The sequence below is a fragment of the Crinia signifera genome, chromosome 5, assembly GCF_055691185.1.
Source record: "Crinia signifera chromosome 5, ASM5569118v1, whole genome shotgun sequence".
Lineage (NCBI taxonomy): Eukaryota > Metazoa > Chordata > Amphibia > Anura > Myobatrachidae > Crinia > Crinia signifera.
The window spans coordinates 32,047,297-32,173,462 of NC_139221.1; the positions used below are offsets into that span (position 1 = coordinate 32,047,297).

General features: G+C 44.4%; 2 protein-coding genes across 2 annotated transcripts; one reads left to right on the forward strand and one right to left on the reverse strand.

Moving 5' to 3' along the window:
• The first annotated feature begins 12,117 nt into the window (after positions 1–12,117).
• NCALD (neurocalcin delta) lies at positions 12,118–95,198 on the forward strand. The gene is made up of 4 exons (XM_083186963.1): positions 12,118–12,336; positions 79,404–79,800; positions 88,107–88,212; positions 91,532–95,198. The coding sequence occupies exons 2-4, from the start codon at positions 79,423–79,425 to the stop codon at positions 91,627–91,629; spliced, it is 582 nt and encodes a 193-aa protein (XP_083043089.1). The 5' UTR covers positions 12,118–12,336; positions 79,404–79,422; the 3' UTR covers positions 91,630–95,198.
• Positions 95,199–120,337: 25,139 nt separating this feature from the next.
• On the reverse strand, positions 120,338–121,471 carry LOC146005683 (uncharacterized). Its single transcript, XM_083145107.1, has 2 exons — positions 121,309–121,471; positions 120,338–120,948 (listed from the first exon to the last, which is right to left on the reverse strand). The coding sequence occupies exons 1-2, from the start codon at positions 121,469–121,471 to the stop codon at positions 120,338–120,340; spliced, it is 774 nt and encodes a 257-aa protein (XP_083001233.1).
• Positions 121,472–126,166: the final 4,695 nt, after the last annotated feature.

Genomic DNA, 126,166 nt, shown 5'->3' on the forward strand with positions numbered 1-126,166 from the left:
GGGAGAGCGTGAGGCCCGGTGTAAAGGCAGGGTTCCCCAGGAAAGATGTGAGAGGACCTATGTCTGTAGAGATTTTAGGTTTATTGCGTAGAATCTTCCATGACTTTAATGTAGGGGAAATGGTCGGGTGTTGATGTAGGAGTTTAGGTAGGGCTGGGAGCCATGGGAAAATTTCGGGATACTGTTGAGCGTAATGGCCCTCCAGAACCACCCACTGTTTGGTCTCCCTACTTCGGGTCCAATCTAAGACTCTACTGAGCATAATGGCTTGGCGGTATTTTTTAATGTCAGGGAGTTGAAATCCACCTTGGGCAGTAGGTCGCATCATTATGGACTTGTTGATCCTGGGCGTCTTCCTAGCCCATACAAACTGTTGGATTAAAGATTGAATGGCTCTAAACCAGGAGTCTGGGATGTGGATCGGGAGTGCTTGTAGGAGGTATAATATTCTAGGGAGGATGTTCATTTTAACTACGCCAATACGGCCTAGCCACGAGAATGTTTTATATTGCCATTTGCAAAAATCATTCTTTATCGATTTAAGGATGGGGTTGAAGTTTAGGGAAAAAAGTTGTGAAAGGTTACTAGTAATCTTGACTCCTAGATATGTGATATGGGACTCTTTCCAGATAAATGGGAAGTGGGCTTTTAAGGCGGTTATTTCTTTGGAGGGTGCGGAGATGTTAAGTGCGTATGACTTGGTAGTGTTTACCTTAAAATTGGAGAGGGAACTAAAAGTGTTCAGCTCCTGCATAAAATGTGGTAGCGAATGAGAGGGTTGTGTGAGAATTGTTAGGACATCGTCTGCAAATAGAGCTAGTTTATAGTTGGTGTCGTCTACTTGCAGACCAGTAATCTGGTTGTTCTTCCTAATTGCCCTAGCCAGGGCTTCAATACAGAGGATAAAAATGAGGGGGGAGAGTGGGCAGCCTTGTCTTGTACCATTACCTATGGAGAAAGTGTCAGATAGAGCTCCATTGACTCGAACTCGGGCAGAGGGTTGTGAGTAGAGGGCTAATATTCTATGGAGAGTTACTGGGCCTAATCCAATATGCTCTAGCACTGCTCTCATGAAATCCCAATTGACCCTGTCGAAAGCCTTTTCAGCATCGGTCGACACTAGGATGGTGGGGGTTCGGCTCTTGGTAGCTAAATGGATTAGAGATATAATTTTTGTGGTGTTATCTTTTGCCTCCCGGCCAGGGACAAAGCCTACTTGGTCGTTGTGAATTAGCATGGGAAGAAATTCGTTAAGTCTAGAGGCCAGTAGTTTTGCATATAGTTTTAAGTCGACATTAAGCAGAGATATTGGTCTATAGCTAGGGCAAACAGAGGGATCCTTCCCCTGTTTTGGGATCACAGTGATTTGGGCTTCTAGAGCTTGAGGGGCAAAATAATTGTTGGTTGATATGGAGTTGAAGACCTGAACAATTTTGGGGGTTAGGACATCCTTAAAAGTTTTATAGTATATTGACGGGAAACCATCCGGGCCCGGGCTCTTGCCTGAGGGCAGGGCGGCTATAGCCTGACCTACCTCTTGTGTTGTAAAGGGTTTGTCTAGGGAGTCTCTGGCCGCTGGCGGGAGTGTGGGATATGCCACCTTTTCTAGGTATTGTTTTGATTTAATTATGTTTGAAATAGGGTTTTCTGTAGAGGAAGGGTCTGGTAGGTTATATAGTGCAGAATAGTATTCTTTGAAACATGTAGCAATTTCAGGTGTTTTAAAGCAGACCGAGCCTGCTCCGTTTTTCATACAGGAAACAAATGAGGCTGCTCTTTGGGCCTTGAGAGCCCGGGCTAAGAGGCGCCCGGGTTTGTTGCCCCATTGATAGTATCTATAATTGCATTTTCGGATGGATGATTGTGTCTTAAAATTGAGTAGTTTCTTCAATTGATCCCGAGCTTCGGTCAATTCCAGAAGATCTGCGGGTGCAAGGGAAGATTTGTGGCGGGTTTCAAAGAGGTGGATTTTTTGTAGTAGTGTGTTCATAGCTGATGTTCTAGATTTTTTCATGTATGAGCCTAGTTGGATCAATTTACCTCTCACAACGCATTTGTGTGCTTCCCATAGGGTCATCTTTGAGACCTCTCCCGATTCATTGATTTCAAAATAATCATTCAGTGTTTTGTCTAGTTCAGATTTACAATATTTGTCGTGGAGAAGGGATTCATTAAGACGCCACGTCCATTGGGCTGGGATGTTAGAAGAAATCGCAAGGGTCAGAAAAACAGGAGCGTGGTCTGACAGGTAAATTGATCCAATGTCAGTTTGAATTATCTGTGGGAGGTGTCTATGGCTTATAAATAGGTAATCCAATCGGGAATAAGTCTGATGTGGGTGGGAGAAAAAGGTATAGTCGCGGCCAATGGGGTTCAGAATTCTCCAGGAGTCCGCTAATTGTAGATTGTGTAGAAGCTTCTTTACTTGTTTATGTTTGCGCACTGAAAATCTAGGAGAGGGGGGGGGGAGGTATCTATGGAAGGCTCTATGGACCAGTTGAGATCTCCTCCCAGAATGACAGTTCCCTTAGAGAGAGTGTCTAGTTTTGGTAGGTGTGAGCTGAGGAATAGAGCTTGATCACAGTTAGGGGCGTATATAGCTGCGAATGTGTAGGGTCGAGAGAAGATAGAACAGGTAACTACCAATAACCTTCCGGGGACTATTTTATGGGACTCAGTTTCAGTGATTTGTAGAGATTGTGAGAATATTATCGCCACACCTTTAGTTTTGCTATCAGGATTGTTGGAGTAAAACGCTAAGGGGAATCTGTAGTTGGTTAAGGAGGGGGGTTGCGCGGAAACTTTAAAGTGAGTTTCTTGTATTAATGCTACATCTACTCTTTCTGACCATAACATATCTAGTAATTGGGATCTTTTCTCTGGTATGTTCAGTCCCCTGGCATTGAATGAGATAATTTTAAGTTTACCTGGGGATGTCATCCTGGGTGAAGGTAAATTTAGCCGTATAACAATCGGATTGGTCGGTGGGGGAGAGAGAGGGAGGAGGTGGAGGGTAAGGAAACATAGGGTAGGAAAGTATAACACAGTTAAATATCAATTGAACATAACATCCCGCCATGAGATAACCGTGCGTATTGTGTACCAGGTTTCTCATTGGGCCAATAAGGCCAAGTGCGGGAAAGGGTGGTAGTTAGGGGACGCCGCCTGGGGCACCACTGAAAAGTATTAATTTAAGACATAAACAACAAAAATTAAGACATGTGTATAACTAACATCAACCAAACGGCTTAGTTGTGCATTAGAACCTTATAACAATGGCCAGAGAGGAACAAGAGTCTCATGAATGAGATGGAGGTGCCTCTTAGGCAGGTATTATTGGTGAACAAAAACAAGGGTTTGCCTCACCCGACTAACAGCACCTCTTCAGTCCATGAGTCGTTTCAGGTTTGAAAAAGTTCACATCGATCCAGAAAATGATGCTTCAGTGGCGAGGGACTCTTGGTTGGTAGCAGGGATCAATGAAGGTTTCTTTCTGGTATTTTGCGCGGTTTGCCAAGGGGTTCCAGTATTGGTCAGTTGAGGGGGGGTCAAGTCTGGGGGATTGAATTCCCAATCGGGGATCTTTATCAGGGGAAGTCCGAGACCAGAGCAGAAGGTTTGGAGATCTGAGGGGGATTGTAAGGAGCAGGTTTTTCCCGACTGAGATACTTGTAATTGAAGGGAAAACCCCATCTGTATTTCAGTTGACGTTTTCGCAATTCGTCTGTGATGGGTTTGAGGGCTTTCCGCTGCTGAAGGGTGTGCCAAGAGAGGTCTTGGTATAGAGAAATCGGTTCACCATTAAAGGTCAGCCCATCAGATCTCCGTATTTTATTCATTATCTCTTTTTTTTGGGAAAAGTAATGTAGGCGGCATATGACGTCTCTTAAGCGGTCTGAGGGGAGACCTCTCGGTTTGAGAGCACGGTGTGCTCGGTCGAAGGTTATGATGTTTGAGGGGTCTTTTTCCAGGACCTCGTTGAAGATTTTGGTTAATACGTCTGTTAAATTTGTCGGGGGGATGTCTTCGGGGATGCCCCTCACTCTGATGTTGTTACGTCTGCCTCTGTTGTCAAGGTCTAGGACCCTCGATCTGAGGGATTTGATTTCGAGTGTTTGAGCTGCAATGACTTCACAGAGGGAGGTTGTGAAGGTGTTGGTAGAGTCCTGCTGGTCTTCAAGGGCATCTACTCTCTCAGCTAGTTGGGATACGTCTTGCTTAATTATTGCCAGCTCCTTTCTCATGGTGTCTTGTATATATTGTTCAGTAGGTAGAGTTTTCATAAACGCCAAGAGTTCTTTGCGAGAGGGCTCATCTTGGGTGGGGGAAGAAAGTTGTTCCATTGTCGTAGATAGGAGGGGTGGGGTGGCACCACTGGAGGGTGGACCTGGGGGGGTGTTATTTTCCAAGTCGCAGGGGGTGGTAGAAAGCAGGAAGGGTCTCAGACCTCCTCTGGTTGGATTCACTTTTGGTTTCGGAGTACTTCCTTTCTTTTTTCCAGACTTGACCATGCTGAATAGAGAGTGAATTACATGGAAGCGGTCATAAGGCCGCTGGTTGGATTTCTAAGAGGTGTGTGGGGGTGGTGTGGTGTATTCCCGGCCGCGTCCCCTCAGTGGCCCGGCATTAATGAATCATTGGACAAGTCACCCCAGATGGATAGGAGAAGCAATGTGGAGTGAGGTCGTCATCTGTGGTTCAGGTGTGCTTCTGCACTCCCTGGGCGACAGGTAATGTTGTTACTCGTTTGATGGGGTTTCGGATTTAGGTCTCAGTCTAGGCTTCAGAAAAAAAAGAAAACAGTCACCCGTGGCGGCTGTTTGATTACGCATCCAGCAGTATGCGCAGTGTCAGGCAGTTCTCAGATTACCATACTAGGCCCTATTGTGTGGGCAGTTGATCGTTTGATGAGGCTTCGGGTTTAGGTCTCAATCTAGGCTTCAGAGAGAAATCAGTCACTCGTGGTGGCCGCTTGAGTGTGCACCCAGCAGTATGCGCAGTGTCAGGCGACTGTCAGATTTCCATACTGGGTCCTATTGTGTGGGCTGTATTTTCCCATGCAGGGTAGAAGGGCTGTTATGGAGGCTAAAAGGAGATGCTGATGTTAAGGGCATCAATGCTAAACACCAATCAGATCACTTAAGTGAGGCCACATGCATCGCCGCTGGTGTTCAGTGCTGGGGGTAGCAGTGAGCTCTGGCTGTCAGCCAGGAGGGGAGAAGGTGCTGCAGCTCCTCTGCCACACTCAAGATGGCCGCCGTTACAGGGATATGGATAGGGACAGGGGACAGGCAGCAGTGTCCTGCGGGGGAACAGAAGGGCGAGGGCCCTATTTGGGGTGATTGCAGGGCTTCAGGTATGGGCTGAGTTGAGGGCTGGTGTTCTGGAGCTCTAACTCACGTTTTTATGGTGGGCGTTCGTCCCGGAGCTCGCGTCGCGGCCGTCTGCTGTAATTTAGGCCGCGGCTCCTGGTTCCCGGGTAGGCCGCAATCCGCGAGCGGCCGCGAACGGCCACCCCGACTCCGCTGCCTCCCGCCGACCACACCGCTCGCCTCCGGGACCTGTGAGGAAGCCCCTGGTCCAGGGATCAAGCTTTGGAGATGCCTGGAAGATGCTCTTTGAAGCCCGGTATGGTGGGAGCCTGGGGAGAGTGCGTCCGACCTTAATGGCTGCCAGGCCACGCCCCCACGTTAGGTGCTTTGAAGTGTACCTTGATTGTGAAATCTGTGGAAAACCCGGCAATGCTGTAACCTCGCTTGCCGAGCTGTTAACCTGGTATGCCGTTTACCTGCTACAAAAAAAAGATCCGGACTAATTTTCATATAACTTTTTTATTAGCACTTAGGCATGTAAATACCAGCAGAGAGCCATGGTGTCATTGGACTGTTACACTGACCATGAGAAGTTTGTGCTGGTAATTAGGCTGTATGTGATGAGCTATAGATACCAAATAGTTATGTTCATATGTCAAGTATAGTATTTTTTGTTTTAACTGTTTAGTACACAGCATGTATTCTGTGTGAGCCTTGAAGAAATACTGCATGTACTGTAACCAGGCCCTACGTGCAGTGTTTCCATGCACCTGTAGTTAATTATCTGGCTTGGAAGGGGGTTAGGTATATCTGAAAAACAAGTTAAATAACATATGAATAGGGGTGTGGAGGGGTTCGTGGTATGGGCACTAAATAACTGCTCCAAGGCTTGTTTTGGAGGCCAGATTAGTGGCAGTCTATGAGGAGGATGGACACTTGGAAAGGCCTCATTTACTATCCCTGTGTTGGGTGTGTGCAGAGGCGGATAATAGGCAGCGAGAAAAGCAGAAAAACAGTGCTTATAAAATGAACTATACCAAGTGAATCAATTAAATGACCATTTTTTAATAAACAAAATAATAAGAAACTATGATAAAAATGATAAAAAACAACAGTGTATCCAGATGAAATGCTATGATGTGCCTAATAGTGCACATTTGTATAACCTGTACTGTCTAATAGCAGCAGTCCCAAATGGATGGAGTCCGTGCGGCAATGCAAGTCCTGGGAATCGCTAGAGGGAGCGGTCCTGTGTCCTGTAACCTCACAAGTGAATGTAACCAGTTCTTCAAGCAGAGGCAGAACTCTGGGAGGCAATGGAGTCATCTGCCGCCGGGCTCCTGCTCTCAAGGGGGCACTTCTCCACCACTGCCAGTTTAAATCCATTAATTGAAAGCCATCAAAATCGCTTCTGTGACTGAGTTCTGAAATATATATGTGTTCTCCCTCTCTGTATATACATACAGTATTAACGGTGTGTGTGTGTGTGTGTGTGTTTGTGTGTGTGTGTGTGTGTGTGGGGGCACCAATATTCATTTTGCCTCCGGGCAACTGGGACGAACTTACGCCACTGTCTTCAGGATATAACGCCAAAGACATCAAGTGTATGGGACCAAGTGGTCAGATCAATAAGCAGGTGAAGTCCAAATTGAGGTAGCAGTGATCCGAATTCGCACCTGTGGGAATCACTGCTATGACCAAATATGACCAAAGCAGTTACAATGTGTTTGTGTGTACAACTAAATGTTGTGGTGCTCTCAAATGACAGCAATGCTGGTTTATATAGAACAAGCTACAGTGGTTTCCTGTCCTCGATAGGATTGTGCAACTTCTATAGCATTAAGTTCAACCCTTCATGGCCTAGTTTACTCAAATATGTGCATTTCTTCTCAGTAAGATAATGTCCGTTTAGCAGTTATACACTTATTTACAAACTGTTTTGAATACTGTTTATATCACGTTGAAAAGAGCGGTGAAGGATAGTTACTACCAGTGGCGGTTTTTACCTATGGCTGCAAAACTGCAGCCCCCCCAGTGGCTTCATTGTGACTGACAGACCTCCGCATGGCAGGCAGCCCCATTGGGAGGTGTACCCTCCCTCTGGGACTGCCAGTCCGGGCTGTGATAGGCAGAAAACTGGGTTCCTGTAGGAAGCCGCTCTCTGCCTCGCAGCAATAGCTGGCTTCTATGGACTGCAGCTGACCCAGCCCATAGAAGCCAGGCTTTCACGCAAGCGCAGTACCGCCTGGCTTCCAGGGCAATCAGTAAAAAAAAAGCACCCCTCACCCATAGACACTCCAAAAATAAAACATTTGCGTTCTCTTTGCATCCAAAAAAGGATGTAGCCTTGCAGGAAAAACTACTTTACCCCCACAAAATAGTGACCCTTACTCCATATTCTGCCACACACAGTATTGCCCCTTCCACCATGTTTATACCCCACACAGTAATGCCCCTTGCCCTGTATTAATTCCCACACAGTAATCACCTTGACATCATATTATGCCCCACACAGTAATGCCTCTTGCACTATATTATGTTCCACACAGTAATGCCCCTGACATCATATTATGCCCCATACAGTAATGCCCCTTGCACCATGTTATTCCCCACACAGTAATGCCCCTTGCACAATATCATGCCACACACAGTAATGCCCATTGCACCATGTTATTCCCCACACAGTAATGCCCCTTGCAACATACCATGCCCCCATACAGTAATGCCAATATGCTTGCTATAAGCGGTATGATGCGTAATGCGTGCCACCCTTGGAGAGATGTTCTAGCGATATGAGAATGTGCATTGCTAATGATATATTGGGGGAAATTTACTAAGATGTGTATTCTACTTCACATGTGATGTTGCTATGGGCAACCAATCAGAATCTACTTCTTATTTCTTTAGCACCCTCTAGAAGATAGTAGACAGGATCTGATTGGTTGCCCATAGCAATATCACAGGTGAAGTAGAATTTTAGTAAAAATCTTAGTAAATTTCCCCCATTGTGTCTTATCGTCTAGTGTGAAACACCTTAAGAGTACGCCAAAACAGTTTAAGCAATTAGAAAACAATTTTTTTTCTCAATGTTCCCTTTTTTAATAAAACGTTGAAACCAATAAACCAATATATCCAGGGAACCACTGTAAATTAAAAAAATAATTGCTTCATTTCAGCTGCCATACCTTACTATATTCAGTGCTGGACTAACGGCATGGTGTCTGTAGGTGGGTGAACTCACTGGATACTTGCGTACCCACCCAGAATGGCCGGGACACTCGAAAATCGCCCCTGCCATTGGGTGACATTGTGCAATGCAAATAACTATGGGGGTTATTCTAGTTCACTCTTTCTGACAAAATCCTTCTTAGATGGACAAAACCATGTGCACTGCAGGGGGGCAGATGTTACTTGTGCAGAGATAATTAGATTTGGGTGGGGTTTTACTTCAAAGTGAGATCTATATTGCAGTGTTAAAATAAAGCAGTCAGTATTTACCCTGCACAGAAACAAAATAACTCACCCAAATCTAATTCTCTCTGCACATTTTACATTTGCCCCCCTGCAGTGCACATGGTTTTGTCCATCTAAGAAGGATTTTGTCAGAAAGAGTGAACTAGAATAAGGCCCTATGTAACATGGTGGGGCTATGGGAAGTGTGTAAGGATCACGATGTAATAGATAAGCTGTGTACACACTCTTCGTTTTGCTTTAGATTCGATGTTAGATTCGATTTTCTATTAGATCTGGCATTAGATCTTCACATTCAATTTGGCATTAGATCTGTACTTTTGCATTAGATATCGAATTCGATATACATTCAAGGCACATTGTACATATTCAATTTACTAGATCGAATTCGATATTTCCTTGGCTGCACACTAGATTTTTCTGTTAGATTTTGTGAAAACGGGAGCGCGCATCGAATCGAATGCAGATCGAAAGTGACACAAAAACCACTCGATTTTGTTTAGGATTCAATTTGGTTTTGCTTCTATAAGCAAAATCGAATCCAAAATCGGGAAAAATCGATGCATGTGTACAGGGTTTAACTTGATATGGAATTCCTCAGTTCCTAGCCGTCTCGCGGATCCCACTGTGTTGGTCAGTTAGTGTGAGCCACTCAGTAGGATCTGAGAACCAAATTCCTCTCTGGATATCTAAAATAGTGTGAGACTTGGGAAATCCATGTGTGGTGTTGGCTCATGGACTTTAGCTGTCCTGTTCTAATATCTACAATCTGCTTTTTGGCATCTGGTACTGATCAAGGAAATCAGGCCCGCCTCCTGCAACCCGGAAAGGTGGGTTAAGGTGCATACACACTGAACCCCTTGTTCTGGACGAAAGATGTTGACGAAAGATATTGACCCCGTTCACACCAGAAATGCAGAGACCAAACTGGGAATTAAATTCCAGGGACATGCAGGGACATTCCCGGGTTGGGACCCATTCACACATGCTTTTGAAGCAGGGACAACCCTGGTCGGCACCTTTCACACTGAACCCGGGATGACCCTGCATTTCTATGAGAATATCATTGAAAATGGCCTTTTTAGGCCCACAAAGATGAGGTAATTAGGGAGAGGGGTAAAGGGAGAGAGGGAGGGTGGGCCTTTGCAGACATTGCAGGCTTTCTAGGGTGAAATAGCACTGCTGGGGTCTGTGGTGCCACAGAGCTTGCACAGTGTCTTCCTGTATGCTGTGTGATAGCCAATGCAGACATTGATGGCTTTCAGGGGGTTAAAACGCACTTCTGGGGTCTGTGGTGCCACAGAACATGCACAGCATCTCCCTGCACACTGTATGCTGCCCCTGGGCGTCTCTGTGAGCGTCCACCACAACAGGAAGTTGCCCTGCTAGCAAATCAGCATTAGCAGAGGCAACACGGGAAGGAGGGACATGTCCCTGCACCTTTCACACTCTGTGAGCGTCCACCACAACAGGAAGTTGCCCTGCTAGCAAATCAGCACTAGCAGAGGCAACACGGGAAGGAGGGACATGTCCCTGCACCTTTCACACGAGCCAGTAGTTCGGGAAGGACCCGGGAGCAACCCTGCTACCAATGCCCAGAATTTGTCCCTGGAACCTTTCACACCAGCTCTAGTCCCGGGTTGTTCCCGGACCCAACCCGGGAATTTAGGCTGGTGTGAAAGGAGCATTGTTGTTCTGCAGACAGCACACAGTGCACGACTCCTGCTGCTGCCTGCCATGTAATACCCCGTTCTCACTGCATGCAAATTCCCGGGTCTATCATGTCGACCGGGGAATTTGCCTTTTAACACAGGTTTTTCTGCAGTGTGAACGGGTCGCATACCCGGATCTCATACACGGGTAAAACCCTTCTTTTTACCCGTGTTTGAGATCCGGGTATGCAGACACGGGTTGACCCGTTCACACTGCAGAAAAACCCATGTTAAAAGGCAAATTACCAGGTAGAACTTCTTCACCCTGGGGGTCCGTCCCTGCAGTCGGGAAAAGCCGTGTAGTTCCCACTGGCAGTGAGAATACGGTATCAATGTAATCCCCACAGAGCTCTGCACACTGCTACCTGGTCATGCATTCCCTCATACACTGTACTGCTAATCCGGCTCGATGCATTCCCTCATATACTGTACTCATATACCATACCTCCCAACTGTCACGATTACAGCGGGACAGTCCCGATTTTCGGGTCCTGTCCCGCTGTCCCACCCGCGGCAGGCATTGTCCCGCTGCGGGGGGTGGCAGTTGGGAGACCCCCCAATCTAATAGAATAGACGCTGTGCACAGCGTCTATTCTCGTATGAAAATGAAAATGAGGTCGCGGCTAATTAGCATAAACTGCACCCTCATTTGCATACACCCCGCCCCCTATTTCTGAAGCAAAGAAGTTGGGAGGTATGATATACTGTACTCCTAATCCGGCTCCATGCATTCCCTCATATACTGCAGTGCACACTGCTAACCCATACTTGCCTACCTGACCCTCTCCATGCGGGAGAAAATGCTCTGTTCCTGGACGTCCCTGGTCATGTATGATTGCCATCACCTGGGGGGAGCTAGGTAATTGATAATAAAGGTGTTTCACCACAGGTGATGGCAATCATACATTACCAGGGAAGCCCAGGAACAGAGCATTTTCTCCCTCATGGAGAGGGTCAGATAGGCAAGTATGCGCTAACCTGTCTGCACACATTCCCTAATAAACTGCTAATCTGGCTCCATGCTTTCCCTCATACACTGCTAATCTGGCTCCATGCATTCCCTCATACACTGCCCTGCACACTGCTAATCTGGCTCCATGTATTCCCTCATACACTGCTAATCTGGCTCCATGCATTCCCTCATACACTGCACTGCTAACTGCTAATCTGGCTCCATGCATTCCCTCATACACTGCACTGCTAACTGCTAATCTGGCTCCATGCATTCCCTCATACACTGCTAATCTGGCTCCATGCTTTCCCTCATACAGTACACTGCACTGCTAATCTGGCTCCATGCATTCCCTCATACACTGCACTGCTAATCTGGCTCCATGCATTCCCTCATACACTGCTAATCTGGCTCCATGCTTTCCCTCATACAGTACACTGCACTGCTAATCTGGCTCCATGCATTCCCTCATACACAGATACACTGCACTGCTACATAAAGGTTTGCAAAAATGGCAGAAAGCGGGGAGGACCCCGGTATGTAAATGAGGTAGGGTTCTTGGTGTTATTTTATTACTTCGCAGGCAGCCTGTAATGATGCACACACACTGTGACGGATGACCCTATTGAAATCATTTCAGAGCAGCCCTGGAGTTGCTACGACAACCAGCGCTCTCCTGGCTTTCATGTGGCCATGTGACAGGGATTTTTGGACGTCATCTGGGGGCAGAGCCTGTGTGCACTAAGCCACACACAGCCCAAAGAGGCTTGTGAGTCTGGTGCATGGTGGAGCAACAGTCCCTCTTCTTCTCTGCTGCTGTTGCTGCTTCTCACGGTCTGCAGGAGAATGGAGTATTAGCTGCCTGACTCAGACCCCAGCACTGCATCTGGTAAGACCATCATCTTCCTCTCTGCCCAGGGTATCCTCCTGCAAGCCTGGCGCTTCCAGCATTGCAACAGACACACAGGCAGCACAACTTTGCAATGGGAACATGTGAGCTGGGGATTAGCTACAGGCTGGTGAAGTACTTTCTGCAGCCTGTCACAATCACATTGCAGCACAGTAGTCAGGCCAAAAGGAAGTGACTGCAGCCAGGGTCCCCAGCATATTTCTGCTCACAGATCAACTCTGTACACAGTCCACACGCTGTGCAGCCACCCCAGTTGTGGATCAGATACAGCCAAGTCGGTTGTAAAGTGTTGTGGGTGCTCCTTCCTTGTATTTTTAATTATTTTTTTTGATAGTTCTATGGGTGATACAACGTGTGTGTGTGTGTGTGTGTGTATATATATATATATATATATATATATATATATATATATATATATATATATATATATATATATATATTGCACACATATCTCATCATGCTTCTTTTGCAGGGTGCTGCACCCTGCCTGTTTTTAAAACCTCAAAATGCACCCTGCCCTTTTTGTGTGTGGCACTGTGCACCCTCACACTGCCCCCTACCGTGTTGACATGCCTCTGAGAACTTTCGGTATGTGCCATCATATGTATTACGGTGTATGCCATCATGTGTACTGGGCATTATGGTGTGTGTGGTATAATGTGTAAGAGGCATCACAGTGTGTGCCATAATGTGCAATTGTCATTCTGACAGAATATGTAATGGGCATAACAGGGTATGGCAATGTTTTATGGGCATAATCTAAGCTCAGTGTGCAATTTTTTATGTATGTTTTTTTATAATTTTTTTTTTTTTTTTCAATTTCTAATATCAAATGTGCCCCCCCCCCGATTGAAAAAGTGCCCTGCCCGGTGGTTAGCACCCTGCCCTAAAAAAAAAAAAACCTAGAGTGAACCCTATATTACCGGTACACGCCACCTCCGATTTGGTTTTATATTTAAACACAAAATGATAGGAAGTGAAAGTAGTTGCAGCATGTTTTGTACTGTGGGCGGAATGTGATCGTTGTGTGATGCAATCTGTCAGTGACAGCAAATACTCCTATGCCTCCTCACTTCTGTCGTGCTAATACCTCCTAGCATTTTTGGTAGCATTTCATATGTAGCTTATCACCACGAGCAAGAACCCCCCCATACAATATACAATATTGTGACCTTTTTACACCAGATGCGCTTTATGAGGTTGGGCGCTGTCGGTTTGGCGTATTTTGGCCCTCGCCAATCAGCAAACCGGTACTTTTCTGTACACCTTTTATATATTGGAAATCCATCACCTCCCTTTTCCGCCAGCGTGCGCTGGGCGGCTGTGGAATGGCATTATTATGTTTTGTGTAAATTTCCAGTGACTTGTGGTAATCCCTGTCTCTGTCTTCTTCAAAGTATGTGATTTATAATCTTTATGTCTATGTAAAACTTCCTCTAAGTAGACATAAGTAAATATACGGGTGTTTATCTTTACATGACAGCTACATAATGCGGGACCTGGACAGAGGAGATGTAAAACTAGGGTAGGAAAGGAATTTCGGGAACTGTCTGTGAGGCAAAGAAGCATCTTTAGTTTTTTTTGTTTTTTTTTTATTCGTTTTTTTGTGAGATTTTCTTTTTTCAATTTATATGTTTAATCTTTTCAGATTCTGTTGACGTTCTACACAATTTATTCAACCGAAATAGGTTGCTAGCCTAAGTACTGTAGGTGATGTTCCTCATAGGAACTGCCCTGTACCTGATTCTCTCAGCCTAGGTCTATGAGACTTGTTATTGACACTTATATGGGAAGTACTATGTTATTATGATACATTGAAAGGACATTATAGTGCGTGACTTCCTGGGCAACCTGTGTTGGGCTGTGTTATAAATTGTCACTTCGCTTCTGTTAATTCCCGTACACACGAGCTGACGCTGAGCAGGTTTTTGCCTATAGTTTACAGGTTCTCAAACTCCGTCCTCAGGACCCCACACAGTGCATGTTTTGCAGGTCTCCACACAGAATCACAAGTGACATTAGCTCCACCTGTGGCTCTTTTTTGAAAATGTTTTAATGAGTAATGAGTGCACCTGCCGGGTGACCTGAAAAACGTGAACTGTGTGGGGTCCTGAGGACTACATTTGAGAACCCCTGGTTTATAGGCATCCCCCAGCACTGTCTATCTCTGCGGGCGATAGCGACGCGCCAGACCACACAGCGCCATCCCCAGGTGCCATACACATGGAGCAATCTGTGCTTCATTCCTAAGTGATCTAGTCAGATCGCTAAGAAATGGGGTTAAAATCGCCCAGTGTGTATGCCCCATAGAGCAAACTACTGGCAATGGCTTGGTGAATCTGTGTGGTACGGTCATAGTACTTTCATACTGTTAGTATAATTTTATTAACACTTAATGAATAAAAATTATTGTTTATATGGCGCCACAAGGGATCCGCAGCGCCCAGTTACAGAGTACATAAATGAGTAATGAAGACTTCGACTTACAGTTGAATACTATAGAGCAGTGGTTCCCAACCCTGGTCGTCAAGTACCCCCAACAGTGCACGTTTTCCAGGTCACCCGGCAGGTGCACTCATTATTCAGGTAAATTTGAAAAGATTCACAGGTGGAGCTACAGATGGGGCATGGCTCATCTTTGCAGGGGATGGCAACGCCAGCCGCCATCCCCCGCCAGCCGCCATCTGTATAGCGAGAAGGGGACGCGCGCGTCCTGCTTCCAGCGCTTCCCCCGGGTCACCGCTGGCTTGTCGGCGGTCACCCGGGGTCCCCGCCGTCTGACGGACAGGGTTCCCGTCGCCCCGCCGACGGAGATTGAAGCGCGCGTGCGTCTCAGTCAGATGGCGAGCCGGGCTGCTGGCGGATCGCCAGCGGTGACGTTCTGTCGATTCGCCAGCAAAGAAGAGCCCGTCCCATCTGTAATTATATCACTTGTGATTCTGTGTGGAGACCTGCAAAACATGCACTGTTGGGGGTACTTGAGGACCAGGGTTGGGAACCACTGCTATAGAGGACAAGTACAGAGTATATAACCATCCACATGGATTAAGTCAGAGAAGGAAGAGGGTCCTGCTCGTAAGAGCTTACTTTCAAAAGGCATTTGCAGTTTCCTGTGGTGTGCTAAGATGGACGATATAAACTCCAGTCATTTTGCAGCCGCTACAGGGGAAGTGTAGAGATTAAAAAAAGAAATCGGGGTTGATTTGTGAAATTAAACTCTACAGCCAATCCCAATCGAGGTGTTTGTTTGATCACATGTTCTATTGGCAGCAAATGTTTGGGTCCTCTGATGACCGCACTTAGGCAATCAATCATTAGCTTTTATGTGACCGAGATCTCCAGGATTGGCGTTTATGTCCTACTTCTAGAAATCCTATGTATTTGAAAAATTGTGTATTTCATTATGTGATACAGTCTTGCCTTTGTGTACAGCAGCTATTGTGTAAAATGTCATAATTGTGCAACCTTCATTTATTTTTATTTTCAGAAAATGTTTTCTGTAATTTGGAATGTTAAAAACAAAAAAGTTAAAAATCTGCGGAAAAAAGGGACATTTTAGTGAGGTATATATCACTAGACCAGGGGTTCTCAGGACCCCACACAGTTCACGTTTTCCGTGTCACCTGACAGGTGCACTCATTACTCATTGACACATTTTTAAAAGGTCCACAGGTAGAGCAAATTATTTCACTTGTGATTCTGTGAGGACACCTGCAATTCATGCACCGTGTGGGGTCCCGAGGACAGAGTTTGAGAACCTGTGCACTAGAAAATCAGCTGCTGGTGTCATTTAAAGGTCTATGGGGCGTATGTGTTAAGCTTTAACCAGAGATATAGTGGAGGGTGATAAACGACCAGCCAATCATCTCCTAACTGTCATGTTACAGGCTGTTTTGAAAAAAAAATGGCAGTTGTTAGCTGATTGGCTGGGCACCTATCAGTTATTTGCAGGTTATTTTTATCTCTCCATGCTTTGATAACTCTTCCCCGATATTTTTTGTTGAGTTGTGTTTTTTTTTTTTTTAATAAATGATTAATAGTGCTTCCTCTTGTTTGTGGGTTGTAAGGGCCCCATACAGACAAGTCGGCCCCAAGTTCCCCTGAGCTCACCCGGCAGCTCCCCGTGGAGAGCTTGATAAGATTTGGCACTTGATGTGCCATTTTTTTACATGTGATAAATCCGATGCGATTGATCACATGTAAACCCGGGGTAGCGGCAGGAGAAATAGCAACAGGGTCCGTGGTAGACAGGCGGGGACCAGAGAGCAGGGTCCGGGGAGCTGCTGGCGGGGTAGCAGCAGGGTCCGTGGTAGAGGCAGGCAGGGAGCAGGGACCGGAAAGCAGAGTCCGGGAGAATAGAAAATTCAAAAGACTACATATATGGGGTATTTTCCATTAGTGTTGGATCCATGAATGTGGGAAGGGATCGACACTAGCTATTCAAATCGCCAGCTCCAGGACCGGGTGAGCGACAGCGTGAGGTGGCCGGGAGCCGGTACGGCACCAAGTGAGCTGCTCTCACATGGCCTGGTGGTGCGATGGGTGAGGAAGGCAGTTGGGAGGACAGTGTAGGGTAAGTCACTGCTGCTCACCCAGCGCTGTCCTCCCTGCCTCAATCTGACTTTAAGTCGGATTGAGATTGTAGGAAACGGGGCCAAAACCTGTTGTATTTGGCCATGTTTCTGACAAAAGTAGGTGGATTGGTGGCTATTCTGCCAATCCGCCTGGTTTCCGACAGTGGAAGTATTCAGACTTGTCTGAAACACAGACTTTATTGAATAGTTCGGAACCCCTTCCAACCTATTCAAGTCGATAACTGCCATCTTTCCGACAAGAAAGCAGTTCCAACAGGAAATTAATATACCCCTACATAATATCGCATACAATCCTTCGATTTCAACCGCATCTGTGCAATAAATCGAAGGATTGTATGCCAGTCGAATGTTGCATCCATATCGCCGCCCGCCGTCCGTGCCCTCCTCCTGATCTCCTCCTCCCCCAGCAGGTGTCACAGCCGGGAGGACATCCGGCTGCAGGGGGGAGGAGGAGACGCAGGGGGACACTGCCAGCCGCCGGGATGTGACGAAGACCCCCGCAGACCACATCACAGGTATCGCGGTGGTCTCCGTCACCGCAACCCGATGCTAGCCGCATATGTTAGTACATATGCGGCGGCTGGCAGGCGAAGGGCGGCAATGTATATTAATACATCCCGCCCTCAGTCTGGTGTTACTGTACACCCGATGCAAGTCCTGGGCCGCTTCTGTTATTGAAAGTGAGAAAATACAATGAGGAAGTTGTAAAGCGATAGGTGGATAAGCTTAGTTTTATTTACAGTCATGAAATTAATGCTCCCTTGTAATCGGAGCCCTGTGCAAATTATACTTGTTTAACTAACTGGTTCCACATTATTTTATATCTAATCCACCTAGTGCTAAATGTTTGCAGAAACCGAATGTGGACTCTAGATCTTGCAACTGATTAGCTGTTTTGGGAGCACGTTGGTACTTGTAGTTCCACAATTGCTTATGAGGCATGAGTTACCTGAACCAGATGTAATGTTAGGTTTGTAAGTATTTCTGCCACAGGCTGTATACATTTCTGCGGTACTTCATGCCCTCCTGGAATCTAGCCTCTACACTTCTAGCGGAACAGGCACCGCTCGTCTGAGACCCTAGTGGTATCCTATTCATAACAGCTATTTGTTATTCTTCAGGTTTCAAGGTGGCATGTAAATACTGCAGTTCATTGATAGACAGCATTGCCTGGAATTCCCTCTGTCTGTCTGGTCGGTTCGCTCTTTTGTCAGTTTACAAAGGGGAAACAGATGTTCAAATTCTATTTTTTTTTTTTTACTTTTTTTCAGTTTTGCTTATTGTAGTTGACCCAGTCTCAATGGGCAGTATTCAATGTGAAAAATTCTCCGTGCATGGCGAGAGATTTTTTCTCTCGCCATGCACTCGCCCTGTTCCGGAGGGCTCGCTGCCACTCCTGCTCCCACTATTCAATGTGGTTAAGACTCGCCGCCACTCGCAGCGAGTCTTAACCCCTGACTCCAGATTAAAGTCTCCCTGGCTGCCCCAGAACATATGTGGAGGGGAGGTGGGCTCCCCGGGACCCAGGCAGCACAAGCTGCCCCCCCTAGAGCCAGAGCCAAAAAAAAAAAAAAAAATTTAATTTTTTAAAAATATATATTTTTAAAATTAAATATATATTCATGTGCTATAAGCACATAAATAAAAATAACATGCCCCTTCACAGAAAAAAACAAAAAAAAAAAACCCTTTTTGTTTAAAAATTCACATTCCAGTTCTCCATGAAAAGATGGAGAATTGCTACACGGAGAGACACGGCGAAAATCACTTAAAAAGACAGCGAAAATATCACATTGAATAGGGTGGTTCACTTTTGGAGAGCAAAATGCGGTACTTGTGTATTTTGGCGGCGCCCATCGCATCGCATACCATAACGCATACGATGGTATGCGATGCGACGCGATATCGTGCGATGGTGCACGATGGCATACAATTTTGAAATTGTATGCCATTGTACATGGCATACAATGCTATACGATGCGATGCGATTAAACATTGTATAAGCACCCTAATGGGTGCTTATACAGTGCTAAGCACCCAAATGGGTGCTTACAATGTTAAATGCACCCCCACGCCACCCCCCCACTATAAACGTGAACCCGAAGCGTGGCGAGCGGACGCGGATACCTGTGAAGCCCGCGAAGGGACGCGTTTACCTGTGAAGGTATCCGCATCCCCTCGCGGGGCTCGCTGCGCTCGCCACGCTTCGGGCTAGGTGGCTCGCTGCGCTCGCCACACTATTCTATTCTCAACTCCACGCCGACGTGGATAGTGGGGGTATGAAAAGGTCGTAGGACGCGTACCGCCGCCCCTCGCGGGCTCGCTGCGCTCGCCACGCTTCGGGTTCACGTTTATAGTGGGGGGGTGGCGTGGGGGTGCATTTAACATTGTAAGCACCCATTTGGGTGCTCAAAAGCACCCTTTAGGGTGCTTATACGATTTTTGGTCGTATAGGGGGTCAAAATCGCATCGCATCGCATGCCATCGGGTGCATGGCATGCGATGCGATCTGTTCGTCGTACGACGGACATCGGGGGCGCCGCCAAAATACACAAGTACCCAAAATGCTCCTTCCAACGCGAAAACAGCACAAACTCGCCATAAAACAAGGCAAATTTTTCTCATTGAATACTGGCCAATGTCGCTTAACTGAGGAGGGGGGTAAAGGGTATACAGTCATTGGGTTGAAATGGCTTCGCTTGACACCTGAAGTAGGTTGACCGGGTTGAAAGGTCGACACTGTTTTTAAATATCAGGCTAATTGATTGAGCAATTCAATTCTATCCCACAGCAAGCCATGGGTACTACTGCACGATAAGGCATTGATTCTGGGATAAGTGTCCCAAGCTATTCAATTACCACACGTAGTAGGCCCTGAGGTTGCATTTAATATGGCTTTCCATTTGCACCCTCCGGAGGTGCTAACAGAAATCTGTGCTGAGTGCACCCTCCAGACTTGCTGCGGGCTGTAATTGAAACCCTCCACGCTCTTAACTCGTGAGCTAAAAGCCTATGGTATGCCCCACTGCATATTGAATCCCCCCCCCCCCCCCCCTGGTTCTGGTGCTCACCCAGCCCACATTTCACCCTTGCGTGAACACTAAATAACATTTACAGGAAAATTCTCCTTTTGATGTGGAAAGAGGAATAAAAGTCGTCATACAGGAACAGACTATAAGTGATATAGTGGAAGGAACAGGATCTCCCAGCAGCACAGTGCCTGGATTTGAGGCACGGTTCCAACCAATGCCGTAAGACTGCAGTGTCAAATGTATCTCTTTAATGAGCTACGTATCAAACATCTGACATAATAGAAGCTCTTCATTCCCAATGCTGGCTGTGTGACTATTTGTTTAAATAATAGATAGAGTGCCTCATCCAATTAGTCTCTGCTACTGCATATGCCCTTTTAAAGCAGAATCTTCTTGGTAATGCAGAGAATCTTGTGGTTTTTCCATTGTGTGTAATGAGTGCATATATCATGCTTACATTATCAGTGGAACTATTCCTATTTAATACTGTTCTCTTCATTTTCTCCTCTTCCCTTGATAGCTTGCTTCTGTGTGTGTGTGTGTGTGTGTGTGTGTGTGTTTCCTGAACGTGACTGTTGAATTGACGTGAAAGAATTGCATAAATTAAAACTGTGGTTTTATTTATATAGTGCTACATGTAAAAAGGTGGAGTCCATCTGTATTATGTATGTGAGTATAGTAACTAAGGCCTTTAAATCTCCACTAATCCTCCAGTTTTTGATGAATAAAAATGTGGAGCGTAGTAAGAGATATCACAGGTGTGTGACTGTGTGGAGGAAACCATTGCACCCTTGTGTTATGGCACTTCCAGACCCTGTGTAGAGATGGCCAAAACGGATCACTTAGACGAGCCGGGACCCAGCAGACCAGTCATCGAAAAGATCCGGATCGTTCACACGGATCTTCGGCTCGCTGTGAAAAAGGGTTAATCTTTTATATTAACAAAGTATAAAATCTCGCGAGAGGTCGATAGCTCTCGCGAGATTTCCCCCTGTACTTAAATTCCTTCGTATCCAGCGGGCGGGAGGGTGGGTCCTTTACGTTTAGAAAAGACCAACGGCTCACCTTTTTGGGATCGGCGGCTCACTCGTTCTTTTAAAGGGATCCGTTCAAAAGATACGCTTCATTCACAAAAGACCCATCTCTACTGTATAGGTCTCAATTACCTTTTATTTGTTGATCCACCGTTCGATACTAAAGCAAGAAGTCAATTTTAGATCAGTGTCTATGGGGTCGATTCAATTCAAAGCATTGTGAGTATCACCAGAAAGGAGGTCCTGGAGCTATTCAATTGGCAGTGCTATTAAGCCCTACCAGTGGATTTTTTTCTTGCACCAATCTTGAGGTCCAACTAAACTAGTGCCACTTTTCTTCCTTTAGCGAGGCAGAATGCCGGTTGTCAAGACAAGACACCCGGTTTTAAGGAGCGGGGACTGGCCTCTCCTGAGTAGCGATGAAGGCGGTTGACTAGCTCCGCAACCTCCTTCCCAATGCTATTGATGTCACTTTGAATTGAATTGACCCTTATATCCTATGAACTCTTGATAAGCAAGAATTATTCTATCCTCTAAAAACTGCACGTGTTACCCATAACAACCATTTATCTAGTACATTTTAGTCATTGATAACTAGATTCTGGTTGCCATGGGCAACACCTTCAGTTTTCCTTTTGAGAAATTTGGTAAATATCCCTTAAGATGGAAAAATGGGTCTAATTCAGAGTGGATCGCAAAAGCACTTTTCCTCTAAAGGACAAAACCATGTTGCACTGCAAATGTAATGTGTGTAGACAGAGTAAAGCCCCATACACACAGGGTGGCTTCAGCCCCATGCTGAGCGATCTGTGCTACTCCAGTTTCTTGACCCACATGTAGCGCGATCTGACCAGATCTTGAGTACGTATGGTCAAGATCTAAACGGGCATGGGGCTGTCACTCTGAGGCATACACACGGAGCGATTTAGACAGATTGCTAAGAAAATGGGCTCAAATCACCCAGTGTGTATGCCCCCTTTACATTTAAAGTTATTATGTTTCTCTGCAGGGTAAATACTGGCTGTGGTGTTTTCTTTTATTTACACAACAATTTAGATTTCAGTTTGAACACACTCCATCCAAAGTTAACTCTCTCTGCACATGTTACATCTGCCCCACCTGCAGTGCAGCATGTTTTTTTTTTGTCGTCAATTATATATGCATTGTGATCCTGAATTTGAATTAGGCTCAATATTTGGCCTTTGCTACCTACTTTGCATTCTTTCTCATCTGATTAGGTGAAGCTGTGATGGAGAACAAGTATGAGGTCTTCCACGGAGTTTAAGGTTTTGGGATTAAGGTCAGGATTCCGACAGGCCCTATTTTCATTATTTTAAGCCACTCTGGTTTTGCACTTGCAGTGAGCTTGGGGTCATTGACCTGTTGAATGATAGGCTTTTAGTTCCCAGTTTCAGATTTGTGGAAGAATTAAGTTGATTTTGTCTGTAATGTGACCCTTTCATCTCCCCAATTCTGAAATGCTTGGCGGTCCCTGCCACTGAAAAGCATCCACATAACCTGACCCTACCACTGCCTTTTTGTCATAATGGACCATGGCATTGCCTAGCCAGTATGCAGGGTTTGATATGCACCATATACACCGCCTAGTATTCAGGCCAGATCGTCAGAATATGCTCCTACCTCCATCTCTGTCTTCACAGCTCCATCTCTCCCTATGCAGCAAGTTTGAAAAGCATAATTTTGCTTTCACCTTCTGTTAAGGAGTCATTTGGTCCATTGAGTGACCTCTAGTGGTCCCTGAAGGTACTTCACCATGGGTGGTTTGTTAATACTTTAAAATAGTTTAATATAAGGGTATTGAATGCAGGAGAGGAGTATTTAGCCATATAGACGGCACACTTGTTAATGTTATGCATTTCATTGAGAGGTTGCAGAATATTTTTATTCAGTCTGGAACTTTGTGGATCATACACACTGGGCGGCTTTGAGCTGAAAGCCGCTCAAACCTGCTGTTTAGCTTTTTTTGTCCACGAGCCCTTCTGGGTAAAGACTTTTTGCAAACCTCTTTAAGAGTAACAAGTTAGTACTTAAAAGTAAAGATTCCCTTGTTGTTTCTTATGGTGTGTACTACACACGGCAAGATTTGGATTCCGATGTTCCCGATATAGGGAACATCGGAAGCCAAATCGCATGCTTTTTTTAGGGCTTGCGAGCCGATACGCGTCCCCGTGTGAGCGCAAATCGGCAGCCAGATAGAGAGGGCAGGCAACACTATATAGTGCAGATCTGCACTATATAGTGTACATTGTGCCCCTCTGGCATGCCGTGAGATGCGAGTCCCGATGCGATCGGATCATACAGGGACTCCCATCTCACGGCATAGCCTGCCGTGTGTACACACCATTAGGAAATGAAGGAGAAAGCGAATTATTAAAATAAAACAAAGGTTCCTCCTGTCTTTTAAAACACATCCATTTTTATTTATTTTGATCTTTTAAAAGCCTTTTTCAGCACTTTAAATGAATGAGTGTCGGTCCCACCACTGAGCCCGGGAAAATAATTTAGCCCCCAAAAGCAGGATATCTGGCCCGGAGCCGCAAGTTCTAGACTGAATAAAAATATTCTGCAACCTTTCAACGAAATGCATAACATTAACAAGTGTGCCGTCTATATGGCTAAGTGCTCCTCATCTGCATTCAATATCCTTATATTAAACAATTGTTAAAGTATATAACAAAGTATTAACAAACCATCCGTGGTGGTTTAGCGGCTTCTTGCCTTCTCCCGGCAGCATCTGTGGCATCCTGAAAGTTTTTTCACATGATAACATATGTTAACATAGTGATCCTGTCGACAGTTTGAACCATGTCAGCATTCTGATGTCAGCCTTATGAACATGGTTCCTGTTGACTATTTGTCTGCAGCAACTGAACACTCAATTCCTGAAGATGATGGAAGCAGGTAAAATGGGCAAGCCAGAGGTTCATTGATGCATGTTAGGAGCCGAGGTCAGCCGCCTGGTCAGATCCCACAGAACTACTGTAGCTGACTATGATAGAAAGGTGCCAGGACACTCAGTGCATCGCAGCTTGCTGCTTATTTGGCTATGTAGACTGGTCACCATCGAAAGTTCCTACAACAGCCACGTGAGCATCAGCAATGGGAGAAGGTGGCCGGGCTGACAAATCATGTCAATGGCTGGGTGCATGTGTGTTGTTTACCTGAGGAAGAGATGGCACAGGATGCACTGTGGGAAGAGCACAAGCCGGCCCAGGTCATGTGATGCTCTGGTTAATGTTTTGCTTGGGTCCTGACAGTCATGTTGATGTTAGTTTGACACCTAGCACTAAATTTTAAACATTGTTGCAGACCAAATAAGCCCCTCTATGGCAATGTTATTCCCTGATGGCAGCACGATAATGCACCATGCCACACTGTAAAAATTGCTCTGGAATAGTTTGAAGAACATGACAAAGAGTTCAAGGTCTAGATTCGGCCTCCGGATTTCCCAGATCTCAGTTGGATCGAGCATCCCTGGGATGTGCTGGAAACACAAGTCTGAGCCATAGATTCCCCACCTTGTAACTCTCACAGGACTTAAAGCAGGCATGTCCAAACGGTGGCCCTCCAGCTGTTGTGAAACTACACATCCCAGCATGCCTTTCAATAGTTTAAGCATTCCCTAATAGCAAAACTGTGGCAAGGCATGATGGGACTTGTAGTTTCACAACAGCTGGAGGGCCATAGTTTGGACAAGCCTGACTTAAAGGTTCTGCCGCAAACTCCGTGCTGCCAGCTTCCACAGGACACCTTCATATGCCCTGTGGCATCAATGCCCCGAAAGGGTCAGCCGTTTTGGAGGTACGGGGGTGACTGGCACAATATACAATGGGCTAGAATCACTTTGCGGCACTGCATCTTCTGCACTTATGGATGCTAGGTTTAAAGGGGCAGGCAATGTGCGGCACACCACCTGCTGTTGAACTACACATCTCGGCATTCCCTGCCACAGCTTTAACATGCCCTAATGGTAATACTGTGTCAGGGCATGCTGGGAGATGTAGTTCCACAGAAGCTGGATTACCACAGGTTGCCTACCCCTGTTCTATGTACCACATGCCGTTTTTTTTTAATTGAATACAACTGTAATGTGGGGTACACACCAGGACGATTTGGCCCAAAACGAGCCAATTTAGATACAATTGGTTGAGATTGTATGTAAAATGGCCGTGTTTTGGGCTATTTCACTGCCGTTCTGATGCGATCTCGATCTGATGCGCGGCCCCGCAGTTCGTTCGGTCTTTTCTGAGATCCCACCTGCAGCAGTTTTCAAAATCAGTTGAAAAATGTCAAATCGTATGTGTTTTATCTCCGATTCCAATACGTTGTGTGGCCCCATTTACATAGGATCGGAGCCGAAGATTGCATTAGATACATTGTATGCAGAAGTACGGCATACAGTGTAGAGTATGCGATATTTCCTCCCGAGAAACTGCCGGGCGGTTCAAGGGGGATAGCATGTGACTTATGGTGTGTACACACGGTACAATCCAGCATGAGATTTTGACTATATAGTCAAAATTGCATGCAGATCGCATAGATTTTTTACCTTGCGATCCCGATGTGCGCTCCCGTGACAGCACAAATCGAAACCCAGATAGACAGGGCAGAAATGACTATGTAGTGCAAATCTAATGCAGATAGCATGAATTGTATGTAAATAGCACATGAGTTAGCAAAGATTGCATAGCAAGTTGAATAGCAAAGGAATCGTACACAATGGGGCGGCTTTTGAGTTGAAGGCAGCTCAAATGGTAAAAGTGAGCTACAGAACAAGAAAAAGACAAAAAAAACCTTAAGCCAGTGGTTCCCAAACTGTGTGCCGTGGCTCCCTGGGGTGCCTCGGGACACTTGCAGGGGTGCCACGGGTTGGTGGACCAGGACCAATTCAAATTATTTATGATCAATTATTTATGGACAAAACCAGTGCTGGTGGCTTCCAATCATAAAATGTGTACAATCAGAACCAAATCCTGCCATTTAACATATAACTGAACCAAATAAGCACATAGAAACACAATCTACTTAATTTTATATATATTTATTTGGGCCTAGGGGTGCCGTGGAAAAATTCTGATACTCTAGGGTGCCGTGATTTGAAAAAGATTGGGAACCCCTGCCTTAAGCGCTAAAAAAAGTCCTTCTGCTGCTTTTCCGTCAAAAATAATAGTTCAACTGTAAACTATAAAAAATCAAGAAAATGTTTCAAATGTTTTGGGACCCTTCACAGCGCTAGACCCTTGGATTTAGCGCGAACTAGATGTTCAAATATGGTTCACCACAATGTCCAGATTTAAAGCAACAAGGTCCACTTTTCATAAAAAATATCCAAATTTTATGGCATTCAAAATATCGTGAAAAACTTCAATAAAAAATAATAAAAATGACAAAAAATTCCACAAACAAATGTCACTATTCAGATACACAGTCAAAGGGAAAGTTTTTCTTCTATGTCTAAAGCCGTTTTTTTGAATAGTGGCATTTGTTTGTGGAATTTTTTTGTCATTTTTATTATTTTTTTTATTGAAGTTTTTCACGATATTTTGAATGCAATAAAATTTGGATATTTTTTTATTTAAAAAATGGACCTTGTTGCTTTAAATCTGGACATTGTGGTGAACCATATTTGAACATCCAAAGGTCTAGCGCTGTGAAGGGTCCCAAAACTTTTGAAAATTTTTCTCGGTAAAAGTGAGCTGCTTTTAGCGCAAAATTGCCCAGTGTGTATGGGCCTTTACTCTCTCCGCACAGGTTACATTTGCTCCATCTGCTGCGCTACATGATTTTGTCCATTTGCTAAAAAGTGCTTTGCAATCAAGTCTTAATTACGCCCAAAGATGCAGAAATCGAACTTGTCTATCACAAGATATGTTTAAAAAAATAAAATAATAATTATTGTGTCCGCTGTATACAAAGCACGCCATACTGCTGAATTCCATTGAAAGTGGGTCTTCATGCATTCGTATTAATAAAGGAAACCAAATAGAACTAATTCAACATCAAAGAGCCTCGTCAGAGACCGCTGCCATTGTTCAGAGAGTTCCTTTCATGCTATTGAAACCCACTAGGACGGAAGTTGGCTGTTGATCCCAGGGGTTCTTCTATGAGGAACGATGTGTAGTTGCCCTGTTTCTTTCTAACAAAGTGTAGTGGGCAAGCCCAAGGCTAATCCTCACTTTCCGTCCAATGCTGTCCATTTTTCATTTCTGCTTATGCAAGTGTGACCAAATACCAGAGCTGTATTTTCAGCAGGGCATCATGAGATTGTTGCTTGTAAAGGGGTAGCATATTTATATGTGTGTAGGGCGAGCTACTGTAGCTAAGCTATGTTGGGCACTGCTGAGTGAGCTGACAGGGCCAGTGTTCTCCGGTGGAGAACACTGGGGACCAGCGAGATTGAGGGACACTGCCCATCAGTCTCGGCCAGCGAGGCGCGGGGACATGCATTGGTGTCGTTATAGCCCCTACACACACACCATTGTAGGGGCATTTTCTAAGCGACTTTGCCAAACTAAGCAAAGTCGCTTAGAAAATGCCTTAATATCGGCAAGTGTGTAGGCCCGTTACATTTGTATTTGCTTCCTTCTAGAACAGGCTGTAAACCGTTATTGTAGAACTACACATCCCAACATTGTCTCCCTCTGTTTTGCTATGGGGCATGCATTGCTGATATGTGTAGTCCATCAACAGCTGGATGGATGCTTATCTAGTGAAATGAAGCTTGCCATGTTTAGAATCCAAGAGCTCTTGGAAGTCCCACTGTATTCCATAGGTGATGTTACCTCAACAATACTGTGAATGAATGTGCACTACCACACGAATAGTGAGCGGAACAGTATAGCCCCACCCTCTGCCTCCTGGTGGGGACCTGGTTCCTGCAGCCATTTTGGCCCCAGGTCTTATGGTGAGTCCTACTGCCTCAGCTGTTGGATGGGTCAATGGGGATCGGGAGGACCATTGAGAAGTTGTAAGCACTAGTAATGCAGCTTATGTAATAAGCAGTTTAGCAATTCAAGCAGCCTCGTTAAATCTTACAGTTATTAACCAACATAACACCAGTGGTAGCTCCAGGGGGGGTACTGTAGCCCAGTTAAAAATGTTAACCCGGGGAGAAACACCAACTGCCAGTGAGTCAGTTTGGAATTACAGTTGGAGGCAGTTAGTTGGGCTTCCGTATTTGAATTTTTAACTGTGCTGCAGCCCCACCTCTGGATCCGCCACTGCATACCGCTATTGAGAATAAACTGCTATAAACCTGCGTGATAACTGATTTAGGCATTATTTAATTGACCCTAAGTCACGGTGCTGTGATCATAGAGCAAAGTAAGTAAACACAATATGTTCAGATAAATATTTGCCAGTGGAGATGGTATTAATGCAAGAACACCTTCTACCTACTATTCTACTAGGTTCTATTCAATTGTTTTGTATGGCCACCTCTGAGGCTGCACTTATCGCGTATTTCTGCTTGAACCCTCCTGAGATGTGAACTGAAATCTGCAAAAAATAGTGCTTTTGGCGTGGTCACTAGTGCAGCGCACCCCACATATTTAATGCAGGCAAAGATGCTCAATGGGAAAATAATTGAATAGCTGCTGAGAATTACATTAATGTGACTGGGCCCCCATTGAGTCTCTCCATATGCTATGAATTCTCAAGTCCTAGTTAAGTTCTGCCATCACATTTTTGCATAATATTGTAAGATCTACTTTAAATTGTTTTTTTTTATTATGTACCCCACAGGTTTTAATAAACACATGTAGGCATATGCGTGACTTTACGGCTACAGTAGTTATTTTAGTCACATGGAATGTGTAGCATGTCATTTCGGCATCCTGTGCATCATTATTTTTTTTTAAGCAGTTATAATTATAGGAAGGAGATAAAAGTTCATGTCACCAAAGGTCACATATACAATGTAAAGACAGAAACTGTTGGGGGAAATTTACTAAGATGGGGATTCTATTTCACATTTGGTGTTGCTATCGGCAACCAATTAGATACTATCTATTATCTTTTAGAAGTTGCTTAAAAAAATAAGTAGCTTCTGATTGGTTACTCATAGCAACATATAAATGTGAAATAGAACTCCGATCTTGGTAAATTTCTCCATGTGTGTCTCAAGCAGTAACGATTCCTCTAATTCCTAGTGCAATAGTAGGGTGAGTTTATAGGAAACAAAATGGCCGCCTATACTGAGGTATGCAAATATTTCTTCATAACCGAACCGAAGACCTACATCTTCTTAGTGTTTAATGCCTCAAAAAATTCCCCACCTTATCTCCCAGGCTTACAGGCCTCAATTTTAATTGGGATTGCTGTGGTGTTTTATCCCTGTCAACATATATATAGAGGGATTAGAGGTTAGGCTGGGCTTTCGTCACAGACGTGTTGAGAAAATGGCAAGTGTCTTGGGAGCATCTACAGCTTTTGTCGCAGCATCTCAGGAGGAAGATAAAGGACTGACTGTGCCATTGTCCTTCCTTATTATTATAAGGAATAATAAATATTGGATATGAGTTACGATAGGCCAACACTGTGGTACTGGGTACAGGTAATCTTATAGGTAGGACCAGTTCCCCTCTTTTTAAATTGGTCGTCTGATCAGCCCAGCCAATCACTAGTGCCAGTGGTTTCCAACCTTGGTCCTTAAATACGCCCAACAGTTCATGTTTTCCAGGTCGCCCAGCAGGTGCACTTATTACTCACTGACACATTTTCAAAGATCCACAGGTGGAGCTAATTATTTCACTTTTAATTCTGTGTGGAGAACTGTTGGGGGTACTTGAGGACCAAGGTTGAGAACTACTGGTCTAGGGGGTAAATTTCAAAGATGGGAGTTCTGTTGAAGATGGGATGTTTCCCATAACAACCAATCAGATTCGATATTGTCTTCTAGAAGGTGCTAAGTAAGAAATGGATTCTGGTTACTATGGCAACATGTCATCTTCAGTAGAACCCCCGTCTTAGTAAATTTACTCTTTGTAGCCCGGATATTTAAACTTTCTCGGCTGACAGTCCAGTGCCAGATCTTCTCCTCTTTGTGCACTATCTGGGATACATTTACAAAGGTGCAGGTTTTTAGAAGTGTAGATGTTTCCCAGTGCAACCAATCAGTTTTACTATTCTACAGTATTGCCTTCTAGAAGATAAATGGTAGAATTTGATTGTTTGCTAAGGGCAACATCCCGTACTTCTAAGAACCCTCTGACTGTGAAAATGTATCACATCTTAAAAGCTGATTGGTTGGTACTTTCCTTCCATGTTATATCTGACTGTCATTTTTTAGTGATTAATCCCATGTGTTCTACAGTTTCTCACACTCTTGTGTCTTTACAAGACTGAGCTCAGATCTGTATAATGGTGTGTACACACGGCAGGATATGCCGTGAGATGCGAGTTGTGATACGATCAGATCGTATCGGGACTCGCATCGCACGGCATGCAGAGGGACAATTAAGACTTTATAGTGCAGATCTGCACTATATAGTCTTGGCTGCCCTCTCTATTTCACTGCTGATTTGCGGCGTCGGCAGCGCGTCGGGCTAGCAAACCCTAAAAAAGCATGCAATCTGCATGCGATATGGCTTCCGATGTTCACTATATCTGCAACATCGGAAGCCATATCTTACCGTGTGTACACACTTTAAGGCCCATAGGCTGGTAAGATGTTTAATAAGGATTGCCACCCCTGTATATCAACAGCCATAGTCGGTGGATCCTCTGTCAGCGTCCGTTCCCTCTGCTGTGTCCCACCTCTGATGTTATGACCCAAGTACAATGACTCGGTGTATGCGTGTATCCTTGCTGCTGCTGTTGTCCTTTCTTCAAAAAGCTGTCAGTGGTTTTCTTCCTTGAACTTCATACTGGTGTGAATACGAGGTTCCATGAAACCAACTAGGGACTGAAGAATTGACAAGAGCATCGTCGGTCCATGATCTAGAACCTGCCACTGATTAGTGCATCTACTTCTGGAGAACTTCCTCATCCTAGCTGATTAACATTCAACAGCCGTGCTATTAAACGCCACTCACTGCTGATATTTTTTTTTGGGGAGTAGTAATGATATTCCAGAACAGATCGAGTGGGTGATACAGGATTGTTCTGCAGAGGTCTTATGTAATTGCTCTCAAATCACAATTACAAATCCGTGCTTCCTTACCATGGTATAATTTCACGTTGCATGTATATGTCACCGAAGTGGGCTGGAAGGGTTGCAAGAATGCTTAAATACCTGTTTAACCTCCCCCCTCCGTGCCTTAGAATTAGCACATAAGTCCTGGTAAAGAGGGTTTTTACAATAAACCAGAGGGTAGTTATACCCCCAAGGCTATTGGCACATCAGGGACCATTCTTTCAGATGTGGTGGTCAGTGTGGGGTTACATTTGTATTGCTGGGTAGATTATTTTGATGGTTAGATTGATAGTTTGGAGTGTGTGCTTTATTGATCATTATCTCTGTGTGTCATTTCCAGGGAAGCCTCTCTGTTCCTAACAATTTTTCCTCCCGTCTGCCGTTTTATCGCAGAGTAATGTGGTGTGCTTTGGTTTGAGGTGGTTCGTACAGCTGTGTCATACGTAGTGTTAATTCTAGCACCCGCCATCTTTGAAAACCCATGCAGTTCCTGTTCCCTGCCTGGGGTGTCGCTGTCTGCTGTAGTGCTTCTAGCACAGTGTGGTCTCTGTATCAGCACTGATATGCAAACCAGACCTTTGCTTGAAACACCACAGCAGACAGCGACACCCCAGACAGGGAACAGGAAACTCATGGGTTTTCAAAGATGGCGGATGCTGGAATGAACACTATCATACGATGGTTGTTTGTGTGTTTGATGGGTGCCCCCCCTCCCATGGGTTTGGCTGCACCGCTTGTCCGGTTTACCGGAGAATGTGTTGTTCATAATATAGTATTATTGTGGCATTTTTATCAGCCGGTCTTCTTTTGTCACCCATCACCCAACCCCAACCCCCCAATGATTTAACAGCTTATGACGATGATACCCACTTCCTCATTTTTTTAAATTGATTTATGCCTTTATGTGTGTGTGTTTTATTCCTCTTTTTATAATAGAACGTCTGTTTAATTTATAGCAGGTCCATGTGACAGTCCTAGGACACCAGTTCTCATGTACATGCATACTTTTTAAACATCACAATACACAGAGGTAAATTAGAGAAGAATCTTTTCAACCTGTTCTATGCAAGGTTAGTAAAAGCATAGTCCAATTACTATGCCACAGAACAAGTGTGTGTGTGTGTGTGTCTATATATGTATGTGTGTATATATTTATATTATTCAGGTCACATACGTCTTCTGCAACCACATTGCTCACAGTCAGCCGTTTCCTGCTGCTCTTGTCTCGCAATGATGGTAATTCTGTCATTTGTGAGACAAAAAAAATGTATGAACCCTGAAATATTAAAGATGTTCAAAGACCTGTTATAGGAAGCAAGTTCTGTTCTCTTGCAAGTTGTCAGATCACTAAACCTCAGTGGTTCCCAAACTTTCTTAAATCACGGCACTTGTTTTTCAGGACACCCCTAGTATAATTTTATTATTATTATTATTATTGATAAATGTGGAAAAAAATAAAAAAATGAAGTAATTTTAACTTTCCGGTCATCCTCCAGGGTTAGTTACATGGTTAGTGTTTCTTCTAGGATATGGTCAGGGCAGAGTGGTGCTGTACGGGGGCAGCATGAAGGGGGTGGGCCGGGCCCTGATATCACAATAGGGGGCGGGTCCAACCGCTAACATCACCAAAGGGGGTGGGCCAGGCCCGCCGACGCAATCATAGGGGGCGGGCACTGCCGGGCATCTACTGCGGCACTGGGCTTCCCCGTGCGCATCGATGTGGACAGACGGCAGCTGTTCTAGGCACGATAAAACAGCCTGACGTGAACACTAATGGTGATGTACAGTTGCCCTTCTGAGTGTTAAGATTGGCAGTCACTAGCATTGGGTTTTGTCTATCACAAAAAATGATTTGATATGGTCCTAGACCACCACCCCGAGGTAAGGCCTTATACAAACTCCGCACAGCTAGGGCCATGGTGGGAATCAAACCCATGACCTCAGTGCAGTGAGGCAGTAACACTAACCATTACACTCTGTAAGTAGGTAATAAGTAACTAGCGCTTAGGAAATGGCAGCTAGGTTCTCTGATCCTTAGGAGGCCATCAATCCTCCTGATAGACACGAATACACAAAAAGAATTAAGGAAAGAACCAGCGCAGAGTCCAAATGAAACTTGCTTGTGAGCAGGAGGGATTGGGGTATGGATGCTTGTGCTTTAGTGGGCTATATAAACCACACTTACTTATTGTTCCACACTCGCGTTCACATAGCAGTTTCTTTGTACTCCAGAAGATAGAACCATAGACTTCTTGGTAAAAGCAGGTAAATGAAAACTTACATTAGCGTACTGTCACGCGTTCACGTAACCGTATCTTTTAGGATCCAATCCACAGACTCCGAGGTAGGGGTACACGAAAATTTATTCACAACGTTGGATCCACACACAGATAAAAACAGCAAACGAACACAGGTATCTCCGCGGCACTTTAAGTCAGCTGGGATGTTGTAAGCCCCCGGCGCTGCAGACGCTGAAGGGGAAGCCTTCTCTCAGGACGCGCTCCGATACCTGTTCAATGGACTTCTGACGGCAGGTGACGTCAGACCAAACACGTCAACGCGTTTCGGAATCTTCCTTTGTCAAGACGTCTTGACAAAGGAAGATTCCGAAACGCGTTGACGTGTTTGCTGTTTTTATCTGTGTGTGGATCCAACGTTGTGAATAAATTTTCGTGTACCCCTACCTCGGAGTCTGTGGATTGGATCCTAAAAGATACTGTTACGTGAACGCGTGACAGTACGCTAATGTAAGTTTTCATTTACCTGCTTTTACCAAGAAGTCTATGGTTCTATCTTCTGGAGTACAAAGAAACTGCTATGTGAACGCGAGTGTGGAACAATAAGTAAGTGTGGTTTATATAGCCCACTAAAGCACAAGCATCCATACCCCGATCCCTCCTGCTCACAAGCAAGTTTCATTTGGACTCTGCGCTGGTACTAACCATTACACTGTCCGTGCTGCTTGGTATTTAACTGGCCAATGAGATAAAGGGTAATTTGGAAGGGGAGAGGGCTGCCGTTGTTCTGGGGATAGAGATCAGGTTGCCTACCACTGACCTAGAGGTTTTCTTTTTCGTGCAGTCCATCTACTCAATGTTCCTTTATCTCCGCCAAGCCCTCTCTCCCCTTACCACTACCTGGTACTGTAATAGGAAGCTGCATTGTGGGGGAGGGAACACAAGAGGTCAGGCAGGGTAACGATACAGGAACCTAATTGATGGCTTCCAGTGTAATGTGAAAGTGAGTACAGACTTATTATTAATCCCAGGGTTCTTAGGTTCTAACCTATTGTAATCCTTTACCATTGCACTCAGAGTTTATTTCTTCTTATGTTAGATAATGATATATATATATATAGATATAGATATACATATAGATAGATATATTATAGATATAGATAGATATATTATAGATATATTATAGATATATATATATATATATATATATATATATATATATATATATATATATATATATACAGATAGATAGATCTATAGAGATATATATATATATATATAAGCCAGATGTACTAAGCTTGAAAAGTGAAAATGAGGAGTGATATAGTACCAGCCAATCGGCTCCTAACTACCATGTCACAGACTGTTTGAAAAATGACAATTGGGAGCTATTTGGTGGCTTCGTACACAGGACCTAAAATTACCTATTTTGACTGTTAGAACTTAATACCCTGTCTCATCGCAAATGCCGCATCCCTGGGATTTGGACATGGATCTGTCCCAGGAGCTACCCGGCGTTTGATAAGTGAAGCTCCCCACAGTGACCAGGCAATAAGACGGGTCGCTGATGTCATCAGGGGGTGGGGGAGGAAGCAGCGCTTGTAGCTGATGCTGCTTCCTCACTATAGTTTGGGTTACCAGTTCACACTGCCCATCAATCCGGGTAAAACATTTCTTTTAACCTGGGTTGGATTTCCGGGTTGCTGGACCCAGTATTTTTTACACCGAGCAGTGAACCGGGTCGATCCGGCAACAACCTGTGTTGGACCTGGCTTATTTGTGCGTTGTTAAAGGGGGTATATGTAAAGACTCTGGGCTCCAGATGTATCAAGCTTCAAAAAGTGCTAAAATGGAGAGTGATCAACAACTAGCCAATCAGCTCCTACCTGTCATTTATTCAAACCCAGCCTGTAACATGTCAGTTAGGAGCTGATTGGCTGATGCTTTCTCCATGATCTGCCTCCATAGTGTGAATGAGACCCAGGTTGCTCATATGGGGTTACCCGTTCACACTGCACAGCAACCCGAGTCCAACCTGGGATTAACCCTTCTTTCAACCTGGGTCAGAATGCCGGGCTGCCGGACCCAGAAAATGTAAAATAGTCCTTTCAGATCGCCCAGAGGCCCGGGTTGACCCGGCAAAAACATGGGTTATTTTTGCAATGTGAAAGGGGTATAACACTTTTTTCGTTTTCAGAGGGTTGATGGCATTTTAGTACATGCCATCCTAAAGGTCAATACACACTGGGCAATTTTGCTCAAAGCCGCTCAAAACACCAAGTTTGAGCGACTTTCAGCTCAAAATCACCCAGTGTGTATGGACCTGTAGGATGGCATGTACTAAAATTAAGGGTACTTGTGTCATATCTGAGCGCCCGATTTTTTTTCATTGCATCGCATTGCATCGCATGCAATATAGTGGCATACAATTCATGCGATGCGATTTTTCATTGTAAAGACCCGATTTTTAATTGTATAGTCACCCATGGGTGATTTCATACCCCCACTATCCAACTACACATGGAGTTGATCTTATATAGTGTGGCGAGCGCAGCGAGCCACTGAGCCCGAAGCGTGGCGAGCGCACGCAGAATACATGTAAAGTAATCCGCGGCTCGCCACGCTTCGGGCTCGGTGGCTCGCTGCGCTCCCCACACAATAAAAATTCAACTCCATGGGTGACTATACAATTAAAAATCGGGTCTTTACAATGAAAAATCGCATCGCATGAGATGAAAAAATCGGGCGCCCAGACACAAGTACCAAATTAAGACTTTTTCATCTCCTCAAAACCCTTGTGTAATTTTCCACAAGTTTTTCTAATTTATTCCATTGTACATTTGCAATTGGGCAGCTCCTGCTCACAGTACACGGCCAAGGAATCTGAGCACACTTAATACCTTCAAATAGTTAAACGTTTGTATTTTTGTTTTCAGCCTCAAAAATAATTGTAGAAAAATTCCAGAAATGCTGCTGAATAGAACGCGCAGAAGAATACACAGAAGGGTTAAGTGCAGCTTTTTTGGCATGAGCTACCTACGGCCGTCTCTGTACATTAGGGATATTCCTGGCCTTTTTCTCTTGCTCTGTCTAAAGCCTTTGTGTATAACACGAGCTGGAATTACCATAAATACTGTACTCACCCTTGTAGCTCCCCGAGGTGAGATTAAGTCAATCACGTTTTAGATCCTGTCCTTGTTGTATTGTAGGGCACAGTCAGATGTGGTGCAATAAATCTCACAGTGTGAGGCTTATTACTTTGTGTTGCACATTCCTGCATTATTCATACATTATTTACATTGAAATCCTAGACCTATATAGCAGATATCTCTCTCATTTCATATTTTTATCTGTTTCATGCAGGAGGCCTGACAACATTGATTTCCCCTGCCTGCTTCAGTTGCATAAATTCACGATGGTCCGTATTCTACTGGAATGATGTCACGGATCAAGGCCATTATACTGGTTCACTCGCAAAGGCAAATTCCTTCTCATATGGACAAAACCTTGTGCACTGCAGGTGGGGCAGATGTAACATGTGCAGAGAGAATTATATTTAGATCTTATTCTCTCTGCACAAGTTACATCTGCCCCACCTGCAGTGCTCATGTTTTTGTCCATTTGAGAAGGAATTTGCCTTTGCGTGTGAACCAGAATAAGGGCCCAAGTGCTATCAATTAATCATTTGCATCATTAATCAATCATCTATATATATATATATATATATATATATATATATATATATATATATATATATATATATATATATATATATATATATATATATATATATATATATATATTTTTATATATGTCTAGTGTGTGTCTCCGAAACACTGCCATCTCTTGGCAGCGAATGAAACTACATCTCTTTCTCTCTTACACATGCACAAACACTGAGGCAATCACAAGGTAGCAGACTAGCTTTCAAAACATTTGCTATGAGCAGGCTTACTAGTTGAGGGGGAATTCAGTTACCCATGAATGGTGCAAATTACCTTTGCCACAGTGTATAAATGGTGGCATCAACACCCCATCTTGCAGTCATCACCTGGCTGGCCAAATGGCAGGTTTAAGTGCTGGCGACCCTATGGGGCAGTGGACACTTATCTGCCAGATCAGGCTGCCGTACATCACTGATTCGTCCGGGCAAAGGGATTTGCTGGCATTTTAAACCCCCGAATGATGGTCGTTTCAAAAGCAGTCGGATCGGTTAAGGTTTGTACACGGAGCGATTGCCTTGCTGTTTGATCCTGATTGAATCGGGATCGAATCGCACTGCAAGCAAAACGCATTAGATTTTGACAATATAGTACAGATCTGTCTTGTCTGCATGGCCTGTTTTTCTATTCAAGTTTGATGCCAAATGCATTTTGCTTGCCGTGCGATTCGATCCCCATTCAATCCCGATGGAATAGCATGGCCTTGGGTGGTGTTCACACACTGTGCAATTATCACGTGGAGCTGCTGAGAATTTACTCCCGCCTTCCAAAAGACGTTCTGTTAAGGTAATGGACTGCTGAGCAACTTACCCTAGTGTGCAGGTGTGTCCATGTCATCGGGATTATAAGATCCACCGGGACAGGGACTGATGTGAATAACTGAGACATTCTCTGTAAAGCGCTGCAGAATATGTGCGCACCAGATAAATAGCTGTTACTAAATAAGACATTTCCTTTAGGCACATATGCTGGGATACCATGGGACTTATGGTGTGTACACACGGTCAGATGTGCCTTCAGATACTATCCACGATCCGATCAGATCGGATTGTGGATAGTGTCTGAAGACACATCCGATTTGCATACAAGTCTGACTATAGAGTGCAGATCTGCACTATATAGTCATGGCAGACAAGACTTTCTGCCTTGCGATACATGAACGCAAATCGGATCGGGATCTGAAGGGTTAAAACCCTTGCGATCTGTATCCAATTCCGATCCGATGTTGACTATATCGTCAACATCGGAAGGCAAAAAGTACCGTGTGTACACACCATTATTCTAGTTCACTCTTTCTGACAAAATCCTTCTTAGATAGACAAAACCATGTGCACTGCAGGGGGGTAGATGTAAAATGTGCAGAGAGAGTTAGATTTGGGTGGGGTTTTACTTCAAAGGGCGGGAAACCCATAGGGTATCGCCACCCTATGGGCTTCTATCGCCGCCCGCGTGCCCCCCCTCCCGTCCTCCTTTGCTCTCCTCCTCCCCCAGCAGGTGTCACAGCCAGGAGGACATCCGGCTGCAAGGGGGAGGAGGAGATGCAGGGGGACACTGACAGCTGCCGGAATGTGACGGAGACCCCCGCAGACCGCATCACAGGTATCGCGGGGGTCTCCGTTACCGCAACCCGATGCTAGCCGCATATGTTAGTACATATGCGGCAGCATCGCGGCGGCTGTCAGGCGAAGGGCGGCGATATATATTAATACATCCCGCCCAAAGTGAGATCTATATTGCAGCCAGTGTTTACCCTGCACAGAAACAAAATAACTCACCCAAATCTAATTCTCTCTGCACATTTTACATCTGCCCCCCTGCATTGCACATGGTTTTGTCCATCTAAGAAGGATTTTGTCAGAGAGAGTGAACTAGAATAAGGCCCACATCTCTTGTATATTGGGGTCTGTCTTTAGTATCTTCCAATTCTGAATAATATTTCTCACTGTAACAGTGACCGTTGGTTCTCTGCGATCATCGTAGCTGTCTTTTGTCCATTACAGACCATACTTCCATATTCTCCTTATACTCATACAGGGCTGGTATCTCTTATTCCTTGTGATCGAATAATGTAGTGCAGCAGGTTAGCAGAGCCATGCACCGGTTACCTCCTTCAGTATGGTGTTCCTACTGGTGTACGTGTGCAGTATTCCTGCAGTTGACATGTGTTTGTGTCTGTTTGAGAGAGCATTTGGAGTGCAAAAATGATTGAGCTCTTACCGCTCACTTCAATGGCCCTTTCATTTCAATGGTGTTTCTAGGCTTTATTTATTTATTTATTTATTTATTTATTTATTAACAGTTTCTTATATAGCGCAGCATATTCCGTTGCGCTTTACAATAGCAGACAGTAATACAACAAAACAGGGTATTTACAGACAGTCAAAATGTAGGAGGGCCCTGCTCGCAAGCTTACAATCTATAAACAATAGGCTTTTTAAATGGAATACACTGGCTTTAAATAATTAGATGTTCATAAAATGAAAAATGGAAAGCTCTGCTGGTTTGTCCATTGCACCCAATTCCTTTGCCAGCCTGTAGGGGGCGATTTCATTGTTTGTACACTCACATCCACGCCGGATATTCCATCATTGTAGATGGGCGATATTAGGAAAACTAGGCCCTTTAGTGTCAGGCCGACTGTTATAAGGACAAAGTAAGAGATTTTCAGACATATGGATTTGAAGCTTCAAAAGGTGATAAAATGGAGAGTGATAATCAGCCAGCCAATCAGCTCCTAACTAGAGTGTTACAGGCTGGGTTTGAAAAATGTCAGGTAGGAGCTGATTGGCTGGTTGTTTATCACTCTCCATTTAATCACTTTTTGAAGCTTGATGCATCTGGCCCTTAGTGTTCATTTGAGCACTTTGCATCTTCCAAAACCAATGCAGTTCTTCTTCCCTGTCTGAAGTGCTGCTCTCTCCTGTGTGCCTCCAGCACAGTGTGGTCTGTATTTCAGCACTAATATGCAGACCGGACCTGTGCTAGAAGCACCGTAGCAGAGAGGTGAAATCACTGTGGGAAGATGGAGACCCTGGCATTGGCTCTCACACAAAACTGAGGCAGCACACCTCCTGTTTTGGGAAACGGAGACCATCGCTGCCCCCCACTGAAGAACATTGGTACATTGCGACATTCCCCTTACAGCAACGCACCGGAAACAGGCCCAATATGCAATAATTGCAGCTGCTTGGTCCAGAAATCTCAGAGCAGAACCGGGTGCCGATTTTTTATATAATTTCAAAAGCAATCTGATTAAATGAGTGAATCTGACATGCTGCGTAATATCGATGAACAGCTATTGTGCGTATCTGATAGCACATTACCCCCTTGGCATGCAACACTTAGCAGCTGTTCCCTTCCTAATAAGTGAAATCGCCGCCCAGTGCTTTTGCTTTGTCATACTTCTTATGTCAGACCAGATAACCCTGCTCTATCGGGTGACCAGGGATCATCTGCACTATTCGGTGCCCTTCCTGCTAATCCCGGCTAATCCAGTTGACTCCTGAGTTAACATTTTAGAGAAATCCGCATGCCGCATCTATTACTGTAAATCCGGAGGAAATGGAATATCTTGTCCTACCGATCATTTCAGGCTATTGGGGTAGATTTGGGGTCCTGATCAGGGAGCGATGTATTATGCCTGCTGCCCTGGCAGGACACTGTTTGTATCCTGCGGCACCTACGCTTTCTAAAAAAAACGGCGCTCTGTCGATTCTTCTGTTCCTGCGAGTAAGAGGCCATGGAAGAGTTTCTGATTCCCTAGCGTTCTGTTTATGCCTATGACTCACTAGACAGGTGTGTTTATATCTAGCCTGTGTCATCTGTCTGGTCATAGATCTTTAATTAACTGTCTCTGCACAGCAAATCCTTATATGAAAGCTAATGACGCCTCTCGCTGTCTCCTATATTGCTACAGAGTTGGCTTTAAACTGATTTCAGCATGGGCACTGCCAATGGCCATCTAGGAAATTTGAAATTAGGACACAGATAGTGGATGGGAGATCATAAACATACCTATAGTGTATATTTTGTATGTGGGCATAGGATTCTGCACATCGTCCCCGTATTGCTCAGTATTTTAGCGTGCACGGCGGATGCTGCATTTCGGAGAGTGGCTAGATAAATATTCGGTTGGGGAAGCTGACTTTTTTTTTTTCCTCCCGCATAGACAATGGAAATGGATTTCTTTGCAGAACGCTGTCAGGATTAAAGAGCAGAGAATGAAAATTGTCTGTCTGAGGCCTATTTCACGATTGGAGGTTGCCATGGTGAATGCTGCAACGATTCTGAGTGATTTTACTCCTCAGCCTGCGAAGGAACTAAATCACCAGAGATCAAAGTCTTATCTCTCTTAAACAAGTTGCAAAAGGCGCTGATCCTCGGTGCAAATTGTGCGCGGCTAACGTTCCGAGACGGTAAACTGAGAAATACGGCAACGAGAATAATGCACCCTAGATTAATATTACAGGAAAGGCTGTTGGGGTGTATGGGAGATATGCAAGTATAAATGTTGTGTATGTTGACTATGACAAACCAACATTGATCCAAGCCAACGGGGCAGGTAATCGTTACTCTGCGACAGCTGAGATGAAGGCATCGGGATGGAACTCGGGGCTATATATTGGCAGAAGGCAGCTGGATACGTCCTAATAATCTCAGAACCATGGTTCTGTTAGTTGTTGAATGACAAAGACCTGAGTCTTCATTTGTCACAAATGGATTTATCAGTCGGCTTGACAGTTATTGGCAAACCTCAATATTGGGTCAGCCTTGAAGCAATAGAAGTGGTCATTTTAAAGCTATTTAATAGATTTTGAGGTATGACCGTGTCATTACTGACTGCTTTATCCTCTGTTTCCTCAGGCATAAATAGATAAAGGGTTAATTTATTTGATAATAAATAAAAATACAAAGGTCAACGGACAGAGCTTGGCAAAAAAATAAGTGTTTGTAGGCTGTAGCTTTCACTGAACTGTAATGGCAAGGTGCCTACCTGGGTTACTGTATCTCTTGCTGACCTGGGTTACTGTATCTCTTGCTGACCTGGGTTACTGTATCGCTTGCCGACCTGGGTTACTGTATCGCTTGCCGACCTGGGTTACTGTATCGCTTGCCGACCTGGGTTACTGTATCGCTTGCCGACCTGGGTTACTGTATCGCTTGCCGACCTGGGTTACTGTATCACTTGCTTACCAGAGTGACGCAGATTTATTAAGCTCAGTGAAGTGATAAACTGTCTGTTTTTTTATCACCGGCCAATCAGCTCCTACCTGTGAAGTTACAGGCTTGGTTTGAAACATGACAGGTAGGAGCTGATTGGACGGTGATAAAAACCAGACACTTTATCACTTCACCGAGCTTAATAAATCTACCCCTGAATCACTTGTATTTGTCCAAGATAGATAATATTGTAGAGGAGTGTGTTAAAGAATTTGTTTGTGTGTTTATAGTTCACCATGACTTGTGGTAAACTATAATTCTTTAAATGGATGCCCCCTATAAGGAAGTATTATTGCTCTGCACGAACGAGCACTTGGTATACAGCTTAGTCCAATGCGGCTGCACCAATGGTAGTTCCGCCTCTGACGTGAACCACTGACTAGTGTACACCTCCCCTCACATGGCTCCATGCTTCAGGCTGGGTGCATCACTCCGCTACCTCTGTGCTTGGCACACTCTACCGTTCACAATCGCAGTCCATGTGGTTGGTAAATTATTTTTAAAAAGTACAAAGAATAAGAAAGAAAAAAAAAATGCATGTCCACCACACATCCCAGCATGCTTTGCATTAGTTTCAGCATTGCTAAATAGCTAAACGAAGGCAAGGCATGCTGGGATGTGTAGTTCATCAACATCTTTAGTGCCGCTTATTGCCCACACCTGATCTAGACTTCATGGGGTAAACGTACTAAGATGGGAGTTCTACTGAAGATATTTTATTAAATTTACCGTTCTCTAATAATTCACACCCAATTTTTCACTTTGAGTGCTATAATAAGTAATTTACTGCAACTTTCCTTTCCCAAGATTAACACCACAGTCCTAAATCTAAATATACACTAGCCCTTTAGTTCACGTGCTTGCTAGTCAGGATAGTGGAGCGATATGCACTAAACAGCTATTTTTGTGTCACGTCATTTAATCGTAAAAATACATATGTGTTGCTAGCTAAAATCTTCTTACACGCTCACACTGTGCAGAGAGGGATTTGCTGTCATTCCCACCTCGCTGCTCTGCGGCATTCCCGGCGCCCTGGGATTACTTGTCAGACATGACCAATCTGGGGATAATATACACACTGGTGACTTAGTATCTGCTACAAAGCAGCTTCCATGGAAGAGGGATTTTCCAGTTTAGTAATTCTGAACAGCAAACTATTTAAAATAAAAGTTCTGTCATTGTGTGTGGCTGGGAAACAAGGGTCTCAGTCTCCCACTTTTACCTTTCTCCAGATTTTAAAATTAAATTTTCCTTTTTTGTTTTTTTAAATAAAAAACAATTTTCATAAAAATTATTTAGTGCATGTTCTATAAAAATGTAATGGTGAATACTTTCTTTTAGATTGTGTTAGTATAAGGGGTCTATTTAATTAACCGAGTGGGGGTGCATTGCCATTGTAGCAAACTCCGCTCACAACCCATTGAGGCTGGATTTTTGTATGCAGTCCTAACCAAACTCCTCCTGCAGCCTAACTCACACAGCCTAACTAACCCCCCCCCCCCCCTTCCCAGCCTAATTCTATGGTGCCAACAAACAGTGCGCTTCTTGGATGTGTTTTGAACTTTTTAGTTTAAAACCTATCGCGTGTAGTTCACATCGCACCCTGTTTATTTCGGCATGACAAAAAAGCTGCCTAGCTCGGGGAAAAAACCCTCCCCTCCGGCTGCCTAGCTCGGGGAAAAAACCCTCCCCTCCGGCTGCCTAGCTCGGGGAATAAACCCTCCCCTCCGGCTGCCTAGCTCGGGGAAAAAGCCTCCCCTCCGGCTGCCTAGCTCGGGAAAAAAGCCTCCCCTCCGGCTGCCTAGCTCGGGAAAAAAGCCTCCCCTCCGGCTGCCTAGCTCGGGGAAAAAGCCTCCCCTCCGGCTGCCTAGCTCGGGGAAAAAGCCTCCCCTCCGGCTGCCTAACTGGTGGAACAATTCCTCCCCTCCGGCTGCCTAGCTCGGGGGAAAAACCCTCCCCTCCGGCTGCCTAGCTCGGGGGAAAAACCCTCCCCTCCGGCTGCCTAGCTCGGGGGAAAAACCCTCCCCTCCGGCTGCCTAGCTCGGGGGAAAAACCCTCCCCTCCGGCTGCCTAGCTCGGGGGAAAAACCCTCCCCTCCGGCTGCCTAGCTCGGGGGAAAAACCCTCCCCTCCGGCTGCCTAGCTCGGGGGAAAAACCCTCCCCTCCGGCTGCCTAGCTCGGGGGAAAAACCCTCCCCTCCGGCTGCCTAGCTCGGGGGAAAAACCCTCCCCTCCGGCTGCCTAGCTCGGGGGAAAAACCCTCCCCTCCGGCTGCCTAGCTCGGAGAAAAAGCCTCCCCTCCGGCTGCCTAGCTTGGATCCCTCCACTCCTGATGGCTAACTCTGGGCAAAAAAAAACCCCTCCCCTCCCGCTGGCTAACTCCCCTCCCCTCCCCTTCTTTTTACCATGTCTGTGGAATATCTGATACCTGTAAAATTGATATTGATAATTCTTTCATCGTTGTGGCTTTAAATAAAATACACCGTGTATTGCCGCATGACACGCCGGTGAAAAACCAGGCCTTTAGAAAGTCTGCTCAGGCAGATTTGTGAATCCTGCTTTTGTATTTACGGTACAATATGAATGTATCTGTCAAACGAAAACCTAATTTCTGATCTCCTAAAATCTCCAGACTTCCTTCTCCTTTTGTTCACATTTAATGTTATTTCCGTTTGATTACAATATTGCCTGTGTATGCAGGCCAACGGCCTGAAAAATACCTGCCGTATTATGCATTACATCCTGTTAATTTGTCACACTCACATTAAAATAGCTTTTTGTATAACTGTATAGTGGATGATCTGCCTGCTGTAATCCTTTGTGCTTGGGTGCTCCAGGACAACCTCTAGCACTTAAGGGATTGAATCAAGTCCAATCATTCATTTATGTGGACGTTTAACAGGTGAAATCACTTTGCAGATCAAGTGCAGGGAAGAAGCTAATTAAAAGCACGTTGGCGAGATATGAAACGAGAATGCGAAAGTTTTTGACGGGAAAAATTAAAAACTTGTCTCTCTCTCATTTAAGTTTCCACAAGCAGCATTTAATACAGGGCTGTCCATCTAGTAGTGTGGCTCACATGAAGCAGCTTAGACACTTCTAAGGTCACGGTCTTCCGTTACATGACACAGTGGTTAGCATCGGTACCAAGTTATGACACAGTGGTTAGCATTGGTACCAAGTTTTGTACGTTCTCACTAGAAATGTTATATTTGCTGAGTAAACCTATAATGTATAAATATGTATTGATTGAGCTACATTAATATAATTATTTTTTATTATTATTATTACCAGATATTTATATAGCGCACACATATTCTGCAGCACTTTACAGAGAATAGTTGAACATTCACATCAGTCCCTGCCCCAGTGGAGCTTACAGTCTATATTCCCTACCACATTTACATGCACACACAGACAATCTAGGGTTAATTTTGTTAGGAGCCAAATAACCTACCAGTATATTTTTGGAATGTGGGAGAAAACCAGAGTACCTGGAGTAAACCCACTCAAGTACAGGGAGAATATACAAACTCTGCAGTTAGGGGCCACTTAACCTACCAGTATATATTTTTGGATTGTGGGCTTAAACCGGAGTACCCAGAGGAAACCCACGCAAGTCTGGGGAGAATATACAAACTCCACACAGTTAGGGCCATTGTGGGAATCAAACCCATTACCTCAGCGATGTGAAGCAGTAATGCTAACCACTACACCGTCCGTGCTGCCTCTTAAGCTCAGGACAAACGAAAATAAATAAAATAGTTAATTTATATAGTGCTAGATCTGTAGAAATGGTGACATTACAGTTGTCCTTGTGGCCATGTTGACTACTGAAGTGTTGACAACCTAACCAGTCAGCATTTTCTGGATATTAGTGTAGGCTGTGAGTTGGGTTAGGGGGGGTTGTGGGGTGATCAGAAGTAGGTTTTGGCATTAGGGATGGGGGAAATTAAGGGCTAATTTTTACTAAAGCTTCTATAAATGAAGAAGAGCCAATGGAATTCTTTCTGATTTCTCTATTGCATACTAGAAAATGAAAGAATCTGGTTGGTTGCTATGGGCAACCAACTTTTTCATTTTTGGAAGCTTTAGTAAATTCACTGTTTACCCTTACAATGGAGTGGAGGCCATTTTCTTTACACATCTACAGGAGGATATGGTCGTTAGTTCGACATACATTTTGTTGACCACTGAACATAGAAACCTAAAATGTGATGGCAGATAAGAACCACTTGGCCCATCTAGTCTGCCCCTTTTTCAAACATGTTACCTTAAACCATATGTGATCCTTATTTCTTTATAAGGATATCAATATGCCTATACCAAGCATGTTTCTACTGTATTTGACTTTACCACGGAGGCTATTCCACTTATCTACTACTCTTTCTGTGAAGTCATTTTTCCTCACATTTCCCCTGAATCTTCCTCCCTCTAGTGTCAGTGCATGTCCTCGTGTTCTGCTGCTCCTCTTCATGGCCCTTATTCTGATCGGTGCGGCCAGAGCCGCATACGGGGCTCCGGCCGCACCAACCAATCCCCGCCTACTATACGGATCGCCACGGCCGTCCGTACACGGACGGCTGGCGATCCGCATGAAAATGGTGGGGCGTACGCCTCCACCATGGTGGGAGCTGCCCCCTGCATTCGATGGTCGGCGACCATCGAAGGCAGGGCCGCACGCCCCACCAGCTCCCGCAAGCTGAGAGCACACGGACAATCGTCCGTGTGATAGCTTGTATGGGGGCTGAGAGCTGACATCCGGCGACGTCAGCTTTCCGCCCCCATCACTGGCGTCATACCCTCATTAGCATGCATACGCCCCGCGTTTGCATGGGAACGCCCATGAAACGCGGGGCGTATGCATAGGGAAATGAGGGTATGAAGCCCCTCACGCCCCTATACGCCCCCTTTGCGGCGGACGAACTACGTCTGCGGCGAATTGGGCTGCACATGCGCAGATTGACCTCTGCGCATGTGCAGACTGAAAACATCGGCGGTACGGCCGCACGCGGGCCGTACCGCTCGATTCAGAATAAGGGCCCATGTGAAGAATGTCTCCCACCTGTACCTTCCTCTAGTGTCAGTGCATGTCCTCGTGTTCTGCTGCTCCTCTTCCTGTGAAGAATGTCTCCCTCCTGTACCTTCCTCCCTCTAGTGTCAGTGCATGTCCTCGTGTTCTGCTGCTCCTCTTCCTGTGAAGAATGTCTCCCTCCTGTACCTTCCTCCCTCTAGTGTCAGTGCATGTCCTCGTGTTCTGCTGCTCCTCTTCCTGTGAAGAATGTCTCCCACCTGTACCTCTCTCCCTCTAGTGTCAGTGCATGTCCTCGTGTTCTGCTGCTCCTCTTCCTGTGAAGAATGTCTCCCACCTGTACCTTCCTCCCTCTAGTGTCAGTGCATGTCCTCGTGTTCTGCTGCTCCTCTTCCTGTGAAGAATGTCTCCCTCCTGTACCTTCCTCCCTCTAGTGTCAGTGCATGTCCTCGTGTTCTGCTGCTCCTCTTCCTGTGAAGAATGTCTCCCACCTGTACCTTGTTAACACCCTTGATATATTTGAAAGTTTCTATCATGTCCCCCCTTTCCCTTCTCTGCTCTAAACTATACATATTAAGATTTTATAGTGTTTTCTGGTACGTTTTGTGATGTAGGCCATGCACCATTTTAGTTGCCCTTCTTTGTACAGTCTCTAATGTATTTATATCCTTCTGGAGATATGGCCTCCAGAACTGAACACAATACTCTAAATGAGGTCGTACCAATGACCTATACAGACGTGACTTATGTTGACACATACAATAGGTCGACATGTCTAAGGTCCACATGTTTGGAAGGTCGACACAATCATTAGGTTGACAATGGCAAGGAGTTTCTCTCATTTCTTTTTGTGCCGACAGGCGGTATTTCATGCCTACCATCCACTAGGGCAGGGCTGGGCAACACCGGCCCTCTAGATGTTAATGAACTACACATCCCAGGATGCTTTGCATTAGTTTTGCTATGTGGCCATGCTGAAACTGATGCAAGGCATGCTGGGATGTGTAGTTCATCAACATCTGGAGGGCCGGTGTTGCCCTGCACTGGGGCGTGGTGGGAGAATATAATAGTGTGCTGAGGGACGCAGTACTTGTGTTGACGTAGACACCAAATAAAACATGAAAAACTCATGTCGACCTTTTCCCATGTCAACTCTTTTTGGTACTTGTGTATTATCATAGCTGGCGACGTGAAAATACAGGAGGCAGCACTGGGAGCAGGGTGGTGTGGTTTATACTTACCCTCCTCCGGACGGCGATCCCCCGATGACTCCCCGCAGCGACGGTCACTCCCCGGTGGCAGCGTTCAGTCCCCCTCCTCCGGCACTCGCAGCGGACGCTGTACGTAATTCAGTGTGGTGCCGCTGGCGGTGCATCACTTGGTTTCCCTGCTCCCCCAGCGTCACTACGCTAATTGTGTACAGCGACCGTGGCGAGTGCCGGAGCAGGGGGACTGAATGCGACTGCCTGGGAGTCACCGTGGATCCCAGCGTGAGTCAGCGGGGATCGACGTGGTACCCAGGCGGGAGGAGGGTAAGTATAGACCAGCCATTTTACCCCCACTATCCACGTCCTACCCCCACTATCCACGTCCTACCCCCACTATCCACGTCCTACCCCCACTATTCACATCATACCCCCACTATCCACGTCATACCCCCACTATCCACATCCTACCCCCACTATTCACATCATACCCAAACTATCCACTTCATACTCCCAGTATCCACGTCGGTGTGGAGTTAACTTTCTAAAGTGTGGCGAGCGCAATGAGCCCGAAGCGTGGCGAGTGCTGTATTGGTATTCTGAATACACCACTACGTAAACTACGTAATGGGCGCCCTTATAATACACAAGTACCCTTTTTTTTAATGACGATCTTTAAACTGTGTCGACCTTTTTTATTTGTCAACATTTCATTTTTCGACCAATAGTGGCTGACATCTCGACTGTCGAACTAGACACTATGGACATACTGGACTTTGAGATCCACTTTCCTCCCCCTCGGTTTTGCCGCTGCTTATCTACTGCTGTATTTGTACAGTCACATTGCAGAAAGTGAATATTCTATTAATAGAATTGGGCTGATGACAGTAATGTCACTGTGCTATGCGGTGGTGTCAGGGTAGGAGTGGTAGTAGCGCTCAGAACCACATTCCTCTAACGAAACATGACAAATGTTGTAGCTAAAAGTATGAGCAGGCAAATGTTCAGCAGAATAGCTTTTTACTGACCTGTGAAAGGTCACTTTTATTTCTGTGGCGTTTGTATTTACCCCTGGAGTGGTCACGTCACAGGATTTTCCCAAGGAAAGGGTAGAATATTAAACAAATTAGGTCAATTTTACAGCATGGAATTTAATTTTTAGCTTTAGTTTAACATTATGGAGGGAATTCAACTGTTTTGTGGATGCCCCAAATGTAATGGGCATCCATTGGAGCAATTCATTTCTCAAACCCGGTGTCCGACCCGGCAAATGTTCGGGGTCGGACAGGGGCTTCCCCGGAGTCAGGGACCATGTAAATGAGTAACCTGGATCATCTGACCCAGGGACCCATTTCCTCCAATCAGGGAGCACAACCTCCAGACCGCAGTGTCCTGAGGTCAGTCCGGAGGTAGGGCAGGGGCTGCTGTCTGCGGTACTATGCAGACAGCAGCAGAGGTGAATGGATGCCTGTGTGCGGCTTCCATTCACCTCATGGACGGAGGCTGGGGGCGCACGGAGGCTGGAGGCAGCCCAGCAGCTTACCTGGGTGCTGGGCTTGCCCCCAGGATGTCAGTCATCATTGTGGGGGTGTCAGGCGGGGGTGACGGTCGGATGTCATCTCCGAGCGCCGGCTCAGGGCCCGAATTCACCGGCGTCCCCTACCCGGCATAATGCCGGGGGACGCCAGTGTAAAAGGGAACAACTGCCGGGTCGCACCCGGGTGCGACCCGGCAGTTTTGGTGTAAAAGTGGTATAAATTTCCCTCCGTATTATTGTAGCTAACAGGATCATTGTCCGAATCATGCATGTTTTTTAAGTATTAGAAATCCAGAGTATTCAGGATCAATCTCATGCAGACACAGGAAGGACATAAAAAAACTCTGTGGAGATGAGGCCCTGGTTGGGAATTGACCTCATGACCCCAATGCTGGGATGCAGTAATGTTAACTAATTTATCACAGTGCTGTCTAAAATGCATCAGAACTTCACCCGGAAAATAAGATTTTGAGTTGTCTACAGCCGATGGGGGAGATGCATCAAGCAGCGGAGAATTGGATCAGAGTAGACTTTGTCAATAGCAACCAATCAGCTTCTACTTATTTTATAGAATGTGCTTAATGCTACCTCAAAGCTGATTGGATTGGTTGCTATTGGCAACCTATCCAGACAATTACTTCCCCCCACTCTTTTCACTGCTTGATAATCCATAGTTACAGAAATTATTCATGCAAAGTTCCAGTTCCATGGGTCATATCCTCTTAAATCCTGTCCAGGAAAGAACTATTAAATTGGGACTGTACTGCTAAAATCGGGACCGTTGGCAGAAATGCCTGCAGATCCATGAGCGTATATGTAAAAGCAGTTGCTTTTCAATAAAGCAAAAAAATGCATTATTATTATTATTATTATTATTATTATTATTATTATTATTATTATTATGTGATTAGAAGCCAGATGTATCAAGCTTCAAAAGGGTGATAAAATGGAGAGCGATAAACAACCAGCCAATCAGCTACTACCTGTCATTTTTCAAACCCAGCCTGTAACATGACGGGTAGGAGCTGATTGGCTCGCTGTTTGTCACTTTACAATTTTCCAGTCTTTTTCTAAATATAAACAAAAAAACACAAAATTAGCTTATTTTTGGCCCATGCTGTAGACCCTAGCTCAGAACCTAATACAGACGGGAGAGATCTATATTCCTTATATTGCTCACATTCTCCTATTGACAAAATGATAGGGGATGTAGCTATATTCCGTGCGGTGGTAGATTACAGCAGGGTCACTACTGCGCAGGAGCCATCAGCGCAGGCAGACCCAGTGCAGTGACAGAATGAGTTCACATTCAGATGCATAGTTAATGCGCTACTGGATCTAACTACAGTACTCGTACCAGCAGATTCACTGACCTAATTATTTTGGAACTGAAGGTGGAAAATGAAGAAAGTTCCATTTCCCAGCTGTGTATTGTTCCAACGCTTCATGTCGAACATATTCTGTTCAGTTCTTCATTTATTAACTATTTATTGGTGTAGAAATTAAACTAGTTGCTGTACGTTGCGGTGTTGTCCATTCCTCTCTTCTGTCTGTTTGTACAGCAAAGATCACTACTGATAATACATAAGACTTTATACTTAATGTCCCCAAACAGGCAAAATAAGAACTCGACTTTGTTGAATTCTACACTCGGTATTGAAACTTTTTGTTGCATTAACTTCTTTCTGTGTCTTTCAACTTTAGATCAATTTTTTTTTTTGGTTGGTTGGGGGGGGGGGGGGGGTGTTACCATTGGATACAGCATAGAGCTGCTGTGCTCTCTGCTTTGGTTAACTTTGTGTCCTATATTATTAGGACAAGGATCTGATTGGTCCTCCTGCTGATGCACTCCTCTTTGCAGCATTACAGCCACAGGGGGAAATTTGCAATAACTGTGATGTTGCTATGGGCAACCAATCAGATCCTGTCTACTGTCTTCTAGAGGGTGCTAAATAAATAAGTAGATTCTGATTGGTTGCCCATAGCAACATCACATGTGAAGTCTTATTCCCATCTTAGAAAATGTCCCCCACATTGTCCAAAAACATTTGCATTTAATGGTAAGTGGTCATGCAGACACCAGTATCGGCCAACCCTCCTCCTGTGTGTGACCACGCCTCCACATCACCCAGGCCCACTATTGCTCTCTGCAGCCCTGCATGCATCTATTGGTTGTTTCTGTGCAATAAATATATTTTTTTCTATGTACAGTGACAAGGTAAATGCCCAATGTAAAGGCATACCCATTCTCTGCTCATTGTTTGCCTCCTCTCAAGTGCTATGCAATGCTGTCTGCTTAGGGTCTGCCCAGTGGATGACGCGATGGAGCTAGTGGACACACCTGCGATAAAGAGCTTAGTCATTACCATGGTCTGTGTGTACTGCTCGCTCCCAGGCCTCTCCAGCTGCCAACGTCATCCACTACCTGCTCTGGGGGCTACCATAAATACAATGGTAATGCAGACTGGCCGTTGCCTGCTTGGGGTGGGCAGGCACATGACGTCAGTGCCCGCCTCCTTTTCGGAGGACAGTTGGACTGACGTTTATTACCGATGGTAGGAGATATCACATTTATTACCGATGGCAGGAGAAATAATTCGATGGTGAGCGATCATCGAATGACCTCCCGTGCAAGCAGCCGCAGAGGGGATGCATTAGCGAATATATTCCCTCGCATTCTAGCAAAGGAATTTGGGCGTCGGGGGGGAGCATTCGGCAGGGCGGGGTTAAGGTCCTCACTAGGCAGCGAATATACGCTGCCCATTGAATGCGAGTCATCTGTGACGGAGACTGACCGAGGCTGGAACTGACGTCACAGACCCTCTCTTAAAAAGTCTGGGCACGCTTCCGTTTTCCCTGACACTCCCAGAAAACGGACGGTTACCACCCCCCAAAAGCTCCGTCAAATTGCAAGGGGATTGCAATTGGATCCATTCGCTATTTTTGGTGCTTTTTGGGCTCGCACCTGCGCGCTATGATCTGTGCGTATGTGCAGCCATTTGAACGATTGCTTTGCAAATTCGCATCACGGCGATCAACACTGAATCAGGCCCTGTGTACACGGTTTTGCAGAGCCGATAGCATTTGTATTTTGTTATAATGCTTTCTCTCATTGTTGGTTAGTTTGTATTATAACCTGCAAATTTCTATTTACTTTTTATTAGGGACCAAATAGGCACATCATTGTACCATGTATACCTGAAATGATCTGTTCAAAATGCAACATGAGCTTTTCCAAACTCCGATTTACAAGTGGCCCATGGCAACCAATCCGCTGCTCTGTATAGTATTTATATTATGCAAATGATAGATGTTACTTCAGTGCTGATTGGCTGCCATGGCCAATTCTCCTCTTGATAATTGTTTCTTCAATGCTGATTGTCTTTTAAGAACTCATTCTGTTCCTGTCACAAAATGAGGCAGGATCGGTTCTGTACGTGTAAGCTTTAGGCCCCCCAGCTGTATAACTGAGAGAGGCCTCAAATATGTCAGCATTAATGGGCAGGTAATTGCATTAAAGCAAATATGGCAGAGTTGCCTGGAATATTAATTGCACCGATCTGTGTGCAGAGTGTTAGAATGGAATACCCCAAGTAAACCTCTATAACACGTGTCAAAAAGACCCGTAAAATGATACTGCAGTGACATTTCCCACTGCGCCAATTTTAAAAGGCATTTAATAAATCAAGAATCCCAAAGACCTGCTTCTAGTCTGGAAAGAAGAGTCTGGAGAGCTGAACCACGGGGATGCACAGAGACGTTGGGCTGCCTGGGAGATGGAATCTGCAGACGTCTCTGCCATCCTCATGCAGCGTGCCAGCCTGCCATAGAGTAACAGGATGCACATAGCAGGCAGTCCTCGCATAGTGCCAGGAAATCAAGAGGGTGTTGTAAGGAATATACATTCCAAGTGCGCCAGTGTCACTTACTCCTCACCGATAGCACTGCAAGGTCCTGCGGCAGTTATCACATACACAAGGTTTATAGTGACGGGTGACTAAAGCGTTAAAGAGGTTTCTTGTGTGGGCTATCAGACGAACGATTGTACCCATTCGTTATCCTTGTGTTTCTGTCTGTCTGTTTCCTAGACAACTTATATATATATATATATATATATATATATATCATTTGTATAAAACATGCATGGCTTCGTTAGCCCTTCTCTAACCTTGTAACTGCATACTTGCCTACTTTTGAAAACTAGTTTCAGGGAGATTATAGTTGGTAATAGAATTTTGCACAGCGCCCTATTAAGGGGGCGTGTCTAGTTCCATATATGGAGAGATTGTGAACGTGGCACCTAGAAGCGTGGGCGTGTGCTGCTATATCGGAGAGGAATCTTTTAAAATTACTTATATACAGTACAAATGTAGATGAGCCCCCAAGCAGTTAGTAACAGCTACTATACTTGTTATAGTGCTGGGAAATGGTGCTGATGGTTTAATGTAAATGTATCTGTCTCTCATTCCTTTGTCCCCAAGAAAATGTAACCGTGTAATGTGGGCTAGGTGACATGAGGGAGATTGCTAGACTAATGAGGGAGAGAGGGAGATTGCTGCTATGTCAGGGAGACCCCTGCAGAATGCAGGAGGGTAGGCAACTATGTGTAATTGGGTTGGTACTTGTTTCCTAGCATGGTGCCCATTGTATGCCATCGCATACCAGTAATTAAGGTATGCGATGGGACCCGATTTTCGGGTCCTAAGACCCGCACTGTACAATTTTAATATCGCGTCGCATCGCATGCCATTACAATGCGATTTTTAATTGTACAGGCACCCTGATGGGTGATTACTTTGTTAAATGCACCCCCATTGTTAACGCCACCCCCACTGTCAACGCCAACCCGAAGCGTGGCGAGTGCAGCAGTACGTATCCTACGACCTTTTCATACCCCCACTATCCACGTCGGCGTGGAGTTGATTTTACATAGTGTGGCGAGGAGACGCGGAATACATGTGAAGTAATCCGCGTCCCCTCACGGGGCTCGCTGCGCTCGCCACACTATGTAAAATCAACTCCACGCCGACGTGGATAGTGGGGGTATGAAAAGGTCGGAGGATGCGTAACGCTGCCCCTCGCTGCGCTCGCCACGCTTCGGGTTGGCGTTCATAGAGGGGGTGGCGTTAACAATGGGGGTGCATTTAACATAGTAATCACCCATCAGGGTGCCTGTACAATTAAAAAAATTGTGTCTGATCGCATTGCATGCAATCGGGTCGCATGCGATGCGATCAAAACGATGGCATAAGATTAAAATCGTGGGCGCTGTGCTAGGAAACCGGTACCACTGGGTTATTTTAAATTCTGATTATTACCCACAAATCAGTCTGCTTTGGTTAATGTGAGTGTGTCCGATTCAGAGCTGTTCGCTGGGCTGCGGATTCACAAGCCCGAGCGATTATCAAAACACATGCACGTGGATCATAGTGAACATGCGCGAGCACACCGTGCGAAGGAAGCCAGAGTCAGCTTTTCTTAACAGACGTATGCTGGCTGATTGACAGGTGGTCAGCATTTGGGGGAGGCACCCAGCCATTTTCAGGGAGTGTGGGAGAAAAACGCAGGTGGACCCAGGTGTTACAATGGAGGAACTCAGCCGTCGGCACCGGCCCCGGATTTGCTATGGATCATCACAGCACTGAGTAAGTCACAGGCTACTCTGGGGAGGGTCAACCGATGACTGCTTAATTGCGAAAGGATTTGCTGTTATTCGCACAGCTGTGATACCATTCACTGCAGTGCACAGGGGTGGGTTTTCTCTATGGCGAGGCAGTGGTTAACTGATCGTTTGGCTCCGGAAAGTAGCAGCCAAGCGATCAGGTCTGAATTATCCCATCATAGTGACTCGATTAGGTTCACAATGTTTAAAAACACATTGCTTTCCAAACCCCACATGCGATTTATGGACCAATATATTATGTAATACACCTTTCACACTGCCAGCAATATCCTGGGTTATTGTGCGGTGTGAAGCGTTCCAATTGTGGTAGCGAGCGGAGATGAAAGTGGGATTGTCCTGGATCACTGCAGTGTGAACACATTAGCTGGGTCAATGCAACCTGGCACCCATTCATACTACAGGTATCCCTGAGGACGAGCTGCCACGCGAAACAGTTGTTGCACCTGATGCCTGATATGCAATAAATCGCTGCGTCGGAAAACGTTCTCCTGAGTGTCGCCCTTGTATTGTATGTAAAGGTGACTGACCTCTTGGCATAAGGCTATAGAGGGAGGTATAGGGTATTGGTGTTGTACTTAGTTTATGTGGATAGCGTACTTTGCTGTATGCCTGCTGTCAGTATACACCTGCTCCACCGACACGTCTGCCACGCTAGATAATACTTCACACGATAATGACAATTGTGTGTTTATCGTCCAGTGTGTACACACACTATCGTTACCACTGCACGGTCCCCGGGGTCGTTAATGATGTCCTCATTTGTCTGTGCATGCAGCTTAATCCTGACTATATGCTCAACCGCCGCTATACTCCTAGATGTGGCCACTGACGATAGGGTTCAGGTTGACTGCTAAGCAGCAGTATTTTGCCGCTTAGAGAGCCATGTAATGCTGACCCGCCGGGTGTGCGAATGCCCGCCGCCCAGCGAATATCCCCACCGCACTGCAAATGGAGGTTTTGCATTAACACCCATCTCTCAGGGTGGCGTGCGGGGCCGAAATCGCCGACCATCGAATGATTTCTACAGTGCTCGCAAATGTAAGTTGGCCTCGGCTGACTGAGACTTGCGGCATCCTGGTCCAAGAACTGGGCGAGTAGCTAACGTTCTGTGACGTCAGCCACCCGCCCCCAGTAGGCAGGTTCCCACCTGTGTTTGCATGGGGCGCCCAGCGTTTTTGTGGGCACACCCAGAAAACGCATGCGAACGCTCCCTGCCAGCCTCCATCACTAAACAAGACTCCGAAGGTGCCGACACAGAAGCCCTGCGTAAGCTTATATGCGCACGCACAGTGCTTCAACATCGGTCCCCCTGAGCGAACACGCAATAGCAAAAATGTATTGGGGGGAAATTTACTAAGATGTGAATTAGACTTCACATGCGATGTTGCTATGGGCAACTAATCAGATCCTGTCTACTATCTTCTGGAGCATGGGTCTTCAAACTGTGGCCCTCCAGATGTTGTGAAACTACATGTTACAACATGCAATGCCACTTTTTTTTTCCTATAAGAGCATGCCAAAACTGTCAGGGCATGCTGGGACATGTAGTTCCACAACATTTGGAGGGCCACAGTTTGAAGACCCATGCTCCAGATGTTGATGAACTACACCCAATCAGAATCTACTACTTTATTTATTTAGCACCCTCTAGAACAGGGCTGGGCAACACCGGCCCTCCAGATGTTAATGAACTACACATCCCAGGATGCTTTGCATTAGTTTTGCTATGTGGCCATGCTAAAACTGATGCAATATTACCCAGTTGTCCTCTCTGGCTTATACTAACCATGAGAGCGGAACATGGGGATTTATTACAAGAGGATATTGTGTGTCTGACGCCTTTTTATCATATTGCTCTGGATGCACTCATCCCTGATCCACACCAATGAGTTCTGATAACTTACACTTCTGAGTTGGTGTAAATTAATATTATCAGAGTGGAAAAGACAGCGCATCCCCCTGCGGCACACAATTATATTACATCACTGCTCTCGCCCAGAATGCATAAAACCCTGCATTGCGCATATTTGTGTGTGCTCCTTTCCAAAACACACCCAGTGTTGAAATGCGCCAAAGGAGAGAATGGTCATAGCCGCAATGACCTCACTGTTCCTCCCCTGCCTCTGTCACTTACTGGCCTATGTGTGTTGTAGGCTTCCGCTGAGTATCTGCCACAGGAAACTCCATCCATACTTCATTACGGCGATGTTCCTGGCACTTGTAACAATGTAAACCAATTTCAAAGCAGATTAAAGGTAATGCATGGAAACCTCAAAACCCATTAGTTACGTGAGTAATGCAAATCATTTTTAGAAGCCTCTCACAGTTTAAATGGAAGCGATTCGTATTTCCCACCTAATGCTGCTGCGTGATGCAACAATTACAGTAAAGATGTAAAAAATGAAATTAGTTACAGACATCTAAATGCTTAATGCGCTCTTTAATCGCAGCGGCCTGTGGGTCAGCTTTATCTGCTTTACAGGATTACATTAACAGGGTGGATGAGTTTCCAGAAACTGCAAATTGTATTATTTTTGCAGTTGTGATCATAGGAGTCTGTAGCTGTCATGCGATGTCATTGGAGACATAAATGATTTGTGTCGAGTCTTTAGGACTATCTGGAAGAGTTACTTTATAGATCGCATGATAATCCAAAAAGTATCAGAGCTTGTTTCTGATTGGCAACACCATCTGTAGATACTGTTGCCTTTGTAATGCAAACTCGTCCAACGGCTCGCGCATCAACTGGCCTTTGGCCAAGCAAGCTCAGAAGGCCTCGCTGGTAACACTGATGCCCAGTGGGACTGTTTTCCCTTCACACTATGGAGGAAGCAGTGCTTGGAGCAGCTCCAGCTCTAAGCGTTGTCTCCTCCCCCGCCTTCGATGATGTGCCGACGCTTTGCCACGCCCCCTCATGGCGCCAGCAAACAGGCAATATTGCATATACATTTTGGGGGGAATGCTGTTTTTTAGAAATAGATTTAAATTTCCTCTTTTGGCCCGGAGATTCCCACCTTGATGTCAGTTTGTAATGGGACTTGCCGGTCCATTGCAGGTGAAGAGACGCAGGTTACAAAAGCTTTGTTAGGCATTGTTCGGAATTATAGCAAACTCTAAATCATTAGAATCCGCTTAAAAGGAACAATTCTTTTTGTATCTTTTTAAAATATCAACCGGAGGTGTTTTTTATACTAAAAAAAAAAAATCATTTTTTTTCCAAATTTTTTTTTAACAGCTTTAATGTTACACCATTAGTACAAGCTTAATGGCCACAAAGACATAGAAGATGCCATTCCTTAATTATCCATGATAATATATGCCTATAATTAGATGTATGACGTTTGTTCCCCTTTACGCTCTGTTTCCTTTGAGCACCTTGGAACTTGTTTAGCTGCAAAAAAAGAATACGTTTGGCTGTGCACTGGGTGGAAACTCCCTTCGGAGACCGGCTTTGATGTCCATGTTCTCGCCCCCAGACAACAGCTGCTTTGGACTTCTAAAGAATAATCCCTTCTGTGTCCTCCAAATGGTCATGTTCCAGAAACGTATAACACAGGGAAAATAACTTTTTAACTTCGGTGTGTCTGCATTGTACAGCGTTCAGAAAATCCTGCTAATGGGTGAAGTGTGTCCTCATCACTGTACGGTAGATTAGCACCGGGATAATACAGTATAAAAAGTGGTTATCGCCTTGGCTAAGGAAGCATGGTAATTTACATGTAAGGATTAAGGGTGGGTTTTGCCCGAAACCTTTAAACTGGATTAAGGTAAATTTTATGTTCCGGATTTGTTTTTGTGCTAGTAGACTTTATATCGGCCTTCTCCCACTATTTCTAGTGGCATACTAATAGAGGGTACGCACTGTGAGATATGCATAATAAGGGAAAGAGAAAGATTAACATTTTAGTTATTATTGTACATTATTCATTAATTAAAAGTTTTATATAGTACATATATTTTTAGTACATATAAGTTTTTTTTATATAATTTTTCAGCGCTTTACAGAGAATAGTCCTTCACATACAGTAAGTCCCTGCACCAGTGGAGCTTTTACAGCCTATTTTCAATGTTACATGTACATAGTGTTATATTCTGTCAGAAGCCAATTATAGTGCATACACATTCAGTTTTCGATTGAATTTGGCCTCTTTGACCTGTTCTGAAGTTTCTTCTACTCATTTTCGATTTGAACTATTTTCCGTTCGATTCACTATTCAATTGGCTATTCGATCTTAGTGTTTCTAATCCTTCAGGCAGGAGATTGAATTCGAATTTGGAGTGAATCAAATGTAGCAGTGAACACATTAGATTTGCACTATCTAATATTACAGAGGTGGCCAACTGGTCAGAGGTAAAGAGCCAAAAAATATCGGCAGTCAAGCCAAAGAGCCAACATCATGCACGCCAAAAAGGGGCATGGACAGGGCCATGGCCAGAAGCGTGGTTATATGAGACAAGGGGGAGTGGCTACATACCAAAACTTTATGCCCCCCACAGTGCTAGGTATGCCCCCAGTGCCACACATATATGCCCCACAGTGCCAGATATGCCCCACAGTGCCAGATATGCCCCACAGTGCCAGATATGCCCCACAGTGCCAGATATGCCCCCACAGTGCCAAATATCATATGCCCGCACAGTGCCAAATATCATATGCTGGAGGGCCCAGCTTCCTAACTAAAGGGCCCACCTATACTCTGAGGGGCCAGGAGGGCCCAACAAACAAATGAGCCACGGGCCAAGAAAGCCCGACTAATGCGCCCACAGGCCGGAAGGGCCTGAATGCCCACGGGCCTAGTGCCCGACACCCGGTGGTCTAGGGTGGATGGGGGGTAGGTGGCCAAAGGCCCCTTCCTGGTGTTGGGAGAGGCCGCGGGGGGGGGGGGGGGGAGAGCTTCGTCAGCTCTTTTGCATCCCACCCGAGCTGGCCTCTCCGGCCGCCATCTTCTTTCTTCTGGCCAGCGGCGGCACCGCTTATTTTCTTCTTGCAGAAGGCGCCGGATATCTTCTGTCTTGATCCCCGGCGTCTTCTGGCCTCTTCAGCGGCCGCCGGACCTCTTCTCCCCGCTGTCGTCTTCTGCGCCGTCTTCTCGCGTCTTCAGGAGCGCTCCGCCGGCGTGGAGTCGTCTTCTTCTTCGCCCTCCCGGTGGCGTCTGATGTCAGACGCCGGGGGCGGGGCGCAGTACGGTGCGGCGAGCGCTGATTGGCTCGCCGCGGCCGTTTCCTATTGGCCGCCGATTCGGGAGCCCTAATTGGCTCCCGGGCGGCGGAGGTTCAAACCACCGCGAGCGGCGTTTTGAATTGGCAGCCGAATTGGCGCCAAATTCAAAACCCCGCTCCATCCACCGCCACTTCGCCGCTTCATTAGCGGCGCAGGGATCAGACAGCTGATCTCTGCGCTAGGGGAAGCTGTGTCCCATGGGGGACACAGCTCTGTCTCTCCCTGTCCCTGCTTCGGTGCTGGGAGCAGGGGAGCTGTCCCAGCACCGGGGCACGTCCCTACACAGGAGCCGCACATTACAAGAGGGCGAGCCGCATGCGGCTCGCGAGCCACGGGTTGGCCACCGCTGTACTATTAGATGTCCACTAGATAGCCTTGCCTGCCAAGACCTTTTTTCTATTCAGTTTTCACTACAGGGGAGCGCGCATTGGGATTGAAGGCTAATAAAAGCATTTGATTTCTATTCGATATTGCTTCTATAAGCGAACTCGAATAGAAAAATAGACCATATCTCACAGTGCGTACCCTCTATAAACCTACAGGAAAACATACAGGGCCAGATGCACTAAGCTTCAAAAAGTGATACAGTAGAGAGTGATAAACAGCCAGCCAATCAGCTCCTAACTGCAATATTACAGGCAGGGTTTGAAAAATGGCAGGTAGGAGCTGGTTGTTTACAACTCTCCACTTTTTTTTTTTTAAGCTTGATGCATTTGGCTCTGGTCAAAACCACTGCAAATAGAGTTTTCAGAGGTTTGACTACATTCCCAAATGCATCAAGTTCCGGAACGTAAGACTTTCCAGAGATTTGTTGCCTTATAGAAGTTTATGGACTTCTCTCTGCCGTATTACTGATAGGGATCCAGTAGGCTCCATCCCAGTGTCCCCAGTGCTCGCACATGCTTTGGTCGCATATGCACAGAAGGGCCCCTATGTCATGACTCTGGAAATCCCCAAATTGCAAAGGACAGTTCTTGTCAGAAGAGCTACAGTAAATCTACAATCTAAACACAAATAGCCTGAATTTATGAGGGTTTTAAGGTTGGGGTGAAGCCAGTTTCCCTGTGTTCAGGATCCCGGCGTTCACTATACCAACACCGGTATCCCAAATGGTTAGGGTCAGGCTGTGGGTGAAAGTAATGTGCTAGGGTCATGCTGCTAGAAGGTAGGGTTAGAGGTAGGTTGCTAGAAAGGGTCAGGGTGTGGCACTGGGAGGGTAAGGTAGCAGCCACACAGTGGCAATGCTGCGCCGCAAGGAGCCTGCACACAGAAATGCGGTCGGGAGTGGGAGGATCCTGTTCTGCAGGATCTGGTCACGCAGCCTAACTATTCTTACGTGACCCCTGTTGGGATTCCTGTCTTCAGGATGCTGGCATTGGTATTATGATTGCTGGCAAACTGACAGCCTGTCATCCATATTAGTGTTCATTCTAGCACCCGCTATCTTTGAAAACCCATGCAGTTCCTGTTCCCTGCCTGGGGTGTCGCTCTCTGCTGTGGTGTTTCTAGCACAGGTCTGGTTTGCATATCAGTGCTGATATATAGACCACACTATGCTAGAAGCACTACAGTAGACAGCGACACCCCAGACAGGGATGAGGAACTGCATGGGTTTTCAAAGATATTGGGTGCTAGAATGAATACTACACATATGTCCCTTAAGGTTAGCTTCATTCCCATTTGTGTTTACTCTTATCCCTTCCTTCCCTTGCTAGTCTCCCAATCCCCAGTGCCTGGATGATGTTCTGCTGTTAAACTTGCCCAGAATAGATCCTTGGAGCCAGAGCAGAGTGGGAAGAAGATTCCAGAAGAATCATAGAGGCTTAGTTATATTATGTGAGTAATTCTTCTGGCGATGGCCTTTAGAATTCTAATTGCCTGTAATAGACTCCGCATTAGTGTTACATCCTCTTTAAACAACTATGTGGCTTGATGTGGGGAGAACCCGTACCAGGCTAAATGTTGACTATTGTGATAGATTTAGTTCTGCAATAAACGTTCTGAAGGTTGAGTGGAGTCTACTGGCTTGTAGAGATTGAGCTTTCATATGCCAGTTTCCAAGCCAAACCATATAGTTAAGTGGTGGCCAAACTGGTCCTCGAGATCTACCAACAGGTCACGTTTTCCATAACACTTAGTTGGTGCCCAGGTGCAGTCATTACTACAGAGCCAACAACATGGGCTGTTGGTAGATTTCGGGGACCGGTTTGGCCACATTAGGTTATGCTGCGGAATGAAAATGGATCTTAGAACAGAGACCAGGACGTTAATGTCTGGTTTGCATTAGTTCTAAAGTAACAAAGCAATGAGTTATGAAGTCTTCCTTTAGCTACAATTTAATATTTCAATATTTCCGTGTTGGTTGCATGTGACATAAATGTTACTTAAGCCGTGTACAGACGTGATCAGTGGTTCCCAACCTCGGTTCTCAAGTACCCACAACAGTTTGCCTTTTTCAGGTCACCTGGCGGGTGCACAGTTGGGTTCATTACTCATTAACGCTGACATATTTTAAAAGATCCACAGGTGGAGCTAATTATTTCACTTGTAATGCTGTATGGACCACGGTTAAGAACCACTGCACTAGACCAGCGGTTCCAACCAGGGGTACTTCAAAATATTGGTAATGGTGGAAGAAGCAGTCGTCTTCTGTTGGCAGAAGTCTCCCATTGCTGTGAAGATGAACTATGTTGTGTCACTTGCGGTTTCATCTGCATCGTCATCAGCATCTCCTCGTGCTTTTGCTCAACCAGCAATCCACTTGCAGCTACCCACGTTGACCTCAGACATCAGCGTTCATCTGGCCCGCACTGACACGGGTGGAGCAAGCAGCAATATCAATCCTACAGGCATTGGCAGGATCCCCGGAGACAGTACACAGCCAGCGGCCAGACACAGAGGGTCCCGATCCCTGACCGCACACTACTCCTCCCCTACCGGAGACCGTACACAGCCAGCGGCCAGACACAGAGGGGCCTGATTCCTGACCGCACACTACTCCTCCGCTACCGGAGACCGTACACAGCCAGCGGCCAGACACAGAGGGACCTGATTCCTGACCGCTTACTACTCCTCCGCTACCGGAGACCGTACACAGCCAGCGGCCAGACACAGAGGGACCTGATTCCTGACCGCTTACTACTCCTCCGCTACCGGAGACCGTACACAGCCAGCGGCCAGACACAGAGGGACCCGATTCCTGACCGCTTACTACTCCTCCGCTACCGGAGACCGTACACAGCCAGCGGCCAGGCACAGGGGGCCCGATTCCTGACCGTACACTACTCCTCCGCTACCAGAGACATTACACAACCAGCGGCCAGACACAGAGGGGCCAGATTCCTGACCGTACACTACTCCTCCGCTACCGGAGACCGTACACAGCCAGCGGCCAGACACAGCGGGTCCCGATTCCTGACCGCACACTACTCCTCCGCTACCGGAGACAGTACACAGCCAGCGGCCAGGCACAGGGGGCCCGATTCCTGACCGCACACTACTCCTCCGCTACCGGAGACAGTACACAGCCAGCGGCCAGACACAGCGGGTCCCGATTCCTGACCGCACACTACTCCTCCGCTACCGGAGACAGTACACAGCCAGCGGCCAGACACAGCGAGTCCCGATTCCTGACCGCACACTACTCCTCCACTACCAGTGACAGTACACAGCCAGCGGCCAGACACAGCGGGTCCCGATTCCTGACCGCACACTACTCCTCCGCTACCGGAGACAGTACACAGCCAGCGGCCAGACACAGAGGGACCAGATTCCTGACCGCACACTACTCCTCCGCTACCGGAGACAGTACACAGCCAGCGGCCAGACACAGAGGGTCCCGATTCCTGACCACATACTACTCCTCCGCTACTCCTTAATATAAGGACACGCATACCGCTCACTTCCACGCCACTAGTAAACACTGTGGATATTTCAAATTGACAGGAGGGGGTACTCCTAAATGAAATGTCTAATCAAGGGGTACGGGAGAGAAAAAAGATTGGGAACCTCTGCACTAGACGTTATGCTCCATGATCAATATCGTTAACAATTTCCTTTGAACTCCCATGCAAACTATATAGTACATATACCCTGAAAGATATCATCCTGTCCCCGCTCTGTACATCAGCGATATTGTTTCAAATATCGCTTAGTGTGTATGGGACTTAAATTAGTACACTAGAAATTGACCAGGCAAAAGAAATCATTTGTGTAATTTCAGTTGACATTTCAAGGAACAACGTACTTCCATGCTTTTCCTTTCACTTTGAAGCCCAGATTTCGAGCATTAAAAGAACTTGTTACCAACATTGGAACGTGACCTATTAAAAGGATAGTTAATGCTCTGTTTTTGAACTTCCAACCTAATTTGAATTTGCATTAACTTGCGCTGAATGAAGTCATTAGTGTGAAGTGCATTGCTTATTAAGTCCGGCACAGGTAATTGCAGCGGTAAATTGATTTGGGAGCAGAGCGTGCGAGGGGTTCTGCTAAAGGGTCTGGAGATTTTCTAGCCAGAATAACTGAGAGAGACATCTGCACGTGCCAGCTGTACAGGGCCAGGTGCGTTCCTCCTGCCTGCAGTCACGGACATGTTTGCACAGCGGGGAGCAATTCATGGTCTCGGAGATCATGTTTAATTGTTCATCATTCGTACTTTGGAAGCAGAGCTAAAATGCGTATTCTTTTAAAGGTGTCTCTGGAAACTCCTAAATATCCATAACCAGGGCAGATTTCATTTTATATATTCCCACGTCTTAATCTTCCTAGATAAAATAGCCTTATTATCCATTACACACGGGATTAGAATAATCCGGACTTCATTACAGTTTCCCCTGCCATCTACCCACCGCGCAGAAGTCAGACCGGGAATATTTCGGCGGAATATCGAATCCGTTAAACGCTGAAGAGATGATAGATATTTATCAATGTCATGTGTCATTCATTTGGGAAAATAAGTGGATAATTATGGCATACACGTCAGTAGTTCAATCCAGTTACAGATTACCGGGGACGCAGCTGTGTGTTCATCAGCCTCTACGGTCCCAGGATACTGCTCCGATCAGAGAAAATCCCATGGTCATAGGATAATGTATTATATGTTAAAATACACATGAACAAAAAATCTGGCCTTATAACTGAATGGAAAACAATTTCAAGAATTGTTTTTTTTTTAAATATGGAAAATAAATTTCATTTGAGGATCTATATGCAGGTGCAGTACATATAGTACTGCAGAAATAGGACAAAGGCTGACTAATACTGAATGGTGATCATTATTTTAGAAAGTCTTGGTTATATAATCCACTGGTTTAATTAGGGCTGCATAATATAGCCGCAGTGCTATCTGAGTTCCAGAGGAAGACCGTAGATTGGTTAAACATGACTTTCTCCAATTTAAAACCATCTATAACGAGTTGTAGCCTCAAAGATGTCTTTGTTTTTATTGCACAGTACCTACGGTAGGGGATATGCAGTTTAGAAATAGGGGGAGGGTCCCTCCGTATTTGTTATGGTTGGTAAAACATTTCTTTGTGTGCTCATCTCACACCCTTTTGAATTTTCAACAAAAATAAGCAAGGTTTTACCCTAATAGGCCACAAAGCGTGACGAACTTCACAGCTAATCGAATACGCCCATTAGTAATATTTGATCTCTCTTATCAGGTTGTCTGCATATATACAGTATATTTGGTGTTTTTGGAACCTTGTCCCCAATTATATCATACCGGAGCAGAAGGAGAGGTTGCTAACGGAAGAGAAAACCATGAATTACGATGACTGCACTTAGTTTAAAGACGCGCACATCAGTCCAAGAGGAGATTGTCCAGCATTGCACCGACATTGCTGACATTACCTCTACCCTATCACAGAGGTGGACAAGAGAAGTCTAACAATGGTAACTGTTCTGCAGCATTATATAAAGTAGGCAAGGTCATACAGCAACATTATTTTTATATCCTCATCCTTGAATATTTTCATGGGATGAAAAGGAAAATAAATGAATACATTTAAATGCATACCTTTTAATAACCCTGATAGTTGGCGCTGCTGTATTTTCCTTTCACTGGTGAGATTTTGCTCTATACCAGTGATGGGGATCCTGTGGCCCTCCAGCTGTTATGGAGCTACACATCCCAGCATGCCCTGCAACAGTTTTAGCATTGCCAAATAGCAAAACTGTAGAAGGGCATGCTAATTAACAACAGCTGGAGGGCCAAGGTTTCCTCATGCCTTCTCTATACAGTTGGTATTGACAGCAAGGCACTGACACAGCAACCCCCCCCCCCCCCCCCCTACCCCAAGAGATTCTGTAGCAGCTGCAGATTTAATTACACGTGCACACATATAGGCAACCACCCACCCACAAGGGCATTAGTTGTCTGATCTTGCGGCTTCGGTCACCAGTTTATACAGTAAGACGGTTAGTTTGCGATCTGTTATTGTAACACAGAGAACAGGGCTGATTGCATCACAGACAATTGTGTTGCTTTTGTGGAACGTTCTCCTAGTAATGACTGCTGGATTTCCTCAGGAAAATGCTGGGCTGCAGCCGGTGACTCATACTACATGAATATTCATACAGCCGATGGTGTAACCCGCAGCTCACATGTACAGTGCATGCGTCTAAGGAAAACACTTCCATGTATCACCAAGGTGGTGCTGCAAATCTTCTGTTATGGTTCCTCCCCCTATACTAACACCTGTATCTATCCAGATTGCTACTTCGTATTACTGCAAGCTCTGTTAACCCTTTGAGTGCCAACATCTCTGGGAGAGATAAAAATATTGGCTAAAAATGCCAGTGTCCCTCACATTTGTTATATAAATACAAAGAAAAAAATGGAAGCCGGCGTTTGGGCATGGTAACCGGACCATTTCAGCGTGATTTTTGCAAAACCATTCGCAGCCTTGCACAGGGCAGGGTTTCACTCTGGCACGGCAGTGGCTATGTGATTGCTGGGCTCTACTAAATCACCCCACTACAATCAGGTCTGAATGACCCCCAGAAAGCGATACATATAAATTCAATCCAGTTACACCTTTTAGGTTGCTGCCACAATTACTCTCATGCAGTTATCGCAACCACAGTCAGCATCTATGTGTACATTATAGGAGGTCTCTCCTAGATTAAGTGGATTCTGTGACTGTAGAATGGACCCATGATCAGTGTTCCCTCTAAGCTGTGCGCATGTGCGTGCGCAGACAACTCAACGAGCATGCGCACAGACATTACAACAGAGCGCACAAAGTAGCAGTGGTCCCTTTTTGCAGTTGTGGACTCAATTAATGTGTGTTTCACCCATTAACTACTGTGCTGTGTTTTGAATGTTTAAATGTTTAATATCATTTTGAAGTATAGTTAACACAAATGCTTAACGTCATTTTCCAGTTATATATAAGTGACGCACAAAAATTTACATTTCCTTCCAAAGTTGCACAGCCAAAATCTTTTGCCGCACACAGCCTTCGTAAAATTAGAGGGAACATTGCCCATGATGTGTAAAGCCGCCCAATCGCACTGCCATGCATTTATTCCGCACAACTGCTCAACAGACTAATATGTGAGCAGGTTGGCCACCAACATGAATGGTCAGTCCTGCACCTGGCAGGCTGGAGAACGGGCCACACACGTGCACTCTCACATTACCGGTCAGCCACTGACCTCACACATTGTGCACAGTTTGGAAATGGAGAAGCTTAAAATATATAACTGGTTCATGACCATAATGCCGCCAAAAGTCTTTATCTCTTTTGTCAGATGGGTTTATTTATTTATTTTTTACCTCCTGTTTCAAGAGAGAGTGAGTTGTACCTAGAAGATTCTACCTTGTGTAACTTGTGTACATAGTGCATGCAGTTTTTTTCTTTTTCTTTTTTTCTGCCTCCTGGGAACTTCCTTGCTTCTGCAGGCAGTGCGGCTTGCAGGCTCTGGTCCGATGCGCACAGGACTGTGAATCGCATCATAGCTGCTGTCAAATACAAGCAATTTAAACATTTGTTATGTAATTTGATCGCTGAAAAAGTGACAGTGGAACATTTCCAGGTTCTCTTTGTGGATGCCTTTACTTACAGATGGAGCTCCTTTTATACAGTGCTGGGAATCGCCAGATTTCCTACGCTGGTGGAGAGGCGCTCCATCCGACAGGGATGCACGAGCATCCCCTGCGCTCGCCGGAGGCTCCACTTCAGGGAGATGGGCAGTTACAGGGGGGGGGGTAAGCGGTGACATACAGCTCCGTCGGAATGGGGCGTGAGTCTCTTGTGTGCGCGTGCGTCCCCTTCCGTTGGATAGAGGAGGCTGGCGGCTGAATAAGAGATGCTCCATCTGTACTACAGGGAACCCTGATCATTCAGTAGAACATTTCCAGGTTCTCTCTCTGGATGCCTTTACTTACTGGAGGGAACCCCGATCATTCAGTAGAACATTTCCAGGTTCTCTTTGTGGATGCCTTTACTTACAGATGGAGCTCCTTTTATACAGTGCTGGGAATTGCCAGATTTCCTGCGCTGGTATACGCTGGTGGAGAGGTGCTCCATCCGACGGGGATGCACGAGCATCCCCTGCGCTCGCCGGCGGCTCCACTTCAGGGAGATGGGCAGTTACAGGGGGGGGTAAGCGGTGACATAGAGCTCCGTCGGAACGGGGCGTGAGTCTCTTGTGTGCACGTGCGTCCCCTTCCGTTGGATAGAGGAGGCTGGTGGCTGAATAAGAGATGCTCCATCTGTACTACAGGGAACCCTGATCATTCAGTAGAACATTTCCAGGTTCTCTCTCTGGATGCCTTTACTTACTGGAGGGAACCCCGATCATTCAGTAGAACATTTCCAGGTTCTCTCTGGATGCCTTTTACTTACTGCAGGGAACCCCGATCATTCAGTAGAACATTTCCAGGTTCTCTCTCTGGATGCCTTTTACTTACTGCAGGGAACCCTGATCATTCAGTAGAACATTTCCAGGTTCTCTCTCTGGATGCCTTTTACTTACTGCAGGGAACCCCGATCATTCAGTAGAACATTTCCAGGTTCTCTCTCTGGATGCTTTTTACTTACTGCAGGGAACCCCGATCGTTCAGTGGAACATTTTCCAGGTTCTCTCTCTGGATGCCTTTTACTTACTGCAGGGAACCCCGCTCATTAAGTGGAACATGTCCAGGTTCTCTCTCTGGATGCCATTTACTTACTGCAGGGAACCCTGATCATTCAGTAGAACATTTCCAGGTTCTCTCTCTGGATGCCTTTTACTTACTGCAGGGAACCCTGATCAGTCAGTGGAACATTTCCAGGTTCTCTCTCTGGATGCTTTTACTTACTGGAGGGAACCCCGATCATTCAGTAGAACATTTCCAGGTTCTCTTTCTGGATGCCTTTACTTACTGCAGGGAACAATGATCATTCAGTGGGACATTTCCAGGTCCTCTCTCTGGATGCCTTTACTTACTGGAGGGAACCCCCATCATTCACTGGAACATTTCCAGGTTCTCATTTTGGATGCGTTTAATTACTGTCCGGATTATCAGTAGACTGGTGATACCTATTAAAGTGGCAGGTAAAAAGTACCCTCTGTAGCACTTTATTAAAACGCTGAGCAGTTGGCAAGTAGCCAAGTGTATTGGATGTGACATGTTAGCAGGCGCCAGACATTCTGGTATGAATGTGTCACCGCTATATTGGGAGAGGGCCATCAACCAAATTATTTCCTGAGGTTGTAATCAGAAAGTTGTTTAAACGGGCCAGTATCAGCTAACAGGTCTTGCGCAGAGAATAACACATGGGCTACTTCACTTTCTGTCCCCGCATTGCAGCCGTCCGATGACAGCGCCCCCATCTGACTCCATTTACTTGCAATATTTAATACAATTTTTTTCTATAGTTTTATTTGGTGCATCAGCCTCATAAGACACCTAAGGACACTACATTATTGAAACGCGGGTGCTTGCTTCTCTTAGCACAGCAAATAGGGAAAGTAGCTGAGACAGAGAGAGAGCCAGCACTGCTGCTGTCCGCTTATACCACCAGTGTGACTGAGCCAGCGTAGCCCCCTGTATTTATATACTGAAAGCTAATAAAGGGTGGGAATGCAGCCTTCAGCATGGAATTCTAATGTGAATGTGACACGCTTGTAAACTCATTCTTCCTTCTTAATGATAAGTATTAGCCTGTAGTACACTGTTCAGCACACGCTTCTTTACCAAGACTTTGTGTATTCCTTATTCAGACTCCAGACAAACAAAAAAACATGGAGTCCATTTTTTTTTGCAAAGCCATAGATCATACTGGTTAAGTAAGCGGAACCAAAGTGCACTCGTACTGCAGAGGTTAGATGGCTCACTAAGCGGCAAATTTACGCTGCTTAGTAAGTCGACCAGAATCCTGACATTTATCTTTTACAGATCTACCTACCTTAGCAGAATTATTTCATTAATTTCAGTTCTAAATGTTGATTGTAACTTTTAATTCAACTTTTGCTCAATTTGCACAAAATTGTAAAACCATGTTTTTCATCTCTGCTAATATGGTTTTATAGGCATTTAATTTATTTTACCGTTAACAGAATTTTAATTTGTATGTAATGTTCAACATTTCATGTTCTTCATACACAAATGGACAGTCTGAGTTTACCTCTATTATACCCCTTTCATATCGCAAATGCTGGGTCGCACCTGGGATTTGCACAAGGGTCCGTGCACACTGCCAAGCAACCCGGGTCAGACCCGGGATTAACCCTTATTTTAACCCAGGTCGGAATGCCGGGTTGCTGGACCCGGGTTTTTTCAAATGGCCCTTTTACACAGCACAGAGACTCGGATCGATCCAGCAACAACCCAATTAGAGCCCAGGTTATTGGACCCGGGTTTTTTCAAATGGCCCTTTTACACCGCACAGAGACTCGGATCGATCCAGCAACAACCCAATTAGAGCCCAGGTTATTTGGGCGGTGTGAAAGAGGTATTAGTTGTATAGGTTCTGTACATGCACTCCGCTGGTGATCAGTGATAAACCTATTTACTGTGTCTCCCAACATCCGGGACATCAACTAGGCAACCATTGCCACAATAATACCGGTCATAGACACTTTTACTAGATCCTGACCCGAGCCTCTACTCACCAGTGCTGCTTCTTCCCAGGCCCAGTTCCCGCCATCATTATGGGGGTAAATATTACCCCATTCACACAAGCATAATTTCCCAGGTTGGGCCCGGGAACAACCCGCGACTAGCGCAGGTGTGAAAGGTTCCCTTGCCAAAATCCCGGCAAAAATTGCCGGGATTTCAACCCTGCTATGGAGCAGGGTTGTTCCCGGGTTTAACCCGGGGACCTGGCCGTTGTGAATGGGGTAGGGGATACTTACCCGTGTTGCCGGTCCTCGGTGTGCTTTTCGGCCGGGGATCCACACAGGCGGCGCGTGCAAATGACGGGACAGGCGGCGGATGAAGATGACGCAGCTCTCCGGCGGCAGTGAGAGTACCGGAGAGCTGCGTCATCTTCATCCACCGGCTGTACCATCATTTGCACCCGCCGCCCGTGTGCATCCCTGTCCTGCATGGAGGACCAGCAACCGGGGTGAGTATTCTACACACCTCCTGCCCGCCTCCACCGCCATCCAGCTGATTGCCTGCCTCCTCCCCGCCCCCTTCACACACCAGAAAATGCAGGGACTTTTCTGGTGTGAAAGGGGCCAACCCAGGAATGGCCCGGCATGATTCCTGGGCCATATTCCCGGGTGGGTCCCTGCATTTTCTGGTGTGAAAGGGGTATGATAAGACTGCAATGTTGCCCGTTGTCAGTGCAGGATACAAGGCTTAGGGGTAATTTTCCAGAGTTCTGTTGAAGATGAGATGTTGCCCATAGCAACCATATTATATCTATTGGCTTCCAGAAAGTGGTAATAAATAAATAGAATCTAATTAGTTGCTATGGGCAACATCCTATCGTCAACAGATCTCCCATCTTTGTAAATTTACCCCTTAGAGCGGGCGACGGCACAATACAAAACAAAAATGGGCGGTGAGAAAGCACAGCATTTCTTTTTGTAAGTTGGGGAGGGTCCCCCATGAATCCGCTTCCCTGGGTCCCCTCCACAGACATTCATTTGGCCCTACCCAACAATGAATGGGAAACGGACACCTCTGAAAAGGAGACATGTATGCGTGTGACGTTGTAGGTGTCCCGATCGTTTATGGTTCGTTAGGTCAAATGCCTCCCAACATCCCAGCGTTTGGTACAGTTGGGGGGCTATGTAATTACACCTCTGACAACATACAGCCCCAAGTGTGGGCACAGTTATATTAAAATGATGGTGTCAGAAGTCATAAAGTTGACACCACATGGGCGACAACTGTCGACGTGTCTTTTTGGCTGAATTTTTTTCTTTTCTTTTTTGGGGCACTTTTTCTGTACTTTACCATCCACGAATGCGAACGGTAATTTCGAAGCATGGCGAGCGAAGCGGGACACTAATTTGGATTCCTTGTTATGAAATATGGAAATTGCCCTCCTATCCTGCAATAATCGATCTACTCATTTATGAAATTAACTTGCAAAGAAATAAAATAAAAATAAATAATAAAAATCAAATAAGTGTATTAGCCGTATTTGTAGCCACGAATGGAGGCGCCGTTAGCCTTGTAGCAATGTGCACGCTCCTACTTCTGTGCCTGCTCGCTGGGTAACCAGCCTGAGAGCTGGAGTATGAAATATGGAAATAGCTGCAAGGCTGATTAGGTCTTGGAGTGTTGTGAATGAGATATAAGACACCTGCTAGGCTGTTATCCCAGAGGCATTAGCACAAATCAGATTGACAGCATATGTACAGGAAGCTTATTGGAGTGAATCTGTAATACCCACAGGGAACGAGAGTGACGTCTTTTAAGGCCACCGACCCACTGACTGTCATCGCAGGCGCATTACGCCATTGCACCTTTTTACTAGCGTTGAAATATCTACAGAAATGGAAGTAGTCGCACTCGAAGAAAACTGCTAACATCATGTGATGCAAAGCGCCAGTTGTTATGGCAACAGAAAAGGTGGTTCACGTGGTATTTCAAGTAAAAGCCTATGCGGAATAGTGTCTTTAAGCTACTTAGCTATAAAGGATAAAAAGGTCATTCAGATACTGTAAATTGGTTAAAGCAAATTAATTTAACTAGTTTTTCTGGATGACCGTTTTTGTGCCTTTCCCTGTGTTTGGGAGCAAATGGCCCATTGTCGTTTTTACTTACAGCCATAACCAGATTTTTTAAACCAACCAGCGAATTTGCTGGTTGTTTGGACAGAAACCGCCAAGGCACAGGTTCTTAAACTTGGTCCTCAGGATCCCACACATGCATGTCTCCTTATAATCACAAGTGAAATTATTAGATCCACTTGTGAATCTTTTAAAAATGTGTCAATGAGTAATAAATGCACCTGTGCACCTGCAGGATGACCTGGAAACCGTGAACTGTGTCCTGAGGACCGAGTTTGAGAACCCCCTTCTATAAGGTGTCTGGTACGCTTTAGACAAGACACCTTATAATTATGGGAGAAATAACACTTTATTGAGAGGCCAATATTAAGTTTTATGAAGGAACCAACAATTAACATATTCTCCTACGTTACCATTTTTTATAGCCATGGAAACCGGGTTTTTTGGTAACATCACTAAGAGAGTTTGTTTTTACTTATTATTTTAGGAACGTAAAAAAAAATGTAGATGGGAGACAGTGTTTTTATAGCAGGATGCATTTAATGGCATTTATTTAAGTACCACTGCTGTCTATGGCATGCCCATGCAAGCAAGTGTAACCTAACCCAAGAGAATGTCTGTGCCATGCCTCATGTGTTGTCCACGCGGAGATGAAATGCACGAGCCTCAAGCTACTGAGAGACGTGATGTCAGCATCATTTTCCCGTGATCTCCTCTCCACACCATTGGCAGCACAGTATAAAGATGAATGAATCTGCCGTGCAGGAATGCAGGGATTTTTCCCCAGTGGTTTCCCAAATGGAATGGAACGTGAGAAAGCTCTTGTGTGAAAGTGCCCTAAAGGGAAACCTTTTACATGTGGTTTACTAGTATTTAAAATGCAAATAATAACTGCCTCTATAAAGCCGGGGAAAGCACTTCTACGGCTCTGCCTCAGAAATAGAATCTTGCCAGGTTTTCAGTATATTCTCTCCTTCAATTTAGACAGGAGTTGTTCTTCTCGTGACTCTTTTGAGACTTTTATATAATAAACGAATGGTGGTTAGCAGCACATTTTCAGTGGTTCTGCATTTGAAATCTGACAATGGCATAACAATGGCACTGCAGGCCAAGCGGTGGCTTGGGGGAGTTAGCTGTGTAGGAGCGCATGGTCTCATGGGTCTGGCCGTCCTTGTGGGAGCTGCTGAAAATGTCTCCATGGCAGAGACAGAGGTCCTACTGGACAGATATATAAAGGCTAGAGGTCCTACTGGGTAGCGTATATCACTACCAAGAAGCATGTAACCACTGCCAATGAGCATGAAACCCCTGGCAATGAGCATTTAGGTAAACAAATTCTAATAAACAAATTCTAATAAATGTAAGGGGGTTATTTTTTTTGGCGGAGGGTGTGCACAATATTTCTAGTTACGACACTGGGTCTGATGGTTCCATGCCATTGATGGCAAAGATGGTTAAGCCCTACTCCCCTGTCACATTACTTAGAACCTCCTCTTCCCTGATTGACTCAATGCCTTCCTGTGACCTACAGCAGAAATCTACATTGGTGGTTCAGTAGCTTTCTTCAATGGTTCCCGACCATTGCTGGATAGCACTGATAACACTGTCAGTGGTAAACACTTTCATGGTCACCCCTACCTGCCACCACTTCCTCTGCTATAGGAGACTTCAGTTACTCACATTTGTACCTATAAGTACACCTCCCTGGACATACCCAACCTAGTCAGTGCTTGGAAATTATTCAGTCCACCAATAGGGGGAAATTTTATCGCAGATGGATAAATCCGCCCAGCTGTACTTGGTGGCAGTTTAATATCGCACAAAAGTGTTCGCTGCAACATAACAGTGTATTTAGATAGGCAAAGGGTCGGAGATGCGGCACAGTTGCTGGCGTTTAAATGCTGAAGCACCCTGTGTCTTCAATTGAATTCCCCCCATAATGCTTAAATACCAGAAACTTTTATATTTTGATTAGTAAAGCGTTTTTTTCTTTTTGGAATCTAATGTAGTCATCATTATGACCTGGATACTCAGTTTATTGACCTCTGGTATACTGCTAAAATAAATCTCATGTACGTCATTTGGATGTCAGTGACACTAGACCTATACAGTCTCTTCCCTGCAATCATGTGTAACGGAGGGTTTGCAGCAGTTTGGAACTGTATTATTTATACAGCGAGGCTGAGAAGCAGACACTCGGCATTCTTGTATCCTAATTACAGCCACCTTTATTTAGCTGTACGATGAACGGTACTTAACATGTATTAGACCAGAATTACTTGGCAAGATCTCCCATGTTATATACAAGTGTTCATTATTCTGTTTCTCCAGTATATTGGCTTGCACCCAGACATTGCATACATTCACCGTACCATCCACGCCGAAATGGATCGCAAAAAATGATTACCAATAGGTAATGATTCCCAGGCGATACAAGAGGAGTCCTACTATAAAAGCAGCTGCTTGGGGAAAGAAAATCATCTGTTCCTTTCCAGAGATAGCAACACACAAATACACAATTGTACTAAAGCACAATTGTGTAATTTGTGTGTTGCTAGAAATGGATCACGTAAGAAGTGAAAATAATAGAATTGGGCTTTCATGGCCTATAAAATAGCAGAGGCTTCTGGGAAACACTACTGATAAGTTTGCCCATGATAGCCCATTTGGTACAGTAACTCTAATACAGGCTCTCACTGGGGATTTTGTTTAGTCTGCCTCAGGCAGGCGAACCCAAATCCAAGATCAGCGTCCATCTTTGATGCGGATCACGGCCGCAAAAATACATAGACTCTGAACTTTTTAAATGCTTATTGGATAGCAAGAAAAAAAATGATTGTGAAAAACCCCCGTTTTTTTCCCACCCTGCAAATTTTTGACTGCAATTAGAGACCCCTGAATATCAAATGCATATTTCACAACCACGCAAAATGTATAAAACATAGGGAACATAATAGCTAGCATAATACAAGCACATATGCTACTGACACAGACCTGAATAACTTTCTATAGCTGTAACCTGGCCTATTCTCCTCATTGTAATTTATTTAGTGAATGCTTTGTATGGTTGTCTTCGTCCCATTGTATCCATAGAACAGGATGCATTGCTCAGACTGAGGATTTACTAACTGTTGGTTTTATTCAAGGCAAGGGAAATTTGGTGGCTGTGGCCAGTGGATTCAAAAAGGGAATTATAATAAATGCTGATTCATGCTTGTTTAACATTTAAATATACTTTTAAATCCAACAGTCAAAACCACCATTCATTAATGTCGTCACAATACGGTCAGTTCGTAAGTCTACCTCTACATTCCCATATGTATGTAGACATTCTGCGGTACTTGTGAGTTATCTGGACGCCCGATTTTTTGATTGTATGCCTTAAGTTAAGGCATACAATCAGATGCGATGCGATGCGATATCGCATCGCATCGCATGCGACCATCGGATGCGATGACCCGATTTTTCCATAGGAATCAATGTTAAAATGGACTGAGTCCATTTTAACATGGAATTCAATGGGAAAAAGGGGTCCTTTTCATACCCCTACTATCCAAGTGGGCATGGAGTTGGATATAAACCTGTGGCGAGCGTAGCGAGCCACCGAGCCCGAAGCGTGGCGAGCGAACGGTATTCCGTGTCCCCTCGCGGGGCTCGCTACGCTCGCCACGCTTCGGGCTCGGTGGCTCGCTACGCTCGCCACAGGTTTATATCCAACTCCATGCCCACTTGGATAGTAGGGGTATGAAAAGGACCCCTTTTTGCCATTGAATTCCATGTTAAAATGGACTCAGTCCATTTTAACATTGATTCCTATGGAAAAATCGGGTCATCGCATCGCATCGCATCCGATGGTCGCATGCGATGCGATGCGATGTCCCGATCCGACCCGATTTAGAAATCGGGCGTCCGGATAACTCACAAGTACCCATTCTGCTTATCCCATGCTTGTATGATGCAATGGCCTAGTTAGTGTTTTAGCGGTTTGTTTTTACATCACTGGCTGCATTTACTCTTGGATATATGGGATAAGGTTGCTAGGTCGACAAATAAAAAAAGGTCGAAAGGTTGACACAAGCATTAGGGAAGGTTGACAGTGAAATGGTTTTTCACGTTTTTACTGTTGACTCTGTGACCCATACCGGTTATATGCTGTCTCCCTCTGCATTATTGACTCTGTACTTTGTCTTATTACAGAAATGTAATAAAATACCAGCTGCTAGTTTCTAATACAATTATACTTTAACCTTTTATTATTCTCTAAATCAATGTTCTTGCCATTATTGCATTTTGTGCCTTATACATGTAGCCCACCCATGATCGGCTGGAATTGTATTTTCTTGTAGCTGTCACCACCCTGTGGTAGATGTGTGTTAGGGCCTGGCAGGCAGGTCTGTCTTTTTTTTTTTTTTCACTTCTAAACCGATACTGATTTTAAAGTTTTTTTATTTTATTTTATTTTTTTTTAGCAATTATTCACTTGCGTTTAATAGTATTTTTCTAATTGTGACTAGGGGGTATTCAATCTCGACCAATTATTTGCTTAAAGTCGAATCTGCAATGTCAAAAACAGTTGCTAGATTGTGGAATCTACAGCTGTTTTACACGATTAACGGACTTTCCGACTGTTGGAAACTTTTTCAACACTCGGAAAAACTGACCCGACATTGAATAGGTCGAATTAGCATTCAACCTATTCAATGCCGGGGCCATTTTTCTGAATCTTGTTGTAAACCCACCCAGGTGTGACATTGTACATCCGATTTGTCAGGTACATAATATAGAAATAGTTTATTTAAAGTTGTCATTTATCAATGTATTGCATTTCTGTAGAGGTAATGAACGATTCTATACAGATTTAATTTATATGTAAACTTATAGGGGGGTGATTCAATTGCTTCCGTCAAAAAGGTCAGTCAATATTTAGTTGTCCTGGGTGCAAGTTACTGTGCACCCATTAGTTATCGCACAAGTCCCCCCCAAAATTATCTAGACATGTAAAATGCGCTATTTTTGTACATCCAAAGGCACAAACATACAATTGAATAGTGCGACAGGAGCTGGGGCCCCGATATAACAATTGAATACCCCATAAAACATTACTGTACCCAAAAAGTGTCTTTAATATTATCTCTATTTGTATTTTGCGAAATATTTACAGCTCTCTCTCTTTTTTTCCCTCAAGTTGAACACCACACGCCAACATGGGGAAACAGAACAGCAAGCTACGTCCTGAGGTCATGCAGGACCTACTAGAAAGCACGGACTTTACAGAGCACGAGATCCAGGAGTGGTACAAAGGGTTCTTGAGAGACTGCCCAAGCGGACATTTAACCATGGAGGAGTTTAAGAAAATATACGGGAATTTTTTCCCGTACGGGGACGCTTCGAAATTTGCAGAACATGTATTCCGCACGTTTGATGCGAACGGTGACGGGACAATTGATTTTAGAGAATTTATTATCGCGTTAAGCGTGACGTCCAGGGGGAAGCTGGAACAGAAGCTGAAGTGGGCCTTCAGCATGTATGACCTGGATGGGAACGGCTATATCAGCAAGTCGGAAATGCTGGAAATAGTACAGGTATGTTGTCACGCTTACAGTAGTGTTGCCAATTCAACATGTGCCTCGGAAATATATTCTGACTATAAAGAGAAACCTAAATGGGACAAGGCATTTCTGCACCCTGAATTAAACAAGTTTTGGGGTTGACATATCAAGCAGTGAAAAGAGTGAACCAGTGGAGATGTTGCCCCAACCAACCAATCACCATCTTAGATTGTACCTGGTAAAAGTTACCTCAATACTGATGGTTGCTACAGGCGACTTCACCAGTCACGTCTCCTCTCTTTTCACTGCTTAATAAATTAACACCTTTTAACCAGATGTAATATGTAAAAAATAAAAAGGTACTTCCTCATCTTTGCGGCCACAGCTTACGCCAGTGATGTTAGCGGCTTTCAGAATAGCACTATTGTCCCCTCGCGGGCTCGCTACGCTCGCCACAACTTTACTACAGGTGATAGATGGTGGCATGGTTTACACTATGTAATTTCAGTAGCGTAAGCTGTGGCCGCCAAGAAGTACCAAAAAAATTGACAGGGGTAAATGTTTGAAGCTTGGAGAATCCCACAAAGAACATTATGTGCTAGGTGATAATGCACCAGCCAATCAGCACCAATATGTAAATTGACAGTTCTGAGCTGATTGGCTGGTGCATTATCACCTTGCAATTATTGGGGCAGATGTATTAAGCCTGGAGCAGAGATAAAGTGGAGATAAAGCAACAGCCAATCAACTCCCATCTGTCATTTTCAAACACCGTTCATTGGCCGGTGCTTTATCTCATTTTACCTTATCGCCACTTTATCCACAGTTTATCTCTTCTCCAGGTTTAATAGATCTACCCCAATGTTCTTTATGGGGATAGATACCACTTCTCCAAGCTCCTTACATTTACCCCAAACAGCTGTGACCGCACCCCAGTAACCTGTTGCTGCTGAGTGACCTATTCTGAGTCTAAGGGGGCCGATGAAGGGTGATAACGCTGCTCATATAACATAGAATTGCAAGTATAAAGCAACCATAGTAACCTGCTATACAATAAGCCGCACTTCCCGGAAACCTTGTGATTTATTGGAACTTCCTCTATAAGTGGGACTCAATCACGGTCATGTATTATGTAGGAAAGTAAATAAAGTTAGTCCTACTGCTTATCTGCCAGGAAACATTACATAACCCCGTGTCCATAGTATACAGCACAGGTTCCAGCACATCATAGGGTCATAGGTTCCACAGTACTAATGTTGACATGCATTAGGTTGACATGAGCCAAGGTTGGCACATGGGAGTGTCGATATGGGCTTAGGTCGACGCACGTATTAGGTCGACATGGGCTAGGTCAGTCAAAAGGTCAACATGGGGTTTTTCACTTTTTTTGCCCATATGTTGACACAGTCGACATGGAGACCGTATCGGTGCACCGCGTCCCTTCGCGACATGCTTGGGGCACACTATTTTATTCTCCCACCACGCCCTAGTGGACGTTCGGGCATGAAATACCACTTGTCGGTTGAAGAAAAAAAAATTCAAAATCCCTTTTGGCTGTCGACCTAAAGACATGTTGACTTCCAATGTAACAAAGAAAAGATCATTTCACCACTGGCGCTGTATACTAAATGCAGCAAAAGACTAAAATGATGGTCACCGGACCATCTACATATACCGTGGAGTAACAAACTTAGTCCACTTGCGCTTAAAGGAATGTTCCACAATGATCTCCACTTTTCCTCTCCAAACACAATGGCTCGAATATGTAAAAAGAAAGGAGAATACACAATTGTAGTAGGATATAAAACACTGAAGACAAAATCTCCTCCAAACGTGCAGGGGGACTATTAGAAGATAGTGCTCCCAAAGTTCCCGAAAGATCCAGGGGTCACTCAATTATAGGTCGCCACACTCCAATGAGTATCAACAGGTGCTTACATGTATGCTTACATGAGATAGGTTTAGGACAACTCACATAAAGGTATCTTTATGGAATATGGAGTCTCACAAACTTCTTCCAAATAAAAAAGGTTTTATTCCAATAAAAACACGGTGTAGGCCACAATCCTTCACAGCAGAAATAACCACACTAGTTGGAACCCGGGTAACATGTGGATGATACTGTACTGTATGAAAAGTGATCCCGCACCATTGGACAATAAAATAGACACTGGTTGCGACGCGTTTCGGCACACTGCGGTGCCTTTATCAAGTAATGTGTCAGCAGCAGGTCTCTCTGAGCATTCAATTCGGTGGGGGACTGTTTCCCAATGTGTCGATCTTGGCTCATGTCGACCTACAGTTGTCGACCGAATGCATGTTGACCTAGTGACTTATATGGCTAGGCCATTAAGGATACTGCACCACAAACCTGTCCTCTCATTCACACCTGATGCAGAACCCCGAAGCCTTATGTAATTAGGCGGCCGGTAACTGCTAATGGCGCTCAGGGCTTTGCTCGTGGTTTGTCACAATGTACGCACAATTATTTCATTTAAAAAGTGTATTTAATGTAAATGCTGGTGGGCTCCCTTCGTGGCCGATAGTCTTGGCCCGCCACCGTGTTGTGCAGTAATTTATGCCACGTAGACGCTCATTCAGCCCCAGGGACGCGGTGGAGAAATGCATGCCGAACTGGGCTAAGCTCCGCATACATTTCCCCACTGAGTCCCTAGAGCTGAATGAGCGTCTTCGTGGCATAATTACTGTACAACACGATGGAGGGCCAATATTATTGGCCACCAGGGAGCCCACCCATATGGAGCTAGAGGAAGCTCTGCATACTGTACACAGGTAAAGTTTAAGCAAACGCAGACAGTAAATGGCAATGGCGCATATCGAGGCACTTCTCACGGCCAGACAACAAAGCCAGGATAACCGGATAGATAAGCGAGGCTACTCTGTACTTTGTCACTGGACAATAAGCCCCCAACTGTCATTTTTCAAACCCAGCCTGTAGCTTGACAGTAGCTCATTGGCTGGTGATAAAGTACCAGACACTGGGGCAGATGTATTAAGCCTTAACAAGAGATAAATGCAAGGGTGATAAGGAGAGATAAATGCCCAGCCAATCAGCTCCGTACTGACTTTTTTCAAACACAGCCTGTAACATGGCAGTTAGCAGGTGATTGGCTGGACGTTTATCTCTCTTTATCACCCTTGCATTTATCTCTTGTTAATACATCTGCCCCATAGTCACTTCATCGAGCTTAATAAATCTGCCTCTTTTATGTTTATCCAAAGCATTACATAGATCCCTTGACAGATGCACCTTACCGTGTCTAATTCCCGGGTCTTGGTTGCGGTAAACGGCATTTCTTGGTTAATGTGCCAGGTTAGATGGTGTTACGGCACATGGTAACACAGCGACTAGCCCTGTGGCACTAGTTTGTGTTCTAGTTGTGGGATATACAGCGCAATCAATTGAATTGCTCAACCTCCCACATGTATTTTTTTTGTTTGCCAACGTTAAAGCCATTCAATTAGGCCTAGTGTGTATGACAAAAAGATATTTACCTTGGTATTGCAGGACCCATAACTGTTTCATTGCATTGCATTTACAATCCATGGAAAGAAATGTATTTAAATGATAAAACCTACATTCATTTTTGTACATGCTACCAATTTTATTTTTATGTATATGTGTGTGTGTGTTAGAACCAGGTGAACGACCGCTATTTATAGACATCACAGATCTTATCATTTAAACAAACCTATTTCCTTTGACTGCTAGACGTACAGTAGATATTGTAAATGCAATATTTTGTCATGGTCCAGCAAAGTCTTCTGCTTTGCCGTGCGGAAGTTATCAGAGAAGCAAATGTGATAAGGATCTCGGGAGGCCTTTAGCACAAAAAAATGTATTTTAAAGCGAACGACTCAACAAAAGGGAAATTCTAAGCTAAATGCCTTCTCGCATGCTTAGAAAGTTGGTGTAGGAGCCAGTCAGTATTACGCCCATGTACCAGGCCCATCATACCTGAGCTTTAGATGGGTTTTGCTCAAGCACAACGCTCAACTCCACTCTTCTTCTGAGTTACGTTTGACCGAATAGATAGGACTTTTATAATTTAAGGTGATAGGCTTACCGCTTACATCAATTTTTCTGGAGAAAAGAAACTCCCATCGTTGTGATATATCACGGTCACATATATATATATATCACATATATCGTTGTGATCTTTGACATACTTTATTAATTTGGCATCGCTTTGCTCCCTTTTGTCAAAGATTAACGTTTTGGTACTTGTGTAGTTTCACGGCGCCAGCATGGCACTCTGCGTCTGAATCCCCTTGCGGGGCTCGCTTCGCTCGCCCACGCTGCGGGCTCTAAAATCAACTCCATGCCAACATGGATAGTGGGGGTATGAACTATCCATGTTGGCATGGAGTGAAATTAGTTTATTTTAGATAGTTTGTGGTGAGTGTAGAACCCGTGCCGTGAAACTACACAAGTACCACGTTTTAAACACCTAAACCTTCCTCAGCAAATGTGCTACAGACTTGTGAAAGCCAAATCAAAATCCATCCAATGGTTCTTAAGATTAGCCCAAACACAGACGAACGCCTACCGGGGACTTTATTTTATACAAAGTAGATTTTTCTAATACATTTTAAAGCAAGTTGCAAATTAAACAATATTGTGCCCTAAGGAAGCAAGTTTTGGGTCAAATTCTGCTGGAGTGAATGACTACACGTATTCTAGCATTTCAAGCTGATTGCTTACCTGGTGGAGAAAGGAGGAGGATTATTAGCTGCCGGGATATTATATCAGCTGGTAACCACGCATTTCACTTACTGCAGCTCTTCATTTAGAGGCACTTGTGTATTAAGGGCCTGATTTCAGCGGGCAAATGGTCAAAACCATGCTGCACTGCGGTTGGGGCAGATGGAATGTGCAGGGAAATTTAGATTTGGGTGGGGTTTGTTCACACTGAAATCTAAATGGCAGTTTACGACAACTGTGGGCTACATGCAAAAGCAGCCAGTATTTACCCTGCACAGAAACAATATAAATGTATTTGCTCTCCTTGCATAGCAACATGTGTTCCAGACACAAAAATTGTGAAAGTCTGGGAGATTAGATGGGATTCTTCTGACTTTTTCTATTTTTATCTAATTGATTTCCATTTAATGTTTATTCCATTCATTGCAGTCCATTCATATATACCACAAATAAATATATATTTTTTAAGGCCGAACAAAAAACATAATTCATTTGGATCCTCCGCACCCTGTACATTTAAAAACTCCAACCTTGCTATCACAGCTTTGTCTCCTGATTGACAGCTTAGCATGTGCTCTGATATACAGCAGACAACTTTCCTTTATACACAGCGTGCTTACCCTAGCAGAAGACAAATGTGTGCATCTGTACAGGGCCACAGCTGGAGGTCCTCTTTAGAAAAGAGACTTTGAATTCCTTCCATAGACACAGACAGAGGTAATCCGGCAACTATTACCAAATCACTGCTGGAGATGAACTAATAACCTCCTTTAGTGTTTCCCCCCCCTTTCCTAGTATGGACTATAATGACCGCTACCATGTAGGAAATGTTTTTAACAATTCTACAATAGTATCCGCAGAAACCCAAAGCTCTTTGAATTATATTCGTATCGACAGGTTGAACGGTTCTAGATGGCCTGTACCTTGGAAGGATCCTTAGAGGACTACTCTCTAAGGAACGTGTCAATCTAAAAGCTACAGTTTTCTTATTTGTCAGATAGTAAGTTCCCCCTCTCGGTGTCTGTAGAACCAAGCAAACATATTGTCTGTACAAAGGAACAGAAGAGGGAAAACGTGAAATGTCATCCACATAAATTAGCACAGATTTCAGAATCATCTCTGGATATATCATTAGCAAGGCACTGGCAGACAGCTGGCGCATAAAATTAACCTAAAGGCATCTCCAAGTATTCATAATGACAAGTATCTGTATATTACTAGCAGAAGGATGACTTTAATGTGTGACATTTTCTATGATATCGTTGCCTGGGCAGAGCTCATCATATTCCAAATGAAAGGTCTTGTCCTTAGAGTTGCATAAATAAATATTGGCGTTGTAATTGATTGGTTTGTTTATGAGTTATGTGACAAAACGTCTTCCTGCCACTTACAATGCATCATCATTGTTCTCTTGAAAATGTGACAGTTGTCTAACTCTTCCAGTGCAGGTGCTGGGTGACCTGGATCATGTGACCTGCTAGGTGGTCTGGAAATGGTGGCAGTTATTTGCAGCCACCCACTAAGCAGGGATGTATTCAAATTTCATCTCCTAAGGGGGTAAATAGAGGTAAAATGTTCCGCCCTGCAAACCTTTGTCTGATTGAAACTGGGCACATAAATTACTTCATAATGACCATTGTTATAGTATTGTGTTCTATTAAAGTACTCAAACACGATAAGATGTTTGAAACAATATGGCCGTATCCGACCAATCGGAATGACCAATCCTTTAAAAACTCACCTTGTGTGGGCATGATGATGTTCCTTTGCGGGTGCCCGTAGCTCATTTATCAAGCCTGCTGATCCCTTCATGCGGTTTCATGTGTAAGTGTGATGAACAATGTGGCCATGACCCGCCTTCCGGCAGCGGCATTTCCCAGAAACAACTCCCACCCACCCGTCCCTGCATGCGGGTCAGGCTCTAGTCGATGACCCATCTCCCGGCAGCGGCATCTCCCGCAACCCTCCCGCTCAATCCCCGCCCACGGTCTGGCTCTAGCCTATGACCCGGCTCCTGGCATATCCCGCTCCTCTCCTGTTAAACGAACCATCTACCCTCTTATCGTTTTACTCAATCGTTCTGTGTGTGGGTATAATCAGGGGTGTTCTGGATTTCAAGGGAAATTGGGTAGACATCGGATTGGATATGAAATCTACCCATGTGTGGGCACCTTAACTTGAGTAACACCCAGAACCCTTTCATTTAACTGAAATTTCAAACATTAAAGAGTATTTGTATTTGTTTGCTGTCAATTTGAGACCACTTTGCCTCTAAAGTGAAACTGGCTCTTCTAAGAAAGAAGACCCTGTGCTGCTGATGGTGTGGTTGATGTCCAATGAACCGCTTGGACAGATTTGTTTGATGAACTCTTTCATCACAAGATTTGATTTAGTAGTTGAAAGAGCATAATGTTTCCTCGAAGAGGCAAAATCCAAGAACAACCCTATAAGGAGGCTCAGCTGTTACACCAAGCATAGTGTATCTGATCTAACGTGTAGTGACCCAAGATCAAAAGAAGGAACACATCCTGCTGCTGCTTACAATTGCTGCAAATCCTATCTCAATAAATAAAGAACAAATCTATATTAGTCTGCACAGCAATGTAAACCTAGCACAAACAATGGCTTGATAATGAATATAATTTATTATTAAAATCACATTGATGTAAAAATGAATTCTATTTACGGATCGAAAAATTGAATGGAGAAACATCTTGATTCTCTTTAATGCCTCCCATTTTATAGGTTACTATGGCTCCCGATGTTCAATAGCAAATCTGTACAAAGCAGCAACATCATCCTCATTCCCTTACAGGCCTCCAACTGACAGATGTAATCTAATGCTCCCAATGCACAAGAACAAATCTGTATGTAGCGAGGACATCCTGATTCCCTTTAATTCATCCCATTGGCAGATGTAAAGTGCTGCTCCCAGTGTGCTACAACAAGTCTGTGTATAGCAAAAACATACTGATTACCTTTAGCGCGGGCATAGTCCAACTGTGGCCCTCCAGCTGTTGTGAAACTACACATCCCAGCATGCCTTGCCATAGTTTTAGCATTCCCTAATAGCAAAACTGTGGCAAGGCATGATGGGACTTGTAGTTTCACAACAGCTAGAGGGCCATAGTTTGGCCAAGGCTGCCATCAGCGCCTCTCAGTGGCAGGTGCAAACTGCTGCTTCCAATGAACCAGAACGAATTTGTACATAACCATAAAGATCCTCATTCTCTCAACTCCTCACATTGGGCCAGATGTACTAAGCTTCAAAAATGATAAAATGGAGCGTGATAAACCACCAGCCAATCAGCTCGTAACTGCCATGTCACAGGCTGTGTTTGAAAAATGGAAGGTAGTAGCTGATTGGTTGGTGGTTTATCAGTCTCCATTGGATTGACCACTGAAGGCCGATATGAGTCTAGGCTGACAGGGTCATTAGGTTGACACAGGCACCCTATGAACCACATCTGATTTGATGGTAAGTTGCGTTTCAGAAACAGACACATCTCCGCCGTCGTACATGTGACATTATAGTAGAAAGTCTCTTGTTGAATCTGAACTGTATCTGTGAATACGCCAAGTCATTCACACAAGAAATACCTTTGTCTCCCAGGCGATCTATAAGATGGTGTCCTCGGTAATGAAAATGCCGGAAGACGAATCGACGCCTGAAAAAAGAACAGAAAAAATCTTCCGGCAAATGGATACCAACCGAGATGGTAAGTATCAGACTACAAGCGGCCATTAGTCCAGTTGGGCACATTATTGTTTGGCCAATATAGAAACTTTTTCGATCTTTTAAAGTCTACTGTATATTTGTTCCTTTTCTGCATTCAATAATACAGTTTTGGAAACATTTTGCCAGTGATTGATTAAAATGTGTTCTGAATGATAACACTCATTGCTCCAGCCCTGAACTGGTATTTTTCTAAAACATGACTGTTAGAAACTGAACACAAGACAATTGGGGGAATTCGATTAGGCTATGCCCTTACTTTAATGTAACACTTTTATGCTACACTCTGGTATTGGTTGGGTCAGTCCACTTGGCTGGTATCTTTCCACTGGTGTGGTGAATTGGAATATATTTATTTATTAACAGTTTCCTATATAGCGCAGCATATTCTGTTGCGCTTTACAAAAGGAGACAGTGATACAACAAATAAGGTATTTACAGACCGTCAAAAGGTAGGAGGGCCCTGCTCTCAAGCTTACAATCTATAGGGAAATAGGCATTGGTACATAAGGATATAAGGATAGATACTGTATTCTTTATTGCATTAATTCCACCAGAATACTGGTGTGCTGTAAGATACGGTGACCCAGCAGTTTGGCCATGGGTCAGGAGGATGGAAAATGTGAAAAAGAAAGAGAGAGGATATGTGTGACCTGTACAGTGGGGATGTGATTAGATAGGAACGGCATATGAAGGTTAAGTGACTGGTTCTGGAATTTGATAAGCTGCCTGAAGAGGTGAGTTTTCAGGGAACGCTTGTAGGTTTGGAGACTGGAGGAGAGCATTTCACAGAGTGCGTGCAGTCGAAGAAAGTCCTGCAATCGAGAATGGGACAGAGTAATAAGTGTGGATGAGAAATGCAGATCTTGGGAGGAGCGTAGAAGTCAGGTTGGAAGAGATATGTATGTTAGTGTAGTTTGGTTTATGGCTTTGTGTGTAAGTAAAAGAATATTGTATTGAATACGGTAGAATACAGGTAAACAATGAAGTGATTGACAGAGCAGTTTTGCAGACGGTGAACGTCTGGCTAGGAAGATTTGCCTCACAGCTGCATTCATGATGGACTGTAGTGGTGAGAGTCTGTATTGGGGAAGGCCAATAATGTATTCGTCCAGGTGGAAGATGATGGTCAGTAGTAGAAGTGGTATACTGGAGATGGTCTTACTGGGAAGGCAGTTGTCCCAAAGTGGCTCCTGACGTTTGCCCGGGTCAGCACCGACTGAAAACAGTTTGGTTTGTTGTGTTGCTGTGGCAGTTTATGTTCTCCAGGGATGTCCGCTTCTGCGAGTGAGTGTCTTCAAGAGAAACCTTTGGATCAAAGTGTGGTAGATTACTGCCGCCGCTCCAGCCGAAGAAGGGAGTGGTTACTCTTTGGGTAATATAAAGCATGGTGAACTCCCTCTCCAGCACATTCCAGCTTTCTAGAGTAGTAAATGTAGCCCCAAAATTCAACACCATGGTTTATCTTGAGCTAACTCTAAAAATCTACTGTAATCATTTGTTGACAAATACATCCCCTACCCAATTCCTCATATAATAAGAACAGTCCTTATTTGTGGATTCTACCATGAAGCACAAAGAAAGGAACAGATGAAGGTGGGGAATTTAAAAAATGAAATGGTGCTTTGGTCTGCTCTACATTTCAGCACTGCCATGCAGACCAGACCTGTACTCGAAGCACCACAGTAGAGAGTGACACCACAGGCGGGGAAGAGGAACTGCAAGGGTTTAGATGCAGGATGCTGGAATGAACAAGAAGGGGTTTATTTACTAGGATGGGACTTTGGTTTCCCTTAGCAACAGCCCATCTGAAACAGATCAGAATCTATTTATTTATTTATTTAGCACCTTCAACCAAGCCTAGAAATAGAAATGTATAAATTTGCTTTGAAACTCATTAGACTCTTTTGAAGTCAAAGAGAAAAAAATACAGCGTTGTAGATTCTCAAAATTGTATCCTCCTAGATGAAGCTTTTCAGGTGATACTGGTTACACTGGTGGCCAAGAGTTGGCACTTACTCTTAAGATGCCCATGCACTTGTCCGATTTGGGCAGATTTCACCAAATTCTGATGGATCGGGCCAAGAAATTGGCCCAAATCAGAGGTGTTCGATGTCCCCATCGAGTCCAATGCGCAGTCCCTTGCGCATCGGACCTGAGCCGCAGTTTAGACCTAATGCCCGTCCGACCTCACACTTGGCCCCCCTCCCGGCAGACGGGGGACGGGTTGCATGCGATACATCTCATGTGAAAGGACAGCATGTGATGTACTCGTGCATGTGCTTGAGCGGGTTTGGTGGACCATACACTGCTGCGATACATAGACGTAGTGTATGGGCACCTTTACCATTGTATGTTTGTCTAACAAAAATATTGGTATGAGGTTCAGTATTTCTGTTCTGATCAGTGGCATAACTATGGGGCCGCAGCCCCCGCGGTGGCGGGGAGGCCCCGGAGTCTGCGGGCGCTATTGTTTCTCCACCAGCTCCCCAATGCTTGTGGGTGCAGCAGGGAGCTGGCAGGGGGGTCCGTGCGGCGCGGGGGTACCTGTGGTCAGGGAGAGCCTAGAGGTCCCTGCGGCGCTGAGTATGACGATGCCCGGGTCCCTGCAGTGAAGTGGAAACAAGGCGCTTCCGCCGTGCGGTGGCCCGGGAAGCGCTTCTAACTTTGAAAACACTGGCCGCACACTGAAAAGACCCGGGGGGGTCTTTTCTTTTAACGGGGGCGGCTGCGAAATTGTCTCAGGGGGGAGGGGGGGGCGGCAAAATTGTCCCGGCGGGGGGAGCAAAATTTTTTGTTATGCCACTGGTTCTGATAAGAACATTTTACGTCTGCAAACTAGGTACCTCATTTTTGCTGGTACTACCCTATTGTTTATTCTTCAAACAACACTGAACTGCAGTTCCCCGGTATTGAGCCTGAGAAATTCAGGAGTGGACAGCAACTATGGCAACATAAGTCCCTGGTGGGTAAATGCATGAAGTATTGATAACTGTAGAGAAATTGCTGATGGCAACCAATTAGCTGCTATATTTCATAGTATGCAAAGTCCGTTTTTTCCAATCTTTTCCCAGCTCAATACATCAGTGCTGATATTTGGAGTTCGTAAAGCAATAATACCTCACGCCAATACTTTTATCACTAATCCTTACTATGGACAATCTGTATAGATTTAGCAAAATGAAAGCATAGGAATTATCTACTCAAACCCATTCAAGCACATACTGAGCTATTGATCACCGTTTCCTGAGAGACTTATCATTCTAGGGCTGAACTAAATCAGTCATTTTCTTTCTCCACAGGAAAACTGTCACTGGAGGAGTTTATCAAAGGGGCAAAGAGCGACCCTTCTATCGTGCGCCTACTTCAATGTGACCCAAGCAGTGCCGGACAGTTCTGAACATTTTATTTTTTCGATAAAACCCGTAAAAAAAAAAAATTATTAATTTTTGTTTTATTTTTGCCAAAAGGAAATTTTATTGTGGTGAAAACACGTCATGGCCAAACGTATCTTCTTCCTCTTCTGTGGTAAACTTCATTTTTGGATGACAAAGAATGGTGAATGCTGTTAACATTTTGGTGCAGGACATTTGTTGTACCTTTTTTATTTTGTTTTGTTTTTTTATGCCATTTTACTCTGCAGGATAACAAGACGTCCACCGTATTTCAAAGATTTTTGATTTTTTTTTATTCTAAAGCTGACAAACTAATTTAAAGATGGCTGTGGTCGATATTTGGCATTAATTAAATTCCCCATTGTTTTAGCTTTATTTCTTTTCTCTTACAAATAGCAGATCATGATAAGCTATTTAGATGAACTAAATAGTGACCACCACCAATTCTGTGCAACTTTTTTTTTTTTTCAATTTAAACAAAATACTACAGAGCATAGTGGCAGCCATTTTGTGGGCGGGTCCAATTCCGTTACACTAGGAACGAGTGACATCACTGACACATGCCTCAACTAAGTTACTACAGTATTTACTAGTGAATTGCATTTCTGTGGATATTGAGTCAGTCCACAAAATGGCTGCTTCCAACTATGTGTAGGCGACAGGTAATTTTTTAGGAGTTATGCAATAATTTGCAATAAAAATGCTCAAACATTACCAAAAATGTGCAGGCCTTGCTGCAAATATTGCCCGAGTTGGTGCAATTTGGTGAGGTTTTATTTTTTTTAGTAGAAGAGTCGCAGTTTTCACTAAATGACACTTACGGTAGGCGAGTTATATGTGCTTCAGTCTTCTGCTCTCTCAGTTCCATGTATGGTATATTTCAGTAGCTATGGCATTTGCTGTAAGTGTGTTATTGCCCAGTAATGGATTAAAGTTAAGAAGTGTATTGTCATTCGAGTCCCTAATTAACAAATAGAATGCTTCAGATCCGTATACTGTACAGTCAGTAGTTTATAGAGCAATATTTACAAAAGGTTCATCCACACATAATTAGCTGGCAACTGAACAAAGTATAATCGCGAATATTGGGTGGAAAAACATCTCATATTATATAATGTGCAGACTGCAGGGACGGGGGGGGGGGGGGGGGGGTTACTGTTTAATTGAATCTCAGACCCAACTTTTCTTGAATAACGGTCTTGAAAAATGTTAGAGATCAGCATCTAACTTTTAAAATTAGTTTTAGAATAATTTTATTATTTTAAGGTAAGGAACACATAAATGCAACAAAACGTAACAGTACAAATATAAACTAAAGCTGGGTACACACACTGTGCAATAATCTGGCCAATACACTGATTCTCAGTTGGGAAGTCATAGTGTTGCCGGTTGGTCACCCCACCCAGTTATCAACTGTGAACTGATGATACCAATAGCGAGTAAGTTTTGTAGTGTGTACACGAGCGGTACAACACAGTTAATTTAAAAACCTTTGATGATTTTCAGGGACATGTATTGGTTCAAGTTCTGAACATGGTACCCACTACCAATGGCTCCGCTTCTGGCTCCTCTCCATAATGCCACTGGTGCCACCATTTTGTTAGCAGTACCACCCAAGCCATGTTTTGAAGTTCTCTCTAATGGGGACTTTGCATGGAGGCTATGGCATTGGGGACTGTCTGCGAGCTGAGCGGCAGCATGTGTGAATGGAACCAGAATGCACGTCGATGTTGGTGGTTCCCAGGTGCTGAAATTGATTCACTTATAATATTACAGATAGGAGCAATGCTTTGGTAGTGCATACACTGGAAATCAGATGCTACTGTATAAAGGTTTTTCAATCTCTCTGGAAATTGAGGATCCTTTTTTAAATGTTTTAGGTATGTTCCTAGCTTAAGAAATGCGGCACCACTGAAATCTGACCATGGGTCGATCAGACATAAACAGGAATGACCCTGGCATTTTTCTATTATATCTGGGAAACTCATACGAGAAGCCAGTTGTGCTTTATTGATAATATAATGCTGAGATGTTCAGATTTACGTGGGGCCTGAGGTGGTTTTTAAATTTGCCGAATCCATATTTTAGGGCCTGAATGGGGCACTAGGCAAGGTACTGGTTTGGTCCTCATTGCACCCTCAAAAGGCACTCCCCTCGGTTTCAGAACAGATTGTCCAATAGCAAAAGTGGGAGCAAAGTATAAAATAATCTAAAAGCAATCGAGGGTTTTCAGCTTGACTTTAAGGATCCATTTGAAAGTACTATTGGGACTTTTACTCTTTTTAGATGTATCCCTCCTGGTCCCTGCCAATCAGATATCCGCTTTTATCAGGTAGAGGCAATCAGACTAAATAAATCTGGCATCTGATAGGTTGCTGTAGAATGCAGCACATAATTGTTCCTTGCTAACCGCTCATATCTTATTGGTTACTATGGCTACAGTACAGCTTTGTTCTTTATCCATATTGGGCTTATAGAGTTAGATGGCGCATATAGGTTTTCTGTATCCTAGTGATTCTCAAACTGTCCTCCGAGCACCCAGGGGGGAAATGTGTTAAATCTCGGAGAGTAAAAAAGTAGATGTAGATACTGCAGCCCCCGGGAATTTGGCCAAGTCTCCCGCATGCTCCCCATACCCTCCGCACCCCCCTGGAGCTGCTGAAACAAATTCCGGAATTAGCTGGTCTGCAAGGAGGGGACAGGACTAAAATGACTTGAATCGCATAATTTTAGCCCCTCGGGGGTGGGGCTTTGTGACATCAGACTTGTCCCCGATATGCAGCGCTTCTCATAGAGAGGCTACTTTAGTATGAGATACAGTTCAGCCAATTAGCTCTTAACGACCATGTTACAGTCTGTGTTTGAGAAATAACAGGAGGTGATTCTTTAGTAGTTAATCTCTTTCCACTTTACCACTCTCCGAGGCTTAGTACATTTGCCCTAACAGTGCATGGATGCACACAGATGGTTTAATCAAAATGAATGAAGTACTATTCTAAGTAAGTCACCTGTACACAAGTATGGATATCCTTTAAAACCTGCACTGTTAGGGTGCGGGATCCATTGCTGTAACCCAGAAATCTCATTTCTGATCAATATATTGGCTGCAAAATACTTTTTTCCTGCTTGCAACTTTGTAGAAAAGGAGTAAACTTCAGTTTTTGCTTTTATCTCCCATAAATCCTTCTGCTCACATTTAATTGGACAGTTAACCTGTACCATTGTGCTTCTGCTGTTGTATTACATGCCTATAGTTCCTGCTAGTTATTCTCTCCATGTAGTGTAACCCCCGCCATGTACAGACGTAACTTTTAGTGTATTTGACGATTGTGTAAGTGTCTTGTGAATTTGGGTGAAATAATTGCTTAATCTGATTATGGGGATTAACAAGTGTAGTAAATGTGAGCATGAGTTATTGCAAGTTCATTTTATTTTCTATTCGTTGTTGAATATGAAATACCAAGCTTTAAAAAAAAAAACAGATGGTGAAATGGACCTGAAAGCAGCCTAATTCTTCCAGAAAGAAACGTGAACTTAATGTTCCCTTTAATGATCCAAATGCATCCACCCCCGACCCCCCTACCACCACCACCACAACCCCCCCTCCCCCCCACCACACACACACTCCCCCACACCCTACTGGTTGTTTTCATTTTCTTAATCATTGCAGATACTCTGTCACTTCGAAACAATTCTACTGCATTTTTAATGCATGACATATATAATTTTCCAAACTGTGAATACTTCTGGTATGCAAAAATAATGTGGTTTGACGTTTACATAAATGACGTTACTTAGAGTTTTTTTTGTTTTTCTTAAGTAAAGAAATAAATATTGATTTAAAAAAAAAGTTTGACATTTTCTTTTCATGGTTTCACCAATTTAATGTACAGCGCAATGAGTGTGCCTGGAAACACCATGTCTGGTATATTAGTTTGACAATGTCTTTGTCGACACTGGCAAAAAAGTTGACACTGGAAAAGGTAGAGATGAGTGTTTAATTTGGTGTCAATGTACCGTATCCCCTTGCATGGGTGCATGGTGCTACGGGCCAGGTGCCTAACTGTGCTTGGCACTTTATCACCCAAACAGTAAAGTCTGACAAAGTAAAAAAAAACACAAAAATTCATGTCAACCATATTGCGTTGACAATCCAGATACCCCTTTTTTTTTCCCCCAGCAAGTCAAACTTGACGCAGGCTACCTGTCACCTCCCATAGTATCCACAATAAGATGTCACAGTCGGACTGTTCTACATCACAAAGTGAGTTAATCCCGCCGGTTACAGTTCAATGACTGATGGTGTATTAATTCAAAGGGAAAAGTAAACCGGAATCTTGTTAAAGGATGTTTTTTCTTTTAAAAATCTATTTCCTCCCTGTGAGACCATTTGAATCTCTTCCTTTATGTGCTTTTTTTTTTTTCATCTCTAGGTTGAATTATTATAATTTTTTTTTTAATTTTCTGATCATGTTAAAATAGTCCAACACAAATCTATACATTTCTGAGTCCAAAAATCAGTGACAGTCTCTGGGAGCCATGGGCTTTAAGCAGTTTACACAGTCGTTAATCATATGTATAAGTAGATAATGTTGCCACGCATAGGGTGGCATTAAGCCGCCAAGATCCTCCGCCATCTCTTGGCCCTCGGACCATGCTGAGTCGATGGTAATGAAAGATTGGCCTTGCGTTTAATTTTCAGTCCACAGAACCCCGTGGCTATAAATGAACAGTATAAATAGGCAGGATGACGGTTTTAGTGGGGGGAACTGAATGGAGAAATTATACAGCTTTCTCCCGTGGTGATTGGCTGTGCCGCAGGGAAGGAAGATAATGGTCTCCACAGGAGTTATTCTACAGTACGTGCTCACCAAATTGTCACTTGTAATCAAAATGTATTTTAAGATATCTGCACTCCATCTGCTTGTTTTTAAAGGGCTAGTTTCCCATAAGGAATGTGTTCTTAACAGTTCCGGACATGTCACTTTATTTTTAATAATTCTAAAATGATAATAAAATGCTATTGATGGGTCTCGAAGGGGTTTATGCCCTGTTTACGCACTTGGGTTTATGCCCAAGTGCGTAAACAGCAGACTCGTTGTCTTTGATGTAAGCGCTGGTAATACAGGAGCTTTAGATACTCCCTCGGCTTCTACTGTATTCTATGGCCCAAAAACGTCCTGCTTCTTTCCCCACACTCCTTGGTGTTCATGTGACTCTAATTAAACAGATGTATACGAAGTAGTTGGACTGGTAAGTTTGAATAAGTGTCTCCATAAAGGTTTTTTTATTCTGAAACAGTTATGTTAATATACTTATAGGCTGAACAATAAGGATCCTTGTCTATGTCACAGCCTAGGTATTTTGCCACTGTGATAATAGTTGTCTAGTCTTTAAGGCCATCCCACATCTCCGACCGCTTCCTGAAACCAAGTGGCACTTTTTTTTACAGAGCCGGGTTCTGCCAACAATACCTTCTAGATAACGCTTTCATTTGTGTTCCTCAACCAAGACATTTAGGGCAACCTCCTCAAAACATTTCTACACACATACAAATTTATAAATGTGTATAGGTGGCTGTATATATGTATGTATGTATGTATTAGGGAGGCCAATCCCGGGATCGGGATCGGCGGGATCCCGGGATTTTGGCCTAAAATCACCGGGATTTCAATCCCGGGATTGGCTCATCCAATCCCGGGATTTCGGGATTGCTTACCGCACAGTCTTTTTCAGAAATGTGGGTTTGTTTTTCTTTAAATGCCGGGCAGCGCTGAGTTGCAAACATTGCCCGGCTGCCCCTCTTCTGTGCGCAGCGTGACCTCAGAGGTCACGCTGCGCAGCCCAACATACGTGTCCACCCGCTGGGTCTCCTGCAGAGCAGTGCAGACGTTGCCCGCCTGCCCTTTGTGTGCAGCGTGACATCAGAGGTCACGCTACGCAACCCGACAGCCGCATCTACCAGCTAGGTCCTCCTGCGTGCCGCACCAAGTCTCTCCAGCTAGGAAGAAGCCAGCACAAGACAACTGTCTAGGTAACAGCCATCCCCACGTTCCCCGCTGATCGCCATGCCGGGTCTCCAGCCAGCAGCTAGACACGTTTCACCAAGCACACAGAGAGGTTGGTAGGCGGGAGGAGGGAGAGAGGAGACAGATATAGAGAGAGGTTGGTAGGCGGGAGACAGATATAGAGAGAGGACTGAGAGGGGAGAGAGAGAGATAAAAGGACTGTGGAGGAGAGAAAGAGTATATAAGGACTGAGGGACAGGGGGTAGAGCTAAGGAGAAAGATGCAGTGCAGCTAAAGAGCCCTGCTGCTACCTGCTTTTTCACCAATAAGTCAATCCCGAATCCCGGGATTGAAAAAATGGCCCGGGATTGGCATCCCTAGTATGTATGTATGTATATGTGTGTAACACCCTGAAAGCTTGAAATCATTACAATACAGTTTCACCTTTTAAAACATTCATTGAAGCCTCTGGAGTGCCATTATGGGGGACATTTACCAATTTGGAAAACCTAAAAATTCGTATTCGTATTTGACTTACAACCGAATACGAATGAGTACGAATGGTAGTGTTCATAAAAAAGTCGTGTTCCGGGGTTTTAGTTACTATAAAGTCGTATGTTAAAAATTCGTATTTTTCGATGTTGTAGTCATTCGTATTTTGGTTTACACATGTTTTCGTATTGTCGTAGAGTCGTAGGTAAAATACGAATGGCGTAGAGAAGTTTGTTTGAAAACAACGATATTTCACAAATTTTCGTGAAATTAAATACGAATTTTCGTATTTCAAACCACATGCCTCACTACGAAAATGAAACTACAATCGTGATTGGTGTATTTGTTTTACACTTGGGAGGGCTCTCACAGCCATATATAAGTTGTGGAGGCGCCAAAACTTGTTGTGGGTGTAGTTTGGAGTGTGTAGGAGAGAGGTGCAGTGGAGACTTGTTTGGTATTGAGAGGCAGCACTACAAGCTTGTAAAATTAGACATACATACAGCAATGTTTCGATGTGTGTGCATTATCTTCAGGCTATACCTATATATATACACATGCAGGTATGGGGACTCATACATCTCCTGAGCTGATCAAAGCCATGCCACTACAGGGTTTAGTGCAACACATTTATATTGTTCATTAAATTAGTGAAGCAACAAACCCTGCAGTGCCATGTCTTTGATCAACGTAGCTGATGTATGAGTCCCCATAACTACTGGTTACAGCTGACTTTACAACAGTAACAGGTGTATTTGATCAGCTGTGTGTAGTGGTGCCTCGCTGACACCTGTCTTAGGGCCAGATGTACTAAGCTTAAAAACTGATAAAATGGAGAGTGATAAACAACCAACCAATCAGCTATTGTCTGAAAATTATCAAACACAGCCGCTGACATGGAAGGTAGGAGCTGATTGGCTGGTTTATTTTCACTCTACATTCTTTCAGTTTTGAAGCTTAGTACATCTGGTCCTTAGATATATATATATATATATGAGAGAGAGAGACAGAGACCGTTTATAATGTATGCATACACACACAAATTGCCAGCGAGATAAACACACATGTGTAATCAATTACCTATGTATCGCATACAGCAGTTTATACAGTATTATACACTTACCCAGTAGCCAGCCCTCTGCCATTGATCCGGCTTCAAACTCATCAAAGAGGACTGACTGGGCGAGGATATAGGAGTCATGACATGAGCCAGGGTAGCCTGCAAACACACTCATGATCTTAAGATTTGCATCACAGACCACCTGCACGTTGGTACTTGTGCTTCCATGTCGGTTATAATAGGAACGGGCAGTATCCCGAGGTAGTCTCAGCGGAATGTGCGTGCAGTCAATAGCACCAAGCACATTTGGCATGCATGCAATGCGATGGAATGCTACCCTAACATCATGCCACTCTGTCTCCTGGCTTGGTAAGCAGATTGAGGCATCTATATGTGGCAGAAAAGCTTCAAGCACCTGGGTCAGGTACCTGGACAGTGTGGGCTGAGATATGCCAATGCCTTGGGCAGTGACATGTTGAAAACTGCCAGACGCCAGAAAGTACAACACAGCCAGCAGTTTGTGCAGGCCTAAGACAGTGCATGAGCGTCCTGTCACAGGATCTAGCTCCAGTCTAATGAGCCCATACAGACGGAGAATGTTGGTACGATTAAGCCGGAACATCTGTATAACCACATCATCCGGCAATGCGTCTAAACATAAACGCGGCCTAAATAAACGAGGCCGACGCAGCCTCTGTGATACCCGCTGGACCTGCTGGTCATGCTCAGTTTCATGATGCCGGCGTCTTCTTCCTTGGCACAGCCAAGACATCAGCTGTCTCAAAGCCCACACTGAAGCACCCTGATATAGCATATAGTCTGCCATGCTAGAAGTCAGGAAGTGTTTGTAGGTGGATATTTGCCTTTTATAAGGCACACATTTGTGATTACAAAGGTCTGTGATGTGTTGTTAAAATGAAAACACATGTGTTCCATTGAAGCAGGTGAAATACACTTCAAAATACACCTTTTCAAGGAGGGTGTATTTTATTTCACGATTTTTTTTACGAATTGTAGTTGTTTACGATTCCTATTTTACAACTTCACGAATACGAATTTTTAGTACATGATGAAAAGACGGCTAGCCAATGCAAAAATCATTCGTATTCTATCGATGGTGTAGACTTTTCGTACACATGCGTAGTCGTATTTTTATATACGAATACGACCTCTATATGACAAGTTTACGCCAAGACACATTTCACGATTATACGATTTTTTCACTTGTTAAATTAACATTTCACGAATACGACAGAAATTCACGCCAATTTGCCTACGAATACGACTTTTTACAATTTTAAAATACGAATCCATTTTGGTAAATTTCCCCCTATTTGTTGGATATTGTGCATGAACTTTCTCTTTGGGCACCAGGGTAAGCTGCTATTGAGTCTATGTGAGTGCTGGCTGACTTGAATTAATATAAATATATACACAACACAATAGTGATATGGCGCTTAAATGTTATGATTTAAACCAGAATGTAAGGTATTACAGTCCAAGATCCAATGAAGCAAAGAGAAGATTTTGTCCAAACGTATTTCATTTCAATTGTCCTTCAATAGGCTGGCATAGAATGTACACTAGAGTGTTCCTCAAGTATGAGTACATAACAGAAAACTTCCAACGCGTTTTGTCTAGAACAGACTTCATCAGGGATAAAATTATATGTCTTCAAATAGAGATGGTTCTCTATGGAGAGTATATATCCAATATATTGAAAAAGGTATCCTCTTCTGTGTACAACCAATTTTTTATAAATAAAGGATTTGATCTTAGAAGAATTAGTTAAAAAATAATGGTGAATACACCAGGGAAACTGCTGTATCTCTCGCCCACGTTGCTTGATCCCGGGGTTTGTTTCCTGCACTGAGTGCCGTAACACTAGGGTTTCAGCGTTGGTCAAGTTTGTGTGCTAGTCCATGCCGGTAGGTGCCTGTTTTAAATGGGTCAACGAAGTGTGTGCTTCGACTCCCAGCCAGGAGGAGCTGCTCAGGGCGAAGTGGATGGAGTGATAGGCTTTTGTGTTTGAGAGATATGGTGCTTTTTCTAACATGTTCAGCCCAAATGGGCCTTCCTCCTGAGAGGTGTGGTATCTTCAGTACTGGGTTTTTATTCTGTGCTCAAAAGTCCCACCTATATTATGATTGGTTCGGAAGTGCTAACTTAGGGCGTGGTCATGAATTTGCACAAGAGGCAGTGATTTATAGTGTAACTGTCCATTGCACAGAGTGAATGCAGTATGTTCATCTTTTGCATAATTAGTGACATCACTGAGGTCTGACACACGAACCTTTTAGCAGCAATCAGTGATTATACTCGTAAGTGAGGATGTGGGCTGTAATGTAGATCTAATTCTGCTTCTGGTGGTCATAAATATTCAGAACACGCTCACACTTCACTTGTATGCTTTATTGATTTTACACCGGTTTATGCATTATTAGGCATTGCTTAATCTATATTGTTAATTTATTCAGCAATAATCCCACAAAGCAGAGATCCGTTTATTAGCAACTAGACATGTTGAGGAAAATAATCGCAGTGCTTTTAGTTTCTGTAGGAGTTTGCCAGTAATTCCGGAATTGTGGAGGCATTGTAGAGCTGCAGGCAAGGCCAGGACCACAATCCTCACACGCATTCGCTGGAGCATTAGTTAATGTATTGTCTGTATTCATTCAGGTTACCTTTTTAGGTTTCCCAGATACAGATATTGTACTTGTGACTTCCTGCGATTGTCAACAACAATTCTCATCACTTATGACTGTTGTACAAAATCGACCTCAATCTGTCTCAATCCAGGAATCCGTACATACTGCATAAAATCAAACGTGTAATGTACATTCCCTCGGTGACTGCAATGTTTTCACAGACTCTGGCGAGATCGGGCCGGCTGTTGTTACCTCTGCCTTTCATTATTTGCTGTTTGCAAAAACAAATGCTGTAGATGCTGCATTTACCATTGACAACTATTGAGGTGTAAACTCTGGGTTTAGACTCTTGGTTCAGCTAAGGATCTGGACATCATTAAGTGACTGATTTGCATTTTTTTCCTGATTTAAGGGATACGTATTATCAGGGCCGGATTAAGGGAGGGGGGGAGGTCAGTACCCCTGGGCCCCCCTCTATCTAGGGCCCCCTGTGGTCAGCATGGTGTTGTTGTTTTTTTGTTTTGTTTATATTTTATTTTTTTAAGCTAAAGGTTTTGTGCATAGCAGTGGGGTAGTGCTGCAGCTTCACCTATCTGCCAATGTGACTATCATAAATGGTGCTGAGCATCGGGAGCCAAGGAACACTGCCCACACAAGTGTGCAGTGCATTGCTTGGAGTTGACCCATGAGATTTTGCCCAATAGGTCAGAGGCTTGGAAGTTTGTGCTGAGCTTTGATTGATGGAGCTCATCACATGCTTCTCAAGCCCATGGAAGAAAGCAGCAGCGGCCTCGTCGTGGGAGGGTTTTTAATCAGGCAGCACTGAGCCTGTGAGGTCTCCTATAGTGTAATGTACTGATCAAAAGTTTACATACCCTGAAGATTTTGGTCTCATACTGTAACATGCACACAAGTTGACACAATTTGGGTTTGAATGGCTACTAAAGGTAACCATCCTCGCCTGTGATCTGTTTGCTTGTAATCAGTGTCTGTGTGTGTATAAAAGGTCAGTGAGTTTCTGGTCTCCTGAAAGACCCTTGCATCTTTCATCCAGTGCTGCACTGACGTGTCTGGATTCTGAGTCATGAGGAAAGCAAAAGAATTATCAAAGGATCTTCGAGAAAAGGTAATTCAACTGTATTAAACAGGAAAGGGATATACAAAGATATCCAAGCAATTGAGAATGCCAATCAGCACTGTTCAAACACCAATTAAGAAGTGGAAAATGAGGGATTCTGTGGAAACCAAATCAACAAAAAATTCAGCCACAACTGTCAGGAAAATTGTTCAGGATGCAAAGGAAAATCGACAAATAACTTTAGCTGAAATACAGGACTCTCTGAAAAAAGTTGTGTGGTTGTTTCAAGATGCACAAAAAGGAGGCATTTGAAGAAAAATGGGTTGCATGGTCGAGTCGCCAGAAGAAAGCCATTACTAAGCAAATGCCACAAAGCATCCCGCTTACAATACTTCAAACAGCACAGAGACCAGCCTCAAAACTTCTGGAACAAAGTCATTTGGAGTGATGAGACCAAAATTTAACTTTTTGGCCCCAACCATAAACGTTCGATTTGGAGAGGAGTCAACAAGGTCTATGATGAAAGGTACACCAATCCTATTGGGAAACACAGAGGTGGATCACTGATGTTTTGGGGATGTGTGAGCTACAAAGGCACTGGAAACTTGGTCAAAATTGATGGCAAGATGAATGCAGCATGTTATCAGAAAAGACTGGAGGAACATTTGCAATCATCAGCACGGAAGTTGCGAATGTGAAGTACATGGACTTTCCAACATGACAATGATCCAAAACACATGGCCAAGTCATTGGCTACAGCATTGTCATTGGCTACAGCAGAATAAAGTGAAGGTTCTGGAGTGGCCATCTCAGTCTCCTGACCTCAAAATTATTGAGCCACTCTGGAGAGATCTCAAACATGCAGTTCATGCAAGACAGCCCAAGAATTTACAGCAACTGGAGGCTTTCTACCAAGAAGAATGGGCAGCTTTACCATCTGAGAAAATGAAGAGCCTCATCCACAACTACCACAAAAGACTTCAAGCTGTCATTGATGTTAAGGGGGGCAATACACGGTATTAAGAACTAGGGTATATAAACTTTTGACCAGGTTCGTCTGGGTAGTTTCTGTTGTCATTATGATCTAAAAAGAGTGAACACAGTTGTTTGACAATAAATGGCTTCACCCAACCATTAACCATAAGTGAAAGAAAAGTTTGTGAGTTATCATTCATATGCTCTGACAAAGGGCCATAAAATCACAAATTCTGCTAGGGTATGTAAACGTATGAGCACAACTGTATACATTCCCACTCATTCTCCTGTAGATAGAATAGTGGAAGAACCAGCACTCCAGGTAGAAAGATCCAATGTAATTTTATTAAGGCATGAGAGAAATGCACACACACGGCCCAAGAGCCCCTGAGGAAGAATGCTGTGTGCAGTTGAAACAGCTGTTGGGCCGTTTGTGTACATTTCTCTCATGCTTTAATAAAATTACATTGGATCTTTCTACCTGGAGTGCCGGTTCTTCCAGTATTCTGTCTACAGGAGGGTGAGTGGGAATATTTATCTTTTATGAACTGTGCGCCACAAATACAAACATTTACTACAGGAGGAAACTGTGTGCAGTCTTCAATGACCTCATACATACAGTATATACATATACTGTATATTTTTATATATATATATATATATATATTATATATATATATATATATATATATATATATATGTGTGTGCGTGCTTGTGGCAGGGTCCCTCTTGGTGCTCTGCTTCCCACATAGGGTCTATAGGCTGCTGGGTTCATTGACTTGTGCTTCTATTGTCGCAGCCTGTGAGTGTGAGCCTGGGCACGGGAAAGTACAGGGACCAACAGAAAGCAGTTTGACTTGTTCCCTGTATTGGTATTGTTTAATCCTTATTGTCTACAAACCCAGTTCGTCGTGCCAACTGAAGCATAAGGAGCAGAATAATCAGTAGAATTTGGTGGAAGTATTTCAAAGTTGAATACAAACATAAGAGGCAAAGAAAACCAGTTTAATTGGATGCACCCATCCCTCCACACACAGAATAAGGAACATTTACATTTTACCCAAGAATCAATTTCCTCAGTCTTGTACCATGTGTCACTATTTATGTATGTATTGGGTATAAATTAATAGCTCTTCGTTATTCAATATCTTGCCCTTAATTGGGCCTTTTTTTGAGCAAAACGTAATTAAAATAAAAAAATGTTTTGTATTATATATTCCCTTTATGAGAGGGTTATCTTAGTTGGACACTACAGGGTAATAACGCACCTACAAGAGTCCCTTCACAATAGTCTTCTCCTGGATGCCAGGTTAGTGCATATCATTGTATGTTATCTCTTATTTATTAAGGATCTTGGGGGGGGGGGGGATGCTCTAACATCCGCACCCCCTTACTACAGCACATCGTCGCAGATCGCCTACATAATTATTGCATATGCTCTAACATATGTGATAATTATGGCAAAGGACAGCTCTTGCGTTAAGAGCTGTCCTTTGTGGGAGCTGTCAGCCGGCAGGTCCCGGCGGCTCCCCCCTTCCTTCCTTACCCAGCGCTACTGCTGCTGCGCCGGGCTTTCCTCCTCCCTGCACCCAGAAGAGGATCATAGTGCAGGGAGGAGGAGGAGGTCACAGGTCCAGGCAGCACAGCTCTGTGCTGCCTGGACACAGGTGAGGGGGGGGGTCGGTGCGGGACGGTGCTGGGTCGCGGTAGAAGCCCATAGGCTTCTATGGCGCATCGCCAGATTTTTATGGTGATGCCCCCCGTCGCGATAAGCCGGTGGGGGATGCTTAGATCCCCAAAATGCGGTAAAAACCCGATAACTTGGTTTTGACCGCATTTTTAGTTTAGAGAATCTCCCCCAATAGTAGGAAGAAATGTAATCTCACAGGTAGATACAGTATTATCACACCAATATCCGAGGTTAATCTGGTCACTTGAAGTGACTCAAACTCTTTAGTGATTTAAGCATATGTAGCATACAGTATATATCGTACATATCAAAGTAATCATAAATGTGTTCTAATACACTGATCAGAATATAATAATAGGTCGACAGGCTGACACTGCAGCCGTCTCTCTCCTCAGATCAGCACACTGCATTGAGCAGCTTGTGCTGAGCTGGGGAGAGAGGCTGTACTACAGTGGCAGTCTGTCCTCTCTCTCTCTCCCACTGCCAGGCTCCCTGGCGCCACTGCCTGTAGGTTGTCTGTAGCAATGTTTAGCTGACCTGGAGTTTCTCATGGTTAAGCACAGACCTATTTATTTGCCTGTATCCATACGGATGCAGTAGCAAAGGATGCAATGAAAAAGCTTTACAAGAGCTATTGGTAAACAGCAGACTGCTCATCCCGAGGTGCATTTATTGTCGCTGGAGACTTTAACCATGCCAACGTAAAAACAGTTCTTCCTAAGTTTCACCTGTGTTAACAAGCGGAGACAAACCTTCCCTCGCCCCGTGTATACAGGGCATTACTCATACATCGATTGAAGACGGTAGTTAGATATATTAAGATTTGGCCATTGGGGATAATTCTGCATTGCAGGAAAAGTTTAGACATAGGGACTGGAGTATGTTTGAGGGGCAGGCTGCTGGGGGCCAGCATGTGGATATTAAACGTTTTAATTCTTTATGCACATTTTGGCAGAGAGAACGATGGGAACCTGAGTAGATAGCCTTTGGATCATCAAACTCTGTCATTTACATGTCCAAAGGTGTGTGTGTGTGTGTGGTATTGAGCCAAATGAAAGTAAGTAAATCTTCTGGACCCGATGGTATCCTGGGGCATGTACTTAAGCCATGCAGAGAGGAGTTGGTGGAGGTTCTCAAGGAAATTTTTTATCTTTTTTTTTAAAACATATGTCTATTCTTCCTATACAGAAGAATCCCAGTCCAACTGGTATGAATGATGTTTTGAGCATCTGGTCCTAGAGCATTCAGGGGTCAGTCTTCACCTACAGTGGATACCAGTTTGCATACCAAAGTAACGTGTCACGACCACCATGGCTGCTACCCAGTTCCCCTATGCTGTGCCTAGCCCTAAGACTTATGTCAGCGTGTCTCCTGTCACAGCGCTCACCTCCGCTCCTGTTCCATGTGCTGGTGGTGTGCATACTCTCGCACTGTCACCACCAGGTGACAGTGGTGGCGTGTACTCCGGTGCCATGCAGGGTCTGGGTGGCGTGGGATATGAGCTGCCATGACAAGTCTGTGCTTGGTTTGGTCTCTGGCTGGAATCACTGGCAGCAGCGCATGTGCGCACAATCCCCGCCAGCTGGTTTCCGTCGCCTCCGCTGGCGGCGGCCATGTTTTGGGATCCGTCAGCCTATACTGCGTGGCTCCACCTAGAGCTGTCAAACAGCCATAAAATCACCGCACAGCTCACCCTTCAAGTACTGACTTGCCGGGCAAGACCGGCAGTCAGTACAATGATGTCCATCCCTATGCATTATTGCTCACTCCTGGGTGTCTGTAGCATTTCCTACAGTTCCTGCGCCTCTGGTGAAGTCATCCTCTACTCCTGCTGATCGTCTCACTGCTATACCTGTGTACCACGGAACCTGCTGCCGCCTTAACAGACTGGATAAGGTTAGCCCCCCAAAGGGGTATTATCTTTCTCCTCACTACCTGACGGTTATTCTCTACGGTTACTCCTGGTTCTGCAGCGACGATCCAATTCAGCAAAGTCATTCAGACTTCATCATTATTCCCTCGTTCAATTCTTTACCCAATCTTCATCAAACCATCCAATTATTCATCCAATCTTCATTCAACCATCCAATTATTCTTCCAATCATCCAATCTTCATCCAATCATTCAAGTCTTCATCCAATCATCCAATTCTTCAACCACTCTTCAATACTTCTTTCAATTACCAAGCATCTTCAACTTCTTCAATAAAGTATTGCATATCAGTGACTTTTATCATACCAAAACTACAGTATTATTATTGTGTCATTATTACAACCTGTACCGCAGTACCTTCATTAAATAAGGTTTTACTTTATCTCATTGCTTCACTCCCTTCTGTCGTTAATGCAACAACCTTATATTAAAGCACCCAGCCTCCGTTACACTCCAGCTGGTGCTTCACGAAACGTGACATAACAGAAGTACAGAAGCTGCGGTCTATCGCTGCACAGAACTAACACACCTGGACAGAAGAAAACTCCTATGCTCAGCGGCTGTATTTAATATCATTATCCTGACAAGGTTAATCACTAACATTTTAGACTTGGAAATCAATAGTTCCATATGTAATTGGATTATAGAGTTCCTGACCAACAGACCTGTTGATGTAAGGGATGGTCGGGATCCATCTGTTCTTCTACCCTTACACATAGCACATGAGTACCCCAGGGCTGTGTGCTGAGTCTATTTCTCTATTCCATCTATACCTCTGATTGTTCACCAGCCTACAGATAGAAATATAAATATGCAACATTATCAACTAAATCAACCTACTGTATATGATTTATAAAAAAAAAAAAGAGAAAATATCAATATAGGACCTCTGTTCTCCTACATATTCATGCGCAAGAGGACATTGCTAACAACTCGCGGTAGCGCCCATTGTTAATGATATAGTGCACGGGTGTCAAACACAAGGCCCGCGGGCCAAATCCTGCCTGCCAGACCTCGTCATGTGGCACGCGCGAGGAGATAGCAAGCAGGGCAGTGTGTCCCAGCTCCTGCCTAGGCCACCTCCTCTCACCCACCCCACCACGGCCGCCTTACCTGTTCCTCCACTGTCGGCGGCCATGTTCCTGTAGGCACATATGTATGCGGCTACAGAAACATGGCCGCCGGCCTCCACGGCTACGTGGAGGAGGGCCCGGCCGCCTGTTCCCTCTGATGCCCGGCAGTGACAGACACTGGGTGGGGACGTCATGACGATGACGCCGCCCGCCCATGCGTCTGTAGAGAAGTAGGAGCAGGCAGGGAAGCTGGACCGGGAGTCGGGGACCGTGTGGCCGCAGCAAGCAGTGAAGAAAAGCTGGAAGCCGCAGCAGCTGCAGGACAGACGGAGAAACAGTAAGTGAGGATGAGGATCACACTCACAATAAAAAAAAAATATATATCTGCTGTTTCCTGAGGTGTCCCCGTGTATAATAATAATAATGCCATGACACCACGGGCTGCTCCTCCTGTATAATCATTTATGTGTCATGGCATTACTTTTATTATATTATACAGGGGGAGCAGTCTGTGGTGTCATGGCATTATTATTATACAGGGGGAGCAGCCTGTGGTGTCATGACATTCATTTTATATTATACAGGGGGAGCAGCCTGTGGTGTCATGGCATTATAATTATACAGGGGGACCTACAGATACAACCGGCCCTTTGAGGGTGACCAAACTGCTGATGCGGCCCCCGATGAATTTGAGTTTGACACCCCTGATATAGTGCATGCACACTGGACGATATATATACAAAATTGTTGTTACAACTGATCGATATCGTTCAAAGCATTGTCCATTATGTAGTCCACATTAGAAATGCAAAATGACCCACAATCCGGATCCACCCTAAATGTCCTCTGTGTGGAAAGTCCTCCCACTGTCTCACATGTTCTTACTCTTTCCTTATTCCCACAAACATTTGGGCAGCCCCTAGGCATTTATTACCTGTTATTTTTTTATATAGCGCACATATATTCTGCAGTGCTTTACAGAGAATCACATCAGTCCCTGCCCCAGTGGAGCGTACAATCTATATTCCCTACCACATGTACACGCGCACACACATACACATTCATTCTAGTGGTAATTTTGTTTGGATCCAATTAACCAACCAGTATATTTTTGGATTGTGGGAGGAAGACTGAGTACCCAGAGGAAACCCACGCAAGCACGGGGAGAATATACAAACTCTGCACAGTTAGGGCCATGGTGGGAATGGAACCCATGACCTCAGCGCTGTGAGGCAGTAATGCTAACCATTGCACCAGTAGGCAGCGTTTATATGTTTTTGTATGCATTTTGTTTATTTGTTGTGTAAGTATTCTGTTTGCATTGCTATTAAGGTAACTTTTACAAATTGTTCCAGCCACTTATCAGCGCTGTTAAATGATTACAGACTTGTCATTGTTATCATATGTTTAGCCATCTGGCCTAATTCCAGACTTTTAGTCAAACTCTTACCTTTTTTTTTCAGAATAGGTTCCTGGTGTCAGTGATTTTTTTTTTTTATCTACATAACTCCAGATGTGTCTAATTTAACTAAGCTTTTTATGATTAGAAAGAGAATCCTAGGGGTATATTTACTAAAGAGTGGATTTCTAGATGAGTTGATGTTACCCATAGTAACCAGATTTTAGCTATTATCTTCTAGAAGGTGGTAGATAAATAAGTAGAATCTGGTTTCTATGGGCAACTTGTGAGGGTCCAGGGTGTCCTCACCTCCCTGAGATAGTTTGTAAAATGACAGATGTTGATTGGTTGCACTGAGGTAGATGTACAGTATGAAGCAGTGATAAGGGAGAAGTGAGCCAGAAGACAAGTGGCCCATGGCAACCAATCAGCTGCTCTGTATAATTTTATATTATGCAAATTATAGATGTTACTTCAGTGCTGATTGGTTGCCATGGGACACTTCTCCTCTGGTTCACTTCCCCCTTATCATTGCTTCATACATCTACCACTTTATATCTCTACAGTCTTTGATAAATCTCCTCAGGGCCAGATGTACTAAGCTTGAAAAGTGATATAATGGAGAGAAAAAACCACCAGCCAATCAGCAGCTAATTGCCATGTTACAGGCTGTGTTTGTAAAATGACAAGTAGGAGATGATCGTGAGATGATTGTATAATGGTCGCGCGATCTGTTGGAGCACACAATCTGATCACAATCTGTGCCCAGTTGAATGGCTCTTTTACAAATACTGACTGCAGCAGGTAGGAATTCCAAAACGATGAAATGACCAGCGGGGACACGCATCGGATCAGAATCAGATCTAAAACATGCCAAAACATGCCCAGTTTACATACAATCGGTCAAAATTGCATCGAAATTGACGGGAATGAGGCCAATTCGTTCTGGTGTGCACCCAGCACGGAGTGTCTATACATCAGAAAGACCGATCTTATGGAGCCCATACACGGTCCGTTGTGTATGGCTTCGTTCTGTACTATGCGATGCGCGCTCCCGCGCATCACATAGTACGGTACAAAAAGTATGTGCTGCACATACTTTTTGTACTAGCTACACATCGGATCGCAGTGCATGTACTAGGGATGCGATCCGATCCGATTAACGGACCGTGTATGGGGGGCATTACAATCATGATTGTGTCCAACTTTCCCTTCAAATCCCCGGCAGTCCTTGGTGGTTTTTGGACACACAATGTACTCACAATCTGTCATACAATCCATCTGCTGCATGATTGTATGATTGAAGCCTCATTTAAATAGGGGGCTGGCCTACTAGGACTAAGGATAGAAGTACCAAAAATACTTTTTTTATTTTTTTTATTTACAGGTCGCCAGTAACTACCAATCTGCAGACATCTGCTGTGTTATGCCATTATTAAATAGCCCGAATGCAGCAATCCTCTGAAAACTGTTTTCATAGTAGTGACAGAATTGTGCAAAAGGACGTCCACCGCTCTCTTCAGCCGCCCGCCCGTCTGCTGCTTAGAAACTTCTGCGGCTCCCGGCATCTTCACTGCCACGGGCTGCCCGGAAGCTGCACCTCTCTTCTCTGCTAGTCAGGGAGGGAGGGTCACATGACTCTGGTTGTATGAGCCATCTAAAGACAGATTGCATGTGCTTAAAAGCACATGCAGTCTGCTCCCAATCCCAACTGATCTGACGTGCAGCATGTCAGATCAGAGGATCAATCCTCCAATCTCCCAGGGCCGGGAGATTGTGTGATTGTATGATTCTGTACACACAATGTGCACACAATCTGCATACAATCCATCTTACAATCAATTGAGATTGTATGATTGGGTGCAATGTCTTTCTGATGTATGGCCAACTTAAGTTGCTTATGCTTCATAAAAAGAATTTCTAAGGAAGTGAAACGCGTTGCACAGAGTAATAAGCAGTGTCTTCCTTTCACTCTGAGTAGCAATGTACATCAAGCTTCACATCTTTACTGTAAATGTCTGTTTCCTGACATGCAGAGTTACATATTGGCGGCTTGCAGTGGTGCGTGACTGTGACTGTACCTGCTATGCTTGCTTGACAAATGTTTTACTCCAAAGGAAAAATGTAGCTTTTGTCTGACAATGACACAGTGTGATTTTATTGCGATCAACATAACTTTTTTCCTACACAATTGTCGATGTGACCTGAAGTGCGGCTGTGTATGTTCCAGGCAAACATGTCAAAATTCACAGAAACTTGGTTATGAAGGAAAACAGTGTTTAATTATTCCATCATTCCGTCACTGGGGAGAAGTAATACTCACAGATACTGAATCTGTAACAATGACAAAACCAGACGTTTCTCAGGTGAACACCAGATCACTCTTTGTGAATTGGCTGTTGGGCTACTTACATACTGGTAAAACTTTTTACTAGCATTTTGCTATTTACAGGTTGTTCAGGGATGGTTATGGTAAGACCTATACATTTTTATAGTATGAATTGTTGTGGCTGTGATGCTTCAGGGCATCACTGTATATTCATACTTACCAACTTTTAACGTTGCCTCTTCGGGTAAAGCCCGGAGAGGAGACCCAATGCTGCACATTGGGGGGCGGGGGCGAGGAGGACGTAACAAAGCCACCAAACCACATAAATTCCATGATTCACGGGTCCGTGGGGAGGAGGTGGGGCTAAAATGATGCAAAATTATCCAATTTGTGTCACTTAAGTCCCGTCCCCTCCTCACGATCCCGCACGATTTTGTCAGCTCCTGAGGGTGCGGGCGGATTGAGAAGCATGCAGTAGACTAGCCAGCCTTCCCCAGGGGGGGAGACACAATTTTCAGCGGGCCTATCGGCCATATTTTCAATCCGTGCAGCCTTTATCAGATCCGTGCAGGCTTCTCTGTGTAAAAAAAAGATTAAATAAATAATTGAAAAAAATATCATGGGGTCCTGGTTTTAGAAATTCAGGGGCCAAACAATGTGAGATTTCTCCTTATTTCTAAAACCAGCACCAGGCTCGAGTGCCGGTCCTGGTTCCCAAAATACGGGGGGACATCGTATTTTGAGAACCAGTACCGGGCCCAAACAGTCAGCAGGGTACATGCGGGGGAAACTTTTTATATAAGTTTCCCCGGCCAAAGCATTCACCCCCTGACTGGTCAGCCTGGGCTGGGGGATTGGGGATCCCCCAATAAAGACTTCCCCCCTCCAGAATTACCACAGCCCAAGCTGAAGCCCAGGGCTGTCCCAGGTGCCCCAGGGCGGTGGGCACTGGGCTGGTGATTTAAGTGTAAAAATAGATCTACAACTATTGTGGTACGTTGTGGAACTACAAGTCCCAGCAAGCCTGCACAGCAGGTAAAAACAAAAAACCGAGACAACGTGCATACATAAACGGCAGCGGATTGTCAGAAAATGGTCGGGAATTCGACAATCCGTGGCGGTTTCCGACAAAATGGATTCAACTTTTAAAAAAGTTGGATCTGAGAGCCTTCAATGCTGTTGTTATCAGCAGCATTGAACGGGTAAGTGCCGACATTTTCCCTGTCAGAAAATATCGGCACACATTGAATTACAGCATGGTTTTGGCACGAGAAAGGGAGTAATAGAAGAAAGACAATGGTACTGGGGCTGATTCAGCCCCAGACTCCGCTTCATTGCGCTACAGTTGACCAATGTTTTCTAGACTTTGCATGGGCCATGTTCCTTGATGTCACTGCAATCCCAGGCATAAAGCTTTGTACGCTGCAGCTTATTGACAAACTGCAGGGGAGGAAAGGTTTTTTCTCAAGGCGGAGGTGTTGCATTCATTTTGGGGAAGTGACAAAGCCAGAGACTGTCTTCTGACTGGATGACGCAACCATGATGTGGGTCTCATCTGACCTACGTTTTAAGATGTTAGGCCGTGCTCGACTGTTCCCAGAGTGCTGGACATGCAGATAACCAGGCATGATGTGCAGTCATGGCCCAAAAATGTGTCCACCAGGGGGTTTGGCCTTGCAGTACATGAGAACATGACCCATTTTTTAGGTGCACACATGAATGTCCAAACATGATCATAGGCCATGCTCCCTGATTGTGAGGCCATGCCCCCTAAGTTTGGGCTCACGACTACATGCCCGCACAATCATCCTACCTGCTCCCACACAAACTTTGGGAGGTATGCATTGTGTTAGTTATCTGCAATCGAACATTCGATAAAGCTAATTGCAGAGACAGTATGCTGAAGCAACTGCTAAAAACATATTAGTAACAGATATTCAGATGTATGCCAGGTGGTCACACATGGGTGTATACCGTAGGTCAGTACAAGCTTAGCACAAACCTCAAGATGAACAGGTTTATGTAACAAGAGCTAAGCAAACATCTCACACAATACTCAGGACATTAATCAGACAGAGCTTATTTATAGGCCCAACCAGGAAACCGGATACAAGATGTGTTCTTCCAAGAAACTTCTGGCCATCTTGGCTAAGAGCAACCTTAAGTGCAGAGTTTTAGATACAATAGTGACCTCTGGTGGCTGGAGGTGAAGTTGTCAGATTATTACTGCAATAGAAGCTAGAAATAAACAGACCAGAAAAAAACATTAATTATCCAGCTATTTCAAAGCCACAATCTTACATTGAGGCTGATTCCAGACTTGGGCAATGTTATTATGTAAAAGATAGGTCATATGGCATTGGCTACCAAAGAATTCCAAAATAATTTCTTGACCTTTAGCATGTTGAACTAGACACTGTCAACCTAATTGCTGTTGACCCTATGATCCATATCTCCTACAGGCCAATAAGTTATTCAAAGCCCTAAAATCAGGCTTGCCTACCCTCCCGGAATGGCCGCGAGCCTCGGGTCCGCCTCCCGGGAAGGTGGGCAAGTCTCCCGCTTTTTGTTCATCGCCCCCGCTCCCTCCATGCCCGCTGGAATAATTAGCGCAAATTGCAGGTCCGCAGTTAGGGGGCGGGGCTTAAGTGACGCGATCTCAGCATTTAAGCCCCGCCCCCTCTCTGCGGTCTGCAAATCACTGAGTTTTCTGGCATGGGGGGGGCAGAGTGATGTCAGCATTGCCTCCGCCCCCCTGACGTGTTTCCTCTCCGGGCTTCTCCCAGAGAGGTGAAAGTTAAAGTAGGCAAGTATGACTAAAATGTTAACACTAGGCAACAGCCAAAAAGGATCCTACTTAAAAACAACCAATTCTTACTGATTTCAATGCGCTGAACACGAATATGACGTTTAAAATTGTTTTTTAGTTCAAGTTTGGAAGATTCCCAGCGATGAACTAAGGCAATGGATAGAGATGGACAAGCATTTCAGTACTTTAGGCTCTGAAGCAAAAATCGAGGAGGGCATCTTTGTTGGACCACAAACGCGAAATCTCTTCAAGGACAAAGATTTTGATAGTATAATAACAGGTGATGACAAGACAGCTTGAAACAATTTTTGTCTGGTAGCAAAAAAACTTTTTGGGAAATAAGGCGCAAAGTTCGTTGAACTGGTTGAAAATATGATTTCCTCATATCAGATACTTGGGTGCAATAGGTCTTTGAAGATGCATTTTCTTCATTCTCACTTAGATTTTTCCGAGCTCACTGCGGCGCCGTTAGTGATGTACACGGTGAACGTTGTCACCAGGATATTTCTGAGATGGAAAAGAGATACCAGGGGAAATGGAATGCTTCAATGCTAGATGACTATTGTTGGACACTTGGCAGAGATGCCCCGGAAATAGCGTACAAGCAACTTGCCAAAGGAAAGCGGCATTAAAAGCAATGATTTGTATTGCTGTTAATGTTGTGTATGTATATTAAGCTATTTGTTTTGGAAAACAACAAATGAGAATAACTATAAAGAACGGCCACAAATCTTTCAATTTAATTGTCATTTTCAGCACCCTAAATTCTATGAATAAACATATGTCATTTTTAGGATCCAAATTTTTTAAAAATTTGTTGTCCAGTGTAATGGATAAAGACAGATGGCAGCCGGTGCAAACCTTAGTACCTGTATGTCAAACAGTGCATAGGCCTTAAATCCATGATGTCATGAATCCTATAAGTAGATACTGGTGTGCTATACGAGACCTGAACATTGCCCATGTCTATTATTAATCTTTAATATTTATTTTATTGACTTAGGGTGGTAAAACTACCACTTGCAAAATTATACATGGCAGTCCTGGCCACCGGGACATCAGTGCGACCTCTGACCCTGACTGAATGCACTGCAGTGCGTGTGCATGCATCCTATCTGTATCCTGTATCCTTTATAGTGGAGGACATGCCCCATAGTGACTTCTACACTGAGACTGTGTATGATACAGCAGGGGCACCGCCAATACCACTGTGTCATCACAGTGTGAGAATAGGTGTAAAATTAATGTGTGTAGAATAAAGTTTTACTGTTTTCTGTGTCTGTGTTTTTTTTTAACATTCTTTTTACAGGTGGACTACAAACCCAAGGGGGCCCATTAAGGCCCCGCATGCTGGGACTTGTAGTTCACCTGTAAAAAGCAATGTTTAAAAAAAAACTTTTACACATATCAGCCCAGCGTCCACCGTTCATGGACGCTGGGGACAGCCCTGGGCTTCAGCCCTGAATTGGGAGGGTCTCCACTCCCCCGGGTACCCAGTCCAGGGCTGACCAGCCACAGTGAGCATGATACGGCCTGGGGACCTTAGGTAAAAAAGTGTCCCCTGGCTGTGGCATGACACCATCGGCTGTTGGAGCCCGGTGCTGGTTCCAAACTTTGGGGGACCCCCAGTTTTTTTGTCGCCCATATTTTTGGAACCAGGACTGGACCATGAGTCTGGGGCTGGTTTAAGAAATACAGGGGGACCCCTACGCATTTTTTTTGGAACCAGGTCCGGCTCAATGAGCCCGGGGCTGGTTATGCTCTGTAGGGGGGACCTCACGCTGTTTAAAAAAAAAAAACACATTACCATGTCTCCCAAATCACACCCAAATTCGCACATTTTCATGACTAAAATTCGCACATTTTCATGACTAAAAATTGCACCATATTGCATTTTTTTGCTGCGAATTCGCATCTCACTAAATATGTGAATGCAGGCAAAAAAATGCGAGTTAAGTAAAAGTGTGTTAAGGTGCGATTTCAGAAAATTACTAAAAATCATATCCCATTAAAACTCACCCTGAGTGTCCAATAATTTGTTACATTAATAGGAAAGTCTAAATAAACAATGTCCCAGCAGGAAGCAGCATCCCGCTACATGCTGCTTACCCTTTTGCCGTAGTGTAGCAGTGATGAGGCGTGTCGCGGCTGCGGAGGCTGGTGTCCATGTAGTGAGACACCGCCTGGCTCCACATTCTCCTGGTGCACATGACTCCCAGGATGCCGCTCTCGCAAGAGTTCTGCAATCCGGAGTCACTGCCGCAGTGAGACTATGCGCTCAACTCCTGGCCGGGAGGGGACTCTAAAGGGTGTTCTGATGTTGCTGGTGTTAATGCGATCTCTGCAGGAGGTCCCAATGCGTTCCAGCCTAATGGCCTTTTTCCAGGGTTGGTTATTCAGGAAACTGTTTTCCTGGCCAGTGGCTCAAATAACGACCTCAATAACCATAGCATTTCATACTTGGAAAATTTCAATACTAGTGGAGCCGTATCTCTACTTGTCCGGAGCTCCTGCCCACCCTGTACCAGTAATTTCCTGGCTGTTATAAACTTCGTAGCCGGACAGCGTTGTGTTGCCACACAAGGTGACACCAACTGTATTCTGACATCAGTTTTGTCCTCTTGCACGGTGCTGCAGAAACTTTGTGACTGACATGGTTGTGCACTTGGGCTCTGATTCAGACCTGATCGGTGGGCCCCATAACACCCCGCAAATGCGAATTCCTGCCCATTTGCAGCCAATTCTTTCACAGCCATAGTGGAAAACCGAGTTGGAAAACCATTCGCAAACACCCACCATCTACGGATTTCCCCCTCTGTTTGCAGAGAAGAGTAAGCCAGGACTCGCTGCGTTGGCCGTGGGGATAAGACTGCTGCTGATGACATTGGTGTCCTTCCCCTCTAACAGCCGGTGAATGCCTGTGTTTTCTAGGGCACTTCCTGAAAATGCAGTGTTACCGCCCCCAAATCGCCAGAGGGTGTCAATAACCCTGGTAGCAGCTAATGACTGATAGCCATCTCTGGCTGCCTACGTACAGATGGCTTATGCATGAGTACAGTGCGCATGCGCGGCCATCTGAATCGGCAGGGCTGCGAATTTGCAGCTCTGTGCTCTGGTCTGAATCAGGCCCTTGGTACAAATGACTACTTTCCTTTTTGAGTTTGGCAATTGTAAATGTCGCTGTTAAATTGCAATAGAGCATGGTATTATTGCTAAACCGCGTATGAAGTAAACGTTTTAAAGGTGTCAGGAGAGGCAGCTCAATCAGCTCAACCTATGATTTTATGTCAATAAGAACATTACGGCTGTGCAGAATATAATCTAGCAAAGCCTTCTGTGGCCATAACATTTCAGTATCTTATTCTATCATCCTTACAGATAATTTACTGCCAATTAACCTTGGCCATAAGCTCTTCCAGAGCAGGATTAACTGCTTATCCAGTATGTCCACAAGAATTCATTTGCTGTCGGACTTTAATTCAACAACAACAACAAAATGAAACAAGTTACATGTGCGGCGAAGCAGGGTTCGTTCTGCCCGGAACCTCTCCCGCGCACAATAGATTACGTTCTCTGTCATTCTGTAATTCCACATTCCGATCTCACACTTGTCATCCCATGACAACCAGCCGATGGGAGCAAGGAATAAAGTGCTCTACGTATCAAAGTCTTTGCTAGGATCATACAGAATCACACAGAGTATACAGGAATACCAGTGTTATATTAACTTTGGCTCCCCTGGCTGCTACCACAGGCTGCTCCCGTTGTATAATACCATACTACCATTGCCCTGCAATTCATTCACAACACTTTCAGACAGAAAAATCCCAAAAACCCAGGTATTTCCCGGATACAAAAACCCGGGTACAACTAGGCAGCAAGGGGCTGACCCCCTTTCACACAGGAGCAAAAACCCAGGTATTTCCCGTGTCGACCCCTTTCACACAGAAGCCGGATTTTTCCTGCAAAACTCTGTGTGTCATAAGAAAAGGACAGTTTTAAAGGCACACAGAGATGAGATCATGAAAAGTGGGAGGTGTCTGCTAACTGCATTGCATTAAACATGGCTGACAAGTTGCAGAACACCCTCTCTATTAACCTAAATACTATGACACAGTAGAAGTAGAAGGACACATTGGTTGTATGTTTGAAAGAACTTGTTTTATTTTTCACAAAATATGTTTTATGCAGTTCACTTTAAATATAAAATGTTTTCAAATATAAATCTTTAGTGGTCATAAATACCCTTTCAACACTGAAACAACATTGAACTATTGCAACACGATGTAGAATATGTATTTAGCATAGGTCTACTATCAGTGGTGGGTGAATAGGTTGTGCTGCCATCCAAGCTGGTATTGTATAGGGGAGACACACACCTAGTCTGACTGTCCAGCAGCCACACATTTTCATCCGGCACTGTATATATAGATAAACACTTGTATTTGCAATTTTTGGTACCTGTAGGGCACAGGTCTTCAACCTGTGGCCCTCCAGATGTTGTGGAACTACATGTCCCAGCATGCCCTGAGTTTTTTTGCCATCCTACTATAGAAAAAAATGTGGCAATGCATGGTGGGACATGTAGTTTCACAACATCTGGAGGGCCACAGGTTGAAGACCTGTGCTGTAGGGCAATTCGAAACACTCTGGCTCCTGCCGGGCAGTGAAAACCCGCACGGCCAGGAATCTGTGCCGCACACAGCAGTTTACAATGGTGGGATTCGGCTGAAACCAGGCGGCCTGGGTGAATGGTCACATCTGTGCCCATTATTAACTACGGTGTGTGGCATGGCTTCCTGGCCGTGCGGGGTTTCGCCATCCGACAGGAGTCGGAGTGTGTGAAATAGCCCTTAGTACACCCCAAAAAAATATAAATATATAAATATAAGCCCCAAACAGGGAATTTTTTTATTGCCTTAAAGATAAAGAAGAAGGCATACTGTGTACACATTATAGATTATGTTCAGCCACATATCTAGAGAATACTCTATTTGGACACATTTAAATAAAAAAAAGTTTGAGAACTTTGATTCAGCTCCAAACTGAAGAACCAAATGAGCTTTTTTGAGGCTCATAAACTAAAGAACCACAATACTCTACTGTGTACATTAAAATGGAACACAGCATTTAACGGGCCTTGTAAGTGCCACTTTTTAAGCAAGAAAAATTGAACGAGCCCAGAAAAAATATAAAAAGAACAACCATATAGCAACATTACTACAAATGCCTGTAGGCAGTGCTGATTACAGTGCAAACAGGAGTGTTATGATTACTGGCATTCACTGAATCATCAGCATAATTTTTCACATTGCCATATTGCCTACTATATCCTGTGCCATTGACAGTATCATGCACTGTCTCCTGTGGACTGGTATTGGCATGTGGCCTACTTGGCTGTGCGGCATGTGAAAAATTATTGCCCATGTTTTCAGTATAACTACGCCCTTGGCCCTGCACAGTAGTTTGGCTTGAATTTGAAGGCATAAATGTATGGCCTCTGTGTGGTGGATTACAATAATCACCCTCAGTGTACGGACTACACATCTTGTAAGGGTGCGGATTCTGTAATGTAGACACCATATTGGTAAGGAAGGTCATCTGTGCATCTCGATTTTCACGCGCTATGCGTTCGTGCAGACCCACCAACTGTGTGAGAAAGGAATCTTGCAACTGTCTCTCGTTGTCAAAGAAGCGCTGCAGTCGGGCATCCTCTTGAGTTTGAAATTCAAGATCGGACTCTCGGAGATGATCTACCAGGATTCTTGACATTGAGCGCGTAGCAAGCTCCATCTTTGACGTTTTTTTCTTCCTTGCAGGTACATCAAATACTAAAAATAAAGGAAAAATCATTACAATCGAATAGCTGCCATGCCAGTGTATATATATATATATATATATATAGAGAGAGAGAGAGAGAGAGAGAGAGAGATAGAGATAGAGAGAGACACTACTACTACTGGTTCCCACAATACCCCTCTCCAGGGCACACCACACATGTGCTGTAGTAGTGGATGCGGGGTTGTTACCTGTGTTACAGTGGGACTACAGGTCCCAGCAAGCCTGCAACACATGCTGATACTTGGGAGAACCACAGGTACCAGCATGTGGGGCATTAAAGGCCTGCTGATACCTATAGCCCCCTGTACATCTATTAAAATAGATACACAAACAATACTTGAAAAACTTACTGTTACGACGCAACGTTGGGGTCTCAGTCTGTGCAGGAGTTGGTGTCCCAGATGGAGTAATGGTGCTGGCTCCACTGTCCTCAGCCTCTATTGGATCAATTGGGTCCTCCATGGCAGCAATAGGATCAGGGATGCTGTTGTCTATGCTGTCTTCCAACTCCATTATAGGTGGGCAAGATGGGCGGCATTCTGGAGTTATGCTCCGTGATGAAGCTGCACTGGATGATGATATGGCAACAGGGTTCACCAGGGCAGAATTGCCAAAGACCTCGTTACATTGGTCGAAGTAAACCCATTCCATCCTCCCAGCACCACTTTTCCTCCTGTTGTTGTCACAAACTTTGTTGTAGTACCTGCGCAGAGCTTTTAGTTTGTTGACCACCTGTTGCTGGGTACGCACAATGCCCCTGGAAGTGAGGACCTTGGCAATATTGGTGTAGACTACAGCGTCCTTCACTGTGCCAGTAATCTGTTTGCGGATTTCTTCCTCCCCTCTGACATTGAGCAGCTCACGGATCTCCTCATCTTTCCAGTGTGCCATGGCCATTTACTGCTGCACTGCACGCCTCTGCCACGTGCGCTCAGCCAATCAGGGAAGCTGTAAAGATCAGCCAATCACGCAGCGCCATGCTGCACAGCCAATCAGCATGATTTTTCAATAGTCGGGAGAAAAACACGGGTCGGACCCTTTCACACAGCCGCAAACACGTGTCTGACACGGGAAAAACCCAGCTAAATAGCTGGGTCGAAGTCCCGGAACTTTAGACCCGTGTTGACCCTTTCAGACAGAAGAAAAACCCGTGTCGACACGGCAAGAGCAGGGAAATTACCGGGTCTTTTTTTCTGTCTGAAAGGGGTATAACAGTATGTATCTACAAACTACACAGCATTACATACAGTTTTGCATGGGTGCTGCTGTGGCTACGAGTCCCGCCTTTCTGTCCGTTATCACCATCCTCCACCCGCCGGCTCTTCCCGAATCCCCACACATCAGACGCACGGGCGGGCAGCGTCGGCATCTTGACGTCACCTGCACTGAGGACATGTCGCAAATGAAGGGTATGTTGTGAGGAAAATGCCAAAGCAGTTGTGCCGGTACTCTTTACCTAGCACGGCGCCCGCGATTACAATCGCGGGCGTCGGGGGTAAAAAATCGCGGGCATCGCGGGTAAATCAAAAACGGGTGCGACGCGATGCCCGCGATTTTCCCATAGGGATCAATGTTAAAAGTCAGATTGGTCGCGATTTTAGCGTTAATTGGCTCAATGCCCGCGATTTTTACATAGGAATCAATGTTAAATGGGCCACAGAGCCCTAATAGTCCCCCTGAAGTGTGAAATGGCCCCCACAATTTTTAACGCCACCCCACGATCAACGTGAACCCGAAGCGTGGCGAGCGCAGCGAGCCCGCGAGGGGCGGCGGTACGCGTCCTCCGACCTTTTCATACCCCCACTATCCACGTCGGCGTGGAGTTGAGAATAGAATAGTGTGGCGAGCGCAGCGAGCCATCGAGCCCGAAGCGTGGCGAGCGCAGCGAGCCCCGCGAGGGGACGCGGATACCTTCACAGTTATACACGTCCCCTCACGGGCTTCACAGGTGTCCGTGGCGACGCGGACACCTGTGAAGCCCGCGAGGGGACGCGTTTACCTGTGAAGGTATCCGCGTCCCCTCGCGGGGCTCGCTGCGCTCGCCACGCTTCGGGCTCGGTGGCTCGCTGCGCTCGCCACACTATTCTATTCTCAACTCCACGCCGACGTGGATAGTGGGGGTATGAAAAGGTCGGAGGACGCGTACCGCCGCCCCTCGCGGGCTCGCTGCGCTCGCCACGCTTCGGGTTCACGTTGATCGTGGGGTGGCGTTAAAAATTGTGGGGGCCATTTCACACTTCAGGGGGACTATTAGGGCTCTGTGGCCCATTTAACATTGATTCCTATGTAAAAATCGCGGGCATTGAGCCAATTAACGCTAAAATCGCGACCAATCTGACTTTTAACATTGATCCCTATGGGAAAATCGCGGGCATCGCGGGCATCGCATCGCACCCGTTTTTTAGTGCATGCGATGGTCGCGATGGGCGCCGTGCTAGGTAAAGAGTACCGTTGTGCCATATTACTAATACATGATAATCAAAAGTCAAAATAAGGGATGTTTATAAAAAGGCCTCAGAGGATATACGTCCACTTAATGCTACAGGTTCTCTGTGTGTCAGGAGCAAGTGACACACAGTGGAGCTTACAGTATATATTCCCTACCACTTGTACACACATTGTATGCTTTCATGCTCTCTGCCTCCTACCTCCTGAGGTATCCTGTGTGACATCATAAAGGTGTGATGTCATAATAGACACCAAACATAGAATTCCTCATTTCTGTATACTGAGGCGAGAGAGGATGGAGCGCATTACTTTCCTCCTCCTATTTGTGGCCTATTTAATTACAGATGTTGCACATGGAGGCGAAACATCAGGTACATTTAGTTATTTATTTCTTCTCTTATGTCTACATGTTATATTTATTTCACACACGCATATATATATATATATATATATATATATACGACGAACAGTCGGCACTCGCTTTCAGTGTCAGCAGCGTGGTGCTCGGGAACAGGGGGTATGTAGAGGGCGACAACCCGGCACTCACTTCTTCCAATAAGGCTCAAAGACACATAATTTGCGTTTGCAACGTTTCGGATCTCTTTAATGGATCCGTCGTCAGGCAGTACAATATCCTGGATATTGTACTGCCTGCCGACGGATCCATTTAAGAGATCCGAAACGTTGCAAATGCAAATTATGTGTCTTTGAGCCTTATTGGAAGAAGTGAGTGCCGGGTTGTCGCCCTCTATATATATATATATATATATATATATATATATATATATAGATAGATAGATAGATAGATAGATAGATAGATAGATAGATAGAGAGAGAGAGAGAGAGAGAGAGAGAGAGTATTTATATCAGCTATATCTACCTATTTATAATCCCATATATATATATATATATATATATATATATATATAACCTCCGATAAAGCAGGCGTCACTCCAGGTCTTAGGTGAATCAAGCGGTGAAATTTATTTTTCCTTCTAAACGGACGCCTGCTTTATCGGAGGTTGTATTAGTGGCAGCAAGGCCACTGGGGAAGGCACCCGGGCACGTGTATATTGTTCAGCGAGGAGTGCCGGACACCCCACATGTTCTATATATATATATATATATATATATATATATATATATATATATATATATATATATACAGTATATACTGTAGATAGATGTAGATACCACACAAGTTAGATAAAAATAGATACAACATAAGATAGATAGGTAAAGCATATAGATACCGTAGATACAGCATATAGATACAAACAGAATACATACAGTACATATACACACACACCAGGATGTATATTATATATACAGTATTTTTCTTCTTATCTGCCTACACATTACAGTTATATCACATATATAATGTATCTATCTATACACACACAAATAAATATATATATATCTATATATTATGTAGCGCCATTCATGCTCACAGTATATTTCTTCTTCTACACATTACATTTATCTCACATATATAATGTATCTATACATGCAAATATATATATATATATATATATTATGTAGCGCCATACATGCTCCCTTCCTCCTACATCCTGTGATATCATATGTGACATCATAATGTGGTGATGTCATAATAGACACCAAACATAGAATTCCTCATTTTTGTATACTGAGGCGAGAGAGGATGGAGCGTATTACTTTCCTCCTCCTATTTGTGGCCTATTTAATTACAGATGTTGCACATGGAGGCGAAACATCAGGTACATTTAGTTATTTATTTCTTCTCATCTGTCTACATGTTATATTTATTTCATACACATATATATATAGAGAGAGAGAGAGAGTATATTTATATCTTCTATATCTATTTAAAATCCTGTATATATAATATATATAGTATATAGATAGATAGATAGATAGATAGATAGATAGATAGATAGATAGATAGATGTAGATACAACACAAGTTAGATAGATAAAAAAGATACAACATAAGATAGATAGATAGATAGATACAGCTAATAGACAGAATACATACAGTATATACACACACAGATATATATTATATATACAATATATTTCTTCTTATCTGCCTACACATTACATTTATACCACATATATATATATAGTGTTTCTTATCTGCTTACATGTTATATTTATCTCACACACGCATATATATATATATATATATATATATATATATATATATAGAGAGAGAGAGAGAGAGAGAGAGAGAGAGAGATATTTATATCTATCTATAGTCCTGTATGTATATATGTATATATATATATATATATATATATATGTATATATTTATATATATGTATATACAGTATATAGATAGATGTAGATACAACACAAGTTAGATAGATAAAAATAGCTACAACATAACATAGATAGATACAGTGTGTAGATACAGTAGATACAGCATATAGATAGATACAGAATACATACAGTATACACACACAAATATATATATTATATATACAGTATTTTTCTTCTTATCTTTTATCTGCCTACACATTACAGTTATATTACATATATCATGTATCTATCTATCTATCTATCTATCTATACACACACAAATAAATATATATATATTATGTAGTGCCATTCATGCTCACTTACCTCTACCTCCTGTGGTATCCTGTGTGACATCATAATAGAGTGATGTCATAATAGACACCAAACATAGAATTCCTCATTTCTGTACACTGAGGCGAGAGAGGATGGAGCGCATTACTTTCCTCCTCCTATTTGTGGCCTATTTAATTACAGATGT

Excerpts from the sequence above, each read along its gene's own strand:
- NCALD (XM_083186963.1), top strand. The coding sequence starts at position 79,423 with ATGGGGAAACAGAACAGCAAGCTACGTCCTGAGGTCATGCAGGACCTA. Across the intron at positions 79,801-88,106 it reads AAATGCTGGAAATAGTACAG|GCGATCTATAAGATGGTGTC; the intron begins GTATGTTGTCAC and ends TTTGTCTCCCAG. Across the intron at positions 88,213-91,531 it reads AATGGATACCAACCGAGATG|GAAAACTGTCACTGGAGGAG; the intron begins GTAAGTATCAGA and ends CTTTCTCCACAG.
- LOC146005683 (XM_083145107.1), bottom strand. The coding sequence starts at position 121,471 with ATGGAGTTGGAAGACAGCATAGACAACAGCATCCCTGATCCTATTGCT. Across the intron at positions 120,949-121,308 it reads CCCAACGTTGCGTCGTAACA|TATTTGATGTACCTGCAAGG; the intron begins GTAAGTTTTTCA and ends CTTTATTTTTAG.